Here is a 144,179-nt window from a genome sequence, read left to right as displayed (position 1 = left end):
TGCTTATACTATCATACATAATAAAATCCAGTAAGATACAACCTATTTAGACCATTGGAGACAGAAGGACAAAAGCTAGATAAGACTTCAAAACAAGATGATACTAAATCAGTATTACCTATTAAGATGTCATTTTCTCCAAAATAGCTGTTCCTATCATCCAATCTTCTCTGCCTCATTTCTGTTGAGCTCTTTTTCTGTCAGTAGCTGTCAGTTTGTCTTCTTCATTTTGTTCTCTGCTCCATTCGTTGTGGCCTCTCTGCCATTATTTCTGGATTCTTTGTAGTTTTCTTTTTTTAGAATATCCTGCAATACTCTCTGTAGAGTTGAATTGGTGGTTGCAAATTCCCCCAGTTCCTCTTTATCCTGGAAGCACCTTGTTTTTCCATCAATTTCCAGGGACAGTTGTGCAGGATATCTCAATCTTGGCTGGAGATTATTATCTTTCAAAGCTTGAATTATTTCCCCCCATGCTCTTCGTGATTTGATGGTTTGTGCAGAGAAATCTGCTGTAATTCTGATGGGTGTTCCCTTGTAAGTGGTCTGTTTCTTGTCTCTGACAGCTTTTAGTATTCTGTTCTTGTATTGAATTTCTGGAATTTTTATTATTATATGCCTGGGTGTTACTCTGTTTGGGTTGTAGGTAGCTGGGGTCCTGTATGCCTCATACATCTGAGTATCTTTACCTTTTGCTAAATTAGGAAAATTCTCCTGGATTATTTCTGTGAGTAGCTTTTGTAGTTCACTTGTTTGTGTCCCTACTTCCTCTTTTATGTTCTTAATCCTTAAGTTATGGATCCTCTTATCATCTTCTTGTCTTTGTATTATTGCTGTTTGTTTCTTTGTTATTTTAAAGAAGTTTTTCATTTCATTCTCCCATATTACAAGTCTGCCCTCCAGTTCAGATAGTCTGTCCTTAGTTTCTTTCAAGCTGTTATGCCAGTCTTCGATAGACTTCTTAGTTTCTTGGTAGTCCCTTTGAACCTGCTTCACGTATTCTATGCTTTCTCTGTTTTCTCCATCAAACAATTCTCCCCTTTTTTTCTGTTCTTCCATTCCACCGCCTGTTTTTTCTTGGGTGGTACTTAGCATTTCTCTAATTATTCTGCCTACTTCTAGCTTCAGGTCGTTGATAACTTCATTCCTGAATTGGTCTATGAGGCTCTCTATATGGTGCCTTATGTATATTGGTAAGGTGTCTGCTATTGCCTGTTTCTCAGAATTGGGGTCCGAGTAGCCTTTCTTGTTGCTGCCTCTTCCCATGCTGCCTCTTCTTCTCTGTTGCTTATATATGCAAGCTTATATAAGAGGCCCAGCTTCTCTCCCAGTCAGCCACAGCCTGATCGAATTGCGCCAGTTAGGTGTTCCCGCTCACCGCTGCGCACCAGGGAGTTACGGACCAGGCAGCCTACGCGTCTCCCCTCCCGGCCACCGTCAGGCTCTGGGATCTGGGTTGGGACAGCCTACCAGGTCCGCCGGCAGCGTCACGCAGGCCAGGCACTTTTCACCAATCTCGCCCGAGAGGGGGATGTGTGGCTGGAGTCGCAACCGCGCCCTGCTCCCGCAGGACTGCTCGGGCCCAGAAAGTCCTCCGCTGGAGTCAAACTGTGGTAGAGTGTCAGCTTCTCTCACTCACCTCACCACAAGTCAGTGCACGCCTCCCTGCCGTTCGCAGATTGCCGTTCTCAGAGCTTCTGCGCGTCTCTCTCCTTGCCGAGCCACAGTAGAGGCAGCCAGCCGCCGCGTGGCGGGAAATCCAAATCGCGGCTTACAATGGCGCGGGGTCCCGCCTCCACACCAAGGCTTTTCTGTTCCTGTTTTAGCACCAGGAATGCATTCCAAGTTGGTTTCTCTCAGCCCAGTTCGTTCCTGAGTCAGCGGAGCATATCTCCACCTGCTTATGTCTCCTTAGTCCGCACCATTCCTGGCTTCTGAGCTGAGTCTTTCAGAGAGCCTCCGGTAGTTGCTGTTATCTGTCCGCCATGTTCTCCTGGAAGTCCAGCTTCAAATATTTCCATATCAAGAAGCCCAGAATAAAGCCTTTCTAATTAATGAGTGAAAACTTTATAAGGCTTCAAGGCCACATAATGGGGAATCATGATTACCACATATTTTTATATATTTGAATCATTACTTACATTAGGGAAACTATTCGGTATTCACACATGCGAGATTGATTTATTTCACTTATGAGTATGGTCTCAAGCTGCGCCCATTTATTGATAAATATCTCAGTGTGAAACTTCTTTATAGCTGAATAATATTCCATTGTATAGAAATACCACAACTTTTTTATCCATTCCTCAGTTGATGGACACTTGGGTTGTTTCCAAGATCTGGCGATTACAAATTGTGCTGCTATAAACATAGGTGCACATATATCACTGTGGTATGATGCTTTCAGTTCTTCTGGGAATATGCCTAGAAGTGGAATAGCTGGAATAAATGGGATTTCCAGTCCCAACTTTTTGAGAAATCTCCAGACATATCTCCACAAAGGCTGTACCAGTCTACACTCCCACCAGCAGTGCAGGAGAGTTCCTTTTTCCCCACAGCCTCTCCAGCATTTGTTGTCAGTTTTCTTGATCCTGGCCATTCTTTCAGGAGTGAGATGGTATCTCAGTGTGGTTTTAATTTGCATTTCTCTAATGACCAATGATGATGAGCATTTTTTCATGTATTTATTTGTCATTTGCATTTCTTCATCTGAGAATTGCGTATTCATCTCAGATGCCCATTTTTGGATTGGATCTTTGAATTTTGGAGGTGTGAGTTTCTTTAATTCTTTATATGTTTTAGACAAGAGGCCCTTGTCTGAGAGAGAGTTCACTAAAATCTTTTCCCAGTTTGTGGGTTTTCTTTTCACTATGCTGGAGATTTCTTTTGACATGCAGAAACTTTTTAATAAGAAGTGGTCCCAGTTATTGATTCTGGGAAGTATTTCCCATGCGGTTTGAGTCCTGTTCATGAATTCTTTACCTACTCCTATGTCTCCAAGGTTTCTACCTAATTTGTCTTCCAATAGATTTAGTGTTTCTGTTTTAATATTCAGATCTTTGACCCATTTAGATTTTAATTTAGTACATGGTGATAGACATGGGTCTAGCTTTAGTTTTCGGCAAATGGAGAGCCAGTTTTTCCAGCACCATTTATTAAAGAGACTGTCATTCTTCCAGTGAACCTGCTTGGCTCCTTTATCAAAAATAAGGTGGTTGAGTGTGTTCGTAGTTGTGGTTGTATCTTCTAATCTATTCCACTGATCTTCGGCTCTGTTTTGATTCCAATACCAAGTTGATTTTACTACTGTTGCTTTGTAGTATAACTTCAAGTCAGCGATTGTGATGCCTCCTGCTTTGTCTTTGCTGCTTAGAATTGCCTTTGTGATTCTAGGTCTCTTCTGGTTCCAGATGAAATTTAGGAGTGATTTCTCTAGATCTATAAGGTATGTTGATGGTATTTCTATTGGGATTGCATTGAATCTGTATAACAGTTTTGGGAGAATGGCCATTTTCACAATGTTTGTTCTTCCTATCCATGAGCAAGGGATGTCTTTCCATTTTCTGAGATCATCTTCAATTTCCTTTTTCAGTGCATTATAATTTTCACTGTATCAGTCTTTCACTTCTTTCGTAAGAGTAATTCCTAAATATTTCATTTTTTTGCTTGCTAATGTGAATAGTCCAGTTTCTCTTATTTCCCTCTCTGTAATTTTGTTGCTCGTGTATAGGAATGCTATTGATTTCTGAGTATTGATTTTGTATCCAGCCACATTACTGGATTTATTTATTGTATCTAAGAGTCTTTCAATGGAGTTTAGGGGGTCTTCTATGTAGAGTATCATGTCATCTGCAAATAATGACAATTTAACTTCTTCTTTTCCTATCTTTACCCCTTTTATTTCTCTTTCTTGCCTAATTGCTCTGGCTAGTACTTCCAGTACTATATTAAAGAGGAGTGGTGATAAAGGACATCCTTGTCTTGTACCTGATTTTAAAGTAAAGGCTTTCAATTTTTGGCCATTTAGTATGATGCTGGCTGTTGGTTTGTCATAAATGGCCTTTATTATATTGAGGTAAAGACCATTTATTCCAATTTTCTGTAAAGTTCTTATCATGAATAAGTGTTGGACCTTATCGAAGGCTTTTTCTGCATCTATAGAAATGATCATGTGATTCTTATTTTTGGCTTTATTGATATGGTGGATTACATTTATTGATTTGCTTATGTTGAACCATCCTTGCATTCCTGGGATGAATCCCACTTGGTCATAGTGTATAATCTTCTTGATGATTTGCTGCATCCTATTTGCCAATATTTTATTGAGGATTTTTGCATCTGTGTTCATTAGGGAGATCGGTCTATAGTTCTCTTTTTTAGTTGGGTCTTTCTCAGGTTTTGGTACTAGAGTAGTATTTGCTTCCAGGAATGACTTAGGAAAAGTTGCTTCCCTTTCAATTTCATTGAATAGTTTGAGGAGTGTCGGCATTAGGTCATCTTTGTATTTCTTGTAGAATTCTGCAGTGAATCCATCTGCGCCTGGGCTCTTCTTGGTGGGTAAGGACTTAATTACATTTTCAATTTCATTAACAGAGATTGGGTTATTCAACAGTTTTACATCCTCTTGATCTAGCTTTGGTACTTCATATGTTTCTAAGAATCTGTCTATTTCTTCTGTGTTATCAAACTTTTGAGAGTAGAGGTTTTCGAAATAGGTGTTGAAGATCTTTTGTATTTCTATTGGGTCTGTAGTGATTTCACCTTTTTCATTTCTTATTGCATGAATTTGAGCTTTTTCTTCCCTTTTTAAAATAAGGTTGGCTAGGGGCTTATCGATTTTATTTATTCTTTCAAAGAACCAACTCTTTGATTCGTTGATTCTTTGGATTGTTTTCTTAGTCTCTATTGCATAGATTTCTGTTCTATTTTTCATAATTTCCTGTGTTCTTTTGGCTTTGGGCTTGACTTGCTCTTCTTTTTCTAGCTGTTTGAGATGTAGCATCAGGTTATTTATTTGTATTCGTTCTGTGTTCCTGATGTGGGAAATCAGTGCAATAAATTTTCCTCTTAGGACAGCTTTCATTGCATCCCACATATTCTGGTAAGTTGTATCTGCATTTTCATTTTCTTGTAGGTATTGTTTAATTTCTTCTGTGACCCACTGATTACTCAAGAGTGTGTTATTCAGTTTCCATGTGTTTGTGGGATTTTTGGAGTATCTTTTATCATTAATTTCTAATTTCAGAGTGCAATGATCTGTTAACGTGCAAGGGATGATTTCAACTCTTTTGCATTTGTTTAAATATGTTCTGTGAGCTAATATATGATCTATTTTAGAGCATGACCCATGTACTGTTGAGAAGAATGTATTCTGATGTTGGCTGGAACATTCTGTATATGTCTGTCAAGTCTATTGGTTCACAGGTGTGATTCAGTTCTGTTATTTCTTTGCTCATTTTGTCTGGTTGATCTGTCCCTTGGTGTCAATGGCATGTTAAGGTCTCCTGTTACAATTGTGTTACTGATAATTTGAGTTTTCATTTCTGTTAATAGTTGTTTTATATAACTGGGTGCTCTGGAGTTTGGTGCATATATATTTAAGACAGTTATCTCTCCCTCTTGGAGTTTTCCCCTAGCGAGTATGTAGTGACCTTCTTTGTCCTTTATGATCATTGTTGGTTTAAAGTTCACGTTGTCTGCAAACAGAATGGCCACTCCTGCTTTTTTTTTGGAATCCTGTTGTGTGAAGTATGGTTTTCCATCCTTTGACTTTCAGTCTGTGAGTATCCTTCTGGGTTAGATGGGTTTCCTGTAAACAGCATATGGTTGGATTTTGTTTCTTGATCCATTCTGCTAGTCTGTTTCTTTTGATTGGTGCATTGAGACCATTTACATTAATGGTTATAACTGTTATATGCTGGTTTATTGTTGACATATTATCTCTCTTCTGTTGCATCTTTATCTTTGTGTTGTGTTTTAATTGTCTGCTTTGTTTATTGGTTTTTTCCTTTGTGTATCTAAACAGTGTCTCAATATTTTTTGCAGGGTTGACTTGGTGTTCATGAAGTTTTTCAGCTGTTCTTTGTCATGGAAGTATCTTATTTCTCCATTGATTTTGAATGATACTTTTTCAGGGTACATCAGTCTAGGTTGGAAATCATTTTGCTTTAGGATCTGGAATACTTCACTCCATGCTCTTCTTGACTTTACTGTTTGTGCTGAAAAGTCTGCTGTGATTCTGATAGGTTTTCCTTTATTAGTGATTTGTCTTTTCTCTCTGACAGCTTTTAATAATCTATTCTTGTGTTGGATTTCTGGGATGGTGATTATTATATGTCTAGGTGTAGTTTTATTTTGGTTATGACTATTTGGAGTTCTATAGGCCTTACTGAACCTCATGTTGGTTTCTGATCTCAAGCTTGGGAAATTTTCAGCTATTACTTCTCTAAATATCCTTTTTGCATCCTTTATGTTGTCCCTTTCTTTTTCATTTATCACTTTCAACCTTATGTTGTTCCTCTTTTTGTCATCTTGCAGGTGTTGAATTGTTATTTCCTGATTTCTTGTTATTTTTAAAAGATCTTTCCTTTCCTATTCACTGGCTGCAATCTTGTCTTTGAAGTTTGAGATTCTATCTTCAGATTCATTGAGGCGGTTTTTAGAACTTTCAATGGAGTTTTTTATTTCCTGTATATCTCTTTCCATCTGCTTTATGTATTCTGTTTGTTTCTTATATTGTTCATCCAGGGATTCTATCTTTTTGTTTAGTTCCTCCCATTTTTGAACTGTGTCTTCTTTAGATATGTTCAGCATCTTTTTCATTTCTTTTGTCATTTCTTCTTTTACCTGAGAGATTATTTCTAGTTTGAATTCCTTTAAGGTTTCCCAGAGTTGCTTCTTTATTTCAGTTACTATTATTTCAGGTATGTGGAATGTGTTTTATTCTATGCATGTGGTTCCTAGGCTTTCTTGGGATGGGCTGGATGGTTGATGTTGCATTTTGGTCTTTCATTTTGTCATTTTCCTATATTTTCGAGCTTCAAGTTCCCCTAGAGAGAGTTCCCCTAGACCGTGTCTAGGCCCTACTGGCTGGGCCCACAGGGAACCATGACCTGGCCCCTCAGGTGAGGAAGAGTGTTCCCTGAGACTGGGACGGGATTCTGTGCCTAGGCCTGACTGGCTGGGCTCCGCAAGAAACTGCACGCTGGTCTCAAGGCAACAAAGAGAGTTCCCCTAGAGTGGGGCAGGATTCTGTGCCTACCTAACTTGCTGGTCCTGGCAAGAAACCACAGGCAGATCCCCAGGCAATGAAGAGAGTTCCCCCACACTTGTGTGGGATTCCTGGGGCAGGATTCCTTGCCTAGGCCCCACTAGCTGGTCCCAGCAGGAAGCCGCACGCTGGGCCCCAGGTGAAAAAGAGAGTTTGGATGCCCATTTTTGAATTGGGTCTTTGAATTTTGGGGGTCTGAGTTTTTAAAATTCTTTATATGTTTAAGACAGAAGTCCTTTTTCTGAGGGAGAGTTCACTAAGATTTTTTTCCCAGTTCGTGGGTTTTCTTTTCACTATGCTGGAGATTTCTTTTGACATGCAGTATCTCATTAATAATACATGATCCCAGCTACTGATTCTTGGAAGTATTTCCTGTGCAGTTTGAGTCCTGTTCATGAATTCTCTACCTACCCCTATGTCTTCAAGATTTCTACCCAATTTGTCTTCCAATAGATTTAGTGTTTCTGTTTTAATAGTCAGATCTTTGATCCATTTAGATTTTAATTTAGTACATGGTGATAGTCATGGGTCTAGTTTTAGTTTTCTGCAAATGGAGAGCCAGTTTTTCCAGCACCATAAAAGAAGTGTCATTCTTCCAGTGAATCTGTTTGGCTCCTTTATCAAGGATAATGTTATGGTTTGATAACTAGTGGTCAACTTAACGCCAGCTGGATTACATCAGCATGCATTGAGAGAAGATGCTCCACCTGAGGAGGGTTGCCAGGATAAATAGGTGGAGAAGAAGAGAGGTGTTGAGAGGGATTGAGGTATTATGGAGGCATTGTTGGTTCTCCTACGAGTTACTGTCTGAGCTGTTGGTTCTCCTGGAGAAGCTTTGGTCTTCACATCGGGCATTGCTTCCTGGCTCTGGAAGGGAAGACATGTGCTGCCTGGTCTCCAGGATGAATTCCTCACGCTGCTTCCTGGCACGTACCCAACGGTGCTTGTCGTCGGAGGAGCTCGGGGCCTCCATGTCGTTGAGGACAGCTGTGGTTCCTTTCAGGACATCCCCACTCTTTGTTGTGAGTGTGACTTCTCGGCTCCAGTGTAGAACCCTCATCCCACTAGCACAGCTCTTTCATCCTGCTGGCATAGACTTTCTGGCTTCCACTGCTGACCCTTGGGTCTTCCCGGCACGAATCTGTAAAAGAGACTGGCGTGAGTCCTTCTTGTGGGCTCTGGACTTCCAGTTGGGCTCGTGGAGGTGTTGTTCTGAGCTTTGGGTTTTTATCTGGACTCATTTGAGACACTGCCATGGGGTTTAGACTCTTGACTAAATAATCTATGTCGTTGGTGTTGTGGATAGATTTCCTGCATTCTCCTGTGTTAACTTCTGGTGACCATTATAAAAATATTATAAACTCCATGTCCTGATCTGAATTGTTCTCTGTGTACAACCCCAGACTACAACAGATAAGGTGGTTGAGTGTGTTTGTAGTTGCGGTTGTATCTTCTCATCTATTCCACTGATCTTCAGATCTGTTTTTATTCCAGTACCATGTTGATTTTATTACAGTAGCTTTGTAGTATAACTTCAAGTCAGGAATTGTGATGCCTCCTGCCTTACCTTTGCTACTTAGAATTGTCTTTGGTATTCTAGGTTTCTTCTGGTTCCAGATGAATTTTAGGAGTGATTTCTCTATGAGGTATGTTGATGGTATTTTCATTGGGATTGCATTGAATCTGTAAAACAATTTTGGGAGAATGGCCATTTTCGCAATATTTATTCTTCCTATCCATAAGCAAGGGATCTCTTTCCATTTTCTGAGATCCTCTTCAACTTTTTTCAGGGTATTATAATTTTCCCTGTATAGATATTTTACTTCTTTTGTGAGATTAGTTTCTAAGAATTTCATTTTTTCTTTGGATTCTAGTGTAAAGGGTGTGTCTTCTCTTATTTCTCTCTCAGTGATTTTAATTGTTAGTTTGTAAAAATGCTATTGATTTTTAAGTATTGATTTTATATCCAGCTACATTGCTGAATTTATTTATTATATCTAGGAGACTTCAGTGGAGTTTTGAGGGTCTTCTATGTAGAGTATCATGTCATCTGCAAATGATGATAATTTAACTTCCTCTTTTCCTGTCTTTGCCCTTTTTATTTATTTCTGTTATCTAATGTTCTGGCTAGTATTTGCAGTACTATGTTGGATAGGAGCAGTGATAAGGGACATCCTTGTCTCGTGCCTGATTTTAAGGTAAAGGCTTTCAGTTTTGGCCATTTAATATGATGCTGGCTGTTGGTGTCTTAGATGGCCTTAATCATATTGAGGTAAAGACCATGTATTCCAATTTTCTGTAGGGTTCTTACCATGAATAAATTTTGGACCTTATCAAAAGCTTTTTCTGCATCTATAGAAATGATCATGTGATTCTTACTTTTGGCAGGTGCTTACAAGGCAGGTGCTTATGCCGCTGAGTTAAATCTGCAGCCCACTTTTGACTCTATTGATATGGTGGATTACATTTATTGATTTATGTATGTTGAACCATCCTTGATGCCTGGAATGAATCCCTCTTGGTTATGGTGTATAATCTTCTTGATGATTTGCTGCATCCTGTTTGCCAATATTTTATTGAGGATTTTTGCATCTATGTTCATTAGCGGGATTGGCCTATAGTTCTCTTTTTAGTTAGGTCTTCTCAGGTTTTGGTACTAGAGTAATATTGGCTTCCAGGAATAACTTAGGAAGAATTGCTTTCCTTTCAATTTCATTGGAGAGGTTGAGGAGTGTCGGCATTAAATCTTCTTTGTATTTCTTGTAGAATTCTTCAGTGAATCCATCTGGGCCTGGGCTCTTCTTTATAGGTAAGGAGTTACCTAAACTAAAAACATTGGTTCCTCCAATGTTTTTACTGTGTCTTCTTTTATATGTTCAGCATCTCTTTCATTTCTTTTATCGTTTTTTCTTTACCAGTGAGATTATTTCTAGTTTAAATTCCTTTAAAGCTTCCTAGACTTGCTTCTGTATTTCAGTTGCTATTTTTACAAACTAACAATTTTCAAGTTCATTAATAGAGATTGGGTTATTCAGCAGTTTTACATCTTCTTGACCCAGCTTTAGCACTTCATGTGTTTCTAGGCATCTGTTCATTTCTTCTATATTATAGAACCTATGAGCATAGAGTTTTTTGAAATAGTTGTTGATGATCTTCTGTATTTCTATAAAGTCTGTGGTAATTTCACTTTTTTCATTCCTTATTGCATGAATTTGAGCATTTCCTTTCTTTTTAAATATAAGGTTGGCTAGGGGCTTATCAATTTTATTTATTCTTTCAACACACCAACTCTGAATCATTGATTCTTTGGATTGTTTTCTTAGTCTCTATTACATTAATTTCTGCTGTGATTTTTATAATTTCCTCCCTTCTTTTGGATTTGGGCTTGCTCTTTTTTTTCTAGATGTTTGATGTATAGGATCATGTTGTTTATTTGTATGCATTCTGTTTTACTGATGTGGCAGCTCAGTGCAGTAAATTTTCCTCTGAGGACAGCTTTCATTGCAGCCCACAGATTCTGGTAAGCTGTATTTGTATTTTCATTTCCTTGTAGGTATTGTTTAATTTCTTCTTTAGTTTCTCCTGTGACTCACTCATTGCTCAAGAGTCTGTTATTCAATTTCCATGTGTTTGTGGGGTTTTGCAATTTCTTTTATCATTAATTTCTAGTTTCATGGCACTATGATCTGATAATAGGCATGGGATCATTTCAATTCTTTTGCATTTTTTAAAATATGCTTTGTGGGCTAGTATATGTTCTATTTTAGAGAATGTCCCATGTATTGCTGATGATGTTTTTGGATGGAGCACTCTGCATATGTCTATTAAGTCCATGTGTTCATAGGTGTGGTTCACTTCTTTTATTTATTTATTTTTTTTGCTGATTTTCTCTCTGATTGATCTGTCCCTTGGTGTCAATGGTGTGTTGAAGTCTCATGTTATAATTGTGTTATTGCTAATTTGACTTTTCATTCCTATTAACACTTGCTTTGTGTATCTGAGTGCTCTGGAATTTGGTGCATATATATTTAAGATGGTTTTCTCTTCCTCTTGAAGTTCTCCCCTAACTAGTATGCTGTGACTTTATTTATGTCTTAGGATCATTCTTGGTTTGAATTTCACATTGCCTGCAAACAGAATAGCTACCCCTGCTTTTTTTTTTTTTTTTGGTTCCTGTTGCATGAAGTATTGTTTTCTGTCCTTTGACTTTCAGTCTATGAGTTTCCTTTTGGGTTAGATGGGTTTCTTGTGGGCAGCATGTGGCTGGATGTTGTTTCTTGATCCATTCTGCCAGTCTGTTTGGGAAATTTTTAGAAATTGCTTCTGTAAATAGCTTCTTGATATCATTTGTGTTGTCCTCTTCTTTTTCATTTATCCCTATCTATTTTACGTTGGTTTTTTTGCATCATCTTGCAGCTGATGAATTTTTATTTCCTGTTTCCTTGTTATTTTAAAAAGATTTTTATTTCCTCTTTCCTAGCTGCAATCTTGTCTTCGAGGTCTGAAATTCTATCTTCACTTTCGTTGAGGCAGTTTTGACAACTTTCAATGGAATTTTTGGTTTCCTGTATATCTCTTTGCACCTGCTTTATGTAATCTTTTTGTTTCTTTTTTTTTTTTAAGAGGAAAAAGAGAAAAACACAAAACAAACCAAAGCGGCGTAAGGGTACATGCAATACAGAACTACAAAACAAAACAAAACAAAACAAAACAAAACAAAAAAAACATAACAGTAAGAAATCACCTGCTAGTAGATTACACACTATCTTCTTGAAAATAGTTCCTCAAATCACAGTATCAAAGAACACAAGGTGGACATTCAAACAGGAAGACTGCAAACAGCTGTGTTCAATGTTCCAAAAACATTGATAAAGTCAGCTATTTAACACCCCCAAACACACTTGCTGTTATATCCGTTAGAGCTCTTTTTCTTTTTTTTTTTTCCCTCTCTTTTTTACAACAAAAGTTACACATCTTGGATTTTATTACTCCTTAGTGCTTATTACTTTCTTTGGGGGGGGGAAGAATACAGTCAAATATGGCAAAACAAAGCTGTCAGTCAATACCAAGGATAGACATAGTACATGGTGTAGAACAGAGTACAAGTTTATCAACAATGGTTATCAACGTTGTCCCTTGTTTCCTTAAAAAGAATTGTCTATCTTATTAGATATTATAAAGTTGGACAAAACAGTAGAGAACAAGACCAATAAAACTTAGGCATTGTAAACATTACAGGACTTCCAAAGAAGACAATAGTCAAACCAGAATGAGTATCTTAGTGAATCTTATTGTCTTCAAAGTAGTTGCCTATGTCTTCAAACTTGATACTATCATATAGAATGGAACAGAGTCTAATCAGTCAAAACAAGATCGTGGGAGTACTACAGGACTTCAAAACAAGTTAATAGGAAATCGAAAAGAGTTACTATTTATATATCCTAATATTTTTGAATTTTTTCTTTAATTAAGACAAACATAAGAAATGACTAAATAATTTTTTTTGAAACAATAAGGGGGAGATTGAGATAAAACAGGACATAACAATATAACAATAGAGGTCACAGCATGACTGTTTCAACAACCTAGTACTTCACCACCTTATAACCTGACTTAATAGTAGTTACCATAGTGTCTTTTTCCTTGAAATATTTGGATAAAACTTCATATACTCTAGCTTCAAATATTTTCATATCAAGAAGCCCAGAATAAAGTCTTTCTAATTAATGAGTGAAAACTTTATAAGGCTTCAAGGCCACCTAATGGGGAATCATGATTACCACATATTTTTATATATTTGAATCATTATTTACATTAGGGAAACTATTCGGTATTCACACATGCGAGATTGGTTTATTTCACTAATGAGTATGGTCTCAAGCTGCGCCCATTTATTGATAAATATCTCAATGTGATCCTTCTTTATAGCTGAATAATACTCCATTGTATAGAAATACCACAACTTTTTTATCCATTCCTCAGTTGATGGGCACTTGGGTTGTTTCCAAGATCTGGCGATTACAAATTGTGCTGCTATAAACATAGGTGCACATATATCACTGTGGTATGATGCTTTCAGTTCTTCTGGGAATATGCCTAGAAGTGGAATAGCTGGAATAAATGGGATTTCCAGTCCCAACTTTTTGAGAAATCTCCAGACAGATCTCCACAAAGGCTGTACCAGTCTACACTCCCACCAGCAGTGCAGGAGAGTTCCTTTTTCCCCACAGCCTCTCCAGCATTTGTTGTCAGTTTTCTTGATCCTGGCCATTCTTTCAGGAGTGAGATGGTATCTCAGTGTGGTTTTAATTTGCATTTCTCTAATGACCAATGATGATGAGCATTTTTTCATGTATTTATTTGCCATTTGCATTTCTTCATCTGAGAATTGCATATTCATCTCAGATGCCCATTTTTGGATTGGATCTTTGAATTTTGGGGGTCTGAGTTTCTTTAATTCTTTATATGTTTTAGACAAGAGGCCCTTGTTTGAGAGAGAGTTCACTAAAATCTTTTCCCAGTTTGTGGGTTTTCTTTTCACTATGCTGGAGATTTCTTTTGACATGCAGAAACGTTTTAATAAGAAGTGGTCCCAGTTATTGATTCTGGGAAGTATTTCCCGTGCGGTTTGAGTCCTGTTCATGAATTCTTTACCTACTCCTATGTCTCCAAGGTTTCTACCTATTTTGTCTTCCAATAGATTTAGTGTTTCTGTTTTAATATTCAGATCTTTGACCCATTTAGATTTTAATTTAGTACATGGTGATAGACATGGGTCTAGCTTTAGTTTTCGGCAAATGGAGAGCCAGTTTTTCCAGCACCATTTATTAAAGAGACTGTCGTTCTTCCAGTGAACCTGCTTGGCTCCTTTATCAAAAATAAGGTGGTTGAGTGTGTTCGTAGTTGTGGTTGTATCTTCTAATGTATTCCACTGATCTTCAGCCCTGTTTTGATTCCAATACCATGTTGATTTTACTACTGTTGCTTTGTAGTATAACTTCAAGTCAGGGATTGTGATGCCTCCTGCTTTGTCTTTGCTGCTTAGAATTGCCTTTGTGATTCTAGGTCTCTTCTGGTTCCAGATGAAATTTAGGAGTGATTTCTCTAGATCTATAAGTTATGTTGATGGTATTTCTATTGGGATTGCATTGAATCTGTATAACAGTTTTGGGAGAATAGCCATTTTCACAATGTTTGTTCTTCCTATCCATGAGCAAGGGATGTCTTTCCATTTTCTGAGATCATCTTCAATTTCCTTTTCAGTGTATTATAATTTGCACTGTATAAGTCTTTCACTTCTTTCGTAAGAGTAATTCCTAAATATTTCATTTTTTTGCTTGCTAATGTGAATAGTCCAGTTTCTTTTATTTCCCTCTCTGTAATTTTGTTGTTCGTGTATAGGAATGCTATTGATTTCTGAGTATTGATTTTGTATCCAGCCACATTACTGAATTTATTTATTGTATCTAAGAGTATTTCAATGGAGTTTAGGGGGTCTTCTATGTAGAGTATCATGTCATCTGCAAACAATGATAATTTAACTTCTTCTTTTCCTATCTTTACCCCTTTTATTTCTCTTTCTTGCCTAATTGCTATGGCTAGTACTTCCAGTACTATATTAAATAGGAGTGGTGATAAAGGACATCCTTGTCTTGTACCCGATTTTAAAGTAAAGGCTTTCAATTTTTGGCCATTTAGTATGATGCTGGCTGTTGGTTTGTCATAAATGGCCTTTATTATATTGAGGTAAAGACCATTTATTCCAATTTTCTGTAAAGTTCTTATCATGAATAAGTGTTGGACCTTATCGAAGGCTTTTTCTGCATCTATAGAGATGATCATGTGATTCTTATTTTTGGCTTTATTGATATGGTGGATTACATTTATTGATTTGCGTATGTTGAACCATCCTTGCATTCCTGGGATGAATCCCACTTGGTCATGGTGTATAGTCTTCTTGATGATTTGCTGGATCGTATTTGCCAATATTTTATTAAGGATTTTTGCATCTGTGTTCATTAGGGAGATCGGTCTATAGTTCTCTTTTATAGTTGGGTCTTTCTCAGGTTTTGGTACTAGAGTAATATTTGCTTCCAGGAATGACTTAGGAAGGATTGCTTCCCTTTCAATTTCATTGAATAGTTTGAGGAGTGTCGGCATTAGGTCTTCTTTATATTTCTTGTAGAATTCTGCAGTGAATCCATCTGGGCCTGGGCTCTTCTTGGTGGGCAAGGACCCAATTACATTCTCAATTTCATTAGCAGAGATTGGGTTATTCAACAGTTTTATATCCTCTTGATCTAGCTTTGGTACTTCATATGCTTCTAAGAATCTGTCTATTTCTTCTGTGCTATCAAACTTTTGAGAGTAGAGGTTTTCGAAATAGGTGTTGATGATCCTCTGTATTTCTATTGGGTCTGTAGTGATTTCTCCTTTTTCATTTCTTATTGCATGAATTTGAGCTTTTTGTTTCCTTTTTTAAATAAGGTTGGCTAGGGGCTTATCGATTTTATTTATTCTTTCAAAGAACCAACTCTTTGATTCATTGATTCTTTGGATTGTTTTCTTAGTCTCTATTGCATTGATTTCTGCTCTGATTTTTATAATTTCCTCTCTTCTTTTGGCTTTGGGCTTGACTTGCTCTTCTTTTTCTAGCTGTTTGAGGTGTAGCATCAAGTTATTTATTTGTATTCGTTCTGTTTTCCTGATGTGGGAACTCAGTGCAATAAATTTTCCTCTCAGAACGGCTTTCATTGCATCCCACATATTCTGGTAAGTTGTATCTGCATTTTCATTTTCTTTTAGGTATTGTTTAATTTCTTCTTTAATTTCTTCTGTGACCCACTGATTACTCAAGAGTGTGTTATTTAGTTTCCATGTGTTTGCGGAATTTTTGCAGTATCCTTTGTCATTAATTTCTAATTTCAGATCGCTATGATCCGATAATATGCAAGGGATGATTTCAACTCTTTTGCATTTGCTTAAATATGTTCTGTGAGCTAATATATGGTCTATTTTAGAAAATGATCCATGTACTGCTGAGAAGAATGTGTATTCTGATGTTGTTGGGTGGAACATTCTGTATATGTCTATCAAACCCATTTGTTCACAGGTGTGATTCAGTTCTGTTATTTCTTTGCTCATTTTCTGTCTGGTTGATCTGTCCCTTGGTGTCAGTGGTGTATTAAGGTCTCCTGTTACAATTGTGTTACTGATAATTTGAGTTTTCATTTCTGTTAATAATTGTTTTATATAACTGGGTGCTCTGGAGTTTGATGCATATATATTTAAGATAGTTATCTCTTCCTCTTGGAGTTTTCCCCTTACGAGTATGTAGTGACCTTCTTTGTCCTTTATGGTCATTGTTGGTTTAAAGTTCACGTTGTCTGCAAACAGAATGGGTACTCCTGCCTTTTTTTGGATTCCTGCTGCATGAAGAATTGTTTTCCATCCTTTGACTTTCAGTCTGTGAGTATCTTTCTGGGTTAGATGGGTTTCCTGTAAACAGCATATGGTTGGATTTTGTTTCTTGATCCATTCTGCTAGTCTGTTTCTTTTGATTGGTGCATTGAGACCATTTACATTAATGGTTATTACTGTTAAATGATGGTTAATTGTAGGAATGTTATCTCTCTGCTGTTGCATCTTTATCTTTCTGTTCTGTTTAATTATTTGCTTTGCTTAGTGCTTTTTTCCTTTGTGTATCTAAACTGTCTTTCAATATTTTTTGCAGGGTTGGTTTGGTGTTCATGAAGTTCTTCAGCTGTTCTTTGTCATGGAAGTATCATATTGCACCATCTATTTTGAATGATAGTTTTTCAGGATATATCAGTCTTGGTTCGAAATCATTTTGCTTTAGGATCTGGAATACTTCACTCCATGCTCTTCTTGACTTTATCGTTTGTGCTGAGAAGTCTGCTGTGATTCTGATAGGTTTTCCTTTATAAGTGATTTGTCTTTTCTCTCTGACAGCTTTTAATAATCTATTCTTGTGTTGGATTTCTGGGATGGTGATTATTATATGTCTGGGTGTAGTTTTATTTTGGTTATGACTGTTTGGAGTTCTATATGCTTCACTGATCCTGATGTCAGTTTCTGATCTCATGCTTGGGAAATTTTCAGCTATTACTTCTCTAAATATCCTCCTGACATCCTTCATGTTGTCTCCCTCTCTTTCATTAATCCCTATCATTCTTATGTTATTCTTCTTTGCATTGTCTTGCAGTTGTTGTATTGTTGTTTCTTGGTTCCTTGTTATTTTCAAAAGATCTTTCCTTTCCTGTTCACTAGCTGCAATCCTGTCTTCAAGGTCTGAAATTCTATCTTCACTTTCATTAAGGCGGTTTTTACAACTTTCAGTGGAGTTTTTTATTTCCTGTATATCTCTGTGCATCTGCATTATGTATTCTGTTTGTTTCTTATATTGCTTGTCTAGGGATTCTATCTTTTTGTTTAGTTCCTCCAATTTTTTATCTGTGTTTTCTTTAGATATATTTAGAATCTCTTTCATTTCTTTTATCATTTCTTCTTTTATCTGGGAGATTATTTCGAGTTTGAATTTCTTTAAAGCTTCCTGGAATTGCTTGTCAATTTCAGTGGCTATTGTGTCCGATATATGAGGTGGATGGGATATATTTTCTTCTATATACATCGCTCCTAGGGTTTTTTGAGATGGGCTGGAGGTTTGAGGTTGTAATTTGGTCTTTCATTTTGTCATTTTCCTATATTTCTGTGTTTCAAGTGTTATTTGAAAGCTTCCTCAGGATCTGTTGAAAATCCCCTTCTATGTTTGGAGCTACTGAGACTCTGGCGCCGCGCTACCCCAAGCCATTAGGCCTATAGAACCAGTGGCCCTCCTCTGCCTGCTCAGAACTCCGCAGTTCCAGACAAGCTGGGCCTCAGGGACACTGTGCGCCCACCTGCCCCTTGGAAGCTCCACAATTCTTTAATCGCAGCCGGGTTAGGGTACTCACCACAGGCCGCAGTGCTTCAGGAATCTGTGGACCCTCCCTGGTTGCAGAGATATCCACAGTCCTCCAGACACATGGAGAGGCCGATGCAGGCACCCCAAATCTGCCCAGCTCCTCCTCTGCAGACCAATGGCCAGGGGCGGCAGCTAAAAAGGCTGGGCTAGGTTGGTAGTGTGGGCCAGCCCACCTATCGGGAGCTCAGCAGGTCTCCAAGTGAAGCCGGAATCGGGAGGCTGATGTGGAAGCCTCAAACCCACCTCTCCCCTTCACTGCACCTGGAAGTCTGAGGGAACTCCAGCAGTCTGGGTGCAGATATCCAGAGTCCTCCAGACATGCAGAGAGGCCGGTGAGGGCACCCCAGATCTGCCCAGCTCCTCCTCTGCAGCCCTATGGCCAGGCGCGGCAACTAAACAGGCTGGGCTAGGCTGGTAGTGTGGGCCAGCCCACCTATGGGGAGCTCAGCAGGTCTCCAAGTGAAGCCGGAATCGGGAGGCTGATGTGGAAGCCTCAAACCCACCTCTCTCCTTCACTGCACCTGGAAGCCTGAGGGAACTCCAGCAGTCTGGGCGCAGATATCCAGAGTCCTCCAGACACGCAGAGAGGCCAGTGAGGGCACCCCAGATCTGCCCAGCTTCTCCTCTGCAGACCTATGGCCAGGCGCGGCAGCTAAACAGGCTGGGCTAGGCTGGTAGTGTGGGCCAGCCCACCTATGGGGAGCTCAGCAGGTCTCCAAATGAAGCCGGAAATGGGGAGGCTGATGTGGAAGCCTCAAACCCACCTCTCTCCTTCACTGCACCTGGAAGCCTGAGGGAACTCCAGCAGTCTGGGTGCAGATATCCAGAGTCCTCCAGACACGCAGAGAGGCCAGTGAGGGCACCCCAGATCTGCCCAGCTCCTCCTCTGCAGACCTATGGCCAGGCGCGGCAGCTAAACAGGCTGGGCTAGGCTGGTAGTGTGGGCTAGCCCACCTATGGGGAGCTCAGCAGGTCTCCAAATGAAGCCGGGAATGGGGAGGCTGATGTGGAAGCCTCAAACCCACCTCTCTCCTTCACTGCACCTGGAAGCCTGAGGGAACTCCAGCAGTCTGGGCGCAGATATCCAGAGTCCTCCAGACACGCAGAGAGGCCAGTGAGGGCACCCCAGATCTGCCCAGCTCCTCCTCTGCAGACCTATGGCCAGGCGCGGCCAATCTTTTTGTTTCTTATATTGTTCATCCAGGGATTCTACATTTTTATTTGGTTCCTCCAATGTTTTTACTGTGTCTTCTTTTATATGTTCAGCATCTCTTTCATTTCTTTTATTGTTTTTTCTTTACCAGTGAGATTTTTTGTAGTTTAAATTCCTTTAAACTTCCTAGACTTGCTTCTGTATTTCAGTTGCTATTATTTCAGGCATTTCAGTTGCATGGCATATATTTTCTTCTATGTACATAGCTCCTAAGGATTCTTTGGTTTGGCTGGAGTTTTGAGATTGCATTTTTGTCTTTTGTTTTGTCATTTTCCTATATTTCCATGTTCCAGGTGTTTTTCCAAGGCTTCCCCTGGGCCTGTTGAATATCATCTTTATGCCCTGAGCTCCTGGGACTCTGGCAGCCCAGTTCCCCAGATTGAGAGAGGGTCACTGGGGATGGGGCATGCAGGCCCAAGACCTGTGGAGCTGGTCCAGTGTGGCAGGAAGCTGGGAAGCTCCCAGGCAGGAGTTGGCAATGATCCCAAACTTCCGAGGATCAGGATGGTATGCGGACACTCACCTCTGTCCACTCAGTTCCCAGGATTTCTGGTGGCCTTTGTTTAGGAATGCCAGTTGTGTGACCTTGGATAGATTATTCAACCTCTCTGCCCAGTCTCTTCATTTTCCATCCGAATTATGGCTTCCTCCTGGCTGCTGCTCCCTGCTCCCACTCCTTTTTGAGGATTTTACGAAATTTGGAACAGCTTTACATTTCAAGTATAGTTGTGAATATCAGTTGTTCTGGCTGGTTGTTTTTAGTTTGGAGTTTCTGGGGGAGAATGAGGATGTAGGACTTCATCAACTTCTCCATCATCTAGCTCCACTTTCTTTATAATTAAAACACTCATGGTTCAGAAGAAGCAGTACCAAACCATGTGCATGGAATCCTGACTCAGGCCTGAGACTGACAGAGCCAGTGCATCACTGCACCTAATGCTCATGACTCAAAATGTAGCACTGATAAGCTAATGAATTAGAAGAGCAGTCCTCAAAGATGTTAATTTTGCTTAACATTTATAGTCAGATTATTAATAAATCAAATATGTGGTACTACCACATATGGGAAAAAGAAATGTCATGGGAAGAGGTAACTTTTTAAATTTCTTCATCTATTAGTCTACTTTTAGAGACAATAAAATTGAAATTAAAGGTCAGAAGCTACTTTAAAAGTATGAATATAGTAGTTACAAAAATTGATCATCAATTTCATTAGATTTCATTATTATAGTTTCATTAAGAAATCTCAAAGTGAAGCATGGAACTTTTGACTTAACTTAAAATGAGTTTTGTTAACTTTTCTCAGAGTAACTTGGGCCAGGAAAGAAGATAGATCAAGCAGTTTGATTTACATCATCTGCGTGTGTGTGTGTGTGTGTGTGTACGTGTGTGTCTGTGCGTGTTTGTCTTCTAAAAGTGTATGCTATTTAGCTTTCCCAGTTAAACTCTGTGTGTCAATGGTGATATCTTGCACCATTAACTGATTTATTTCCTGGTCTTGTCCATGTCCCTCTGTCGTGGTTTATGTCTGTGTCCCCCAGGCCTCATGAGTTTGCATTGTTCATTTTTTTTTTAATAAATTTTTTTTATTTAAGGAGAAAAGAAAAAAAAACAGTGAAAGGGTACAAGTTATACAGATTTACAGAAGAAAAAAATGAACATTAGGAAATCACTAGTTAATGGATTACATATTACCATCTTAGAAATAATTGTTCAAGTCACAAAATTAAAGCTTGTAGAGTGGACATTCCAACAATGATACTGCAAACAGTTCTGTTCAATGGCATTGTTCATTTGTGATGGTTCACTGTATAGTGCTTGAATTGATGGTGTCAGTGCTACACCCACCTAGGGGTGGAGCCAGGATGTGATGTAATGGCAGGAAGAAGATGTGTCTTGCTCTTTGCTGGTTCCTGTTTGCTGTGTGCAGCCACCATGAACTGCGGCCTAGCCATGCTCACCTGCCTTGGAGCCAACTGAGTGTGAACTAAAACCTCCAAAAACTGTAAGAAATAAACCTTTCCTTTCCCAACTTTGGGCTTCAGGTATTTTGTCTCAGTGATGAGTAAAAGTAACTAAAACAGAATTTGGTACCCAGAAGTGGGGTCATTTGCTGTGACTATATCTGACCATGTTTTTCGAGAGGCTCTGGAAATGGCTTGTGGGCAGAATTTGGAAACATTCAGACATGTCACCTGGATGCATAGAGCTGGAGCAGATAAACCTTTCCTTTCCCCAGTTTGGGCTTCAGGTATTTTGTCTCAGTGATGAAGTAAAAAGTAACTAAGACACCCTCCAAATTCCAACTGAAGCAATAACCTTTCCTAAATCTAATTTAACCATAGAGAAATTACTTCTATACCTTTGTATTTAGTTTCTGTTATGCTGTTTCTTAATTTGAAAACTGAGGCTAACAATATGAACCTACATATAAATTAAAATCAGAAGAAATAAATACATCAAAACACACAGAAAAGGTATGATAGCCATATATCATTTTAATGTGGGCAAAACAAATTGGTAAAAGTAAGAAAAAAATGAGGGAAATGCAGTCAATGTATACCAGATGACTGAAAATCTTACTGTTTCTATACTTATTATCTAACTCTAGGGCATACATTTTGAAATTATAATTCACCTAGTAATCTTGAATAAGAAAATTTGTAATTAATAATACATGAGACTATTCCCTTTTTTTTTCTTTAGAAAAGCCATCTGCCTTGAACCCAACTGACAGAGCAGTTAAAGATGCACATCTGCTATTGTCATCTACATTGTGGTTTCAAAATCAAAAGTCATCAGGTCGATTCAAATTGGGTGATTCATGTAGTAGACTGTAGAATCAGAAAATGTTAGTTTCTGCATTCTGGAGTTGTGGCAAACTCGACACACTGACTTTTGGTTAATGAGACAAAGGGAAACAAGAGAAATAGGATGATAAAATCTGTAGCTCTTTATTTAGAAGGCTCCGTAGAACTACTAGTCATATATTTTAAGCTTTACCTTTAATTCTGCCTGCTATTAAATATATGACATTGTATTTTACTTTGGAAATAGTGTGTGGGACAATGGGATCACCGTACTGTTTTACTAATGCTGCTACACTGCACCCAACATGATCACAGCACATGGGAACAGAGCTGGGTGCCAGAGACGATGAACAGGATGCTGCCACTGAGCTCTGCTCTTCCCATGTTGATGGAGCCCAGGAAGCAGGCTTGTTTTTTTCACATTATATCAAAAACTCTGAGTAAATGCGAGAAGGACTGGAGGAGTTGAAATCACCCAAAAGAAAATTTTACTTTTTTTCTTGACAAGGAGAGTTCATCCAGCTGACACTCTGACATAAAGTGTCCAACTTGGCTGGAGGTTTCAGTCCAAAAGCTGAGCTTGAAGGGCTTGGCAAGCTGATGGACAGTCACAGTCAATAATCAATATAAATGCAGCAGCACAGGCTCAATATAAACTTAGGGAAGAGGTGAAGAACAAACCACTGCTCATCAGTGCTTCACTTCCCTGAGATTGACTTCTACCTCATTTTCCACTTGGCACAAAAAGGACGTGGATTTGCTTCAGCTGGATCATTGAGAGAGCCCTCAAGATGTTCTGTGTGCAGGACCCACTTCTGCACTGTACCAAGTGACCCTGGGCCAGCTGTCAAAATGCTGATTCTCAGTGGGTGGGTCTCACTGGCAGCAGAAACCCAAAATTAGAGATAAAAGCAGGTTGGCTCCTAAGCACACAATAACTTCTTGCAAGATGGATTGACTAGACTTATATAACTCACATTGTTCACTGTTAGCTAGGGCTGGTCTGTAATGATGATATGTTGGTAATAATAACAAAAGGAATATCAGTATCTCAGGGAAAGTTTACTAAATCTTTCCAAGAAAAGGCCAGTTAATAATTTCCCAAATGGCAGATTAAAAAAAGTCAGAGAGAAGGAGAATGATTAGACTCAGTGCACAGAAGCTGCCAGGCACAGCTGCAACAAAGAACTGAAATCTGCCATCCTAGTCATGTTCTTGTCTTGAGACTGAATTCCTCTGGAGTGACCTTCCAAAGGATGGGCTGATCTTCAGAAATTGCAGAAGAGTCTCTCTACTGGATGTGTTGTTTTAAATTATTGATATTATGGACAGATAAGTTAGTTCAAATTATTATAGTTAGACAGAGTTTGTTCCTGGAGGGAACCAGTGCAGTAGACAAGAACAGATTATAACTGCAGCTAGAGGCACATTCTTTTAAGGTCAAGTCTCAAGATAAAGATGGAGTGATTAGGCCTACGTAACTCCCAGAGGAATACACAATATATTATAATCAATATTTCCTGGTTCGACAATATCTAGATAAGCATCAGTCCCCAGGTGAGTGACCAGGACCTCCTGACCCATCTCTTCCCAAAAAGGTCCTTGCCATTTCCATGAACATTTTTGGCAGGACTTACTTCCCCTTTAGATCAATATTACCTAAGTAATTTTGTCTGGAATTTTATTGGGTGATCATAGTTTTCCCCACATTGTACCCTCCATGTGATTTTGCACCCACCTTATGATTTTGCTTTATAAATTATTATTTGAGAAGTGGGCATGTTGGTAACCAATTTTCTGGGCCTCATGTTTTCTCTCTCAAAAGCTGACTTTCTCTCAATAAAATTTCCTAAATTTGACCTTTGTTATTCCCCAGAATTCATTGTTCAGTTTTGGAGAGCACAAGCTTAGTATATTGGATATCTGGAAGACTGGGAGTTATAATATTTTTCTTACATCATTTGGAGGTCTTACATCCTTGAAAACCTGGTAACTTATCTTGTAGTTTTAACAAGTGTTAAAAGAATGAAAAGAATTTCTGTTTATGTTGCATTTTTCTTTCTTTAATACCTTCTGCCTGTGCACAATTTTGAACACAAACTGTCAGAATGAAGTAGACTTAGTAGTGTTCCTCAAATACAGGAAGTTCTTCTCATATACATTCATTGATGGGCTATTTGCAGAAGTACAGCTTCTCACATTTCCTTGAGTATTTCTTTTTTGAAAACTTTTTTATTTTACAGAGATTAAGGTAAAAGAGGACATAATAAAGCAAATCAGAACAGAACAATTCATGCAACACAGTATTTCACATGACAATCCAATATAACACTAGCTACCATAATGTCTCTTTCTTTGAAATAGTTGAGTATACCTTCATCCACAATAGTATCAAACATAACAAAATAGTATAAAACCATTAAAGAGAATGAAAGTACTACAGGCATTCAGAGCCAAATAACAGAAAACAAACAATGGTTACTATGTTATCTCATTGTCCATAAAGGATTTGTTTATATTATCACACATAATAAAGGAACTCTACTGCACTGTTCCATTCCAATATGATACAACATGATAGAGCCAGTGGAAACAGAAGAACAAAAGCATGGTAGGACTTCAAAACAAGATGATTCAAATCAGCACTGGCTATTATAATGTCTTGTTTTCTTCAAAATAGCTGATCATACTATCACATATAATAAAATCAAACAACCCTGGTTAGAACCATTCCAACTAATGAATGAAAACATTATAAGGCTTCAAAGCAATGTAATTGGGAATCATGATTATCATAAACTTTTATGTACTCTTACCATTTCTCACACTAGGGAGACTATAGGAAACTATATGGTATTTATACATGTGAGTTTGATTTATTTCATTTATGAGTATGGTCTCAAGTTGCATCCATTTATTTATAAATACCAATGTGATCATTTTTTTGTAGCTGAGTAATACTCCGTTGTATAAAAATACCACAACTTTTTTATCCATTCTTCAGTTGATGGACACTTAGGTTGTTTCCAAGATCTGGCAATTACAAATTGTGCTGCTGTAAATATGCGTGCACATATTTCACTGTAGTATGATGTTTTCAGTTCTTCTGGGAATATGCCTAGAAGTGGAATAGCTGGGTCAAATGGGACTTCCAATCCCAGCTTTTTGAGGAATCTCCAGACTGACCTCCACAATGGTGGTACCAGTCTACACTTCCACCAACAGTGTAGTAGAGTTCCTTTTTCCCCACAGCCTCATTTGTTGTTGGTATTTTTCTTGATCCTGGTCATTCTTTCTGGAGTGAGATGGAATCTCAGTGCTGTTTTTAATTTGCATTTCTCTAGTGACTAATGAACATTTTTTCATGTATTTATTTGCATTTGTATTTCTTCATCTGAGAACTGTGTGTTCTGCCCATTTTTGGATTGGGTCTTTGAATTTTGGGGGTCTGCTTTTTTCTAGTTTTTATATGTTTTAGACAGAAATCCTTTGTCTGAGGGACAGTTCACTAAGATTTTTTCCCAGTTTGTGGGTTTTCTTTTCATTATGCTGAAGATTTGTTTTGACATTTAGTTACTTCTGTAAATAGCCTCTTGATATCATTTGTGTTGTCTCCTTCTTTTTCATTTATTCCTATCCATCTTATGTTGTTTTTCTTTGCATCATCTTGAAGCTGTTGAATTTTTATTTCCTGTTTCCTTGTTATTTTTAAAAGATCTTTCCTTTCCTGTTCACCAGCTACAATCTTGTCTTCAAGGTCTGAAATTCTATCTTCAGTTTTGTTGAGGTAGTTTTGACAACTTTCAATGGAATTTTTGATTTCCTGTATATCTCTTTGAATCTACATCATGTATTCTGTTTGTTTCTTATATTGTTCATCCAGGGATTCTATCTTTTTGTTTTGTTCCTCTAATTTTTAAACTGTGTCTTCTTTAAATATGTTCAGCATCTTTTTCATTACTTTTATCATTTCTTCTTTTACCTGGGAGTTTATTTCTTATTTGAATTCATTTAAAGCTTCCCAGAGTTCCTTCTTTATTTCAGTTGCTATTATTTCAGGTATTTCAGATGTATGGCATATATTTTCTTCTATGTACATGGCTCCTAGGCTTTCTTGGGATTGCCTGGAGGTTTGAGATTGCATTTTGGTCTTTCATTTTGTCATTTTCCTATATTTCCATGTTTCAAGTGTTGTTCCAAGTCTTGCACTGGGCATGTTGGAAATTGTCTCCTATACCCTCGGCTCCTGGTACTGAACGGAGGTTGCTGAGTGTGGTCCAGTCAGGCCCACAGGACCTCGCATGCCACATCCAGTTTTCCAGGAAGCTGGCTGGGCACCAACCACTGTGGATGATGGTCTAAAGCTCTCTCCAGGCTAGGACCAGTGTGGTGGAACTCACTTCATGTGCCCTCAACTCCCCTGATTGAAGAAGGTTTCTGGGTGTAATCTAGTCAGGTCACAAAACCTCCCAAGCCTAGTCTTGTGTAGCTGGAAGCTGGGTGGATCCTTGAGCATTGGGAGTGATGATCTTAAACTCTCCCAGGGCTTGGGGTGGTGTGCAGGAGCTCACCTCCTCTGGCAGCCCAGTTCCCCAGGTTGAAAGAAGGTCACTTGGTGTGGTCCAGGCAGGCCCCAAACCTGAAGAGCCCAGTCAAGTGTGGCTGGAAGCTTGGTGGGTCCTTGACCACTCTTCATGAGTACTTCAAATGCAACTAAAATTTCATTAGCTCTGGTCATATTAACAGTAGAATTGTTGCTGCCACTGGCAGGAGGACAACCAGACCCCAGCCTTTTCCTCTGAGTCAGTGCCATTCATGGACTGTGGGGGAGAGAACAAGGATTCACCAAGAAGCAAGCCCTCCCTGTGAACCAGCACCATGCACAGGCTGCTGCCTGCAGGAGAATAGTCAGACTGGCATGCAGGCTGGCAAACAAGAAGAGCCCACCCCCCAACTTGGTAAGTGAACAGCTGATCTAGAGAAACACATAGCTGTTGAGGTCAAATGCCATTTTATGATTATGGTGTTTCATGTTTCACTGACTTTGCAGGTCTAGGGCCAGTTGCCTGATCATCTATTCAGAGGATCATAGTATGCAGTGTGGCCTCTATCGGGGATCTCCTGAAGGTGGTAGTCATTGTTAATTCCCTATTATTTTGTTTTGAAGTCCTGTATCATTTTCAAGTCTTGTTGTGTTTTATTCTGTTTTGTTTTGTTTGATTTTGTTACATCTCATGGAATGAGCAGCTATTTGAAAGATAGCAAGACATATCATGGTAGCCATTTTGGATTTACTATTGTCTTGTTTTGGAGTCCTGTATTACATTCATTGTTTTGTTTTTATTCCATTCTGTTTTGTTTGCTTTTTATTATTTCTGAAGCTATCTGCAGCTATTTTGAGGACAACCAGAGGCATTATGGTAACCATTATTGATTTTGTATTGTTTTGAAGTCCTATATCATTTAAGCTGGTTTGTTTTGATTGTGTTTATTCTGTTTTATTTCCCTTGTCTTCATTCTCTTTAAAATAAAAAAATTATTAAAGTAGGATTGTTCTTTTAAAGTTTCCTACCAAATTGAAAAAAAGAAATGCTCCATTGATGATGTAAGATGATTTTGAAACCACAAAATCACCTTGTCTTTCATCTTAGGCAGCATGCACACATTTACTAAGCACTTCCTAGTGTTATTTTTTTCATTTAAAGAAAGAAAGAAAAGAAAATTTTAAAAAATAGAAAAAAGAGAAAAAAGTAGAATACAGAGTTAAAAAAATTAGCATCATAAAATCACTAGTTGATACATTACATATTGTCTTCTTAACAATAGTTGTTAAAGTTTCAAAATCAAAGCATAGAAAGTGGCTACACTCAAAAATTGACAGTGTGAATTCTTCTGTTCAATGATCTATCAGAAATTTAGTGATATGGCCATCTATTGTACACACTATACATGCTGTGACATAGTTTAGAGCACTTCCTTCCCTTTCACTTTTATAATATCTATTATACTTTTTAGATCCCATTATTCTGTTGGTTCTTATTATTTTTTACACTAGAGAGACAATGTGATATTTACTATTGTGAGTCTTATTTACTAATAAGGATATTCTCAAGCTGCCTCCATTTACCTAGAAAGGCCTCAAGATCATCCTTTTTTATAGCCAAATAGTATTCTATTGTATAAAAATACATTTTTTTATTCACTCTGCAATTGATGGGCATTTTGGTTGTTTCCAAGATTTAGCTATCACAAACTCTGCTGCTATAAACATGGGTACACATATATCACTGGGAAAATACCCAGGAGGAGAATAGCTGGATTGAATGCAACTTCCAATCCTAGTTTTTTGAGGAATCTCCATACTGATTTTCACAGTGGTTGCACCAGTCTGCACTCCCACCAACAGTGGAGAAATTTTCCTTTTTCTCCAGATCCTCGCCAACATTTGTTATCAGTTGTTTTCTTGGTGGCAGCCATTCTTTCTTGGGTGAGATGAAATCTCAATGCTGTTTTAATTTGCATTTCTTGAATGACTGGTGATGGTGAAACTTCTTAGTGTTATTAAAGAGACATTTTTGACTTGTGATTAGAATTAGGGTCTTTTTTAATTTTTTACTTTTTTTATTTTGAAGGTAGTAAAATACAACAGAACCAGACAGAACAAAGCCAATCGAGACAATGCAGTGAAACTGGGTACAGAACTTCACAATAGGATACCAGGATAACAATAATAAGTACCATAGTATATCTCATTATCTTCACAATAGTTGTCCATTCAATCAGGTATAGCAAAATCAAACCAAAAACAGAACAATATAAAACCAACCAAAACAGAATATTGAATAGAGCAGAACTATTAATCAGAACAAAGCAAAACAGTGAAAACAATATTTGCCTTTAAAGAAAATTTAGAATAAAATTCCCCATATTTGCTGTATTGCATACTGCCATCTTCCTAAGAGCTGCTCAGACCTCTGGGCCACAGTTGCTAATGGGGTGGGGAGATGGGATGTTTGCTTCTCAGCCCACACACCAGCAAGCTCAGAGGAGAGGCTGACTGGTTTTCTTCCTGGCTCTTCTGCCTTTTGCTCGAGTCAGGCCGCTTACCAGGAAGGAGGGCAAGCTGCTTTCTTGCTCAGTCCCCTAAGTTCCAACATGGCTGGATCTCGGGAGACACTGACTGGTTCTCACTACATCCTGGCTCACCAGGACTGAAGCAAAGTTCTGTTTCTTAAGAGCTGCGTGGACTTTGCAAGTTCCCTCACATCTCTATTCAAGTTTGTCTGAAATGTGTATAAAAAGAACCTCTTACCTCTTCTGGATGTTTAATAAATGAGCAAAGAGAGCTCATGGAAGCTGGGGGTGTTCCCTTCACACAGGAAGTAATTGCAGGCTTGTTAGAACCTTGTTGAGCTGTCAATTGCTGTGGATGCTTTTCTGCAGGAGCCAGATTGTGGTGGATTTCCTGATGGTGAGCTTGGAACACACAGTTGAATTGTGTTAGTGTGGAAGAACTGCCCAAAGATTGTTGCCAACAGCGTAAAAGTAGGACTGGAGGGGAAGGTGGTGTGCTGTTGCTGGAAAAGCTTGTCGTTCTGATTTCTGATATGAACCCAGTTGTGCTCATTTTCAGAGGTGCTCTGGTCACCTTTGTTGCTGAGGATGGCTGTTGTTCTCTTTAGGGGAGCTCTTGGGGTCCTGACCTTGAGTGTCACTTCCTGGTTCCAGTACAGATTCCTCAACATGGTGGTATAGATCCTTTGTCCCACTGTTTCAAACTTTCTAACTCCCACCACAGACCGTTGTGCTTCTCAGCACAGTTTTTGATAGAGACTTCTATGACACATTGTAGTGGGCTTTAGGCCTCCAGGTGGCTCATTCAGGACATTGCCATTGGATCCAGGGCCTCAGCTGGATTCCTTGAGTCTCTACTGCATGAACAGATCTCTCGCACTCTTCTGTATTTGATGTTTTAGGTGAACAATATAAAATGATCCTATAAATTTTGTGTACTATATTTAATCTATTTTCTTGCAAACTGTGACTATAACACATACCTAAATGAATGATTGGGAGACAAAAGATAATTTTACCCCAACTGAGTTGATATGAATGACAATTCATGAAGCAACTAGAGTAGAATATTATTTGCAGTTTTCAAAAAAATCATCTTTGGAGGCTGGGGATTTAGCTCAGTGGCATAAGCGCCTGCCTTGCAAGTACATGGTCATGAGTTTGATCCCTGGTACTGATAAAAAAAAGTCTTCTTTGAGGGATAAAATAAAATTTTCATGAAAATAGGAATACATATGTCTTTTATTTTCTTTGTCATTCATAGTCTCCCATGTGTTGTGTCAATTACTAGAATAGTGTTATAAGAGATGTGGCATGAGCAAAAAATTACATTTGTTTAACAACTATAAGGACACACAAAACTAATAAATAAGTAAAAGAAAATCAAAACAAGAGATCATGTGATTGTTCATAACTGTTTAATGACACATCTTTCCTGTATTGTGGGCACTTTCTATCAACTTTAGAGTAAGGTCAACAGGTATTATCAGAGAAAATCCTCTGCTTTCTTATAACTGTGCCTTCAGACTGCCTTGGTGCTGTGTCTTACAAGAAGTCGCTTGTTAGCATGTTGTGTCCACTTCTTAGGCTCCCTTGGAACGAACTCAATGTGTTTTTCAACTTTTCCCCAACAAACTCCCAAGCACTGGATACCAGAGCATTAGGAAGTTAGAATAATTCTTTTATCTCAAAATGCAGTTTGTTTGACTTGTATGTTATAAATATAATTCCCCATTTTTTTAAATCTGGAAAAATAAGAAAAACATTGAAAGAGAGTCACACAGCATCACAAATACAGAACACACAGAGAACTGTTCTTCTGTTCCTATTTGAAGTTTTTTCATCAAATTATTAAATAGACAAGGACAAAGCCAAATATGTGGCTTTAAAGTCTGCTATTCATTACAAAGTATAACGCTTTCTCTGAATGAGATTTCTTTGACAGCATCCTTTTCTTTGTTATGTTGTATTCCATCACTTGACAAGGCTATGGCGTAAGTACTGAGCATGATGTAAGGCTGTAAGTGACTCTCGAGCTCCTGAAGACCCAGAGGCTACTGCACATCCCCAGATGGCAGTGCTGGAAGAGGGGGACCCTTCCCAGAGGGCCAGAACACCTGGCCTCATCCTGTCCCTGCACCCTGTTCGCTGTGGCTGTGTCTGGGCCCTGCAGTCTTCCCCCTCCACCCTTCCTACACATGTTCTCCAGAGGAGAACTCGCTTCTTCAGTTAAGGCTTTTGCCTCCCTCCTGGGGCCCTGTGAGGAGAAGGCCAGAGGCAGGTGAGTAGCTGAGCAAAGCCATCTAAATTAACCTGAAGTTCTCCTAACAGTGTCTCCTGAAACACTCATTAAGATGCTCTCCAAGGCAGCTGTAATTGAAGTCTCAACTGGTCTATATCCATCCTTAGCTGATTTTGTTCAAGCCTCTCAAGAACGATACCCTTACAGGAAGTAAATAGCATATTCAGTTACACTTGTACTTGTGTCCTTTTCTCTCAGTGAGATCAAGCAGATAAAACAAGATCTAGAAATAGTTTTCAAATGACCCTGAAAAGTAAATTGAGGTTTTTAGGGGATTTATTCAGAACTGTGAACTAGACACAAAAGGTGTGATGCTACTCTTAAGTGAAACATTGACTTCTAATGAGAGGCAGACAACATTACAAATTGCTATTACATAAGCATCATATTGTTAATTTTATAAGGCCAAAAGACAGACAGACGGGGAAGCAACTGGTTCCTACTAGACACCAAGCAGTCCCTGCACAAGACCCCTACCAGCGAGAGTGGAGACTGGTGGAGGAATCAGGTTCAGAGATGATTTATTGAGGGTCTAAGAATGATGAGAAGTAAGCTCTTCAATTATTTTAAATTGTTAAGTATTCAACAATTGTCAAAGAGAAAGATGATTATGCTTCTGCCTATTTAGATCATTTATAGGCAGCATTATGAAACATAAACCTCTGACTCCTGATTCAAGACAAGGTGTACTATTTTTAAAGACAAGTTTATTTAACAAGTCAGCTCTAGATTTTAGAAAAATGTACCAAAGATAGCTTTAGCTCCTTACAGCTTACTCAATACTTTAATGAAGATTGCCTTCACAGTATTTTATAATTGGGATCAGCCCTAGTCCAAAGGGAGAAAATGGAGGTTAAGAGAAAATATCTGCCTGATTGCACCCTTAAAAGCAATAGACTCCAAATACGATTCTCAGGGGCCCAAGAACTGCTCAAGGACTAAACTAACCACTGTGGAAAGCCAGGTCGCCTTAGGAAGGAATGTAATAAGAGGCCCCCTAAATCACGTCCTGATTGCAAAGGTGAGTTCTGGAATTTGGATGCACCTATGAGGTGGAGGCCTCAAGGATCAGACTCATCTCACCAGCTGGTCCAGGAAGAATGAAGGACCCTGAGCACTCTCTGACTTCTCCCTCTGTCCCAAAGTCACCACCATGAACAACCATGAGTCATCATGACTATGGAAGGGAAAATTAAGCCTATTGCTGGACACTGGTGCACATTCTTGGTCCTTTGTTTACAATCCAGACTTTCCTAAGGACAGGAGTCAGTGGAGAGGAGACGATAACTCGCTATTTCTCATAAGCCTTAGGCTGTAACGGTGATGTCTTCCCCTTTCCTCATTCCTTTTTAAATTATACCTGAAAGCCCAGTTCCCCTCCTGAGAAGAGATATCTTATCTTGCTGGAATACTGTAATACACATGTACTCAGGTCAGGAATGCTGCCTCATCCCCATGGAGACAGAAATAAATCCTGAATTATGGCAACTAAAGGTTAAATAGGTACAGCAACAAGAGCTGCCCCAGTGCAAATGCATCTCAAAGATCCTACTATTTTTCTGTGCTAGTGTCTGAAATTAAAAGCGGACTATTACCTATAATTGACAATGCAAATGCTTTTGTAATCCATGAGGCACTCCAATCCTGGGAGTCTAAAAAGCTAGTCGGGAGCAGAGGTTGTTACAGGATCTTGGCCAATGAGGCAATATGCCAACCCACCTGATGGTAACTTACCCGTGCACTTTCCTTTCTCCATCCTGGAAAATGCTGACTGTTTTTCACTGTTAAATTTAAAAGATAATTTATTTTGTATTCCTTTGCATTCAGAGTCTCAGTATCTTTTTGACTTTGAAAATCTTCAGAACCAGCTCTCTCAACTGTTGTGGACTGTGCCTCCACAAGGGTTCAGAGACATCTTTTTAGACAAGTGCTTTCTCATGATTTCACATCTTTTGAATTTTCTCAAGTCACAATCTTGTAACATGTAGAGGATATTCTGTTATGTGCTCCTCTGAAGAGCTTGCTAAACAAGACATCCATGCTCTGATGAATTTTCTAGCTGAAAGTATCATAAGGTTTCTTGGTCTAAGTCATAACTTTGGAGAATTGAGGTAAAATACTTGGGCCTTATCATATCTAAGGGAACCCAAAAGCTTGGGGAATAGAGAATTAAACCAATACTTTCCTTCCCACAAACCCAAGAATGTAAAACAGCTAAGGGGATTCCTAGGAACTACAGGCTTTTGTTGCCTTTGGATACCAGGATATGATGAGGTAGAATGATGCCTCTATCAACTTAGAAAAGAAGCCCAAATGCAGACACCCATGCTTTTCCCTGGGAATCTGTTTTCCTAAACTGTGCTCCAGAAGCTTTACTAAGCACTTTTGAATTCCTTAGCCCTGGGCCTACAGACAGGACGCAGTTTCAGTTTCTATGCTGATACAAGGTGGGGCACGGCTGTGCTTCCCCAAGATCAAGGATGAGCTTAATGGCATCTGTGGTATGTCCATCATGAATCAGACATTGTTGCAAAGCCGTGGCCTACATGGCTTAGAGCCATGGCCTAGATTTCTTTCTACCAGAAGTTTCAAGCATATTTTAGGCAAAGATCTCACCATATACATGCTTCACGGGGAGGCAAGACTTTTTTCTTCCAAAGGGAGCCTATGGCTAGCAGACAACCTACTTCTTCAATATCAGGCTGTACTTCTAGAAAGAACAGCCATTCTAATAAAGACACATTTATCTTTAAACCCAACTCCAACTATAGGGCAACTTAGTAGAAAGACCTCTTATATTGTGAACAGAGAAATTATTTGTATTCTCATTGGCCTGTACAAAACACAATACTTAATCACTTCTAGGCCAAGTACAGCAAGTTGGCAGTCCAACTCCACGGGAACACAGTCCAGTCAGCTCCTGATCCACAGCGCCGCCTAGTGTCCACCCTGCAAACCTGGTCATTAACACTTGGAAAGAAGGGAGTCCTGTAGACCAACTGAAGTCAGAATGGAAGGGCCACATTTTCAGTGATCCTTGCCAAACCTCCTCAAGTAAAGCTGGCAAAGATAGAAAACCAGTTACACTTTTTTAGGAGAAAGCCGCCAAAACTGAACTTAAAAGAAAGAACCAGCCAAAAGAATAAAGCTACTTCTGTTAATCCCTTTCAAACAGCAAGATCCTGGTTCTGCTCCAGGTGCAGATTAGCCACTCACTATTGACCCAGATCCACCTCAGCTTCAGCCGCCACTCTATTGGGATTCCTATTTTACATGGATCCATAATTTGGGCACTCTTGCTCAGGTCGTGGCACTCAGCCTCTTGGTGGATTATCTAGCATCAATGCCATGCTTTCTCCTCCATAGGAAGCAACGGGGGAAAAAAACCTTCAAAAATTTACTCCAAAGAATAGCAGAAAATGCGGTATTTCTCATTGCTGATTCTTTCCTAGTCTACCTTTTAAGGTGGACCAGGTAATATTCTGACCTGCTGCTTCCATACGTGGTAAAGTTACACATTCAGGGTTTCAGATGATGACTCAGGCTACAGCCCACGAGTCTCTAGAAAAATCAGCACACTTTCTCTCTTTAACAGGCAGCTCAACAGTTCTTGACACCTGGGTGCTTTTCTTCCATTGCATTCTGACAGATGCTTCCCAGCCAAGTAGTGATCCTCAACACCCAAAGCAGTTTGAAGGCATATAATCCCCAGTACATTTGACCTATGTACCCTTTTAGCAGGAAGTAGCTACTGAGGCCACACCAGCATCCCACAAAGAATTAATAGGATTGAGGTCAGGGATATAGCTCAGTGGCGTTATTAGCTCCCTGGCAACTGCAAGGTTGTGAGTTTGATTCCTGTATCAAAAAATTATTAATAGATTTATGTCTGTCTGGAGAAATGAATTAGAAGGTGAGGGCAGGACAAACTTGATGAACAAGTGGGTGTGACCCGTCAGTCATGGAGACAGAGAATGCGTGCACAGATCCCAGAACGTGGGATAACTGTACAAGTTTCCTAGCCTGTAATAGGGACCAAGCAGAAAGTGTGATCTCAATTCTTCATTTTTAACTGGCATGAAACCAAGTGCATCTTTGACAGGACAGCTAAGTTCTGACATCAGGCCAGAGAGTTTCTGACAGGACAACAGCACCAAATGCCTTAGCCACATGGGGAAAATCAATCCAAGAACAAGAGACGCAGAAGACACCATTGTTCCTGTCAGGGCTACTGGAGCCTTTTCCTAGCACGCACTCACTCTGGAACACAGCTTTTCTTCTACCTTCAAACAATGTGCATCCTCACTCTCTTTTCTTTGTGTCTTGTCAAATTCATTGCTCAGGACACTGAAAACCTGGAAGGAATCTTTTTGGGACACAAAATCCAGTAACACTAACAGTGGATTCCAGTGTCTTATTAACAAACCACCATATTTATGCATAGTAGAGCCATAGGTGAGGCAGACAGACTAGAGATTCAAAGAAAGAAATAAACATAAGGATTATTGACTGGCTAAATTTGCAAAACTACAAGATGAAATGACTTTCAAATAGCTTAATCTTCAAGAATTATATACATATAATTCCCTAAGGATATGCAACCAAGTATATGTTATTACATGTTTACCTATGGAGAAGACCAACATGGTTATGAGTGCTTCCTGCTGAGCAACATGTGTGGGACAATGGGGATCACAATACTGATTTACTAATGCTGCTGCACTGCACCCAACATGATCACAGCACATGGGAACAGAGCTGGGTGCCAGAGACGATGAACAGGATGCTGCCACTGAGCTCTGCTCTTCCCATATTGATGGAGCCCAGGAAGCAGGCTTTTTTCACATTATATCAAAAATTTCTGAGTAAATGGGAAAAGGACTGGAGGAGTTGAAATCACCCAAAAGAAAATTTTACTTTCTCTCTCAGATGAGGAGAGTTCATCCAGCTGACACGCATATGTAAAGTGTCCAACTTGGCTGGAGGTTTCAGTCCAAAAGCTGAGCTTGAAGGGCTTGGCAAGCTGATGGACAGTCACAGGCAATAATCAATATAAATGCAGCAGCACAGACTTAATATAAAGGTAGGGAAAAGGTGAAGAACAAACCACTGCTCATCAGTGCTTCACTTCCCTGAGATCGACTTCTACCTCATTTTCCACTTGGCACAAAAAGGACCTGGATTTGCCCAGCTGGATCATTGAGACAGCCCTAAAAGATGTTCTGTGTGCAGGACCCACTTTTGCACTATACCAAGTGACCCTGGGCCAGCTGTCAAAATGCTGAGTCTCAGGGTTAGACATAAAAGCAGGTTGGCCGCTAAGGTTACAATAACTTCTTGCGAGATCCACTCACATTGTTCACTGTTAGCTAGGACTGGCTTGTAATGATGATACGTTGGTAATAATAACAAAAAGAAAACCAGTATCTCAGGGAAACTTTACTAAATACTTTCAAAAAATGTCCCGAATTGATTTCTGAGAGACTGATAAGACAACTCAGAGAGAAGGAGAATGACTAGTCTCAGAGGAGATTTTTGTGTCTGGCACAGACAAGAGAAAGACTTGAAGCCTTCATGGTCCTGTGGTTTCCCTGACTTACTCAGGTCCTCTGGGGTGACCGCCTTCAGGATGGCATCCTGACTCATCTTTTCACGAATGTTTGCTATATGACTATTTCCCTTGTTGGATCAGTGTTACCTATAAATGTAATTTTATTGATTGATCATAGGTTTGATTTGCACTGTGCCCATTTTGTGATTTAGCTCTATAAAATTTCTTTGAGAAATGGGCAAACTGACAATGAAGTTTCCAGCCCCCCACTGTCTATCTAGGGAGCTGACTTTCCCCAGTAAAATTTCTTCCTCTCAACCAGTGTTATTCCCTAAATTCATGCTTTGATTTTGGGGAACACAAAAAGTGGCATGTTGCATATCAGTAGGCTGAGAATTATAACATTTCCCTTGCATAATTGTTTATGTTTTTTTTTTTTTTACTTTTCTTAAAATCTTCTTCCTGTGCAGAATTTGCAACATGAACTAAATGCAGAATTGAATAAACTTAATTGGAGCATTTTCTCACCAGTACGGGAAGTTCTCCTCATCTATAACAGGCTCATTGTGGAAGTACAACTTCTCACATTTCCTTATGTATTTCAAACAGCAACCAAAATTTCATTAGCTTTGGACTTATTTAGAGTAGGACTTTTTTTTAAAGCTCTCCTATCAAATTAAAAAGAGTAAAATAACTGTTCTCCATTGATAGCCCAAGCTGATCAAGGAAACACAAAATCATTTGGGCCTTTGTTTTAGGCCTCTGTCACACATTTCTAGCACTTCCTATTTTCTTTAAAGAGATTTTCTCAACTTGTGGTTAGAAGCCAGTCTTTGCAGCAGAATTGTACTCCTTCAGAGCTGTGTGGGCTTTGCAAGTTCCCACACATCTCTGTTGATATCTCTCCCCTGAAATGTGTGTGATAAAAGTCACATACTGTTCTGGCTATTGTCAAAATGACCAGAGCAAGCTCATGCAAGAGCTTGCAGAGTGCCCTTTGCATGGCCAGTAACTGAAGGCTTCTTATAACTCCTTTAAGCTGTCAATTCATGATGGAGTTGCTTTGTGCCATGCTTTCCTTCCTGCAGGAGTCACACATTCCTTAATCAGGGGAAGACAAAATACAATTGTGGCCAGAGTTGACGTGAATGACAATACTCTTTGCAGTCATCAAAAAGTCTTCCTGGGTGAAAGTCAGAACATTTTCATGAAAACAGGGAAGGAATAGATACTTTGTTTTCTTTCCCATTCATAGTCTCCCATATATTGAGTCAATTATTAGATTAGTGTTCTAAAAGATGTAGTACAAACAAAAAGTTTCATTTAACAATAAAAAAGATGCAAGAAAACTAGTAAACCAAACCAAACCAAAGAAAGAGATCATATGATTGTTCATAACTGTTTAATGACACATCATTCCTATATTGTGAGTGCTATCAACTTTAGAGTAAGGATGATAGGTGTTATTAGAGAAAATCTGCTTTCTTATAACTGTGCCTTCAGACTGCCTTGGTGCTGTGTCTTATAAGAAGTCTCTTGTTAGCATATTGCGTCCACTTCTTAGGCTCCCTTGGAACTCACTCAATGTGTTTTTCAACTTTTCCCCAACAAACTCCCAAGCACTGAATACCAGAGCATTAAAAGTTAGAATAATTCTTTTATATCTTTTTTTAAAAAAAATTTTATTTAAGGAGAAAAAAAAACCCCAGAAAAATGGTACAAGTTATACAGAATTTCAAAAAAAATAAACAGTAGGAAATCACTAGTTAATAGATTAAATACTGTCATCTTAGAAATAGTTGTTCAAGTTACAAAATTAAAGCATATAAAGTGGACATTCAAACAGTGAGACTGCAAACAGTTCTGTTCAATGGATCCAAAAAAACCTCAGTAATATGATTATCTGTCTTATATGCTTAAGTATACATGCTGTTATATCCTTTAGAGCACTTTCTTTTCCTCTCTTTTGTACAATGCCAATTACACATTTTGGGTTTTATTACTCCCACAGTTCTTATTACTTTTTTTGAAGAAAATAAAACCAAATGTGACATAACAAAACAGAGTGAGTCAAATCAAAAGGATGGACATAATATATAATGTAAAAACAGAATACAGAGTAACCAACAATGGTTACCATAATGCCTCTTGCTATCTTAAAAAGAATTACCTATATCATCAGTTATAATAAAATTGAACAAAACCAATAAAATCAAAACATTGGAGACATTACAGGACTTCACAAGAAGATAATAGTCAAACTAGAATGGACATCATAGTGAATCTTATTGTCTTCACAATTGTTGCCTATACTCTCAAACTTGGTACTGTCAAGCAAAACAGAATAGAGGAAAATCAGTCAAAACAAGATGGTAAGAGCAATACAGGGTTTCAAATCAAGTTAATAGGAAATCAAGGTTGGTTACTTTAATATATCCTGTTATTTTTATTTATTTTTTCCCTTAAATGAAAAGATAAAAATAAAAAAATAATAAAAAAATGAGATTGAGATAAAAGAGGACATAACAACAAAACAGCACAGGTCAGAAGATAACCATTTAAGCAAAACAGTGTTTCACCACAAGATATCCTGACATAAAAGTAGTTACCATAGTGTCTCTTTCCTTGAAATCTTTTAGTATAACTTCATATACTGTGGCATTGAACATATCAAGACAATGTAAAACCATTCAAGAGAATGACAGTATTACAGGGTATTTAGAACCAACTAATAGAAAATGAACAATGGTTTCTGTATTATCTCCTTGTCTATAAAAGTTTTTGTTTATATTATCACATATAATAAATCCAATAAGATACAACATGTTAAGACCAATGGAGACAGAAGAACAAAAGCTTGATGGGACTTCAAAACAAGATGATATTAAATCAGCACTAGCTATTATGATGTCTTGTTTTCTCCAAAATAGCTGTTCCTAGCATCCAACCTTCTCTGCCTCATTTCTGTTGAGCTCTTTTTCGGTCATTAGTTGTCAGTTTGTCTTCTTCATTTTGCTTTCTGCTCCATTCAATGTGGCCTTTCTGCCACTGTTTCTGGAATCTTGGTATTTTTACCTTTTAGAATGTCCTGCAGTATTCTCTGTAGAGTTGAATTGGTGGTTGCAAATTCCCCTAGTTCCTCTTTATCCTGGAAGCACCTTGTTTCTCCATTAATTTCTAGGGACAGTTGTGCAGGATATATCAATCTTGGATGAAGGTTATTGTCTTTCAAAGCTTGAATTATTTCACCTCTTGCTCTTCATGGTTTGATGGTTTGTGCTGAGAAGTCTGCTGTAATTCTGATGGGTGTTCCCTTGTAAGTGATCTGTTTCTTGTCTCTGACAGCTTTTAATAATCTGTTCTTATATTGGATTTCTGAAATTTTGATTATTATATGCCTGGGTATAGTGCTGTTTGGATTGCAGGTGGCTGGGTTCCTGTATGCCTCACAGATCTGAGTATTTTTACCTTTTCCCATATTAGGGAAGTTCTCCTTAATCATTTCTGTGAATATCCTTTGTAGTTCATTTGTTTGTATCTATGCTTCTTCCTTTAAATTCTTAATTCTTAAGTTATAGATTCTCTTATCATCTTCTAGCCTTTGTATTGTTACTGCTTGTTTCCTTATTATTTTTAAGAAGTTTTTCCTTTCATGCTCCCACATTAGAAATCTGTCCTCCAGTTCAGATAATCTATTCTCCATTTCTTTCAAGGTGTTATGCCAGCTTTCAATAGAGTTTTTAGTTTCCTGGTAATCTCTTTGAACCTGCTTCATGTATTCTACATTTTCCCTATTTTCTTCATCAAACAATTCTCCCCTTTTTTTCTGTTCTTCCCTTCCACCATCTGTTTTTTCTTGGGAGGTGCTTAGCATTTCTGTAAGTATTCTCATTATATCTTGCTTTACTTGGTTAAATACTTCACTTTTGAACTCATCTGTGAGGTCCCGGAGATATTGCTTTATGTCTATTGGTGCCTGATATTGCATGTTTTCTGTCCTCATTCTCCTTTGCATTTACCTTTCCTGGATTAGTGTTCTCAGGATTGGGGACTGAGGACCCTTTCTTGTTGCTCCCTCTTCCCATACTTTTTGTTCCTTCCATACAAATGTATATAGGAGGCCCAGTATCTTTCTTTGTCAATTACAGTTTGTTTGAATCATTCTGGCTAGGTGTTCCCACCCACTGCAGTGTACTAGGGAGACACAGACCTGGGCAGCCTATGCTGGGCCCCCTCCAGGTCAGTCACCCTGCTGAAGGCTTCACTGTAGTAGGGTGCACTGCCAGGTGCAGTGACCTGGTTTGGGCTAGCCTACTGGGTCTGTCTGTGGTGTCACCCAGGTCAAGCACTCCCCACCAATCCCGCTTGAGAGGGGAATATGTGACTGAAGTCACTGCAGCATCCTGTTTTGGCTAGTCTACCTGGTCCAATAATGTCCTCTGTTGGAGCTTCCTAGTCTATGGAAGGGTCCCTGTTCCTCTCATTCACCACAGGTCAATGCAGAGCTCCCTGCCAGCTCTGTTCTCAATTCAGTCCACTGATTCCTGCTCTCAGAACTTTCACGTCTCTGTCCCTGCTGTGCCGATTCAGATGCAGCAGCAGTGCAGGAAATTCAAGCCATGGTTTCCAGAGGCACGGGTTCTAGCTTCGGCACTGAGACTTTAGCTGTTCCAGTCATAGCACCAGGATTGTATTTCCAGTTGTTTTCTCTCAGCTTAGTTCATTCCTGGGTCGGCAGGACTCCCCATGCTGCACCATTCCTGGAATCTAAGCTGGCTATCCCAGAGAGCTATGTAGCTGCTGTTATCTATCTACCATGTTCTCCTAATTCTTTTATTTCAAGGTGCTGTTAATATAGCTTTTTTTGACTTGTATGTTCTAAATATAATTTCCCATTTTTTAAATCTGCAAAATAAGAAAAACATTGAAAGGCAGTTACGCAATATCAAAAATACAAAACACACAGGTAACTGCTCTTCTGCTTCTCTTTGAAGTTTTTGCATCGAACAATTAAATAGACAACAAGGACAAAACCAAATATGCAGCTTTAAAGTCTGCTGTTCATTACAAATATAACATTTTCTCTGAATGAAATGAAATTTCTTTGACAGCATCCTTTTCTTTGTTATGTCGTATTCCATTACTTGCCAAGGCTATGATGTAAGCACTGGGAGTGATGCAGAGCTGCAGGTGAATCTTGAGCTGCTGAAGACCCAGAGACTACTGCACATCCCCAGATGGCAGTGCTGGAAGAGAGGGACCCTTAAAGAAGGCCAGGACACCTGGCCTCAGCCTGTCCCTGCACCCTGTTCTCTGTGGCTGTGTCTGAAAAGCAACCCAAGACCCCTGGACCATAATGTGCTGCAGGCTTCCTCCTCTACCCTTCCTCCACCTGTTCTCCAGAGCAGAACTCACTTCTTCAGGTAAGCCTTTTGACTGCCTTCAGGGGCCCTGTGAGGAGAAGGCCAGAGGCAGGTGAGTAGCTGAGCAAAGCAATCTAAATTAACCTGAAGTTCTCCTAACAGTGTCTCCTGAAAAGTTACTGATAAACACTGACTTACAAGTGTGTCTTATTTTCCATCAGAAATTCAAATGGTGTCACTGAAAACAGTTATGAAAAGTGATGCAATTGTGTAAAGAATGTAGCCCTCTCCCAATTTATTTCCTGTCTACACAACTGTCCGGGGCTCTGTGTGTACCAAGCAGCCAGGTGGCTTAGAGGAGCTGAGACACATGTGAGCAGATGCACCTGTGCCCAGCTCGAGTCTTGCACATCTGAGCTCACCCAGCTGTCACTGTAGAGGACTGGTCCCGCCAGCAGCCTGGGACACACGAGGACACATGAGGCGGGATTCCATGGGATTTTGTTTTTTTACTTTTTTTTGTTTATTCTGAGCTTTTTCAGAGGAAATGAGGCAGCTGGAAACACAGGATAAGTGTTTGCTCCCAGTCAGTATTGTTCCTGGTCACTAAGATCTCACTTGCCAAAGTAAGTTTCAAATGCAGCTCTGATCCTAGGACTAAAGGAATAGAATCTAAACCTTCAGTAAAAATAGCTGCACAATCACATGGCACTTTGATTTTGGGAGGAACAAGGAAAGAAATTATTTCTATTATAAATCTACCATCACCTTTATAAAGTCTAAATGACTAAAATCAAGCCATAATCAAACAGCCAATACAGACTTCTGGGAGGTGATTATGTTAAATGTGTTGATGCATTGTAAAAACTAGAGGAGTTTCTTCTGTTGTTTATCTCAGGGTCTAGCCTGAAGCCACGGTAACTCAAAACAGATGAAAAAGAAAAGAAAAATAAATAAAAAGAGTAGTATAGCATGATTATTCAATAATACTTCTTAAATGCCAGCAAGAACTTTGTAAGAAAATCAAGACCCAAATTGCCAGGGAAATTTTGTATGTCATGAAGCTTTTGAATAGAATGTGGACAGTTACAGAGAAACAGGCGGGGTGTGCTGTACTGGTGATAATCTGCAGGAGGAAGGGCAAGGCCTATGGGTTCAGATCCTCCTCTGCTTCTTCAGAGATAAGAGTGTCCTTGTCCTTTGGTACAGGGAATATCCCTTCCCCTCCTGTGGGAGCAGGGGAAAGGTCATGACTATCATAAGCATCTCAGGAATGAGAGCCTTGGGATTCTCCTCAGGGAAGCAGTCTACAGAGAGTGCCTCTGGTAGGTTCTCCTGCTGCATCAAATGGCAAGTTTCCATTTCTGGGTGTAGGTCATCCTGAAGCACATCCTGTTGGAGAGAAGGAAAACTGATGGCTGTAAATCCATAGAGTGAAGCAAAACCAGACAATCTAGAGGATTTCATCAATATCCAATGATAGAATCAAGCACATTTTGATTTATTATTCTCCCTGTTTGCTTTAGGGTGAAACTCATGCTTACAAAAGCTAATTTGTGGAAACCAGAAAATGACAAGTAAAATAGAACTAGTGACGTTAACTTACATATAGTCTTTAATCTAGCAATAGAATTACATTTGGACTCTGGTAAGGAGCAAATGAACTTCCAAGGTCACTCAGTCAGTTTGCTGAATATGCACTTAAAAAGCAGGTATGAGCAATCAACTATCCATTGTCTGTAAAATACAATTCCACTCCCTGAAAACTAGTTGAATTTTGTCTTCTTTGCATCTCCGCAGTTCAAGCTTATATATTTAGAAAAGTTATTCTGAATTTTTGGCATTTGGAACCCTTCATCTCCAAGACTCTTCCCGTCAAGTGATTCCTTACAGTGTTGTTTGCTCATGGAATCATTCATAGCCTATGCTCTCCCACCAGTTTTTCACCTACTCAAAAAAGGACCTCATTCAGTTTTGTTTTGTTGTTGTTGTATCTAGCATAGTTGCTGGTGTCAGTAAAATGCATAGTGAATGAATACATGAAAAGCAATGAATGGTTCAAAACTTGGCATTTATAAGCTAAAGTTATAAGATATAACTTATAGGAAGTGAGAAGAGGCCCAAGGGAGACAGGGTGGGTGAGGTTGGGGAAGAGGAGATGTAGAAAACAATTAAGATGTGTTATGTGGATGTGCCAACTCTCCATGATGAATGTAATCATTGATAGACTTCTCGGCACTATCCTAAGCTTAGCTCTTATAAATTGTGCTGCTATAAACATGGGTGTGCATATATTATTGTGGTATAATGCTTTTCACTCTTTCTGGAAGTTACCAGGAAGGGAAAGAGCTAGGTCATATAAAACTGTTAGTTTTAGAATTGTGAGGAGTCTCCACACTAATTTCCATAATGGCTGTAGCGGTTCACACATCCTCATGAACAATGGCAGTTTTCTTTTTCCTTACAGCCACACTGTCATTTTTATTGGTTGATTTGTTGATCACACCTATTCTTTCTTCAGTTAGATGGAATCTCAGTGTTACTTTGCTTTGTATTTCTTGAATAATCAGCTTTGTTAAACATTTTTTTGTGTGTAGGTATTTGCTGTGTGTACCTCTTCATTTGGGAAGTGTCTATTCAATTCAGACCCCAATTTTTGGTAGGAATCTTTAAGTTTGTGGGTTTTGACTTTTTGAGTTAATTAGTTCTTTGTCTACAGAATACATGGTAAAAACACTTTTTATTCCAGGTTGACACTTCAGTCTGTTGGTGGAGTCTTTTGCTGTGTAAAATCTTTTTAACATGACTATATTCTAGTTGTTAATTCTTTGTCATAATTTCTTTGCAAATGGAGTTTTGTTCATAAAATATTTGCCTACATCTATGTCTTCCAGTGTTTTGTTTACTGTATCTTCCAGCAAACTTTGTGTTTCTGTTTTGATTTTAGGTCTTTGATCCATTTGGATTTTAGTTTCATGACGGTAAGTGATGTGAGTTTAGACTTAAACTTCAGCTGTGGAGAGCCAGTTTTCCCAGCACCATTTATTAAAGAGGCTATCCTGCTTCCAGTGAAAGTGTTTGTCCCTTTGTTAAAGGCTAGGTGACTGAGTATTTACATCATTTCTGCATCTTCCATTATCTTCCAGTGATCCTCAGGTCTATTTCTTTTCCAATATCATGCCACTTGTTTTACCATAATAGCTTTGTAATATAATATCTACTCCTGGACAGTGATACCTCCTGCCTTATCTTTATTGCCAAGAATTTCTGTTGCTGTTCTAGGTGTCTTATGGCATGCTGAAATACTGACTCAGGTTTCATTAAATTTGTATAACAGCTTTGAAAGTGTGAGCATTTCTACTGTTTTGGTCTTGTATGTCCAAGAACAGGAGATGTTTTTCCATTTTCTTATATGCTCCTTGGTTTCCTTTTAAATAGTAATATACTTTGCAATGTAAAGGCCCTTTACTTCCTTCATTAGATTGATTTCTAAGCTCTTAATGTTTCTTGATGCTATTGTGGAAGTTCTTTTTCTAACCTTTCTCTCACTGATGTGTGTGTGTGTGTGTGTGTGTGTGTGTGTGTGTGTGTGTGCATGTGCACACGTGAATGTGAGCATTCTGGAATTTGAATTTATACTCTAATGTAGACTTTTTTTGCTGTGCAATTTGTTATTTTTTTAAAATTTTATTTAAGGAGAAAAGAAAAAAAAGCAGAGAAAGGGTACAAGTTATATACAGATTTACAGAAAAAAATAAACAGTAGGAAATAATGGATTACATATTGTCATCTCAGAAATAATTGCTCAAGTCACAAAATTAAAGCTTGTAAAGGACATTCCAACAATGATACTGCAAACAGTTCTGTTCAATGATCCAATAAAACTCTGTGATATCATTTCCTATCTTATACACTTAAATATACATGCAGTTATATAGTTTAGAGCACTTTCCTTTCCTCTCTTTTGTACAATGACTATTACACATTTTGGGTTTCATTTCTCCCACGGTTCTTATTACTTTCTTGGAAGAGAGTAAAACCAAATGTGACATAACAGAACAGAATTGGTCAAGTCAAAAGGGTGGACATAATAGATAATGTAAAAACATAATACAAGGTGATCAACAATGGTTACCATAATGCCTCCCGCTATCTCTAATAGAATTGCCTATATCATTAGTTATAATACAATTGAACAAAACAGTAAAGAATAAAACCGACAAAACCAAAACATTGGAGACATTGTAGGTCTTCAAAAGTAGATAGAAGTCAATGAGAATGGGCGTCATAATGAATCTCATTATCTTCACAGCTGATGCCTAAACTTTCAAACCTGATACTATCCAGCAAAACAGAATAGGGGAACATCAGTCAAAAACAAGATGGTGAGAGTAATACAGGGTTTTAAATTGAGATAATGGAAAGTCAAAGTGGGTTACTATAATATATCCTGCTATTTTTTTCCTTTAATTAAAAGGATAAAAATAAAAAAGTAAATAATGGAGTGGAGATTGAGAAAAAAGAGGGCATAACAGCGAAACAGTGCAGATCAAAACATAACCATTTAAGCAGAATAGTGTTTCACCACCAGATAATCCTGACCTAAAAGTAGTTACAATATTGTCTCTTTCCTTGAAATCCTTGAGTACAACTTCGTATACTGTAGCATTAAGTATATCAAAACAATGTAAAATCATTTAAGAGAATGACAGCATTACAGAGTATTTAGAATCCACTAACAGAAAATGAACAATGGTTTCTGTATAATCTCCTTGTCTTTAAAAGGTTTTTGCTTATACTATCATACATAATGAAATCCAATAAGATACAACTTATTTAGACCATTGGAGACAGAAGAACAAAAGCTAGATGAGACTTCAAAACAAGATGATACTAAATCAGTATTACCTATTAAGATGTCATTTTCTCCAAAGTAGCTGTTCCTATCATCCAATCTTCTCTGCCTCATTTCTGTTGAGCTCTTTTTCTGTCAGTAGCTGTCAGTTTGTCTTCTTCATTTTGTTCTCTGCTCCATTCGTTGTGGCCTCCCCGCCACTATTTCTGGATTCTTTGTATTTTTCTTTTTTTTTAGAATATCCTGCAATACTCTCTGTAGAGTTGAATTGGTGGTTGCAAATTCCCCCAGTTCCTCTTTATCCTGGAAGCACCTTGTTTTTCCATCAATTTCCAGGGACAGTTGTGCAGGATATCTCAATCTTGGCTGGAGATTATTATCTTTCAAAGCTTGAATTATTTCCCCCCACGCTCTTCGTGATTTGATGGTTTGTGCAGAGAAATCTGCTGTAATTCTGATGGGTGTTCCCTTGTAAGTGGTCTGTTTCTTGTCTCTGACAGCTTTTAGTATTCTGTTCTTGTATTGAATTTCTGGAATTTTTATTATTATATGCCTGGGTGTTGCTCTGTTTGGGTTGTAGGTAGCTGGGGTCCTGTATGCCTCATACATCTGAGTATCTTTACCTTTTGCTAAATTAGGAAAATTCTCCTGGATTATTTCTGTGAGTAGCTTTTGTAGTTCACTTGTTTGTGTCCCTACTTCCTCTTTTATGTTCTTAATCCTTAAGTTATGGATCCTCTTATCATCTTCTTGTCTTTGTATTATTGCTGTTTGTTTCTTTGTTATTTTTAAGAAGTTTTTCATTTCATTCTCCCATATTACAAGTCTGCCCTCCAGTTCAGATAGTCTGTCCTTAGTTTCTTTCAAGCTGTTATGCCAGTCTTCGATAGACTTCTTAGTTTCTTGGTAGTCCCTTTGAACCTGCTTCACGTATTCTATGCTTTCTCTGTTTTCTCCATCAAACAATTCTCCCCTCTTTTTCTGTTCTTCCATTTCACCATCTGTTTTTTACTGGGTGGTGCTTAGCATTTCTCTAACTATTCTGCATACTTCTAGCTTCAGGTCATTGATAACTTCCTTCCTGAATTGATCTATGAGGCTCTCTATATAGCGCTTTATGTCTATTGGTGCAGTGTCCGCTATTGCCTGTTTCTCAGAATTGGGGGCCGAGGAGCCTTTCTTGTTGCTGCCTTTTCCCATATTCTCTGTTCCTTATATATGCAAGCTTACATAGGAGGCCCAGCTTCTTTCCCTGTCAGCCACAGCCTGATGGAATTGCGCCGGTTAGGTGTTCCCGCCCACCGCAGCGCACCAGGGAGTTACGGACCAGGCAGCCTATGCGGGGCCCGCCCCTCCCGGCCACCGTCAGGCTCTGGGATCTGGGTTGGGCCAGCCTACCGGGTCCGCCAGCAGCGTCACGTAGGCTAGGCACTTTTTACCAATCTCGCCCGAGAGGGGATGTGTGGCTGGAGTCGCTACCGCGCCTTGCTCCTGCAGGACTGCCCGGGCCCAGAAAGTCCTCCGCTGGAGTCAAACTGTGGTAGAGTGTCAGTTTCTCTCACTCACCTCACCACAAGTCAGTGCACGCCTCCCTGCCCGTCCTGTTTTCGACTCCGTTTGCAGCTTCCCATTCTCAAAGCTTCCACGCGTCTCTCTCCTTGCCGAGCTGCTGTAGAGGCAGCCAGCTGCCGCGCGGCGGGAAACCCAAATCGTGGCTTCCAATGGCGCGGGGTCCAGCCTCCACACTGAGGCTTTTCTGTTCTTGCTTTAGCACCAGGACTGCATTCCATGTTGGTTTCTCTCAGCCCAGTTAGTTCCTGAGTCAGCAGAGCATATCTCCACCTGCTTATGTCTCCTTACTCCGCACCCTTCCTGACTTCTGAACCAAGCCTTTCAGAGAGCCTCCATAGTATCTGTTATCTGTCCACCATGTTCTCCTGGAAGTCGCAATTTGTTATTAATTCTAGGAATTATTCGGTGGAATTTTGGAAGTCTTCTCTGTAGAGTATCATGTCATCCACAGATAATGATGATTTACTTCTTCCTTTCTTATCCTTAGTCTTTTTATGTCTTTCTGTTGTCTAATTTCTCTAAGATTTGCAGAAATATATTGAATGAGAGTGGAGATAGTGGGCATCCTTGGGTTTTTCCTGACTTTAGAGTGAAAGCTCTCACTTTTTGAACATTTAGCATGCTGTTGGATATTGGTTTGGTATAGATGGCTTGCATCAGTTTGGGCTAAAGTCTTTGTATTTGTTTTATTTCTTTTGGGTTTTTATAACAAGTGGGTGTTGGACTTGGTCAGATACATTTTCTGTGTCTAGTGAGATGATAATGTGGTTTTGTCTTTGTTTCTGTTAATGTGGCATATTACTTTCATTGATTGGTGTATGTTGTACCATCCATGCATCTTTAGGGTTAATTCTACTTGGTCATGGTGTATCACGTTGATGATTTCCTTCATTCTCTTTGCTAGTATTTTACTGAGGATTTTTACATCTGTGTTAGTTGGTTGACAGTTCTCTTTTTGGTTTGATCCTTTTCTGGTTTTGGTTTCAAAGAAGTGCTTCTTCTGAGTATGTGTTTGGGAGTCTTGCTTATCTTTAAATTTGATTAAAAAGTTTGAAGAGTAGTTGAATTAGGTATTTTAATTTCTTGTAAAAATCAGCAGGGAATCCATTAGGACTTGGACTTAAAATTTTCTTTGCTGTTATTTTTTTATTTTTTCATTTTAAGGATAGCAAAATACAACAAAACAAGAGAGAACAAAGTAAATCAAGACAATGCAGTGAAATTGGCAAGACTACCTTGCCAGAGGAGGATACCTAGATAACAATAATAGGTGCCATAGTATATCATGTTATTTTCACAATAATTGTCCATTCCATCTGGGATAGCAAAAATCAAACCCAAAATAAAACACAATAAAACCAATCAAAACAGAATATTGAATAAAGCAAAACAATTAATTACAATAAAGCAAAATAGTGAAAACAGTATTGGACTTCAAAGACAAGATAGATAAGATTCGCTGTGTTGCATAGTGGCATCCTCTGCAGAGATGCACAGACTGTGGGCCCCAGGCCTGCAAAATCAAACAGACAATACAAGCATTTAGTGGCCTTATGTACCTTAGTTGCTATCAACTCAGGTTGTCCTCGGAACCATCTGGTTGCTAGGGGGACAGTGTGTCATTTCCCAGCCCATGCTCCCGTAGGCTTGCACTGCTTACCAGGAAGGCTGCATCGTTAGGGTCAGTGCCCCAAGTCCCAGCATGGTGGATTGTCAGGAGATGATGGCTTTTTCCTCTGTTTTTGTTTTTAAATTACTTTTTGAATTTCATTGACAGATATTGTGTTATTTAGAATTTTATATCTTCTTGATTCAGCTTTGACACTTCATCTTTATCTAAGCATCTGTCCATTTCTTCTGCATTTTTCATCTTATTAGAGTACATATTATGTAAATGTTGTTCTAGATTTCTACAGGATCCATTGTGATTTTGACCTTGTTATTCTTAATTACATATATTTGAGTATTTTCTTTACCCTTTTTGAAAAGGTTGGTTAAGAGTTTGTTAGTTTTATTTAATCCGTCAAAGAACAATCTCTTCAATTCATTGATTCTTTGTATTTTCATAGACTCAATTGCATTAGTTTCTTTTGACATATTTACAATTTTCTCTCTCTAATGCACTTTGGATTTAACTTGATCTTTTTTTCTAAAAACTCGAGGTTTCAACATATGTTATTTATCTGCATTCACTCTGGTTGATGTTGGAACTCACCACTATAAATTTCTCCTGAGGATTCCTTTCCTTGCATCCTGTAAGTTCTGTTATACTGCATTGGTATTATCATTTAATTACAGAAACTGTCTAATTTGTTACTTAATTTCGTGTGTAGCTCATTGGTTGTTCAGAAGGTGTTAAATAATTTCCATGGGATTTTTCAGTTTTTGCTTTGGTATTGATTTTGAATTTCATTGCCCTGTGATCTTACAGCATGCATGGGTTAATTTCAATTCTTTTTCATTCATATAGCATCTTTTATGGGTTAGTTTGTGTGTTATTTTGGATAATATTTTATGTGCAGCTGAGAATGCTGTGTGTCCTGATGTTGACTGAAGGATTCAGTTGATGTATACTAAGACTTTTTGTTGAAAGCTTCTGTTCAGCTTTGATATTTGTTTGTTGATTTTTTTGTCAAGCTAATCTATTTTTGATTATAAGTTATTTGGATCCTCCTTTACAGTTGTATTAGTGTTTATGTAATTTTTCATATCTATCAAACTTTTAAATAAATTCAAGTGCATTGGTTTTTAGCACATACACACATATGATTCTTCTTCCTTTGAACTGTTTTTAACTAGTATGTAATCACCTTCTTTGTCTCTCTTGATGACTGTTACCTTCAAATTCATTTTGTCTGAAAATAGAACAGCTATGCCCCTTTTCCCCTTGGTTCATGTAATGTTTTATATCCTTCAACTTTTAGGCTACAAATTTCTTTCTGAGTTGAATGTGTTTCTCCTATGTAGCAATTTATTAGGTCTTGTTACTTGATCCATTCTGCTAATGTTTCTTTTGATTAATAAATTGAGACTGTGGGCATTGATAGCTATGACTGGTATGTATTGACCTAATCTTGTTGTGCTGATTTCCTGTTGTACAGTCCCTTTCTTTCTTCTCTATTTAATTGCTTGTCTTATCTGGTGCATTCATTCAATTGAGATTCATGAATTGTTTTATTCATTGTCTTTTTTTAGGTGTCCTTCAGAATTTTTGGAATGCTGGTTTGATGGTCATGGCTTTCTTCATGTGTTCTCTGCTATGTAAGTACCTTATTTCTCCATCAATTTTGAAAGATAGTGTCACACACCAGTCTGGGTTAGATGCTGTTTCCTTTTAGATATTTAAATGCTCTACTCCATGCTTTCAATGAAGGGTTTGTTTTGAGAAATCTGTGATTCTGATGGGTTTTCCTCAAAAGTGATTTGTTTGTTTTCTCAAACAGCTTTTTGTGGGAAGCTCTGTAATTGGTTGCCACCTTATATCTACTGGCAGCAGCCACCTTAACCCCCTCTAGGGGTTAAGTTTGGTAGTTACACAGCTCCTTACCTAGCCTCTTTGGCCCATTCAGGAATTATGTTAATCAGCCCACCTTATGACACTGTGCGTGGGAGATTTGAATGAACCTATAACCCTCGGTCTTGCCACTGTTTCTGAGTTACCTGCTGACATCTCAGAACACACCTTCCTCCTCCCCCAATACACTATATATTTGTTACTCTTTCTTTGAATAAATGAGACTTGATCAGAGCACTGTCTTGTCTCCATTCTTCACGTCTATTGTCTCTTCTCATCCCCACTCCTCCTCTAGCATCTGCATTGACTCACCCGGGGCTGGGAGAGCTTTTAATAGTCTGTTCTTGTGTTGAATTTATGAAATCTTCACTGCTATATGCCTTGGTGTAATTTTTTCTGATTGTGACTAATTGGAGTAATAAATCTCACTTACTGTATGTCTAATTCTTTTTCCATATTCTGGAAGTTTTCTATAATTACTTCTGTGACCACATCTTTGATATCCTTGGTGCCATCTTTTACTTTTTCTATGTTAATCATTCTAATGTCATCCTACTTTGTTTGACTTAGTACCTTTTGGATTAATTTTCTGTGGTTCCTTGCTATTTTTAAGAAGTTTTTTATTTGATGAACACTAATCCTAAACCTATCTTCTATATCTGGTATTCTATCTTCACATAGATTGGTTCTGTTGTGTGTATTTTCAAATAGAATGTTTAATCTGTCGGACATCAGTTTGAATCTGTTTCATTAAATCTATTTCTTGCATAGTTTGATCATTCATGGTTTCTATGACATTTCTAAGCTCCTTTATTATTTTTTATCTTTATCTTCTGTAAATCTACTAACATGTATTGTCTTTTGGCTATCAGTATTTTAGTACATTTGGAATTATTTCTGATTTGCTTAAATCTAGAGCTATATTCTTTTTAAAAAATTTTGTTTAAGGAGAAAAAGAAAAAAACAGAAAAAGGGTACATGGTATACAGAATTTCAGAAAAAATAAACAGTAGGAAATCACTAGTTACTAGATTACATATTGTCATCTTAGAAATAGTTGTTCAAGTTACAAATTTAAAGCATATAAAGTGGACATTCAAACAGTGAGACTGCAAACAGCTCTGTTCATTGATCCAACAAAACTTAGTAATATGGTTATCTATCTTATACACTTAAATATACATGCAGTTATATCCTTTAGAGCACTTTTTTCCCTTTCTTTTGTACAATGACAGTTACACATTTTGGGTTTTATTACTCCCACAGTTCTTATTATTTTTTTGAAGAGAGTAAAACCAAATGTGACATAACAAAACAGAGTCAGTCAAATCAAAAGGATGGACATAATACATAATGTAAAAAAAGAATATAAAGTGATCAACAATGGTTACCATAATGCCTCTTGCTATCTTAAAAAGAATTACCTATATCATCAGTTATAATAGAACTGAACAAAACCAATAAAACCAAAATATTGGATACATTACAGGACTTCAAAAGAAGATAATAGTCAACCAGAATGGGCGTCATAATGAATCTTATTGTCTTCACAGTTGTTGCCTATACTTTCAAACTTGGTACTGTCAAGCAAAACAGAATAGAGGAAAATCAGTCAAAACAAGATGGTGAGAGCAATACTGGGTTTCAAATCAAGTTAATAGGAAATCAAAGTGGGTTACTATAATATATCCTGCTATTTTTTATTTGTTTTTCCCTTAATTAAAAAGATAAAAATAAAAAAATTAAATAATAAAAAAAGGAGATTGAGATAAAAGAGGGCATAACAATGAAACAGTGCAGGTCAAAACATAACCATTCAAGCAAAATAGTGTTTCACCACAAGATATTCCGACATAAAAGTAGTTACCATAGTGTCTCTTTCCTTGAAATCTTTGAGTATAACTTTGTATACTGTAGCATCAAACATATCAAGACAATGTAAAACCATTCAAGAGAATAACAGAATTAAAGGGTATTTAGAATCAGCTAACAGAAAGTGAACAATGGTTTCTGTATAATCCCCTTGTCTATAAAAGTTTTTGTTTATATTATCACATATAATAAAATCCAATAAGATACAACATGTTAAGACCAATGGAGACAGAAGAACAAAAGCTTGATGGGACTTCAAAACAAGATAATATTAAACCAGCACTAGCTATTATGATGTCTTGTTTTCTCCAAAATAGCTGTTCCTAGCATCCAACCTTCTCTGCCTCATTTCTGTTGAGCTCTTTTTTGGTCATTAGTTGTCAGTTTGTCTTCTTCATTTTGCTTTCTGCTCCATTCAATGTGGCCTTTCTGCCACTGTTTCTGGAATCTTGATATTTTTCTTTTTTTTAGAATATTCTGCAGTATTCTCTGTAGAGTTGAATTGGTGGTTGCAAATTCCCCTAGTTCCTCTTTATCCTGGAAGCACCTTGTTTCTCCATCAATTTCTAGGGACAGTTGTGCAGGATATATCAATCTTGGCTGAAGGTTATTGTCTTTCAAAGCTTGAATTATTTCACCTCTTGCTCTTCATGATTTGATGGTTTGTGCTGAGAAGTCTGCTGTAATTCTGATGGGTGTTCCCTTGTAAATGATGTTTCTTGTCTCTGACAGCTTTTAATAATCTGTTCTTATATTGGATTTCTAGGATTTTGATTATTATATTCCTGGGTGTAGCTCTGTTTTGGTTATAGGTGGCTGGGTTCCTGTATGCCTCATACATCTAAGTATCTTTCCCTTTTGCTAAATTAGGGAAATTCTCCTGGATTATTTCTGTGAATAGCCTTTGTAGTTCATTTGTTTGTGTCCCTACTTCTTCTTTTAAATTCTTAAATCTTTTTTTATGGAAAGAGAAAAAAGAAAGGAAATAAAAAACAAAGCAGTAAAAGGGTACAAGTAATACAGAATTTCAAGAAAAAAATATATAGTAAGAAATCACTAGTTGATAGGTTACATATTGTCATCTTAGAAACAGTTGTGCAAATTATAAAATTAAAGCATATAAAGTGGACATTCATATAGTGAGATTGCAGACAGTTCCGTTCAATGATCCAACAAAAGCACAGTAATATGGCTTTCCATCCTACACACTCAAACATACATGCAGTTATATCCCTTAGACCACCTTCCTTTCCTCTCTTTTTTACAATAACAATTGCACTTTTTGGGTTTTATTACTCCCACAGTTCTTATTACTTTTTTTTGAATAGAATAAAACCAAACGTGACTAAACAAAATAGAGTCAGAACAGAAAGATGGGTATAGTACATGATGCAAAAATAGAATACCAGGTGATCAAAAGTGCTTACCATTGTGCTTCTTGCTATTTTTGAAACGAGTTGCCTATATCATCAGGTATAATAGAACTGATCAAAACAGAACAAGAACAAGACCAATAAAACCTACACTGGAGACCTTACAGGACTTCAAAAGAGGATAATAGTTAAACCATAATGGGCACCATAATCTTAATCTTAATCTTATTGCCTTCAAAGTGGTTACCTATACCCTCAAACTTGATACTATCAAACAAAATAGAATATAGTAAAATCAGACAGAACAAGATGGGGAGAGCAATACTGAGGTTCAAATCAGGTTAATAGGAAAACAAAAAAGTTACTATAATATATCTCGCTATTTTTAAACTTAGTTTTCCCTTAGTAAAAAAATAATAAAAAATAGATTAATTTAAAAAAAGGGGGAGATTGAGATAAAAGAGGACATTGTAACAGAACAACACAAGTCAGAACCAAACAATTTTAGCATTATTGTGTTTCACCACCAGATAATCTAACATAATAATAGTCACCATAGTGTCTCTTTCCTTGAATTATTTGAGTATAACTTCATATACTATAGCATCTAGCATATCAAGACATTGTGCAGCCATTCAAAAGGATGAAAGAATTACAGAGTATTTAGAACCAGCTAAAAGAAAATGAACAACAGTTTCTATATTATCTCTTTGCCTATAAAAATTTTTGTTTATACTATCACATATAGTAAAATATAGTAAGATACATGTCAAAACCAGTGGAAACAGATGTACAACAGCTTGATGGGACTTCAAAACAGGATGATATTAAATCAGCACTAGCTTTTATGTTGTGTTGTTTTCTTCAAAATAGCTATTTGTACTATGACAGATATGAAAATTGAACAACCCAGGTTAAAACCATTGCAATTAATGATTGAAAACAGTATATGGATTCAAAACAATATGATAGGGAATGATGATTACCACATACTTTTAGGTATTCTTATCATTTCTTACACTAGGGAAACTATTTGGTATTTATATATGTGAGTTTAATTTTTTTCGCTTATGAGTATGGTCTCAAGCTGCACCCATTTGTTTATAAATATCTCAATGTGATCATTCTTTATAGCTGAGTAATACTCCATTGTATAAAAATACCACAACTTTTTTATCCATTCCTCAGTTGATGGACACTTAGGTTGTTTCCAGGATCTGGCTATTACAAATTGTGGTGCTATAAACACGGGTGCACATATATCACTGTGGTATGATGATGCTTTCATTTCCTCTGGGAATATACCTAGAAGTGGAATAGCTGGGTCAAATGGGGCTTCCAGTACCAGCTTTCTGAGAAATCTCCAGACTGATCTCCACAGTGGCTGCACTAGTCTACACTCCCACCAACAGTGCAGGAGAGTTCTGTTTTCCTCACAGCCTCTCCAGTGTTTGTTGCTGGTGGTTTTCTTGATCTTGGCCATTCTTTCAGGAATGAGATGAAATCTCAGTATGGTTTTAATTTGCATTTCTCTAATGACCAATGATGATGAACATTTTTTCATGTATTTATTTGCCATTTGTATTTTTTCATCTGAGAAGTGTGTATTCATCTCAGATGCCCATTTTTGGATTGGATCTTTGAATTTTGGGGGTCTGATTTTTTAAAATTCTTTATATGTTTTAGACAAGAGTCCCTTGTCTAAGGGAGAGTTCACTAAGATTTTTCCCAGTTTGTGGGCTTTCTTTTCATTAGGCTGAAGATTTCTTTTGATGTGCAGAATCTTTTTAATAAGAGGATGTCCCAGTTATTGATTCTGGAAAGTATTTCCCATGCAGTTTGAGTATTGTTCATGAATTCTCTACCTACTCCTATGTCTTCAAGGTTTCTACCCAATTTGTCTTCCAATAGATTTAGTGTTTCTGTTTTAATATTCAGATCTTTGATCCACTTGGATTTTATTTTAGTACATGGTGATAGGCATGGGTCTAGTTTGAGTTTTCGGCTAATGGAGAGCCAGTTTTTCCAACACCATTTATTAAAGAGACTGTCGTTCTTCCAGTGAACTTGTTTGGCTCCTTTATCAAGGATAAGGTGGTTGAGTGTGTTTGTAGTTGTGGTTGTATCTTCTAATTTATTCCATTGATCTTCGGCTCTGTTTTGATTCCAGTACCATGTTGATTGTACTACAGTTGCTTTGTAGTATAACTTCAAGTAGGGACTGTGATGCCTCCTGCCTTGCCTTTGCTGCTTAGAACGGTCTTTGCTATTCTAGGTCTCTTCTCACACAAGATAAATTTTAGGAGTGATTTCTTGAGATCTATGAGGTTAGTTGATGGTATTTTTTATTGGGACTGCATTGCATCTGTATAAGAGTTTTGGGAGAATGGTCATTTTCACCATGTTTATTCTTCCTATCATGAGCAAGTGATGTCTTTCCATTTCCTGAGATCATCTTCAATTTCATTTTTCAGTGTATTATAATTTTCCCTGTACAGGTCTTTCACTTCTTTCATAAAAGTAATTCCTTAATGTTTCATTTTTTTGGTTGCTAGTGTGAAGAGTGTTGCTTCTCTTATTTCTCTCTTTGTGATTTTGTTGTTAGTGTATAGGAATGTTATTGATTTTGGAGTATGGATTTTGTATCCAGCTACATTACTGAATTAATTTATTATATCTAAGAGTCTTTCAATGGAGTTTAGGAGGTCTTCCATGTAGAGTATCATGTCATCTGCAAACAATGATAATTTAACTTCTTCTTTTCCTATCTTTACCCCTTTTATTTCTCTCTTGTCTAATTGCTCTCACAATTATTTCCAGTCCTATATTAAATAGGAGTGGTGATAAAGGACATCCTTGTCTAGTGTCTGATGTTAAAGTAAAGGCCTTCAATTTTTGGCCATTTAATATGATACTGGCTATTGGTTTGTCATAGATGGCCTTTATTGTATTGAGGTAAAGACCATCTATTCTAAGTGTCTGTAAAATTCTTATCATGAATGAATGTTGGACCTTATCGAAAGCTTTTTCTGCATCTATAGAAATGATCATGTGATTCTTACCTTTGGCTTTATTGATATGGTGGATTAAAATTATTGATTTACATATGTTGAGCCATCCCTGCATGCCTGGGATGAATCCCACTTAGTCGTAGTGTATGATCTTCTTGATGATTTGCTGCATCTTATTTGCCAATATTTTATTGAGGATTTTGCATCTGTGTTCATTAGGGAGATTGGTCTGTAGTTCTCTTTTTCAGTTTGGTCTTTCTCAGGTTTTGGTACTAGAGTAATATTTGCTTCCAGGAGTGACTTAGGAAAAGTTGCTTCCCTTTTAATTTCATTGAAGTGTTTGAGGAGTGTCAGCAGTAGGTCTTGTTTGTATTTCTTGTAGAATTCTTCAGTGAATCCATCTGGGCCTGGGCTCTTCTTTGTAAGTAAGGACTTAATTACATTTTCAATTTCATTAATAAAGTTTGGGTTATTCAGCAGTTTTACATCCTCTTGATCTAGCTTTGGTACTTCATATATTTCTAGGAATCTGTCTATTTCTTCTGTGTTATCCAACCTTTGAGAGTAGAGGTTTTTGAAATAGGTGTTGATGATCTTCTGTACTTCTGTAAAGTCTGTAATGATTTCACCTTTTTTTGAGCTTTTTCTTCCCTTTTTAAAAGAAGGTTAGCTAGGGGCTATCAATTTTATTTATTCTTTCAAAGAACCAACTCTTCAATTCATTGATTCTTTGGATTATTTTCTTAGTCTCTATTGCATTGATTTCTGCTCTGATTTTTATAATTTCTTCTCTTCTTTTGGCTTTGGCTTGACTTGCTCTTCTTTTTCTAGCTGTTTTAGGTGTAGCATCAAGTTGTTTATTTGTATTCGTTCTGTTTTCCTGATGTGGGAACTCAGTACAATAAATTTTCCTCTGAGGACGGCTTTTATTGCATCCCATAGATTCCGGTAAGTTGTATCTGTATTTTCATTTTCAGGTATTGTTTAATTTCTTCTTTAATTTCCCTGTAAGCCACTGATTACTCAAGTGTGTTATTCAGTTTCCATGTTTGTGGGATTTTTGCAGTATCTCTTATCATTAATTTCTAATTTCAAAGTGCTATGATCTGATAACATGCAAGGCATATTTTATCTCTTTTGCATTTATTTAAATATGTTCTGTGAGCTAATATATGGTCTTTTAAGAGAATCACCCATGTACTGCTGAGAAGAATGTGTATTCTGATGTTGTTGGATGGAACACTCTGTATATGTCTATCAAGTCCATTTGTTCACAGGTGTGATTCTTTTCTGTTATTTCTTTGCTGATTTTCTGTCTGGTTGATCTGTCCCTTGGTGTCAACAGTGTGTTAAGTTCTCCTGTTACAATTGTGTGACTGATAATTTGATTTTTCATTTCTGTTAATACTTGTTTTATATAACTGGGTGCTCTGGAATTTGGTGCATATATGTTTAAGGTAGTTATCTTCCTCTTGGAATTTTCCCCTAATGAGTATGTAGTGACCTTCTTTGTCTCTTCTGATCTGTATTGGTTTAAAATTCACATTGTCTGCAAGCAGAATGGCTACTCCTGCTTATTTTGGATTCCTGTTGTGTGAAGTATTTTTTCCCATCGTTTGACTTTCAGTCTGTGAGTATCCTTCTGGGTTAGATGTGTTTCCTGTAAACAGCATATGGTTGGATTTTGTTTCTTGATCCATTCTGCCAGTCTGTTTCTTTTAATTGATGCATTGAGACCATTTACATTAATGGTTATAACTTTTATATATTGGTTTATTATTGACATGTTATCTTTCTGCTGTTGCATCTTTATCTTTCTGTTCTGTTTAATTGTCTGCTTTGTTTAGTGGTTTTATCTTAAGTGTATCTAAACTGTTTTTCACTGTTCTTGCAGGGTTGTTTTGGTGATCATGATACTCTTCAACCATTCTTTGTCATCTAAGTATCTTATTTCTTCATCGATTTTGAAGGACAGTTTTGCAGGGTACATCAGTCTAGGTTGGAAATAATTTTCCTTTAGGATCTGAAATACCTCACTCCATGCTCTTCTTGACTTTATTGTTTGTGCTGAGAAGTCTGCTGTGATTCTGATAGGTTTACCTTTATAGGTGATCTGTCTTTTCTCTCTGACAGCTTTTAATATTCTATTCTTTTGTTTGCTTTCTGGGATGGTGATTATTATATTTGTGGGTGTAGTTTTATTTTGGTTATTGCTATTTGGAGTTCTATGTGCTTCATTGATCTTGATATCAGTTTCTAATCTTATGTTTGGGAAATTTTCAGCTATTACTTCTCTAAATATCCTCTTGATATTCTTTATATTGTCCCCCTTTTTTTTCATTTATCTCTATCAATCTTATGTTGTTTTTTTGCATCATCTTGCAACATCTTGCAGGTGTTGAATTGTTATTTCCTGATTTCTTGCTATTTTTAAAGGATCTTCCTTTCCTGTTCACTGGCTGTAACCTTGTCTTTGAGGTCTTGAATTCTATCTTCACATTCATTGAGGCAGTTTTTACAACTTTCAATGGAATTTTTGATTTCCTGTATATCTCTTTGCATCTGCTTTATATATTTTTTGTTTCTTATATTGTTCATCCAGGGATTCTATCTTTTTGTTTATCTCTAATTTTTTTAACTGTGTCTTCTTTAGATATGTTCAGCATCTCCTTCATTTCTTTCATCATTTCTTCTTTTACCTGAGAGATTATTTCTAGTTTCAATTCCTTTAAAGCTTCACAGAGTTGCTTCTTTATTTTTGTTAATATTATTTCAGGTATTTCATGCATATTGCATGTATTTTCTTCTATGTACATGGCTCCTTGGCTTTCTTGGGATGGGCTGGATGTTTGAGATTGCATTTTGGTCTTTCATTTTGTAATTTTCCTGTATTTCCAGTTTTCAAGTGTTGTTCCAAAGCTTCCCTGGATTTGTTCGAAATTGTCTCCTGTGTCCTGGGCTCCTGTGACTCCTCTGGTAGTGTAACTCCCTCCTTTGTCAGTGAGGTCCCTGGATTATTAAAATTTTGCCAGGCCCCTCTCAGGTAGACCTAAAGCATCCTCAAGCTACACAGCTCCTCCCTCTGGCAGCAAAGCTCCCCTGAGTGAAAGAATGCTACCTGGTGTTGTCTAAGCAATCTGAAATCCTGCTAAACCCAATCTGGTGTGGCTGCAAGCTCAGCAGGCCCCCAACCCCCTAGAGAAAGGATCTCTTACTCTCCTGGGGATTGGATGTTGTGTAACCATCCAGCTCCTCAGATGGCAAAGTTCCCCCGTCTGATGGAGGGTCCCCCTATGGCCTATGTAGGCCTCAAATCTCCTCAGCAGGGCTGCTCCCTCCTCCAGGTGGTGGCAGTAGTGCTGGTGCTCTCCAGGTCAAAAGAAGGTCACAAGCAAGACTGGAGGAGGTTTCCACAGCTTGGCCCAGTTCCCTCCTTCAGGCAGGGCACATACCGTGCCCTTTGGGTGAGAGAGGGCAATTAGCAAGGCTGGAGTGGTGTCTTGCAGCTAGGCCCAGCTACCTCTTCCTGGTGGACAGCTGTGGTGTGCCTTATGGGTGAGAGAGGGCAGTCAACAAGGCCAGAACAGGGTCCCACAGCTCAGCCAACTCACTCCTCCAGGAGGGCAGCTGTGGTGTGCACTCCGGGTGAGAGAGGGTGATCAACAAGGCCAGAATGGGGTCCTGCGGCTCAGTCCAAATTATCCTATGGATCTTGAAGCTGTATAAGGAGCTTGTGAGGGGCTGAGGAACACTGAATCTCACTGGGATGTTTAGCTCTGGAAGAGTTCCTGAGTCACAGTGTCAGGTCATATGCATGCATAAAAATCACATGGAAAAAAGCCAATGATTTTGTTTAACAGATACGTGGTAATTGTCACAATTAAAGTACAAATATCTGAATGGTATGATATTAAACAGTAAATTTTTACAGTTATTTCATATAATCATAAGCATCATTTTTATCCTTTCTCTAGAATGGTATCAAAATGTGTACAAAAGTATTTCTGATGTGGAGTCTAACACTGAAGAAATTTGTCAGCATTGAGAAGTCAAATTACATTCTTTTATTTGTCTACCATAAAGAAAATTAGTTCATAACTAGAAAGAATACTGACATGCAGTTTAAAGACACCCAGTAATTCTCCATTTCTTTTAGCAGTGATTTACCAGCTACAGCTTTTCTAAAGCCTGAGCAAGTCTTTGAGCAAAAGAAGATGGCTGGTTTTATCTCAGGTTGTGAGTTCTGACACTCCTTGTGGTTCAAAGAATATCCACGTTGGGAAAGATTGGGAAAGGCTATTTGTCACATGATGACCACATCTCTAGTGAGATGTCAAGGGACATATCAGATTTTGTACTTCTAGATAGTCTCCTCCACAAAGCTGATCAGGGAACAGCATGTGGATTATGGGGAGTGTGCTTTTCATAGCACAGGAAGATTGGAAATGGAACACGTAGTCCATGAGTGCAGCTGTGGTGGTTTCGTGGTTGATGGGGCTCTGAGTCATGGACTGCAAGAGTGAGTGTTGAAAGGCTTGATGACTGTGGTTCCTGACACAAAGCCCCACGTGTCTGTGTCCTCTGCGATGTGCTCAGAAACCCGGGCAGTGAGGACAACACTCCACCACTGCTAGCCACTCCTTCCCTCAGGAAGAAAGACAGGATGTCTCCAGAGCCTTGGTGACTTCATGAAGGCTCTGGGTCTTCCATCTTCTTCTTTCCCAGCAACAGGAGAATTCATTCAGTTGGATGGAAGTTGACTGAGAAATGGGCAGACCTCTATGCTCCGCCTGAAGAAAGTTTTCAAAGGCCTCTCCCACTGGTCCTGAGATGGAAGAGAACTCTGGACGAGTTTATACTCCAGTATAAAACTCAACTAAGGAGGAAAAGTCAACTGGAACATTTATTCATTTTTTCCTCCTTTATGGAAATTCTTTCCAAAATAGACACAAGGATGTATATGAGCATGTATTTGCCCATTTTTATGGCATATTACCATATTAGATCATGTTTCTATACCATGGTTGTTTCATGTTTTCTTAGTGTTTCTGCTGCATCACTGAATGGATTCAATATCCCTGTATGTTTAAATTGAAATTTTTTGTCTCTTTTCCCATATTTCTCCTCCCTCCACTCATCTGCTTGCAGTAAAATCATTGAACTTATATTTTTCTTTTTCTGGTATATTGTGTTTTGAGGGATTATTTACATATGCAGATTTTCATGGCTTCCAGTATTGTTTTTGTTTTTAAATTATCTTCTTTTACAGGTCAGATTTTCCATACCTGGTGCTGCTTCCTTGTTTCTGCTTGCTTATTAAACAAATCCAATGTGTACATAAATATATTAACTTTCATTTGTATTTCTTTTCCTTTGCTTCATACTATGTGTCCCTTCATATAATATTTTGAACTACCTTGTCCACCTCCTTCCTTTTCAGGTGCAAATATAATATAATATTATTACACTTTTTTCCTTTTGTTTTCTTTCTCTTCCTTCCTTCTTTATTTCTTTACTTCTGATTTATAATATTTTTGTTCTAGGCCAAGTGCAAATTGGAACAATACCCTGAAACACCTGGTCTATTTCATCACCTAGTCTTCATCCTGTGAAACAAATAGGCTTGATAAAGTTGGATAGAAGGAACTTCTACAGACTAGTGTAAATCAGATGGAAGGGCCTTATTTTCAGTGATCTTTGATGAAGTGAATTTGGCAGAGATAGTTTGTTTCTCTTTTCCAGGATAAAGCCACTTCACCTGAAGTATTGAGGAGAAGAATCAGCCCAAAGACTAAAGTTACTGGTGTGAACCTCTGACTTCCCTTAGAATAGCAAGACTCCAGTTCTGCTCTGGGGGAAGATTAGTAAATCACTATTGACTGCAATATACCATAGCTTAAATTGAGATATGTACAGGGACTCTTGATTTTACTTGGATCCATAATTTGAGTCATGTTGTTAGAGCTATCAAGTTCTACCTCTTGGTTTATCAAGCATCATTTACTGCCATGGTTTCTTTCCCATAGGAAGCACAGAAATAAAACTCCTTATGAAACAGCATAAAAATGCAATGTCTCTCATTACTGGTTTTTTCCTAGTCCACATATTAAGACAGCCCAGGAGGTACTTTGACATGATCTTTGTCACATTTGGGTACTGTCTCTTTAACACAATTGTAAAGTTTATTCATTTAGGGCTTCAGAGGATGATCTGGATTATAGCTGCAGAGTCTTCTGAGGAGTCACTGCACTTTCTCCCTCAGAACAGGTAGCTCAGCATTTCTGGACATGTAAGTCATTGCCATCTGTCGGATTCTTCTCTGCCCACTTGGTGAACCTTACCATCCAAATGTAGACTGAGAGCATATAATCCTCCATAAATAGGACCTATTGAACTTTTTAGTGGGAATCAAGAAGTGAGATTCCATCATCATCCCACAAAGAATTATTAGGTTTGTGTCTGTCAGGCGAAAAGTGTTAGGAGATGAGGGCAGGGAAAAATTGCTGAACAAGTGGGTATGACCTGTGCATCACGGAGACACGAATGCATTTACACATCACAGAATGAGGGATGACTATGCAAGTACCTTACCCTGTTCCAGGGAGCGTAGTGAAAGTGCAACCCACAATTTTTTTTTATGGCATTAAACCAACAGGGCCTTTAATAGGACTCCTAAATTTTGGTATCAGGCCAGAGAGTTTCTGATGGGTGAATGCATCCATGTGCCTTAGTCAATTTAAGAATAGGAATAGGAGACTCAAAACCATCATTGTTATGGCTCCAATATGCTTACACTTTAGAGCATAATTATTTTCCACCTTCAAACAGTGTGCATCTTCAGTCTCATTTCTCTGTGTCCTGTCTAATTCTTTGTTCAGGACATCAAAAACACAGAAGAAATGTCTATGGGAAATCTATAATGGGATTTCAGTGTCTGCTTTAGCAACCATCTGTTGTATACACCACAGAGCCACAGGTCATTCAGGCAGAATACAGCTTCAAGGAAGAAATGGAAATAGGTATTATTTCTTGGAAAAATTTGTGTACTTTTAAGATAATGTTCCTTTCAAATACATTGATTATCGATAATATCATAGTATGCACATAGATTTTTAAATTTTTTTCCATGGAAAGGCAACTGAGTATGATATTACATGTTTATCTATGGAGAAGACCGACAAGGTTATGAATGCTTCCTGCTGAGCAACATTTGTGGGACAATGGGGATCACGGTACTGATTTACTAATGCTGTTGCACTGCACCCAACATGATCACAGCACATGGGAACAGAGCTGGGTGCCAGAGACGATGAACAGGATGCTGCCACTGAGCTCTGCTCTTCCCATGTTGATGGAGCCCAGGAAGTAGGCTTGCTTTTTTCACATTATATCAAAAATTTCTGAGTAAATGGGAAAAGGACTGGAGGAGTTGAAATCACCCAAAAGAAAATTTTACTTTCTCTCTCAGATGAGGAGAGTTCATCCAGCTGACACTCTTATGTAAAGTCTCCAATGTGGCTGGAGGGTTCCGTCCACAGCTGAGCTTGAAGGGCTTGGCAAGCTGATGGGCAGTCACAGGCAATAATCAATATAAATGCAGCAGCACAGACTTAATATAAAGGTAGGGAAAAGGTGAAGAACAAACCACTGCTCATCAGTGCTTCACTTCCCTGAGATCGACTTCTACCTCATTTTCCACTTGGCACAAAAAGGACGTGGATTTGCCCTAGCTGGATCATTGAGACAGCCCTAAAAGATGTTCTGTGTGCAGGACCCACTTCTGCACTGTACCAAGTGACCCTGGGCCAGCTGTCAAAATGCTGATTCTCAGTGGGTGGGTCTCACTGGCAGCAGAAGCTCAAAATTAGAGATAAAAGCAGGTTGGCTCCTAAGCATGCAATAACTTCTTGCAAGATGGATTGACTAGACTTATCTAACTCACATTTTTCACTGTTAGCTAGGGCTGGCCTGTAATGATGACACCTTGATAATAATAACATCAAGGAAAACCAATCTCTCAGAGAAATTTTACTTAATGCTTTAAAAAACAATCAGCTATTGATTTCTCAGAGAGTGATAAGAAGACTCAGAGAGGAGGATGATTGGACTCAGTGCAAACTTTTGTGTCAGGTACAGCTGAGAGAAAGACTTGAAGCCCACTTTCATGGTGATGTGCTTTCCCTGACTTGCCAGCTCCTGTGGGGTGACTGCCCTAAGAATGGCTTGTTCCTTCTCAGTAGTTACAGAAACTGGGAAATAGTCTCCTTGCTGAATGTGTTGTTTAAAAGCACGGAGACAGCTATGTTAGATAGAAATATTATACCCAGTCAGACAGAGATAGGTCCTGGAAAGAGTCAGCACCAAAGACATGAACTTACTGCTCTTGTGACTGGATGCTCATTCTTTAAAGATAAGGCCTCAAGATAAAGATGGGCTGAAACCTATCTACCTCAGAGGGATAAACAATATGCTATGATCAATATTACTCAGTTGAATAGTCTTGATAGATTATCAGTCATAGTACTTACTCTTCACAAAAACACTTGATACATGACATTTTTCTCTTTTGGATCAATGTTACCTATACATGTTATCTTCCTGGTTGCTCATAGTTTTGGCTTGCATTGTACCCACCTTGTATTTTTGCTCTATAAAAATTTCTTTGATAAATGGGCAAATTGACAATGAAGTTTCCACGTCCCCTTCTATAATGGGAGCTGAATTTCCAGTAAAATTTCCTCCTAGTAACCAAAGTTATTCCTTAGAATTCATGCTTTGATTTCAGAGAATACAAAAGTGGCATGCTGCATACCTTTAGCCTGGGGATTATAGCATTTCCCTTACATCATTTGGTGACTTCACCCCTGAGAGCCCAGTAATGTATCTTCTAATTTTAACAAAGAGAGAGACAGCCTTTCCTGTTTATGTTGATTTTTAGTTGTGTTAAAACTTTTCTGCCTGTGCAGAATTTGAAATACAAACAAAATGTGGAAATAAGTAAACTGAGCAGTTTCCCTCCAGTACGGGAATTCTCCTTATGTATATTCATTGACAGGCTCTTCACGAAAGTACAGCTTCTCACATTTCCTTGAGTATTTCAAACAGCAACTAAAATTTCATTAGCCCTAGTCATATTAAAGTAGGATTGCTCTTTTAAACTCTCCTATCAAATTAAAAGGAGTAAAATGACTCTTCTCCATTGATAGACTAAGGTGATTAAGGAACCATAAAATCATTTGGGCCTTTGTTTTAGGCCTCTGTCACACATTTCTAGCACTTCCTATTTTCTTTAAAGAGATTTTCTCACCTGTTGGTTAGGAGCCAGTCTTTGCAGCAGAGTTGTACTCCTTTAGAACTATGTGTGCTTTGCAAGTTCCCACACATCTCTCTTGATGTCTCTCCCCTGAAATGTGTGTGATTAAAGTCACATATTGTTCTGGCAATTGTGAAAATGACCAGAGCAAGCTCATGCAAGAGCTTGCAGAGTGCCCTTTGCATGGCCAGTAACCGTAGGCTCCTTATAAACCCTTTAAGCTGTCAGTTCATGATGGAATTGCTTTGTGCCATGCTTTCCTTCCTGCAGGAGTCACACATTCCTTAATCAGGGGAAGACAAAATACAATTGTGGCCAGAGTTAATGTGAATGACAATACTATTTGCAGTCATCAAAAAGTCTTCCTGGGTGAAAGTTAGAACATTTTCATGAAAACAAGGAAGGAATACATACTTTGTTTTCTTTGCTACTCATAGTCTCCCACATATTGTGTCAATTATTAGATTAGAGTTCTGAAGATGTAGCATGAACAAAAAGTTACATTGTTTAACAATAAAAAAAGACAGAAGTAAACTAGTAAACAAAACAAAACCGAAGTAAGAGACCATGTAAGTTTTCATAACTGTTTCATGACACTACATTCCTGTATTGTGGGCATTTTCTATCAATTATAGTAAAAGAATGACAGCAAGTTTTAGAGAAAGTCCTTCTTCCCAATAACTGCACCTTATGACTCTTTCGGTGCTGCTTTTTCAAGGTCTTTGTTAGCATATTGCATCCACTTCTTAGGGTCCCTTGGTACTCATTCAATGTGCTTTTCAACTTTCTCCCAAAAAACTCCCAAGCACTGCATACTAGAGCTTTAGGAAGTTAGAATAATGCCTTTATCTCAAAGTGAAGTTAACAGAGTTTGTTTGAAATTGTATGTTGAGTATAATTCTCCATTTTTAAAGATCTGGATTATAAGAAAAACGTTGAAAGAGGGTAACACGACATCAAAAATATAAAACACACAAAACTACTCTTGTGTTTCTCTTTGAAGTTGTTTCATGGGAAGATTAAATAGACAACAAAGACAAACCAAATATGCAGCTTTAAAATCGGGTCTGTTCATTACAAAGTAAAATGTTTTCTCTGAATGAAGTTTCTTTGACAGCATCCTTTTCTTTTTTTGTCATATTCCATTATGTGCCACAAGCTATGATATAATCACCAGGGTGTGATATAAACCTTGAAGTGAACCTTGGCCTGCCTGAAGACCCAGAGACTGCTGAACATCCCCTAGTGGCAGTGCTGGGAGACAGGGACCCTTCCCAGAGGGCCAGGACACCTGGCCTCAGCCTGGCCCTGCACCCTGTTCTTGTGGCTGTGTCTGAAATGCAACTCAAGACCTCTGGACCATAATGCGCTGCAAGCTTCTTCCTCCACCCTTCCTCCACCTGTTCTCCAGAGGAGAACTCGATTCTTCAGGTAAGCCTTTTGACTGCCTTCTGGGGCCCTGTGAAGAGAAGGCCAGAGGCAGGTGAGTAGCTGAGCAAAGCAATCTAAATTAACCTTAAGTTCTCCTAATAGTGTCTTCTGAAAAGTTACTGATAAACACTGACTTACAAGTGTGTCTTATTTTCCATCAGAAATTCAAATGTTGTCGCTGAAAACAGTTATGAACAGTGATGTAATTGCATAAAGAATGTAGTCCTCTCCCAATTTACTTCCTGTCTATACAACTGTCGGGGGCTCTGTTTGTACCACACACCAGGTGGACTAGAGGAGCTGAGATGCACATGAGCAGATGCGCTTGTGCCCAGCTTGGGTCTTGCACACCTGGGCCATGCATGTGCTACTCATGATTATTGCACCAGGCATTGAAGGCTCATGTGACAAGACATAATAAAAATAAACTAGCCCACTCAGACTTCTGAGAGTTTGTTTTGATGCATGTGTTGAGGCAGTGCAAGAGACAAAATAATTTCATATTTTACTTATTTCAGACTTCAAGGCTGTAGACACTATAACTTAAGGAAAATGAGCAAGGAAAAATCAATTATACACATTCATTTAATAAAAGTTAAGTGCCACCAGGAGCTTTGTAGGAAAATGAAGAACCAAATTGTCAGGGAAAATTTTGCATGTCATGAATCTTTTGACAAAAATTGTGATCACAGAGAAATACAGTTGCAGGTGGGGCATGCTGTACTGGTGATAATCTGCAGGAGGAAAGGCAAGGCCTGTGGGTTCAGATCCTTTTCTGCTTCTTCAGAGATAAGAATGTCCCTGTCTTTTGGTACAGGGACTATCCTTTCCCCTCCTGTGGGAGCAGGGGAAAGGTCTTGACTATCATAGGCATCTCAGGAATGAGAGCCTTGTAATTCTCCTCAGGGAAGCAGTCTACAGAGAGCGCCTCTGGTAGGTTCTCCTGCTGCATCAAATGGCAAGTTTCCATTTCCAGGTGTAGATCATCCTGAAGCACATCCTGTTAGAGAGAAGAAAACTGTGGTAAATCAGTAGAGTGAAGCAAAACCAGACAATCTAGAGGATTTCTTCAATAGCCTGTAACAGAATCAAATACATTTTATTTTTCTCCCTGTGTACTTTAGGGAGAAACTCATGCTTATAAAAGCTAATTTGAAAGATCCAGAAAATAAACAAGTTAAGCAGAACTAATGATGTTAGCTTATGTATACTGTTTAATCTAGCAATAGTGTTACCTTTAGACTCTTGTAAGGAGTAAATGAACTCCCGAGGTCACTCAGCCAGTGTACTGAACTTGCAGTTAAAAGCAGGTATGAGCAGTCAAATATCCATTGTCTCTAAACTATACTTCCTCCTCTAAAATCTAGTTGAATTTTATCTTCTCTGTATCTCTGCAGCTCAAGTTCATATATTTGGAGATGCTATTTTTCAATTCATGATAGGTAGGGCCCTTCTACTCCAAGTCTCTTCCTATCCAACAATCTTTAGGGTTCTGCTTACTGTAAGAATATTTGATTCTTTGTACTCTCTCTTGAGTGTCTCATGCACAAGAGACACTATTTTTTTCTTTTTCATTAGTGTATCCAGCATAGTTGCTGGATCTCAGTAAAATGAATGATGAGTAAATACATAAAAAAGAAATGAATGAACAAATAGACACAGAGAGCTGATTTTTGTACCATTTTACTTCTAAGAGAAATGCAAGGTATAAATAAATTAAAGAATAAAATAAAAGGTAGATAATAAGAACAGAAAGATATAACTTTAGGAAGAAGACTAACTAATATAGAGAAGGTGAGGGTAGTATTAGTGTTTTCTGGTGCAATAGAGAAGCAAAAGCAAAACAAAGAAAAGAACAGGTTTATTGAGAACGTGGAAAGGAGCACACAATCCGTGGCAGTTGAGTAATCTCCCTTGCCTTGATACAGAGAGGCAGAGGGTTATATGATCTCTGTTTAGGAATGGTGCATGGGGCAGACATTGATGATGTGTAAACAACTGATTGGAATTTTCTTTGTGCGCAAACAGGAAATGTATCTTGAATTAGAGCTGAAGAGGAAGGAGGAAATGTTAAGCATTTCTGCTTTGGCCTTCCACTATGGTAGACCACCACTATGATTGTACAGTAATTTATACTAGGGCAAGAACCTTTCAGGTAGGGGACAGGAGATGGGAAAACAAGCAAGATGTGTTACATGGATGTGACAACTCCCATGATGAATGTGTGTGTTATATACAGATAACATGTAATAATGAAAATAAGAGCTAAAATAAGCAATAGGAAAGTTGGTTTATTGGAAAGATGTGATAGCATTATGAAAAATGAGTAAGTAAATAAACGATGAAGCTGAAAGATTTCTTCACAGTGATATTTCAGACAATTAATCTAAATGAGCATGATATTTACTTGAATGTTCTCCTGCAATGAACTGAGTTAATTAATATTTCTCAAAAAGATACAACCCATTTTCAGGTTATTGTTAGTCAGAATTAGAAAAAAGGAATGTTAGATCAAAATGTATGGTGAATAATGATGCTAAAATATGCATTACAATTCATTACCCATTGCCACAAATCTCTCTCTGAATACTCCTGCTCACTTCAAGCACACCCCGGTGCTATCACTTTTTAAAGCAGTCATGGAAACTTTCCCAAACATCTTCGTGAAGTCTTTGTTTTTTTTTTTTTAAGTTTTTTTTTTGTCGTTTTCTTTCTTCTTTTTTTTTTTTTTTTTGGTACCGGGGATTGAACTCATTACTGCCTGCTTGCAAGGCAGGTGCTTATGCTGCTGAGCTAAATCCCCAGCACCCATGAAGTCTTTGTTGTTGAGTGACACCCAACAGAACAATATGCTTGTAAAACATTACGGTTTTTCTCTCATTGTGCTGTTGTGCCTGTATGTCCTGCCATGCCTGGAAACCATGCTATATTTAAAGGTATGTGTGTTCTTTATTTCACTTAACTATGTTTTTTTTAATTTAAAAAGAGAAAATAAAACAAAACAAAGTAAAATGGTACAAGTAATACAAAATTTCAAAAATATACAGTAAGATCTTACGGTATATTCATCTTACTGTATATTTCTTACTGTATATTCAAAAATATACAGTAAGAAATCACTAGTTAATAGATTACACATTGTCATCCCAGAAACAGTTGTCAAAATTACAAAATTAAAGCATACAAAGTGAATATTCATACAGTGAGATTGCAGATAGTTCTGTTCAATGATCCAACAAAATCTCAGTAATATGGTTTTCTATTCTGCACACTTAAACATACATGCAATTATACCCTTTACATCACCTTTCTTTCCTCTCTTTTTTAAAATAAAAATTACATTTTTTGTGTCTTATTACTCCCACAGTTTTAATAATTTCTTTGAAGAGGAAAAAAAACCAAATGTGATAAAGCAAAACAGAGTCAGTTAGAACAGAAGGATGGATATAGTACATGATGCAAAAACAGAATACCAGGTGATCAACAATGGTTACCATTATGCCTTTTGCTATCTTTAAAAGAGTTGCCTATATCATCAGGTATAGTAGAATTGAAAAAAGAATACAGAGCAAGACCAATAAAACCTATATTGGAGACCTTACAGGACTTCAAAAGAAGATAATAAAGGGGATCATAGTAAATCTTATTGCCTTCAAAGTGGTTTCCTATACTCTCAAACTTGATACTATCAAACAAAACAGAATATAGTAAAATGAGTCAAAACAAGATGGGGAGAGCATTACAGGGGTTCAAATCAGGTTAATAGGAAAATAAAAAATTACTATAATGTATCCCGCTATTTTTTTTTTTTGTCTTTTTTCTTTTTTATCAGTACCAGGGATCGAACTGACGACTGCCTGCTCTCAAGGCAGGCGCTTATGCTGCTGAGCTAAATCCCCAGCCCAGTATCCCACTATTTTTAAATTTAGTTATCTCTTAATTAAAAAAATAAGAAAAAATAAATTATTTTTTTTTAAAAAGGGGGAGACTGAGATAAACAAGGACATAGAAACAGAACAACACAGGTCAGAACCGAAAAATTTAAGCATCATTGTGTTTCACCACCAGATAACCTGACATAATAGTAGTCACCATAGTGTTGCTTTCCTTGAACTATTTGAGTATAACTTCTTATACCCTAGCATCAAACATGTCAAGACATTGTGAAGCCATTCAAGAGAATGAAAGTATTATAGGGTATTTAGAAGCAGCTAACAGAAAATGAACAACAGTTTCTATATTATCTCTTTGCCTATAAAAATTTTTGTTTATACTATCACATATAGTAAAATATAGTAAGATAAAACATGTTAAAACCAGTGGAAACAGATGAACAACAGCTTGATGGGACTTCAAAACAAGATGATATTAAATCAGCACTAGCAATTATGATGTCTTGTTTTCATCAAAATAGCTATTTGTACTATCACAGACAATAAAATCGAGCAACCCAGATTAAAACCATTCCAATTAATGAGTGAAAACATTGTATGGCTTCAAATCAATATGATTGGGAATCATGATTACCACATACTTTTATGTATTCTTATCCTTTCTTACACTAGGGAAACTATTTGGTATTTATACATGTGAATTTGGTTTATTTCACTTTGAGTATGGTCTCAAGCTGCATCCATTTATTTATAAATATCTCCATGTGATCATTCTTTATAGCTGAGTAGTCCTGCATTGTATAAAAATACCACAACTTTTTAATCCATTCCTCAGTTGATGAACTCTTAGGTTTCCAAGATCTGGCAATTACAAATTGTGATGCTATAAACATGGGTGCACAGATACCACTGATGTATGATGTTTTCAGTTCTTCTGGGAATATGCCTAGAAGTGGAATAGCTGGGTCAAATAGGGCTTCAAATCCCAGCTTTTTGAGAAATCTCCAGACTGACTTCCACAATGGTTGCACCAGTCTACACTCCCACCTGCAGTGCAGGAGAGTTCCTTTTCCCCCACAGCCTTTCCAGCATTTGTTGTTGTTGGTTTTCTTGATCTTGGCCATTCTTTCAGGAGTGAGATGAAATCTAAGTGTGATTTTAATTTGCATTTCTCTAATGACAATGAACATTTTTTTCATGCATTTTTATGCCATTTGTATTTCTTCATCTGAGAAGTGTGTATTCATCTCAGATGCCCATTTTTGGATTGGATCTTTGAATTTTGGGGGTCTGATTTTTTTTTAAGTTCTTTGTTTTAGATAGAAGTCCTTTGTCTGAGGGGCAGTTCACTAAGATTTTTCCCAGTTTGTGGGTTTTCCTTTCACTATGCTGGAGATTTCTTTTGACATGCAGAAACTTTTCAATAAGAGGTGATCCCAGTTATTGACTCTGGGAAGTATTTCCCGTGTGGTTTGAGTCCTGTTCATGAATTCTCTAACTACCCCTATGTTTTCAAGGTTTCTACCCAATCTGTCTTTCAATAGACTTAGTGTTTCTATTTTAATAAGCAGATCTTGTGATCCATTTAGATTTTATTTTAGTACATGGTGATAGGCATGGGTCTAGTTGTAGTTTACGGCATATGGAGAGCCAGTTTTTCCAACACCATTTATTAAAGAGACTGTCGTTCTTCCAGTGAACATGTTTGGCCCCTTTATCAAAGATAAGGTGGTTGAGTGTGTTTGTAGTTGTGGTTGTATCTTCTGATGTATTCCACTGATCTTCGACTTTGTGTTGGTTCCAGTACCATGTTGATTTTACTACAGTTGCTTTGTAGTATAACTTCAAGTCAGGGATTGTGATGCCTCCTGCCTTGCCTTTGCTGCTTAGAAGTGTCCTTGCTATTCTAGGCCTCTTCTGGTTCCAGATGGATTTTAGGAGTGATTTCTCGAGATCTAGTAGGTACGTTTATGGTATTTTTATCGGGATTGCATTAAATCTGTATAACAGTTTTGGAAGAATGGCCATTTTCACAATATTTATTCTTCCTATCCATGAGAAAGGGATGTCTTTTCATTTTCTGAGATAATTATAATTCGTTTTTGTATTATAATTTTCCCTGTATAGGTCTTTCACTTCTTTCATGAGAATAATTCCTAAATATTTCACTCATTTGGTTGCTAGTGTGAAGGGTGTGGCTTTTCTTATTTCTCTCTCTGTGATTTTGTTGTTAGTGTATAGGAATGCTATTGATTTTTGAGTATTGATTTTGTATCCAGCCACACTGCTGAATTTATTTATTATGTCTAGGCATCTTTCAATGGAGTTTAGGGGGTCTTCTATGTAGAGTATCATGTCATCTGCAAATAAGGATAATTTAACTTATTCTTTTCCTATCTTTACCCCTTTTATTTTTCTCTCTTGTCTAATTGCTCTGGCTAGCATTTCCAGTACTATATTAAATAAGAGCAGTGATAAGGGACATCCTTATCTTGTGGCTGATTTTAAGTAAAGGCCTTCAATTTTTGGGCATTTAGTATGATACTGGCTGTTTGTTTGTCATAAATGGCCTTTATTATATTGAGGTAAATACCATCTATTCCAATTTTCTGCAAGGTTCTTATCATAAATGAATGTTGGAACTTATCAAAGGCTTTCTCTGCATCTTAGAAATGATCATGTGATTCTTACTTTTGGCTATATTGATATGGTGTTATACATTTATTGATTTATGTATGTTGAACCATCCCTGCATGCCTGGGATGAATCCCACTTGATCATGGTGTATGATCTTTTTGATGATTTGCTGCATCCTATTTCCCAATATTTTATTGAGGATTTTTGCATCTGTGTTCATTAGGGGTTCCTTCTCAGGTTTTGGTACTAGAGTAATATTTGCTTCTAGGAATGATTTAGGAAGGATTGCTTCCCTTTCAATTTCATTGAAGTGTTTGAGGAGGGTTGGCATTAGGTCTTTGTATTTCTTGTAGAATTCTTCAGTGAATCTGTCTGGGCTTGGGCTCTTCTTTTTAAGTGAGGACTTAATGATGTTTACAATTTCATTAATAGAAATTGGGTTATGCAGCAGTTTGACATCTTGTTGACCTAGCTTTCATACTTCATATGTTTCTAGGAATCTGTCTATTTATTCTGTGGCATCAGCTGTGCTCGGAGAACTGTGGAGTTTCCAGCAAGTAGGCTGGCACACACTATCCCAAGAACCCAGCCTATTTGGGACTCCTGCACCTCACCATCGGTATGCAGAGGAAGGGCTGGGGTGGATCTGGGGTGCCTTCATCCACCTCCCCGTGTGTCTGGAGGACTGTGGATATCTCAGCAAGCAGGGGAGCATTGCAGGTTCCAGAGGCCCCACAGCCTGCAGTAAGTGCTCAGTGCACTCTGCCCAAAGCCCAGACTGTTCAGGACCCTCCAGGCTTCCGGGTGAAGTGAAGTGGGTAAGTGGGTTTTAGGCATCTACACCCGCCACCCCAATATGGCTGCACTTGGAGAACTGTGGAGTTTCCAGCAAGTAGGCGGGTTCACACTATCCCCAGAGCCCAGCCTATTTGGGACTCCTGCACCTCACCACTGGTGTGCAGAGGAAGGGCTGGGGCAGATCTGGGGCACCTGCATCTGCCTCCCTGTGTGTCTGGAGGACTGTAGATATCTCAGCAAGCAGGGGAGCATCACAGGTTCCAGAGGACCCGCGGCCTGTGGTAAGTGCTCAGTGCACTTTGCTCGAAGCCCAGACTGGTCGGGACCCTCCAGGCTTCTGGTTGCAGTGAAGTGGATAAGTGGGTTTGAGGCATCTACATCCACCTCCCCATTCCGGCTGCGCTTGGAGAGCTTCCAATAAGCAGGTGGGTGCACAGTGTCCCTGAAGCCCAGCTTATCTGGAACTATGGAGTTCTAAACAGGCAGAAGAGGGCCATTGGTTCTACAAGTCCAGTGGCTTGGGGTAATTGGGTGCCAGAGTCTCAGGAGCTGTGAACATAGAAGGGGATTTCCAAAAGACCATGAGGAAGCTTTCAAATAACACTTGAAACACAGAAATATAGGAAAATGACAAAACAAAAGACTAAATTACAACCTCAAACCTCCACCCCATCTCAAGAAACCCTAGGAGCGATGTATACAGAAGAAAATATATGCCATTCACCTCAAATATCGGACATAATAGCTACTGAAATTAACAAGCAACTCCAGGAATTTTTAAAGGAATTCAAACTTGAAATAATCTCCCAGGTAAAAGAAGAAATCATAAAAGAAATGAAAGAGATTCCGAATATATGTAAAGAAAACACAATTAAAAATTGGAGGAACTAAACAAAAAGATAGAATCCCTAGATGAGCAATATAAGAAACAAACAGTATACATTATGCAGATGCACAGAGATGTACAGGAAATAAAAAACTCCACTGAAAGTTGTAAAAACCGCCTCAATGAAAGTGAAGATAGAATTTCAGACCTTGAAGACAGGATGGCAGCTAGTGAACAGGAAAGGAAAGATCTTTTAAAAATAACAAGGAATCAGGAAACAACAATTCAACAACTGCAAGACAATGCAAAGAAAAATAACGTAAGAATGACAGGGATTAATGAAAAAGAAGCAGACAACATAAAGGATGTCAAGAGGATATTTAGAGAAGTAACAGCTGAAAATTTCCCAAGCATGAGATCAGAAACCAACATCAGGATCAGTGAAGCATATAGAACTCCAAATAGTCATAACCAAAATAAAATTACACCCAGACTTATAATAATCACCATCCCAGAAATCCAACACAAGAATAGATTATTAAAAGCTGTCAGAGAGAAAAGACAGATCACTTAAAAAGGAAAACCTATCAGAACCACAGCAGACTTCTCAGCACAAACAATAAAGTCAAGAAGAGCATGGAGCGAAGTATTCCAGATGCTAAAGCAAAATGATTTCCAACCTAGACTGATGTACCCTGCAAAACTATCATTCAAAATTGATGGTGAAATACGATACTTTCATGACAAAGAACAGCTGGAGAACTTCATGAACACCAAACCAACCCTGCAAAAAATATTGAAAGACAGTTTAGATACACAAGGGAAAAAAGCACTAAGCAAAGCAGATAATTAAACAGAACAGAAAGATGAAGATGCAACAGCAGAGAGATAACATGTCAACAATAAACCAGCATTTAACAGTAATAACCATTAACGTAAATGGTCTCAATGCACCAATGAAAAGAAACAGACTAGCAGAATGGATCAAGAAACAAAATCCAACCATATGCTGTTTACAGGAAACCCATCTAACCCAGAAGGATACTCACAGACTGAAAGTCAAAGGATGGAAAACAATACTTCATGCAGCAGGAATAAAAAAAAAAAAAAAAAAAAAAAGCAGGAGTAGCCATTTTGTTTGCAGACAATGTGAACTTTAAACCAACAATGACCATGAAGGACAAAGAAGGTCACTACATACTCACTAGGGGAAAACTACAAGAGGAAGAGATAACTATCTTAAATATATATGCACCAAACTCCAGAGCACCCAGTTATATAAAACAACTATTAACAGAAATGAAAACTCAACTTACCAGTAACACAATTGTAACAGGAGCCTTAATAGGCTATTGACACCAAGGGACAGATCAACCAGACAGAACATGAGCAAAGAAATAACAGAACTGAATCACATCTGTGAACAAATGGTTTTGATAGACATATACAGAATGTTCCACCCAACAACATCAGAATACACATTCTTCTCAGCAGTACATGGGTCATTCTCTAAAATAGACCATATAATAGCTCATAGAATATATTTAAACAAATGCAAAAGAGTTGAAATCATCCCTTGCATATTATCAGATCATAGTGCTCTGAAATTAGAAATTAATGATAAAAGGTACTGCAAATATCCCACAAACACATAGAAACTGAATGACAAACTCTTGAGTAATCAGTGGGTCACAGAAGAAATTAAACAATACCTACAAGAAAATGAAAATGCAGATACAACTTACCGGAATTTGTGGGATGCAATGAAAGTCGTCCTGAGAGGAAAATGTATTGCACTGAGTTCCCACATCAGGAAAACAGAACGAATACAAATAAATAACTTGATGCTACACCTCAAACAGCTAGAAAAGAAGAGCAAGTCCAGCCCAAAGCCAAAAAAGAGAGGAAATTATAAAAATCAGAGCAGAAATCAATGCAATAGAGACTAAGAAAACAATCCAAAGAATCAACGAATCAAAGAGTTGGTTCTTTGAAAGAATAAATAAAATCGATAAGCCCCTAGCCAACCGTATTAAAAAAAGGGAAGAAAAAGCTCAAATTCATGCAATAAGAAATGAAAAAGGTGAAATCACTACAGACCCAATAGAAATACAGAAGATCATCAACACCTATTTCGAAAACCTCTACTCTCCAAGGTTTGATAACACAGAAGAAATACAGATTCCTAGAAACATATGAAGTACCAAATCTAGATCACGAGGATGTAAAACTGTTGAATAACCCAATCTCTGTTAATGAAATTGAAAATGTAATTAAGTCCTTACCTACAAAGAAGAGCGCAGGCCCAGATGGATTCACTGAAGAATTCTACAAGAAATACAAAGAAGACCTAATGCCGACACTCAAACTATTCAATGAAATTGAAAGGGAAACAACCCTTCCTAAGTCATTCCTGGAAGCAAATATTGCTGTAGTACCGAAATCTGAGAAAGACCCAACTAAAAAAGAGAACTATAGACCGATCTCCCTAATGAACACAGATGCAAAAATCTTCAATAAAATATTGGCAAATAGGATGCAGCAAATCATCAAGAAGATTATCCGCCATGACCAAGTGGGATTCATCCCAGGAATGCAAGGACGGTTCAAGATACGTAAATCAATAAATGTAATCCACCATATCAATAAAACCAAAAGTAAGAATCATATGAGCATTTCTATAGATGCAGAAAAAGCCTTTGATAAGGTCCAGCATTCATTCATGATAAGAACTTTACAGAAAATTGGAATTAGATGGTCTTTACCTCAATATAATAAAGGCCATTTATGACAAACCAACAGCCAGCATCACACTCAATGGCCAAAAATTGAAAGCCTTTACTTTAAAATCAGGCACAAGACAAGGATGTCCCTTATCACCACTCCTATTTAATATAATACTTGAAGTACTAGCCAGAGCAATTAGGCAAGAGAGATAAATAAAAGGGGTAAAGATAGGAAAAGAAGAAGTTAAATTATCATTGTTTGCAGATGACATGATACTCTACATAGAAGACCCCCAAAACTCCATTGAAAAACTCTTAGATATAATAAATAAATTCAGTAATGTAGCTGGATACAAAATCAATACTCAGAAATCAATAGCGTTCCTACACACTAACAACAAAATCACAGAGAGAGAAAAAAGACAAACCACACCCTTCACATTAGCAAGCAAAAAATTGAAATATTTAGGAATTACTCTTACAAAAGAAGTGAAAGACCTATACAGGGAAAATTATAATACACTGAAAAAAGAAATTGAACATGATCTCAGAAAATGGAAAGACATCCCTTGCTCATGGATAGGAAGAACAAACATTGTGAAAATGGCCATTCTCCCAAAACTGTTAAACAGATTCAATTCAATCCCAATAAAAATATCATCAACATACCTTATATATCTAGAGAAATCACTCCTAAAATTCATCTGGAACCAGAAGAGGCCTAGAATAGTGAAGGCAATTCTAAGCAGTAAAGGCAAGGCAGGAGGCATCACAATCCCTGACTTGAAGTTATACTACAAAGCAACAGTAGTAAAATCAACATGGTATTGGAATCAAAACGGAGCCGAAATATCAATGGAAAAGATTAGAAGATACAACCACAACTACAAACACACTCAACCACCTTATCTTTGATAAAGGAGCCAAGCAGGTTCACTGGAAGAATGACAGTGTCTTTAAGAAATGGTCCTGGAAAAACTGGCTCTCCATTTGCCGAAAACTAAAGCTAGACCCATGTCTATCACCATGTACTAAATTAAAATCTAAATGGGTCAAAGATCTGAATATTAAAACAGAAACACTAAATGTATTGGAAGACAAATTGGGTAGAAACCTTGAAGACATAGGAGTAGGTAGAGAATTCATGAACAGGACTCAAACCGCACGGAAAATACTTCCCAGAATCAATAACTGGGACCACCTCTTACCAAAATGTTTCTGCATATCAAAAGAAATCTCCACCGTAGTGAAAAGAATACCCACAAATGGGGAAAAGATTTTAGTGAACTCTCTCTCAGGTAAGGGACTCTTGTCTAAAACATATAAAGAATTAAAAATCTCAGACCCCCAAAATTCAAATATTCAATCCAAAAATGGGCATCTGAGATGAATATGCACTTCTCAGACGAAGAAATACAAATGGCAAATAAATACATGAAAAAATGTTGATCATAATTGGTCATTAGAGAAATGCAAATTAAAACCAAACTGAGATACCATCTCACTCCTGTAAGAATGGCCAAGATCAAGAAAACCAACAACAACAAATGCTGGAGAAGCTGTGGGGAAAAAGGAACTCTCCTACACTGTTAGTGGGAATATAGACTGGTACAACCTTTGTGGAGGTCAGTCTGGAGATTTCTCAAAAACCTGGGATTGGAAGTCCCATTTATTCCAGCTATTCCACTTCTAGGCATATTCCCAGAAGAACTGAAAGCATCATACCACAGTAATATATGTGCACCCATGTTTATAGCAGCACAATTTGTAATCGCCAGATCTTGGAAACAACCCAAGTGTCCATCAACTGAGGAATGGATAAAAAATCTGTGGTATTTCTATACAATTGAGTACTACTCAGCTATAAAGAAGGATAACATTGAGATATTTAGCAATAAATGGGCGCAGCTTGAGACCATACTCATAAGTGAAATAGGTCAATCTCGCATGTATGAATAACGAATTTTTTCCCTAATCTAAGTAATGATTCAAATATATAAAAGTATGTGGTAATCATGATTCCCCATTATGTGGCCTTGAAGCCTTATAAAGTTTTCACTTATTAATTGGAAAGGCTTTATTCTGGGCTTCTTGATATGGAAATATTTGAAGCTATAGTATATGAAGTTATATTATAATATTTCAAGGAAAAAGATAGACACTATGGTAACTACTATTAAATTGGGTTATTTGGTGGTGAAGCACTAGGTTGCTGAAACAGTCATGCTTTGACCTGTATTGTTATGTTGTTATGTCTTCTTTTATCTCAATCTCTCCCTTATTCACTAAAAAAATTATTTAGTTTTTTTATGTTTTTTTTTAATTAAGGGGAAAATTAAAAAAAATTACCAAGATATATTATAGTAACTTTTTGATTTCCTATTGTTTTGAAGTCCTGTAATACTCCCCTATCTGTTTTGACTGAGTAGACTCTGTTCCATTCTGTATGACAGTATCAAGTTTGGGGGTATAGGCAACTACTTTGAAGGCAATAAGATTCACTAAGATGCCCATTCAGGTTTGACTATTATCTCCTTTGGAAGTCCTGTAATGTTTACAATGTTTAAGTTTTGTTGGTCTTGTTCTCTACTGTTTTGTTCAACTTCATAATACCTGATGAGATAGACAATTCTTTTTAAGGAAACAAGAGACATTATGGTAACCATTGCTGATAACCTTGTACTCTGTCTTGCATCATGTACTATGCCTATCCTTGATTTTGACTGATAACTTTGTTTTGCCATATTTGACTTTATTCTCTTTCAAAAAAAAGGGTGGTGAGAACTAAGGAGTAATAAAACCCAAAATGTGTAAATTTTCTTGTAAAACAGAGAGGGGAAAAAAGTGCTCTAAAGGATACAACTGCAAGTGTGTTTAGGGGTGTTAAATAGCTGACCATATTAATGTTTTTGGTTGGATCATTGAACACAACTGTTTGCAGTCTCTGTTTGAATGTTCACTTTGAATGCTTTGATACTGTGACTTGAGCAACTATCTCTAAGACAATAGTGTGTGATCTTTTAACTGGTGATTTCTTACTGTTTTTTTTTTTTTTTGTAGTTCTGTATTACTTGTACCCTTACACCACTTTGTTTTGTTTTGTTTTTTCTTTTTCCTTTTAAATAAAATTTAAAAAAAATTAAAAAAAATGAATATTGCCTCTGCTCCTTCTATTTTTTTAAAAACCTTTTAGAGTAGAGGTTTTCGAAATAGGTGTTGGTGATCTTCTGTATTTCTATACAGTCTGTAGTGATTATGCCTTTTTCATTCCTTATTGCATGAATTTGGGCTTTTTCTTATCTTTTTAAATAACGCTGGCTAGGGGCTTATCGATTTTATTTATTCTTTCAAAGAACCAACTCTTTGAATCATTGATTTTTTTGGATTGTTTTCTTAATCTCTATTGCATCAATTTCTGCTCTGAGTTTTATAATTTCCTCTTTTCTTTTGCCTTTGTGTTTGACTTGGTCTTCTTTTTCTAGATGTTTGAAGTGTAACATCAGGTTATTTATTTGTATTCGTTCTGTTTTCCTGATGAGGGAACTCAGTGCAATAAGTTTTCCTCTGAGGATGGCTTTCATTGCATCCCACAGATTCCGGTAAGTTGTATTTGTGTTTTCATATGTTTGTAGGTATTGTTTAATTTCCTCTTTAATTTTCTCTGTGACCCACTGATTACTCAAGAGTCTATTACTCAGTTTCCATGTGTTTTTGGGATTTTTGTGTATCTTTTATCTTTCATTTCCCATTTCATAGCACTATGTCCGATAACATGCAAGGGATAATTTCAACTCTCTTGCATCTATTGAAATATGTTCTGTGAGTATATATAGTCTATTTTAGAGAATGACCCATGTACTGCTGAGAGGAATGTGTTTTCTGTTGTTGTTGGGTGGAATACTCTGTTTATGTCTATGAAATCCATTTGTTCACAGGTGTGATTGAGTTCTTTTATTTCTTTGCTGATTTTTTGTCTGGGCCATCTGTACATTGTTGTCAATGGTGCATTAGGCTCTCCTGTTATGATTGTATTACTGCTAATTCAATTTTTCATTTCTGTTAATACTTGTTTTTTATAACTGTGTGGTCTGAAATTTGGTGCATGTATATTTAAGATATCTCTCCCTCTTGAAGCTTTCCCCTAACCATTATGTAGTGCCCTTCTTTGTCTCTTTTGATCATCATTGGTTTGAAGTTCACATTGTGTGCAAACAGAATGGCTACCCCCACTTTTTTTTGGTTCCTGTTGTGTGAAATATTGTCTTCCATCCTTTGCCTTTCAGTCTGCGAGTATCCTTTTGCGTTAGATGGGTTTCTTGTAGACAGCATATGGTTGGATTTTGTTTCTTGATCAATTCTGCCAGTCTGTTTCTTTTAATTGATGCATTGAGACCATTTATGTTAATGATTTAACTGCTATATATTCATTTATTGTTGACATGTTATCTTTCTGCTGTTGCATCTTTATCTTTCTGTTCTGTTTAATTGTCTACTTTGTTTAGTGTTTTTTTCCTAAGTGTATCTAAACTGTCTTTCAGTATTCTTTGCAGGGTTGGCTTGGTGATCATGAAGTTCTTCAGCTGTTCTTTATCATGGAAGTATCTTATTTCTTCATCGATTTTGAAGGAGAACCTTGCAGGATACATCAGTCTAGTTGGAAACCATTTTCCTTTAGGATCTAAAATACTTCACTCCATGCTTTTCTTGACTTTACTGTTTGTGCTGAGAAGTCTGCTGTAATTCTGATAGGTTTTCCTTTATAGGTGATCTGTCTTTTCTCTCTGACAGCTTTTAATATTCTATTCTTTTGTTTGATTTCTGAGATGGTGATTATTATATGTCTGGGTGTAGTTTTATTTTGGTTATGGGTATTTGGAGTACTATATGCTTCATTGATCTTGATATCAGTTTCCAATCTCATGTTTGGGCAATTTTCAGGTATTCTCTAAATATCCTCTTGACATCATTTATGTTGACCCCTTCTTTTTCATTTATCCCTATCAACCTTATGATGCTTTGTTTGCACTATCTTGCAGGTTTTGAATTGTTATTTCTTGATTTCTTGTTGTTTTTAAAGGATCTTTCCTTTCCTGTTCACTGGCTGCAATCTTGTCTTCAAGGTCTGAAGTTCTATCTTCACGTTCATTGAGGTGGTTTTTACAACATTCAAAGGAATTTTTTATTTCCTGTATATTTCTTTGGATCTGCTTTATGTATTCTGTTTGTTTCTTATATTGTTCATCCAGGGATTCTATCTTTTGTTTAGTTCCTCCAATTTTTTAATTGTGTCTTTTTTAGATATGTTTAGCATCTCCTTCATTTCTTTTATCATTTCTTGTTTTACCTGAGAGATTATTTCTAGTTTGAATTCATTTAAAGATCCCTGGAGTTGCTTCTTTTTTTTTTTTTTTTGGTTACTATTATTTCAGGTACTTCATGCATATGGCATGCATTTTCTTCTTTGTACATGGCTTCTCAGCTTTCTTGGGATGGGCTGGATATTTGAGATTTCATTTTAGTCTTTTGTTTTGTCATTTTCCTATATTTCCGTGTTTCAGTGTTGTTCCAAAGCTTCCCCTGGGCGTGTTGGAAATTGTCTCTTATGTCCTGGACTCCTGGGACTCCTCTGGTAGTGTAGCTCCCTCCTTGGGCAGTGAAGCCCCCAGATTAAAAGAAGGTTGCCAGGGAGCTCTCAGGTATACCTAAAGCTTCCTCAAGCTACCCAGCTCCCCCCTCTGGTAGCAAAGCTCCCCTGAGGGAAAGAAGGCCACATGGTAAATTTAAATCCTGCTAAGCCCAATCTAGTGTGGCTGCGAGCCAAGCGGACCCCCCAACCCCTAAAGCAAGGATCTCGTACTCTCCTGGGGATTGGATATTGTGTAACAATCCAGCTCCTTGGATGGCAAAGCTCCCCAGGCTCCCTATCTGACCTAGGTAGGCCTCAAACCTCCTCAGCAGGGCTGCTCCCTCCTCCAGGTGGTGGCAGTAGTTCTGGGGCTCTCCAGGTCAAAAGAAGGTGGCAGGAAAGGCAGGAGCAGGTTCCTGCAGCTTGTCCAAGTTCCCTCCTTCAGATGGCGCAGCTGCCATGTACCCTCCGGGTGAGAGAGGGTTGTTGGCAAGGCTGGAACGGGTTCCCGGGGTTCGGTCCAGCTCCCTCTTCCTGGCAGGCAGCTGCTATGTGTGCCAGGAGATTATTTCTAATTTGAATTCCTTTAAAGTTTTCCGGCATAGCTTCTTTATTTCAGTCGCCATTATTTCAGGTGAATGGCATATATTTTCTTCCATGTTCATGGCTCCTCGGCTTTCTTAGGATGGACTAGAAGTTTGAGGTTGTATTTTAGTCTTTTATTTTGTCATTTCCCATATTTCCTTTTTCAAGTGATGTTCCAAAGCTTCCCCTGGGCATGTTGGAAATCATCTCCTATGTCCTCAACTCCTGGGACTGAATAGAGGTTGCCAAGCATGGTCCAGTCAGGCCCACAGGGCCTCCTGTGCTACTTCCAGTGTTACAGGAAGCTGGGAAGGCATGTAACCAATGTGGATGATTTTGCAAAGCTCTCCATGGGTAAGCACCAACGCTGTGGAACTCACTTCACATACCATCTACTCCCCTCATTGAAAAAGGTCACTGTGTGTGGTCTAGTCTGGCTGAAAAACCTCCCAAGCCTAGTCTAGTGTGGCTGGAAGCCTGGTGGGTCCTTGAGCACTGGGGAAGATGATCTTAAACTCCCCTGGGACTCAGAATGGTGTGCAGGAACTCACCTCAGCTGGCAGCCCCATTCTTTGGATTGAAAGAAGGTCACTGGGCCTGGCCCAGCCAGGCCTAGAAACCTGAAGTCTCATGTGGCTAGAAATTGGGGGTGTCCTTGATCACTGGGAGTGATGATCTTAAACTTTTCCTGAGCCCCAGCCACCAGTGTGCAAGAACTCACCTCTGGCAGCCCAGTTCCCCCCCGATTCAGAGAAGTCACCTGGTATGACCCAGGCAGTCCCAAAGCCCGCAGAGCCCAGTCTAGAGTGGCTGGAAGCTGGGCAGGACCTTAACCACTGGACGCAATGATCTTTAACTCTCCACAGGCCCTGACACTGGTGTGCTGGAACTCAACTCATTGCTGGCAGCCATCCAAGTTCTCTGGATTGAAAACTAAACTTTATCTTTATGGTCTGCAACTTTACTGAAGTTTATTTTCTGGCCAAACTTGTGACATTTTAAATCACCCTGCTGTACTCTTTGCTCTTGATTCTTACCATAAATCTGGCTAAAAGCCTCCAACAATAGTCATGCCACCATGTCAGCATTTTACTGCCTTGAAATTTCTTTTGACAAATAAGTTAGCCTACTATCTTTAATCTACTTCTCCAGAAAAGTCTGTGCACATGAGCAAAATGCAGACAAACTTTCTGCCAAGCCATAACACACACTGTGTGGAGATCAACAACCAATGCAATACTTCTATCCAGCAGAAAACTCATGAGTCTGGTCTGTATTGGCAGGATTTCTGTCAGCCCTCTGGTCTTATGAGCTTTAAATGAAACGTCCCATGTTGAACAGCCTAAGGCATTCTGGCACCACTCTTTCAGACAATATCTCTGAACCTTTCCATACTCTTCCCATAAGCCATTCCCAAAGGTTCTTGAACCATATGGGCAGCTATAGTCATAGCAATGAACCCACTCCTGCTACTAAATTTTGTCTTGGCAGCTTACAGTTTTTGGAGGTTTTAGTCTATACTCAGCTGGTTGCAAGGCAGCATGGCATGACTGATAAGCAGCCATTCATGGCAGCTGCAAGCAGTAAGAGTGAAAGGGCAAAAGAGGGGAAAGAACACCTCCTTCCCTACCTTATATTGTATGAGTTACCCACACCTGAGTGGGTGCTTCACTGAGACCACTACTCCCAGTACTAAACAAAGAACCAATCACAAGAACCAAACAAATTACAAACCACTCAGCCACCTCATTGACTGCATGAGGCTTTGGGAGGACATTGATAAAACCACAACATTGGTTTTTTGCTTTCATAAGCAAAACCTAAATTTAGGTCTTACAGAAAATGTATGACCTGTTAGAAACCAGTGCAAGGGAAAAGTTATGTTAGACCATCTCCAAATGAACTTTGATATGAAATTCTGTGAATGAGGGTTTTCCTGAATTCTAGTGTATTTTTAGAAAATATACATGCTTTTTCAGAAATCATCGAGATCCATTTACCAATTGTAAGGTAATACACTGGCAAGCATTCTTAAGACAGAAAAGAAATATTTCCCTGGGACAGACTTGCAAAATTCCCTTTTAAAACCCAGAAGGTCTATTCACCCTGCCTGCCTCAGTTTCTCTTGTATTCTAATCTTCCACTGGTGAGGAGACAGTAATAACTTGGAAATTTCCCATTCTCAATTTCCAGGATGAGAGTGGTACCTACTGTTTGATTTGTGTCCATAAGTCACTTTAAGCACAAAAATGAAAATCTTCCTCTTTCTGGTCTCGTTTCTTATATTTATGTGACCCTTTGTACTTTCTCCTTTTTCCTATTCTTCTCCCTCCTCCTCCTACTCTTCCTGCTTCTCTTCTTCTTCTTCTTCTTCTTCTTCTTCTTCTTCTTCTTCTTCTTCTTCTTCTTCTCTTCTTCTTCTCCTGCTCCTCCTCCTCTTCCTCCTCCTCCTTCTTTCCTTCTCCCTTTTCTCCTTCTTCTTCCTTGGAGTCACTGTTTTACTAAACATTAGAAAGTGAGGAATTGTGATCTTCCACAATCTTTCCTTACTGTCCAGTAGCTAAGAAATATAATTTGAGCCCATACAAAATAAACATTGCTAATGCCAAAGAAAGGATCTTATCTTAGACGAGGAATACAACCCTAACTTTGGATCAAATGAAACATCAGAATTTTACCTGTCCAGGAAAACTCACATGGAAATCATGCTCCAGCTTAGTGTTCTTGGCAATGGTCTTCCAACTTCTTGAAGAGATCAAAAGAAACTATTTCCCAAGTACGATACTCAAGGAATAAAGACATTTAGTTTATGTAAGAATCTGTAACATGCTGCCTCTTTCTATCCCCTCGTAGGGCTGGTTTTCATCATTTATGTGTATATGAGGGAAAGACTTTCATTCGTAAGTTATAGTTGACAACAATGGGTATATTTTTAAATTATGAACCTCTTAAGTGCGTTATGGATATAAAACATAGAAATAAAACTTAGGCTTGTCTTCCTCCTAAAGGAAGATTTCTTAGTTGATTAGGTATGCAGCACAAATATCTTGGGAATTCATGATCCTAGGTCCCTGGAAAGGATTTCTCTGATCCTTTCATTAACTCTGTGACTATTGGTGATCTCTGTTGCAGGCTGTGAAATGCTCCAACCACTGTAATTTTGTTCCTAATTCTCTTTCAAAAAATTGTGTAGCCTTGGTTCAGGTCTCTTTACTATTGTTTTAATTTTCCTTGGAATGGTTCTTTCTTTAAACAACAGTATTAAGCTGGAATCAATTGTGTTTTGTGCATTCAAAGTTAAGAGTCTGAGTTTCTGGGTAAGATAAGGATGGCAGTCAATATGTGTGGGTAGTCAGACCCTAACTATCTTCTGGTTACTCTCCCAATAGAGGTGACCTACTCTGGAGGAGGTCACTTCACAGGTCACCATGAGAGGATATAAGAATCGAGTAGGGATTAAAAGTGGTGCCCAATTTCCCCTCTTGTTTTACAGATAGAGTCTCAATGTCAAATTATCTTATGCTTTTGGTGCATATTTTAAGCACTGAAAAATTTTGACCCTGGTATATTGAGAAATAACTATTTAATGTTTCTCAGCACCCATATATGACTAGTTTACACCCTAGAGGCAAAATAGAAAGTATTGATTATTGATAGTATTTGACAACTAGCCATGTAATATAAACAGGGAAAAATGGCCAGAATTACCTTTTGTTCAGACTGTCTGCATTAAGATATAATCCTAATGTGTGTTCAAAATATAAATCTAACCTAATAAAAAAGAATTCTTTAATCATTAAGGTACAAACGTCTAATATCAGTGAAACTGTGCTTTCTCACCCTTGTTCTTTGAGTCTCACTATGTTTCCAAGGCAACCTTAATCATTCTCATCCACTATTCATGAATCTGAGTTTCCTACAATAGTCCCCTGGATTGTAATGGTGAGACTTCTAAGCAAGTGATAATTGAAGCCTCTGTTGGGCTATATGTGTCATTAGCTTATTTTATTCAAGTCCCTCAAGGACTGTGTCCATTACAAGAAGTAAGTTGCCTATTTGGTCACACCTATATCCGTGTGTCTTTTCCTCTCAGTGACCTCAAACAGATCAAACAGGCTCTGGGAAATTTTTCACACAACACTTATAAATACGTTGAGATCTTTAGGATATTTTCTTAGGTATATAAACTGGAAAGATGATTAGAAAGATGTAACATGACTAAAATAAAACATTGAATCCTAATGAAAGACAAAGCATCATTACAAGCTGTTATTACACTGAGGTATGAGTATCCTATTGTTAGTTTTAGAAAGCTAGAAGACACACAGACCAACAAGGATCTAAATGATTCCTAGTGGAGCTCAAGCAGTTCCTATATTAGGTCCCTTCTATATTCCCAACCAGATGAGAGATTGGAATAGGAGTGAGATTGGATTAGACATGTATTCTTGAAGTTCTAAGAAGGTAAAGAACTAAGCTTTTCAATTATTTTAAATTGTCAAGTGTTCATCAGGAGAAAAGATGAGAGCACCTCTGACTGCTGAAATAATTAACAAAAGGCACTGATAAAATATACATCCCTGGATCTTGATTCAACAGAAGGACAGCTTATTACTAAACTGGAGCATATTTAAGGGGCTGGGGATTTAGCTCAGTGGCATAAGCACCTGCCTTGAAAGCAGGCGGTCGTGAGTTCAATCCCTGGTACTGATAAAAAAATGAAGTATATTTAATAAGTCAGATTTAAACTTTAGGAAAAAGATAAAGATAGCTCACTTGATACTTTAATGAAGATTACTTCAGTACAGTATTATCAGTACAGGAAAAGAAGTAAGCTAAGGGGGAAACAAAGAGATCAAGAGAAAATGCAAGCTTTGGAATCAGACTTATTTTCAAGGCTCCAAGAAGGGCTTGATGAATAAACTCACCTGAAACTCTGTGGAAATGTAGGCCACCATAGAGAGGAGTGTGATAAGAAGCACAGTGACAAAAGGCTCCCTGAGCCATACCTTGATAGCAAAATTGACTTCTGGAGGTTGAACTGCTCCATGAGACAGAGGGCCCTGCGATCAGATAACCTTACCAGCTGGTCTTGCAAGACTGAAGTTCTCCTTCTAGCTAGAATGTCACCCCCATGAAAGAGACTCAAGTAATCCTGACTACAAAGGGTAAAGAAACCTCCCTATTTTAGATTCTGGCCCATGTTTTCTGGTCCTTTATTTCAACTCTGGCCTCCCTTGCAGCTATCATACTTCAGGGAAAGCATTCATTGGAGATGAGATAGTTTGCTATTTGTCACATCACTTAGGCTGTAAAAGGGATGGCTTTTTCTTAACTCATTCCTTTTATTATACTAGAAAGTCCAGTTCCCCTTACCAGGAGGTATATTTGTCTTGCTTGAATACTGTAATAAACACTCACCCAGATGAGGTATCCAGCCTATAGAGACAGAAATAAATCCTGAATTATGAGTAACAAAGGTTAGAATAGGTAGTGCAATAAGAACTGCCCCTGTGAAAATACCTCAATGATTTGACTATTTTTCTTCAACTTAGAGAACACCCTTTACACTCTAATCTTGGGCACTTAAAAGCCCAATGGGTATTGGAGGTTGATACAGAACCTCAGATTGTCCAAGGGCAGTAATGCAAACTCAAACAGTGACACTTCACTCATATACTCCCTTTCTCCAACCATAGAAGATGTCAGTTGGTTTTCAGTGTTAGATTTAAAAGACACCTCCTTTGTTGTCATTTAGATACAGATTGCCAGTTTCTTTTTGCTTTAGAAAATCTTAGTTGCCTGCCCTCTCACTTGACTTGGACTGTGCTTCCTCAAGTGTTGAGAGACATACTTGATCTTTTTAGATGAGTGCTTCACCACAACTTGGTAAATTTTGAATTTTCTCAAGGCACAGTATTGTAATATGTAAGTGATACACTGGTATGTGTCCAACAGAAGAGCTCTCTAACCAAGGCGCCTGTGCTTGAATGAATTTTCTAGAAGACAGAGGTTAACAGTTCTGTAGGTCTAAAGCATATCTTTGCAAAATTGAGGTAAAATATTTGGATTTTATTATGTCTAGGGAAGCCCAAAACCTTGAGAAAGATAGAAGTAAATCCCCTTACTTTCCACAACCTAGGAGCAAAACAATTAAGGGGATTCCTATGATGTGCAGTTTTTTTTTGTTGCCTTTGGATAGCAGGTTGTGGTGAGATTGTACAACCATGCCACAGTCTACAAATGAAGTTCAGATGGTCAAATTATACATATTTTCAAAGAGTTGGGGCCCTGAGCGCTGTACTCTCCTAGTACCAGAAGCATCCAAGCTAATTTAGGCAAAGCTCTCACTTAACATACCCCTCACCATGTGCTAAGATGTCTTTTTCCAAAGGAAGCCTATGGATGGCTATCATACAATCAACTTCTTAACTGCCAGGTTCTGCATCTTGAAAAATCATTCATTCAAATCAAGCGTTGTTCATTCTTAAACCCTACCATATTTTTACTTGAAAAGAAGAAATCAAGGCTTAAAAATGTTTCTGAACTGGCCATTCTCCATGTGTATTCATCCAGAGAAGATTTTTTTACACAGCCCTTAATGATCCTGAATTTGTTTCAGTTATATGATCATTTGGCTTCTAGTTTTCTCCTTCTCTAGAATTACATGATCATGCAGCATATCACAGACTTGACTAACTGCATCCAACAGGCTTTAAATGATAGATACTTTTGTCTTTCTCCTTAATGAAGAAATAAAATTAATGAAATAAGCCATCCTCCAAAGTCAAACATTAGAAATTTCTTTTTTTTATTTTTATTTTTTATTTTGTTTAAAAGGAAAAAGACAAAAAAGAAAACAAAACAAAGCAGTGTAAGGGTACAAGTAATACAGAACTACATAAAAAAGTAAGAAATCACCAGTTAATAGATTACACTTTATCATCTTAGAGATAGTTGCTCAAGTCACAGTATCAAAGCACACAAAGTGGACACTGCAAACAAAAGTGTTCTGTGATCCAACCAAAAACATTAATATGGTCATCTATTTAACACCCCTAAACACACTTGAAGTTGTATCCTTTAGAGCACTTTTTTGCAACTAAATTTACACATTTTGGGTTTTATTACTCCTTAGTTCTTATTATTTTTTTGGAAGAGAATAAAGTCAAATATGGCAAATCAAAGCTGTCAGTCAAAACCAAGGATAGACATAGCACATGATGTAAAAACAGAGTATAAGGTTATCAACAATGGTTACCATAATACCTCTTGCTTCCGTAAAAAGAATTATCTATCTCATTAGGTATTATGAAGTTGAACAAAACAGTAGAGAACAAGACCAACAAAACCTAAACCTCGTAAACATGACAGGACTTCCAAAGAAGATAATAGTTAAACCAGAATGAGCATCATAGTGAATCTTATTGCCTTCAAAGTAATTGCCTATACCCTCAAACTTGACACTATCATACAGAATGGAACAGAATCTAATCAGTCAAAACAAGATAGTGGGAGCATTACAGGACTTCAAATCAAGTTAATAGGAAATCAAAAATTACTATAATATATCCTGATAATATTTTTGATTTTCACCTTTAATTAAAAAATCATAAAAAATAACTAAATAATTTTTTAATGAATTAAGGAGAGATTGAAATAAAAGAGGACATAACAACATAAAATTACAGGTCAAAGCATGACAGTTTCAGCAACCTAGTGCTTCACCACCAAATAACACGACTTAATATTAGTTACCATAGTGTCTTTTTCTTTGAAATATTTGAATATAACTTCATATACTATAGCTTCAAACATATCAAGTCAGAAACAAACCATTCAAGTGGCTGAAAGCATTGTAGGGTATTTAGAACCAGCTAACAACAACAAAAAAAAAGAACCAGCTAACAAAAAAAGAACAATGGTTTCTATATTATCTCTTTGCCTATAACAATTTTTGTTTATACTATCACATATAATAAAATCCAGCAAGATACATCATGATAAAACCAATGGAGACAGAAAAGCCATACTTTGGGGGGGGGCTTCAAAACAAGATGATGTAAATCAGCACTACCTATTATGATGACTTATTTTTTTCAAAATAGCTGTTCATTTCATCACAGGCAATAATATCAAGTAGCCCAGAATAAAACCATTCCAATACATAAGTGAACACTTTATAAGGCTTCATGGCCACATAATGGGGAATCATGATTACCACATACTTTTATATATTTGAATCATTACTTACATTAGGGAAACTATTCGGTATTCACACATGTGAGATTGATTTATTTCACTTATGAGTATGGTCTCAAGCTGCGTCCATTTATTGATAAATACCTCAATATGATCCTTCTTTATATCTGAGTAATACTCCATTGTATAGAAATACCATAACTTTTTAATTCATTCCTCAGTTGATGGACACTTGGGTTGTTTCCAAGATCTGGTGATTACAAATTGTGCAGCTATAAACACATGTGCACATATATCACTGTGGTATGATGCTTTCAGTTCTTCTGGGAATATGCCTAGAAGTGGAATAGCTGGAACAAATGGGTCTTCCAATCCCAGCTTTTTGAGAAATCTTTAGACTGACCTCCACAAAGTTTGTACCAGTCTACACTCCCACCAACAGTGTAGGAGAGTTCCTTTTTCCCCGCAGCCTCTCCAGCATTTGTTGTTGTTGGTTTTCTTGATCTTGGCCATTCTTTCAGAAGTGAGATGGAATCTCAGTGTGGTTTTAATTTGCTTCTCGAATGACCAGTGATAATGAACATTTTTTCATGCATTTATTTGCCATTTGTATTTCTTCATCTGAGAAGTGCATACTCATCTCAGATGCCCATTTTTGGATTGGATCTTTGAATTTTGGGGGTCTGCTTTTTAAATGTTCTTTGTTTTAGACAAAAGTGCCTTGTCTGAGGGGGAGTTCACTAAGATCTTTTCCCAGTTTGTGGGTTTTCTTTTCACTATGGTGGAGATTTCTTTTGACATGCAGAAACTTTTTAATAAGAGGTGGTTCCAGTTATTGATCCTGGGAAGTATTTCCCGTGTGGTTTGAGTCCTGTTCATGAATTCTCTACCTATCCCTATATCTTGAACGTTTTTATCCAATTTGTCTTCCAATAGATTTAGTATTTCTGTTTTAATATTCAGATCTTTGATACATTTAGATTTTAATTTAGTACATGGTGATAGGCGTGGGTCTAGTTTTAGTTTTCGGCAAATGGAGAGCCAGTTTTTCCAACACCATTTATTAAAGAGACTGTCATTCTTCCAGTGAATCTGCTTGGCTCTTTTAGTAAAGATAAGTTGATTGAGTGTGTTTATATTTGTGGTTTTATCTTCTAATCTATTCCATTGATCTTCGGCTCTATTTTGATTCCAGTACCATGTTGATTTTACTACTGTTGCTTTGTAGTGTAACTTCAAGTCAGGGATTGTGATGCCTCCTGCCTTGTCTTTGCTACTTAGAATTGCCCTTGCTATTCTAGGCATCTTCTGGTTCCAGATGAATTTTAGGAGTGATTTCTCTAAATTTATAAGGTATGTTGATGGTATTTTTATTGGGATTGCATTGAATCTGTTTAACAGTTTTGGGAGAATGGCCATTTTCAGAATTGTTTGTTCTTCCTATCCATGATAAAGGGATGTCATTCCATTTTCTGAGATCATCTTCAATTTCTTTTTTCAGTGTATTATACTTTTCCCTGTATAGGTCTTTCACTTCTTTCATAAGTGTAATACACAAATATTTCATTTTTTTTTTTTACTAGTGTGAAGAGTGTGGTTTCTCTTATTTCTCTCTCTGTGATTTTGTTGTTAGTGTATAGGAATGCTATTGATTTCTGAGTATTGATTTTGTATCCAGCAACATTACTGAATTTATTTATTATATCTAAGAGTCTTTCAGTGGAGTTTAAGGGATCTTTTGTGTAGAGTATCATGTCATCTATAAACAATGATAATTTAACTTCCTCTTTTCCTATCTTTACACCTTTTATTTCTCTCTCTTGTCTAATTGCTCTGGCTAGTACTTCCAGTACTATATTAAATAGGAGCCGTGATAAAGGACATCTTTGTCTTGTGCCTGATTTTAAAGTAAAGGCTTTCAATTTTTGGCCATTGAGTATGATGCTGGCTGTTGGTTTGTCATAAATGGCCTTTATTATATTGAGGTAAAGACCATTTATTCCAATTTTCTGTAAAGTTCTTATCATTAATGAATGTTGGACCCCATTGAAGGCTTTTTCTGCATCTATAGAAATGATCATGTGATTCTTACTTTTGGCTTTATTGATATGGCAGATTACATTTATTGATTTACGTGTGTTGAACCATCCCTACATTCCTGGGATGAATTCCACTTGGCCATGGTGTATCATCTTTCTGATGATCTGCTGCATCCTAATTGCCAATATTTTATTGAGGATTTTTGTATCTGTGTTCATTAGGGAGATTGATCTATAGTTCTGTTTTTTTAGTTGGGTCTTTCTCAGGCTTTGGTACTAGAGTAATATTTGCTTCCAGGAATGACTTGGGACGGATTCCTTCCCTTTCAATTGCACTGAATAGTTTGTGGAGTGTCAGCATTTGGTCTTCTTTGTATTTCTTATAGAATTCTGCAGCGAATCCATCTGGGCCTGGACTCTTCTTTGTAGGTAAGGACTTAATTAAATTTTCAATTTCCTTAATAGAGATTGGGTTATTCAGCAGTTTTACATCCTCTTGATCTAGTTTTGGTACTTCATATGTTTCTAGGAATCTGTCTATTTCTTCTGTGTTATCAAACTTTTGAGAGTAGAGGTTTTTGAAATAGGTATTGGTGATCTTCTGTATTTCTGTAGACTCTGTAGTGGTTTCACTTTTTTCATTTCTTACTGCATGAATTTGAGCTTTTTCTTACCTTTTTAAAATAAGGTTGGCTAAGGACTTATCTATTTTATTTATTCTTTCAAAGAACCAAGTCGTTGATTCGTTAATTCTTGGGATTGTTTTCTTAGTCTGTATTGCATTGATGTCTGCTCTCATTTTTGTAATTTCATCCCTTCTTTTGCCTTTGGGCTTGACTTGCTCTTCTTTTTCTAGCTGTTTGAAGTGTAGCATCAGGTTATTTATTTGCATTCGTTCTGTTTTCCTGATGTGGGAACTCAGTGCAATAAATTTTCCTCTGAGGATGGCTTTCATTGCATCGCACAGATTCCAGTAAGTTGTATTTGTATTTTCTTTTTCTTGTAGGTATTGTTTAATTTCTTTTTTAATTTCCTCCATGACCCACTGATTACTCAAGAGTGTGTGATTCAGTATCCATGTGTTTGTGTGATTTCTGCAGTATCTTTTATCATTAATTTCTAATTTCAAAGCGCTATGATCTGATAACATGCAAGGGATGATTTCAATTCTTTTGCATTTGTTTACATATGTTCTGTGAGCTAATATATGGTCTGTTTTAGAGAATGACCCATGTACTGCTGAGAAGTATGTGTATTCTGATTTTGTTGGGTGGAACATTCTGTATATGTCTATCAAGTCCATTTGTTTACAGGTGTGATTCAGTTCTGTTATTTCTTTGCTCATGTTCTGTCTGGTTGATCTGTCTCTTGGTGTCAATGGCATGTTAAGGTCTCCTGTTACAATTGTGTTATTGATAATTTGGGTTTTCATTTCTGTTAATAGTTGTTTTATATAACTGGGTGCTCTGGAGTTTGGTGCATATATATTTAAGATAGTTATTTCTTCCTCTTGGAGTTTTCCCCTTACGAGTATGTAGTGACCTTCTTTGTCCTTTATGGTCATTGTTGGTTTAAAGTTCACGTTGTCTGCAAACAGAATGGCTACTCCTGCCTTTTTTTTGATTCCATGAAGTATTGTTTTCCATCCTTTGACCTTCAGTCTGTGAGTATCCTTCTGGGTTAGATGGGTTTCCTGTAAACAGCATATGGTTGGATTTTGTTTCTTGATACATTCTGCTAGTCTGTTTCTTTTGATTGGTGCATTGAGACCATTTACATTAATGGTTATTACTGTTAAATGCTGGTTTATTGTTGACATGTTATCTCTCTGCTGTTGCATCTTTATCTTTCTGTTCTGTTTAATTATCTGCTTTGCTTAGTGGTTTTTTCCTTTGTGTATCTAAACTGTCTCTCAAAATTTTTTGTAGGGTTGGCTTGGTGTTCATGAAGTTCTCCAGCTGTTCTTTGTCATGGAAGTATCGTATTTCACCATCAATTTTGAATGATAGTTTTTCAGGGTACATCAGTCTAGGTTGGAAATCATTTTACTTTAGGATCTGGAATGCTTCACTCCATGCTCTTCTTGACTTTATTGTTTGTGCTGAGAAGTCTGCTGTGGTTCTGATAGGTTTTCCTTTATAAGTGATCTGTCTTTGCTCTCTGACAGCTTTTAATAATCTATTCTTGTGTTGGATTTCTGGGATGGTGATTATTATATGTCTGCATGAAGTTTTATATTGGTTATGACTATTTGGGGTTCTATACGCTTCACTGAACCTGATGTCATTTTCTGATCTCATGCTTGGGAAACTTTCAGCAATTATTTCTCTAAATATGCTCTTGACAGTCTTTATGTTGTCTCCTTTTTCATTAATCTCTATCAATCTTATGTTGTTTTTGTTTGCATCATCTTGCCATTGTTGAATTGTTATTTCCAGATTCCTTGTTATTTTTAAAAGATCTTTGCTTTCCAGTTCACTAGCTGCAATCCTGTCTTCAAGGTCTAAAATTCTATCTTCACTTTCACTGAGGTGGTTTTTATAGCTTTCAGTGGAGTTTTTTATTTCCTGTATAACTCTGTGTTTCTGCTTTATGTATTCTGTTTGTTTCTTATATTGCTCATCTAAGGATTCTATCTTTTTGTTTAGTTCCTCCAATTTTTTAACTGTGCTTTCTTTAGATATATTCAGAGTCTCTCTCATTTCTTTTATCATTTCTTCTTTTACCTGGGAAATTATTTTGAGTTTGAATTCCTTTAAAGATTCCTGGAGTTGCTTGTTTATTTCAGTAGGTATTATGTCCAATATTTGAGGTGTATGGCATATATTTTCTTCTATATAAAACCTAGGGTTTCTAGAGATGGGCTGGAGGTTTGAGGTTGTAGTTTGGTGTTTCATTTTGTCATTTTCCTATATTTCTGTGTTTCAAGTGTTATTCAAAAGCTTTCTCAGGTTCTGTTGGAAATCCACTTCTATGTTTGAAGCTCCTGGGACTCTGGCATGCAGTTCCCCCAGGCTGCTGGGCCTCTGAAACCAGTGGCCGTCTTCTGCCTGTTTAGAACTCTGTAGTTCTAGATAAGCTGGGCTCCAAGTACACTGTGCGCCCGCCTGCTTGCTCAAAACTCCACAGTTCTCTGTGCACAGCAGGAATGGGGAGGCAGATGTAGGCGCCTGGGGCCCACTTAGCCACTTCACTGCATCCGGAAGCCTGGAGGGTCCAGAACAGTCTGGGCTTGGGGCAGAGTGCACTGGACACTTACCACCAGCCATGGGGCCTCTGGAACTGGTGATGCTTGCTTGCTTGCTGAGAAATCCACAGTCCTCCCGACATATAGGGAGGTGGATGCAGGTACCCCAGTTCTGCCCAGCCCTTACTCTGCACCCAGATGGTGCAAGAGTCCCAAATAGGCTGGGCTCCAGGAATAGTATGTGCCCACCTGCTTGCTGGAAACTCCACAGTTCTCCAAGTGCAGCTGGAATCAAATATTAGAAATTTCAACAACAACATTAGAAGTTTCAACAACAGCACAGTGGTTACCTGTAAATGTTAAATTTTATGTGTTTATTCCTAATCATTCTGCCCATATCTGGATGCTGTCAATATATTAAATGACAGGTAATGCCATGTTTGATTCTGAAATTCACTTTACCTTCTTTTTTTTTTTTTTTTTAATTTAAGAGGAAAAAGAGAAAAACACAAAACAAACCAAAGCAGCGTAAGGGTACACGCAATACAGAACTACAAAACAAAACAAAACAAAACAAAACAAAAAACCATAACAGTAAGAAATTACCTGCTAGTAGATTACACACTATTTTCTTGAAAATGGTTCCTCAAATCACAGTATCAAAGAACACAAGGTGGACATTCAAACAGGGAGACTGCAAACAGCTGTGTTCAATGTTCCAAAAACATTGATAAAGTCAGCTATTTAACACCCCCAAACACACTTGCTGTTATATCCGTTAGAGCTCTTTTTCTTTTTTTTTTTTCCCTCTCTTTTTTACAACAAAATTTACACATCTTGGATTTTATTACTCCTTAGTGCTTATTACTTTCTTTGGGGGGGGGGAAGAATACAGTCAAATATGGCAAAACAAAGCTGTCAGTCAATACCAAGGATAGACATAGCACATGGTGTAGAACAGAGTACAAGTTTATCAACAATGGTTATCAACGTTGTCCCTTGTTTCCTTAAAAAGAATTGTCTATCTTATTAGATATTATAAAGTTGGACAAAACAGTAGAGAACAAGACCAATAAAACTTAGGCATTGTAAACATTACAGGACTTCCAAAGAAGACAATAGTCAAACCAGAATGGGTATCTTAGTGAATCTCATTGTCTTCAAAGTAGTTGCCTATGTCTTCAAACTTGATACTATCATATAGAATGGAACAGAGTCTAATCAGTCAAAACAAGATCGTGGGAGTACTACAGGACTTCAAAACAAGTTAATAGGAAATCGAAAAGAGTTACTATTTATATATCCTAATTTTTTTTGAATTTTTTCTTTAATTAAGACAAACATAAGAAATGACTAAATAATTTTTTTTTGAAACAATAAGGGGGAGATTGAGATAAAACAGTACATAACAATATAACAATAGAGGTCACAGCATGACTGTTTCAATAACCTAGTACTTCACCACCTTATAACCTGACTTAATAGTAGTTACCATAGTGTCTTTTTCCTTGAAATATTTGGGTAAAACTTCATATACTCTAGCTTCAAATATTTTCATATCAAGAAGCCCAGAATAAAGCCTTTCTAATTAATGAGTGAAAACTTTATAAGGCTTCAAGGCCACCTAATGGGGAATCATGATTACCACATATTTTTATATATTTGAATCATTACTTACATTAGGGAAACTATTCGGTATTCACACATGCGAGATTGATTTATTTCACTTATGAGTATGGTCTCAAGCTGCGCCCATTTATTGATAAATATCTCAATGTGATCCTTCTTTATAGCTGAATAATACTCCATTGTATAGAAATACCACCACTTTTTTATCCATTCCTCAGTTGATGGGCACTTGGGTTGTTTCCAAGATCTGGCGATTACAAATTGTGCTGCTATAAACATAGGTGCACATATATCACTGTGGTATGATGCTTTCAGTTCTTCTGGGAATATGCCTAGAAGTGGAATAGCTGGAATAAATGGGATTTCCAGTCCCAACTTTTTGAGAAATCTCCAGACAGATCTCCACAAAGGCTGTACCAGTCTACACTCCCACCAGCAGTGCAGGAGAGTTCCTTTTTCCCCACAGCCTCTCCAGCATTTGTTGTCGGTTTTCTTGATCCTGGCCATTCTTTCAGGAGTGAGATGGTATCTCAGTTTGGTTTTAATTTGCATTTCTCTAATGACCAATGATGATGAGCATTTTTTCATGTATTTATTTGCCATTTGCATTTCTTCATCTGAGAATTGCATATTCATCTCAGATGCCCATTTTTGGATTGGATCTTTGAATTTCGGAGGTCTGAGTTTCTTTAATTCTTTGTATGTTTTAGACAAGAGGCCCTTGTCTGAGAGAGAGTTCACTAAAATCTTTTCCCAGTTTGTGGGTTTTCTTTTCACTATGCTGGAGATTTCTTTTGACATGCAGAAACTTTTTAATAAGAAGTGGTCCCAGTTATTGATTCTGGGAAGTATTTCCCGTGCGGTTTGAGTCCTGTTCATGAATTCTTTACCTACTCCTATGTTTCCAAGGTTTCTACCTATTTTGTCTTCCAATAGATTTAGTGTTTCTGTTTTAATATTCAGATCTTTGACCCATTTAGATTTTAATTTAGTACATGGTGATAGACATGGGTCTAGCTTTAGTTTTCGGCAAATGGAGAGCCAGTTTTTCCAGCACCATTTATTAAAGAGACTGTCGTTCTTCCAGTGAACCTGCTTGGCTCCTTTATCAAAAATAAGGTGGTTGAGTGTGTTCGTAGTTGTGGTTGTATCTTCTAATCTATTCCACTGATCTTCAGCTCTGTTTTGATTCCAATACCATGTTGATTTTACTACTGTTGCTTTGTAGTATAACTTCAAGTCAGGGATTGTGATGCCTCCTGCTTTGTCTTTGCTGCTTAGAATTGCCTTTGCGATTCTAGGTCTCTTCTGGTTCCAGATGAAATTTAGGAGTGATTTCTCTAAATTTATAAGGTATGTTGATGGTATTTCTATTGGGATTGCATTGAATCTGTATAACAGTTTTGGGAGAATGGCCATTTTCACAATGTTTGTTCTTCCTATCCATGAGCAAGGGATGTCTTTCCATTTTCTGAGATCATCTTCAATTTCCTTTTTCAGTGTATTATAATTTTCACTGTATAAGTCTTTCACTTCTTTCGTAAGAGTAATTCCTAAATATTTCATTTTTTTGCTTGCTAATGTGAATAGTCCAGTTTCTCTTATTTCCCTCTCTGTAATTTTGTTGTTCGTGTATAGGAATGCTATTGATTTCTGAGTATTGATTTTGTATCCAGCCACATTACTGAATTTATTTATTGTATCTAAGAGTATTTCAATGGAGTTTAGGGGGTCTTCTATGTAGAGTATCATGTCATCTGCAAACAATGATAATTTAACTTCTTCTTTTCCTATCTTTACCCCTTTTATTTCTCTTTCTTGCCTAATTGCTCTGGCTAGTACTTCCAGTACTATATTAAATAGGAGTGGTGATAAAGGACATCCTTGTCTTGTACCCGATTTTAAAGTAAAGGCTTTCAATTTTTGGCCATTTAGTATGATGCTGGCTGTTGGTTTGTCATAAATGGCCTTTATTATATTGAGGTAAAGACCATTTATTCCAATTTTCTGTAAAGTTCTTATCATGAATAAGTGTTGGACCTTATCGAAGGCTTTTTCTGCATCTATAGAGATGATCATGTGATTCTTATTTTTGGCTTTATTGATATGGTGGATTACATTTATTGATTTGCATATGTTGAACCATCCTTGCATTCCTGGGATGAATCCCACCTGGTCATGGTGTATAATCTTCTTGATGATTTGCTGGATCCTATTTGCCAATATTTTATTGAGGATTTTTGCATCTGTGTTCATTAGGGAGATCGGTCTATAGTTCTCTTTTATAGTTGGGTCTTTCTCAGGTTTTGGTACTAGAGTAATATTTGCTTCCAGGAATGACTTAGGAAGGATTGCTTCCCTTTCAATTTCATTGAATAGTTTGAGGAGTGTCGGCATTAGGTCTTCTTTATATTTCTTGTAGAATTCTGCAGTGAATCCATCTGGGCCTGGGCTCTTCTTGGTGGGCAAGGACCCAATTACATTCTCAATTTCATTAGCAGAGATTGGGTTATTCAACAGTTTTATATCCTCTTGATCTAGCTTTGGTACTTCATATGCTTCTAAGAATCTGTCTATTTCTTCTGTGTTATCAAACTTTTGAGAGTAGAGGTTTTCGAAATAGGTGTTGATGATCCTCTGTATTTCTATTGGGTCTGTAGTGATTTCTCCTTTTTCATTTCTTATTGCATGAATTTGAGCTTTTTCTTTCCTTTTTTTAATAAGGTTGGCTAGGGGCTTATCGATTTTATTTATTCTTTCAAAGAACCAACTCTTTGATTCGTTGATTCTTTGGATTGTTTTCTTAGTCTCTATTGCATTGATTTCTGCTCTGATTTTTATAATTTCCTCTCTTCTTTTGGCTTTGGGCTTGACTTGCTCTTCTTTTTCTAGCTGTTTGAGGTGTAGCATCAAGTTATTTATTTGTATTCGTTCTGTTTTCCTGATGTGGGAACTCAGTGCAATAAATTTTCCTCTCAGAACGGCTTTCATTGCATCCCACAGATTCCGGTAAGTTGTATCTGCATTTTCATTTTCTTTTAGGTATTGTTTAATTTCTTCTTTAATTTCTTCTGTGACCCACTGATTACTCAAGAGTGTGTTATTTAGTTTCCATGTGTTTGCGGAATTTTTGCAGTATCCTTTGTCATTAATTTCTAATTTCAGAGCGCTATGATCCGATAATATGCAAGGGATGATTTCAACTCTTTTGCGTTTGCTTAAATATGTTCTGTGAGCTAATATATGGTCTATTTTAGAAAATGATCCATGTACTGCTGAGAAGAATGTGTATTCTGATGTTGTTGGGTGGAACATTCTGTATATGTCTATCAAACCCATTTGTTCACAGGTGTGATTCAGTTCTGTTATTTCTTTGCTCATTTTCTGTCTGGTTGATCTGTCCCTTGGTGTCAGTGGTGTATTAAGGTCTCCTGTTACAATTGTGTTACTGATAATTTGAGTTTTCATTTCTGTTAATAGTTGTTTTATATAACTGGGTGCTCTGGAGTTTGGTGCGTATATATTTAAGATAGTTATCTCTTCCTCTTGGAGTTTTCCCCTTACGAGTATGTAGTGACCTTCTTTGTCCTTTATGGTCATTGTTGGTTTAAAGTTCACGTTGTCTGCAAACAGAATGGCTACTCCTGCCTTTTTTTGGATTCCTGCTGCATGAAGAATTGTTTTCCATCCTTTGACTTTCAGTCTGTGAGTATCTTTCTGGGTTAGATGGGTTTCCTGTAAACAGCATATGGTTGGATTTTGTTTCTTGATCCATTCTGCTAGTCTGTTTCTTTTGATTGGTGCATTGAGACCATTTACATTAATGGTTATTACTGTTAAACGCTGATTAATTGTAGGAATGTTATCTCTCTGCTGTTGCATGTTTATCTTTCGGTTCTGTTTAATTATTTGCTTTGCTTAGTGGTTTTTTCCTTTGTGTATCTAAACTGTCTTTCAATATTTTTTGCAGGGTTGGTTTGGTGTTCATGAAATTCTTCAGCTGTTCTTTGTGATGGAAGTATCGTATTGCACCATCTATTTTGAATGATAGTTTTGCAGGATATATCAGTCTTGGTTGGAAATCATTTTGCTTTAGGATCTGGAATACTTCACTCCATGCTCTTCTTGACTTTATCGTTTGTGCTGAGAAGTCTGCTGTGATTCTGATAGGTTTTCCTTTATAAGTGATTTGTCTTTTCTCTCTGACAGCTTTTAATAATCTATTCTTGTGTTGGATTTCTGGGATGGTGACTATTATATGTCTGGGTGTAGTTTTATTTTGGTTATGACTGTTTGGAGTTCTATATGCTTCACTGATCCTGATGTCAGTTTCTGATCTCATGCTTGGGAAATTTTCAGCTATTACTTCTCTAAATATCCTCCTGACATCCTTCATGTTGTCTCCCTCTCTTTCATTAATCCCTATCATTCTTATGTTATTCTTCTTTGCATCGTCTTGCAGTTGTTGAATTGTTGTTTCCTGGTTCCTTGTTATTTTCAAAAGATCTTTCCTTTCCTGTTCACTAGCTGCAATCCTGTCTTCAAGGTCTGAAATTCTATCTTCACTTTCATTAAGGCGGTTTTTACAACTTTCAGTGGAGTTTTTTATTTCCTGTATATCTCTGTGCATCTGCATTATGTGTTCTCTTTGTTTCTTATATTGCTTGTCTAGGGATTCTATCTTTTTGTTTAGTTCCTCCAATTTTTTATCTGTGTTTTCTTTAGATATATTTAGAATCTCTTTCATTTCTTTTATCATTTCTTCTTTTATCTGGGAGATTATTTCGAGTTTGAATTTCTTTAAAGCTTCCTGGAGTTGCTTGTCAATTTCATTGGCTATTGTGTCCGATGTATGAGGTGGATGGGATATATTTTCTTCTATATACATCGCTCCTAGGGTTTCTTGAGATGGGCTGGAGGTTTGAGGTTGTAATTTGGTCTTTTGTTTTGTCATTTTCCTATATTTCTGTGTTTCAAGTGTTATTTGAAAGCTTCCTCAGGATCTGTTGAAAATCCCCTTCTATGTTTGGAGCTACTGGGACTCTGGCGCTGTGCTACTCCAAGCCATTAGGCCTACAGAACCAGTGGCCCTCCTCTGCCTGCTCAGAACTCCGCAGTTCCAGACAAGCTGGGCCTCAGGGACACTGTGCGCCCACCTGCCCCTTGGAAGCTCCACAGTTCTTCAATCGCAGCCGGGTTAGGGTACTCACCACAGGCCGCAGTGCTTCAGGAACCTGTGGACCCTCCCTGGTTGCAGAGATATCCCCAGTCCTCCAGACACGCAGAGAGGCCGGTTAGGGCACCCCAGATCTGCCCAGCTCCTCCTCTGCAGACCTATGGCCAGGCGCGGCAGCTAAACAGGCTGGGCTAGGCTGGTAGTGTGGGCCAGCCCACCTATCGGGAGCTCAGCAGGTCTCCAAATGAAGCCGGGAATGGGGAGGCTGATGTGGAAGCCTCAAACCCACCTCTCTTCTTCAATGCACCTGGAAGCCTGAGGGAACTCCAGCAGTCTGGGCGCAGAAATCCAGAGTCCTCCAGACACGCAGAGAGGCCAGTGAGGGCACCCCAGATCTGCCCAGCTCCTCCTCTGCAGACCTATGGCCAGGCGCGGCAGCTAAACAGGCTGGGCTAGGCTGGTAGTGTGGGCCAGCCCACCTATCGGGAGCTCAGCAGGTCTCCAAATGAAGCCGGGAATGGGGAGGCTGATGTGGAAGCCTCAAACCCACCTCTCTTCTTCAATGCACCTGGAAGCCTGAGGGAACTCCAGCAGTCTGGGCGCAGAAATCCAGAGTCCTCCAGACACGCAGAGAGGCCAGTGAGGGCACCCCAGATCTGCCCAGCTCCTCCTCTGCAGACCTATGGCCAGGCGCGGCAGCTAAACAGGCTGGGCTAGGCTGGTAGTGTGGGCCAGCCCACCTATCGGGAGCTCAGCAGGTCTCCAAATGAAGCCGGGAATGGGGAGGCTGATGTGGAAGCCTCAAACCCACCTCTCTCCTTCACTGCACCTGGAAGCCTGAGGGAACTCCCGCAGTCTGGGCGCAGAAATCCAGAGTCCTCCAGACACGCAGAGAGGCCAGTGAGGGCACCCCAGATCTGCCCAGCTCCTCCTCTGCAGACCTATGGCCAGGCGCGGCAGCTAAACAGGCTGGGCTAGGCTGGTAGTGTGGGCCAGCCCACCTATCGGGAGCTCAGCAGGTCTCCAAATGAAGCCGGGAATGGGGAGGCTGATGTGGAAGCCTCAAACCCACCTCTCTCCTTCACTGCACCTGGAAGCCTGAGGGAACTCCAGCAGTCTGGGCGCAGAAATCCAGAGTCCTCCAGACACGCAGAGAGGCCAGTGAGGGCACCCCAGATCTGCCCAGCTCCTCCTCTGCAGACCTATCCACTTTACCTTCTTTTATGCTCCTTTTGCGCGGCTATTACTGGTTCTGGCTGGTGGGGTTATTGTTTGGTTGTATTAATAATAGTCTTTTATCTTATTATTTGGATCTTGCATAACTGTTTGTTTGGCATTGTCTTCTCCAGAGTTAAAGCTATAGACCTACCCAAGATGAGAATACTTGTTTACCTAATATCCCTTTTTGTTTCCACAAATTCTTGAGAAATCACCAATCTGTCTACTCTTAAACTGACAGCTCTACTACTACAAAAATACAGGCAATACCTGCTTTCTCATTGTTTCTGTGGGGTTTTTCTGAGCCCAGTTGGCAAGTCACATCATCCTAAGTAATGCAGAAAGTACATTACCCTCAGTAGGTAGGGTACTATTTATTTAAGAAGTATCTAAGTGAAAACAGTGACCTACTTACTTTTCTTCAAGGCATCATACAGGATTATGGGTATTTATGATCTCTGGGGAAATGAGGCAGGAGATTAGGGCATTAAAAAATCAAGACTGGACAACCAGGTATGGATGTCACTGACGCACAGCTGTGAGATCATGAGAGGAAACATGCACAGAGAAGCTTCAGGACCCTGAGTGTGACAGCCTGTGTATGGATTCTGCACTCAACCTGCATATGGATGATATAAAAGACATCACTGACTACATCACCTCCACCCTCTTATTCATGTGGTGGCCTGCCTTGCTAGCAGGGCATATCTTCTCTTTTCTTCAGTGCAATTCTTCTTTTGAGTGGTTATTTTTGCACTCCCTTGTCACTAGCTTTTTTATTCAGGTATCTTAAATCACCTTTGAAATTTTACACCCACTAGTTGTATCTTCCAATTCTTTGAGCAAGATGAGTGCCTGGAAAGGCCCATGGGGCACCTCACTGTCTATCAACACAGTGACTGAGGTTTAGGGGAATAGAGTAGCTTACTCTCCACATAGACCCCCAAGCTGTGGGTGTACTTACTAGTAAAATAAGGTGATAGTGGAGGGTAAAATATCTTCAGATGCTTGGTCCAGCAGACATGAGCCCTGAGATCAGTACAAAACAGCAACATGTGCTGCTGCTGCCATTCAACATAAATGTCCACTGTGAAGCCACAGTGTCAGGGCATATGCATGCATAAAAATCAAATGGAAAAACCAATGATTTTGTTTAACAGATACATGGTAATTGTCACAATTAAAGTACAAATATCTGAATGGTATGATATTAAACAATAAATTCTTACAGATATTTCATATAATTATAAACATATCCTTTTTATCATTTCTCCAGAATGATATCAAAATGTGTACAAAAGTATTTCTGATGTGGAGTCTAACACCGAAGAAATTTGTCAGCGTTGAGAAGTCAAATTACATTCTTTTATTTGTCCACCATAAAGAAAATTAGTTCATAACTAGAAAGAATACTGACATGCAGTTTAAAGACACCCAGTAATTCTCCATTTCTTTCAGCAGTGATTCACCAGCTACAGCTTTTCTAAACCTGAGCAACTCTTTGAGCAAAAGAAGATGGCTGGTTTATCTCAGGTTGTGAGTTCTGACACTCCTTGTGGTTCAAAGAATATCCATGTTGGGAAAGACTGGGAAAGGCTATTTGCCACATGATGACCACACATCCAGTGAGATCTCAAAGGACAGATCAGATTTTGTACTTCTAGATAGTTTCTTCCACAAAGCTGATCAGGAAACAGCACGTGGACTATGGGGAGTGTGCTTTTCATAGCACAGGAAGATTGGAAATGGAACACGTAGTCCATGAGTGCAGCTGTGGTGGTTTCGTGGTTGATGGGCTCTGAGTCATGGACTGCAGTAGTGAGTGTTGAAAGGCTTGATGACTGTGGTTCCTGACACAAAGCCCCATGTGTCTGTGTCCTCTGCGATGTGCTCAGAAACCCGGGCAGTGAGGACAACACTCCACCACTGCTAGCCACTCCTTCCCTCAGGAAGAAAGACAGGATGTCTCCAGAGCCTTGGTGCCTTCATGAAGGCTCTAGGTCTTCCATCCTCTTCTTTCCCAGCAACAGGAGAATTCATTCAGTTGGATGGAAGTTGACTGAGAAACGGGCAGACCTCTATCTTCTTAGAGGGTTGGAGCTCAGCCTGAGAAAGTTTTCAAAGGCCTCTCCCACTGGTCCTGAGATGGAAGAGAACTCTGGACGAGTTTCTACTCCAGTATAAAACTTAACTAAGGAGGAATAGTCAACTGGAACATTTATTCATTTTTTCCTCCTTTATGGAAATTCTTTCCAAAATAGACACAAGGATATATATGAGCATGTATTTGCCTATTTTCATGGCATATTACCATATTAGATCATGTTTTCCATACCATGGTTGTTTCATGTTTTCTTAGTGTTTCTGCTGCATTACTGAGTGGGTTCAATATGCCTGTATGTTTAAATTGAACTTTTTGTCTCTTTTTCCATATTTCTCCTCCCTCCACTCATCTGCTTGCAGTAAAATCATTGAACTTATATTTTTCTTTTTCTGGTATATTGTGTTTTGAGGGATTATTTGCATATGCCGATTTTCATGGCTTCCAGTATTGTTTTTGTTTTTAATTATCTTCTTTTACAGGTCAGATTTTCCATACCTGATGTTGCTTCTTTGTTTCTGCTTGCTTATTAAATGAATTCAATGTGTGCATAAATATATTAACTTTCATTCATATTTCTTTCCCTTTTCTTTTTACTGTGTGTCCCCTCATATAATATTTTGAACTATCTTTTCTACCTCCTTCTTTTTCAGGTGCAAATATAATATTTTTAGATTTCTTCCTTTTGTTTTCTTTCTTTCCTTCCTTCTTTATTTCTTTATTTCTGATTTATAATATTTTTGTTCTAGGCCAAGGGCAAATTAGAACAATACCCTGAAACACTTGATCTATTTCAAAACCTAGTATCCATTATGTGAAACAAATAGGCTTGATAAAGTTGGAAAGAAGGAACTTCTACAGACTAGTGTAAATCAGATGGAAGGGCCTTATTTTCAGTGACCTTTGATGAAGTGAATTTGGCAGAGATAATTTATTTCTCTTTTCCAGGATAAAGCCACCTCACCTGAACTATTGAGGAGAAGAATCAGCCCAAAGACTAAAGTTACTGGTGTGAACCTCTGACTTCCCTCAGAGTAGCAAGACTCCAGTTCTGCTCTGGGGGCAGATTAGTAAATCGCTATTGACTCCAATATACCATAGCTTAAATTGAGATATGTACAGGGACTCTTGATTTTACTTGAATCCATAATTTGAGTCATGTTAGATCTATCAAGTTCTACCTCTTGGTGTTTTATCAAGCATCACTTACTGCCATGGTTTCTTTTCCATAGGAAGCACAGAAATAAAACTTATGAAACTTAGCATAAAAATGCAATGTCTCTCATTACTGGTTCTTTCCTAGTCCACATTTTAAGACAGCACAGGAGGTACTCTGACATGATCTTTGACTCTTTTGGGTACTGTCTCTTTAACACAATTGTAAAGTTTATTCATTTAGGGCTTCAGATGCTGATCTGGATTATAGCTGCAATCCCTTCTTCTGAGGAGTCACTGCATTTTCTCCCTCTGAACAGGTAGCTCAGCATTTCTGTACGTATAAGCCATTACCATCTGTCAGATTCTTCTCTGCTCACTTAGTGAACTTTACCATCCAAAAGTAGACTGAGAGCATATAATCCTCAGTAAATAGCACCTATTTCACTTTTTAGTGGGGATCAAAAAGTGAGATTCCTTCATCATCCCACAAAGAATTATCAGGTTTATGTCTGTCAGGGGAAAAGTGTTAGGATATGAGGGCAGGGAAAAATTGCTGAACAAGTGGGGATGACCTGTGCATCACAGAGACAGTGAATGCATTTATGTGGGATGACTGTGCAAGTTTCTTACGCTGTACCAGGGACCGTAGACAAAGTGCAATTCACAATTTTTGTTTTTATCTGGCATTAAACCAACTGGGCCTTTAATAGGACAGCTAAATTTTGGTATCAGTCCAGAGAGTTTTTGATTGGTGAATGCATCCATGTGCCTTAATCATACAGCAGAAAAGCAATCTAGGAATAGGAATGGGATACTCCGACCATCATTGGTATGGCTCCAACCTGCTTACACTCTAGAGCAGAATTGTTTTCTACCTTCAAACAGTGTGCATCTGCAGTCTCATTTTCCTGTGTCCTGTGCATTTCTTTGTTCAGGACATCAAAAACCCAGAAGAAAAGTCTATGGGAAATCTGTAATGGGATTTCCAGTGTCTGCTTTAGCAATCATCTGTTGCATACACCACAGAGCCACAGGTCATTCAGGCAGAATACAGCTTCAAGGAAGAAATGGAGATAGGTATTATTTCTTGGAAAAATTTGTGTACCTTTAAGAAAATGTTCCTTTCAAATAAATTGGTCATGAATAATATTATGGTATATACATAGATTTTTAAATTTTTTCTATTGAAAGGCAACTGAGTATGTTAATACATGTTTACCTATGGAAAAGACCGACAAGGTCCTGAATGCTTCCTGCTGAGCAACATGTGTGGCACAATGAGGACCACAGTAATGATTTACTAATGCTGTTGCACTGCACCCAACATGATCACAGGGGATGGCAACAGAGCTGGGTGCAGAAATGAGGAACAGGATGCTGCCACTGAGCTCGGCTCTTCCCATGTTGATGGGGCCCAGGAAGCAGACTTGTTTTTTTAAAATTATATCAAAAATTTCTGAGTAAATGGGAAAAGGACTGCAGGAGTTGAAATCACCCAAAAGAAAATTTTACTTTCTCTCTCAGCTGAGGAGAATTCATCCAGCTGACACTCTTATGTAAAGTCTCTATGGGGCTGGAGGGTTCAGTCCAAAGCTCAGATTGAAGGGCTTGGCAAGCTGATGCACAGTCACAGGCAATAATCAATATAAATGCAGCAGCACAGACTTAATATAAAGGTAGGGAAATGGTGAAGAACAAACCACTGCTCATCAGTGCTTCACTTCCCTGAGATCGACTTCTACCTCATTTTCCACTTGGCCAAAAAGGACCAGGATTTGCCCCAGCTGGATCATTGAGACAGCCCTAAAAGATGTTCTGTGTGCAGGACCCACTTTTGCACTATACCAAGTGACCCTGGGCCAGCTGTCAAAATGCTGAGTCTCAGTGGGTGGGTCTCACTAGTAGCAGAAGCTCAAAATTAGAGATAAAAGCAGGTTGCTCTGAAGCATGCAATAACTTCTTGCAAGATGGATTGACTAGACTTATGTAACTCACATTGTTCACTGTTAGCTTGGGCTGGCCTGTAATGATGACACCTTGATAATAAGAACAACAAGGAAAACCAATCTCTCAGAGAAATTTTACTTAATGCTTTAAAAAATGATCAGCTATTGATTTCTCAGAGAGTGATAAGAAGACTCAGAGAGGAGGATGATTGGACTCAGTGCAAACTTTTGTGTCAGGCACAGCTGAGAGAAAGACTTGAAGCCCACTTTCATGGTGATGTGCTTTCCCTGACTTGCCAGCTCCTGTGGGGTGACTGCCCTAAGAATGGCTTGTTCCTTCTCAGTAGTTACAGAAACTGGGAAATAGTCTCCTTGCTGAATGTGTTGTTTAAAAGCACGGAGACAGCTATGTTAGATAGAAATATTATACCCAGTCAGACAGAGATAGGTCCTGGAAAGAGTCAGCACCAAAGACATGAACTTACTGCTCTTGTGACTGGATGCTCATTTTTTAAAGACAAGGCTTCAAGATAAAGATGGGCTGAAACCTATCTACCTCAGAGGGATAAACAATATGCTATGATCAATATTACTCAGTTGAATAGTCTTGATAGATTATCAGTCATAGTACTTAATCTTCACAAAAACACTTGATACATGACATTTTTCTCGTTTTTTTTTTTTGATTTTTAAAAAAATTTTATTTAAGGAGAAAAGAAAAAAAAAGCAGGGAAAGGGTACAAGTTATACAGATTTACAGAAAAAAAATGAACAGTAGGAAATCACTAGTTAATGGATTACATATTGTCATCTTAGAAATAATTGTTCAAGTCACAAAATTAAAGCTTGTAAAGTGGACATTCCATCAATGATACTGCAAACAGTTCTGTTCAATGATCCAATAAAACTCTGTGATATCATTTTCTATCTTATACACTTAAATATACATGCAGTTATATAGTTTGGAGCACTTTCTTTTCCTCTCTTTTGTACCATGACTATTACACGTTTTGGGTTTCATTGCTCCCACGGTTCTTATTACTTTTTTGGAAGAGAGTAAAACCAAATGTGACATAACAGAACAGAATCGGTCAAGTCAAAAGGGTGGACATAATAGATAATGTGAAAACATAATACAAGGTGATCAACAATGGTTACCATAATGCTTCCCGCTATCTCTAATAGAATTGCCTATATTGTTAGTTATAATACAATTGAACAAAACAGTAAAGAATAAAACCGACAAAACCAAAACATTGGAGACATTGTAGGTCTTCAAAAGTAGATAAAAGTCAACAAGAATGGGCGCCATAATGAATCTCATTATCTTCACAGCTAATGCCTAAACTTTCGAACCTGATACTATCCAGCAAAACAGAATAGGGGAACATCAGTTAAAAACCAGATGGTGAGAGAAATACAGGGCTTTAAATCAAGGTAATGAAAAGTCAAAGTGGGTTACTATAATATATCCTGCTATTTTTTTCCTTTAATTAAAATGATAAAGATAAAAAAGTAAATAATGGAGTGGAGATTGAGATAAAAGAGGGCATAACAACGAAACAGCGCAGATCAAAACATAACCATTTAAGCAGAATAGTGTTTCACCACCAGATAATTCTAACCTAAAAGTAGTTACCATATTGTCTCTTTCTTTGAAATCCTTGAGTACAACTTCGTATACTGTAGCATTAAGTATATCAAAACAATGTAAAACCATTTAAGAGAATGACAGCATTACAGAGTATTTAGAATCGAGTAACAGAAAATGAACAATGGTTTCTGTATAATCTCCTTGTCTTTAAAAGGTTTTTGCTTATACTATCGTACATAATAAAATCCAATAAGATACAGCCTATTTAGACCATTGGAGACAGAAGGACAAAAGCTAGATGAGACTTCAAAGCAAGATGATACTAAATCAGTATTACCTATTAAGATGTCATTTTCTCCAAAATAGCTGTTCCTATCATCCAATCTTCTCTGCCTCATTTCTGTTGAGCTCTTTTTCTGTCAGTAGCTGTCAGTTTGTCTTCTTCATTTTGTTCTCTGCTCCATTCGTTGTGGCCTCTCTGCCATTATTTCTGGATTCTTTGTAGTTTTCTTTTTTTAGAATATCCTGTAATACTCTCTGTAGAGTTGAATTGGTGGTTGCAAATTCCCCCAGTTCCTCTTTATCCTGGAAGCACCTTGTTTTTCCATCAATTTCCAGGGACAGTTGTGCAGGATATATCAATCTTGACTGGAGATTATTATCTTTCAAAGCTTGAATTATTTCCCCCCACGCTCTTCGTGATTTGATGGTTTGTGCAGAGAAATCTGCTGTAATTCTGATGGGTGTTCCCTTGTAAGTGGTCTGTTTCTTGTCTCTTACAGCTTTTAATATTCTGTTCTTGTATTGAATTTCTAGAATTTTTATTATTATATGCCTGGGTGTTGCTCTGTTTGAGTTGTAGGTAGCTGGGGTCCTGTATGCCTCATACATCTGAGTATCTTTACCTTTTGCTAAATTAGGAAAATTCTCCTGGATTATTTCTGTGAGTAGCTTTTGTAGTTCACTTGTTTGTGTCCCTACTTCTTCTTTTATGTTCTTAATCCTTAAGTTGTGGATCCTCTTATCATCTTCTTGTCTTTGTATTATTGCTGTTTGTTTCTTTGTTATTTTTAAGAAGTTTTTCATTTCATTCTCCCATATTACAAGTCTGCCCTCCAGTTCAGATAGTCTGTCCTTAGTTTCTTTCAAGCTGTTATGCCAGTCTTCTATAGACTTCTTAGTTTCTTGGTAGTCCCTTTGAACCTGCTTCACGTATTCTATGCTTTCTCTGTTTTCTCCATCAAACAATTCTCCCCTTTTTTTCTGTTCTTCCATTCCACCACCTGTTTTTTCTTGGGTGGTACTTAGCATTTCTCTAACTATTCTGCATACTTCTAGCTTCAGGTCGTTGATAACTTCATTCCTGAATTGGTCTATGAGGCTCTCTATATGGTGCCTTATGTGTATTGGTGCGGTGTCTGCTATTGCCTGTTTCTCAGAATTGGGGGCCGAGGAGCCTTTCTTGTTGCTGCCTCTTCCCATGCTGCCTCTTCTTCTCTGTTCCTTATATATGCAAGCTTATATAAGAGGCCCAGCTTCTCTCCCAGTCAGCCACAGCCTGATCGAATTGCGCCAGTTAGGTGTTCCCGCTCACCGCTGCGCACCAGGGAGTTACGGACCAGGCAGCCTATGCGTCTCCCCTCCCGGCCACCGTCAGGCTCTGGGATCTGGGTTGGGACAGCCTACCAGGTCCGCCGGCAGCGTCACGCAGGCCAGGCACTTTTCACCAATCCTGCCCGAGAGGGGGATGTGTGGCTGGAGTCGCAACCGCGCCCTGCTCCTGCAGGACTGCTGGGGCCCAAAAAGCCCTCTGCTGGAGTCAAACTGTGGTAGAGTGTCAGTTTCTCTCACTCACCTCACCACAAGTCAGTGCACACCTCCCTGCCGTTCGCAGATTGCCGTTCTCAGAGCTTCTGCACATCTCTCTCCTTGCCGAGCCACTGTAGAGGCAGCCAGCCGCCGCGTGGCGGGAAACCCAAATCGCGGCTTACAATGGCGCGGGGTCCAGCCTCCACACCGAGGCTTTTCTGTTCCTGTTTTAGCACCAGGACTGCATTCCAAGTTGGTTTCTCTCAGCCCAGTTCGTTCCTGAGTCAGCAGAGCATATGTCCACCTGCTTATGTCTCCTTAGTCCGCACCATTCCTGGCTTCTGAGCCGAGTCTTTCAGAGAGCCTCCGGTAGTTGCTGTTATCTGTCCGCCATGTTCTCCCGGAAGTCGACATTTTTCTCTTTTGGATCAATGTTACCTATACATGTTATCTTCCTGGTTGCTCATAGTTTTGGCTTGCATTGTACCCACCTTGTGTTTTTGCTCTATAAAAATTTCTTTGATAAATGGGCAAATTGACAATGAAGTTTCCAGGTCCCCTTCTATAACGGGAGCTGAATTTCCAGTAAAATTTCCTCCTAGTAACCAAAGTTATTCCTTAGAATTCATGCTTTGATTTCAGAGAATACAAAAGTGGCATGCTGCATACCTTTAGCCTGGGGATTATAGCATTTCCCTTACATCATTTGGTGACTTCACCCCTGAGAGCCCAGTAATTTATCTTCTAATTTTAACAAAGAGAGAGACAGCCTTTCCTGTTTATGTTGATTTTTAGTTTTGTTAAACTTTTCTGCCTGTGGAGAATTTGGAATATAAACAAAATGTGGAAATAAACTGAGCAGTTTCCCTCCAGTATGGGAATTCTCCTTATGTATATTCATTGACAGGCTCTTCACAAAAGTACAGCTTCTCACATTTCCTTGAGTATTTCAAACAGCAACTAAAATTTCATTAGCCCTAGTCATATTAAAGTAGGATTGCTCTTTTAAACTCTCCTATCAAATTAAAAAGTGTAAAATGACTGTTCTCTATTGATAGACTAAGGTGATTAAGGACCCATAAAATCATTTGGGCCTTTGTTTTCGGCAGCTGTCACACATTTCTCGCACTTTCTATTTTCTTTAAAGAGATTTTCTCACCTGTTTGTTAGGAGCCAGTCTTTGCAGCAGAGTTGTACTCCTTCAGAGCTGTGTGGGCTTTGCAAGTTCCCACACATCTCTGTTGATGTCTCTCCCCTGAAATGTGTGTGATAAAAGTCACATACTGTTCTGGCAATTGTGAAAATGACCAGAGCAAGCTCATGCAAGAGCTTGCAGAGTGCCCTTTGCATGGCCAGTAACCGTAGGCTCCTTATAAACCCTTTAAGCTGTCAATTCATGATGGAATTGCTTTGTGCCATGCTTTCCTTCCTGCAGGAGTCACACATAGCTTAATCAGGGGAAGACAAAATACAATTGTGGCCAAAGTTGATGTGAATGACAATACTCTTTGCAGTCATCAAAAAGTCTTCCTGGGTGAAAGTCAGAACATTTTCATGAAGACAAGGAAGGAATACATACTTTGTTTTCTTTGCTACTCTTAGTCTCCCACATATTGTGTCAATTATTAGATTAGAGTTCTGAAGATGTAGCATGAACAAAAAGTTACATTGTTTAACAATAAAAAAAGACAGAAGTAAACTAGTAAACAAAACAAAACCAAAGTAAGAGACCATGTAAGTTTTCATAACTGTTTCATGACACTACGTTCCTGTATTGTGGGCATTTTCCATCAATTATAGTAAAAGAATGACAGAAATTATTACAGAAAATCCTTCTTTCTTATAACTGCACCTTATGACTATCTTGGTGCTGCTTTCGAGGTCTTTGTTAGCATATTGCATCCACTTGTTAGGCTCCCTTGGAACTCACTCAATGTGTTTTTCAACTTTTTCCCAACAAACTCCCAAGCACTGCATACTAGAGCATTTGGAAGTTAGAATAATGCCTTTATATCAAAGTGAAGTTAGTACAGTTTGTTTGAAAATGTATGTTATGAGTATAATTCTCCATTTTTTAAAATCTGGAAAATAAGAAATACATTGAAAGAGAGTAACACAATGTCAAAAATATAAAACACACAAAACTACTCTTGTGTTCCTCTTTGAAGTTTTTTCATGGAACAATTAAATTGACAACAATTACAAACCAAATTTGTTAGATTTAAATTTGCACAATTTGTTACAAAGTAAAATGTTTTCTCTGAATGAAATTTCTTTGACAGCATCTTTTTCTTTGTGTTGTCATATTTCATTATGTGACACGCTATGATATAATCACCAGGGTGTGATATAAACTTTGAAGTGAACCTTGGCCTGCCTGAAGACTCAGAGACTGCTGAACATCCCCCAGTGGCATTCCTGGGAGACAAGGACCCTTTCCAGAGGGTCATGACACCTGGCCTCAGCCTGTCCCTGCACCCTGTTCTCTGTGGCTGTGTCTGAAAGGCAACCCAAGACCCCTGGACAATAATGCACTACAGTCTTCCTCCTCCACCCTTCCTCCACATGTTATCCAGAGGAGAACTCGCTTCTTCAGTTAAGCCCTTTTGACTGCCTTCTGGGGCCCTGTTAGGAGAAAGCCAAAGGCAGGTGAGTAGCTGAGCAAAGCGATCTAAATTAGCCTGAAGTTCTCCTAACAGTGTCTCCTGAAAAGTTACTGATAAACACTGACTTACAAGTGTGTCTTATTTTCCATCAGAAATTCAAATGGTGTCACTGAAAACAGTTATGAACAGTGATGCAATTACGTAAAGAATGTAGCCCTCTCCCAATTTACTTCCTGTCTACACAACTGTCAGTGGCTCTGTTTGTACCACATACCAGGTGGATTAGAGGAGCTGAGATGCACATGAGCAGATGCATTTGTGCCCAGCTGGAGTCTTGCACACCTGGGCTCAAGCTGGAGCTACTCATGAATATTGCACTAGGCATTGAAGGCTCATGTGACAAGACATAATAAAAATAAACTAGCCCTCTCAGACTTCTGAGAGTTTGTTTTGATGCATGTGTTGAGGCACTGCAAGAGAGAAAATAATTTCATATTTTACTTATTTCAGATTTAAAAGCTTTAGACATTATAACTTAAGGAAAATGATCAAGGAAAAATTAATTATACACATTCATTTAACAAATGTTAAGTGCCACCAGGAGCTTTGTAGGAAAATCAAGACCTACATTGTCAGGGAAAATTTTGCATGTCCTGAATCTTTTGACAAAAGTTATGATCATAGAGAAATACAGTTGCAGGCAGAGTGTGCTGTAATGGTGATAAGCTGCAGGAGGAAGGGCAAGGCCTGTGGGTTCAGATCCTTCTCTGCTTCTTCAGAGATAAGAATGTCCCTGTCCTTTGGTACAGGGAATATCTCTTCCCCTCCTCTGGGAGCAGGGAAAAGGTCATGGCTATCATAGGCATCTCAGGAATGAGAGCCTTGTAATTCTCCTCAGGAAAGCAGTCTACAGAGAGCGCCTCTGGTAGGTTCTCCTGCTGCATCAAATGGCAAGTTTCCATTTCCGGGTGTAGATCATCCTGAAGTACATTCTGCTAGAGAGAAGAAAACTGTGGTAAATCAGTAGAGTGAAGCAAAACCAGACAATCTAGAGGATTTCTTCAATAGCCTGTAACAGAATCAAATACATTTTATTATTCTCCCTGTGTGCTTTAGGGAGAAACTCATGTTTATAAAAGCTAATTTGCAAGATCCAGAAAATAAACAAGTTGAACACAACTAATGATGTTAACTTACATATACTGTTTAATCTAGCAATAGTGTTACATTTAGACTCTTGTAAGGAGTAAATGAACTCCCAAGGTCACTCAGCCAGTGTACTGAACCTGCAGTTAAAAGCAGGTATGAACAGTCAAATATCCATCGTCTCTAAACTATACTTCCTCCTCTAAAATCTAGTTGAATTTTATCTTCTCTGTATCTCTGCAGCTCAAGTTCATATATTTGGAGATGCTATTTTTCAATTCATGATAGGTAGGGCCTTTCTACTCCAAGTCTCTTCCTGTCCAACAATCTTTACGGTTTTGCTTACTATAAGAATATTTGATTCTTTGTACTCTCTCTTGAGTGTCTCATGCACGAGAGACACTATTTTGTTCTTTTTCATTAGTGTATCCAGCATAGTTGCTGGATCTCGGTAAAATGAATGATGAATAAATACATAAAAAGAAATGAATAAACAAATAGACACAGAGTGCTGATTTTTGTATCATTTTACCTCTAAGAGAAATGCAAGGTATAAATAAATTAAAGAATAAAATAAAAGGTAGGTAATAGGAACAGAAAGATATAACTTTAGGAAGAAGACTAACTTATATAGAGAAGGTGAGGGTAGTATTAGTTTTTTCTGGTGCAATAGAGAAGCAAAAGTAAAACAAAAAAAGAACAGATTTATTGAGGTTGTAGAAAGGAGCACACAATCCGTGGCAGTTGGGTAATCTCCCTTGACTGGATACAGAGTCTCAGAGGGTTAAATGATCTCTGATCAGAAGTGGTGCAAGGAGCAGACATTGATGATGTATGAACAACTGATTGGAATTTTCTTTGTGTGTAAACAGGAAATGTATCTTGAATTAGGCCTGAAAAAGAAGGAGGAAATGTTAAGCATTTCTGCTTTGGCTTTCCAATATGTTAGACCACCACTATGATTGTACAGTTGTTTGTACTAGGGCAAGAACCTTTCAGGTAGGGGACAGGAGATGTGAAAACAAGTAAGATGTGTTATATGGATGTGAGAACTCCCATGATGAATGTGCATCTTGTATACAGATACATGTAATAATGAAAATAAGAGCTAAAATAAGCAATAGGAAAGTCGGTTTATTGGAAAGATGTGATAGCATTATGAAAAATGAGCAAATAAATAAATGATGAAGCTGAAAGTTTTCTTCACAGTGATATTTCAGACAATTAATCTAAATGAGCATGATATTTACTTGAATGTTCTCCTGCAATGAACTCAGTTAATTAATATTTCTCAAAAAGATACAACCCATTTTCAGGTAATTGTTAGCCAGAATTAGAGAAAAGGAATGTTAGATCAAAATGTATGGTGAACAATGATGCTAAAATATGCACTACAATTCATTACACATTGCCACAAACCTCTCTCTCAATACTCCTGCTCACTTCAAGCACACCCCAGTGCTCACTTTTTAAAGCAGTCGTGGCAACTTTCGCAAACATCTTCGTGAAGTCTTTGTTATTGAGTGACAGTCAACAGAACAATATGCTTTTAAAACATTACTGTATTTCTCTCATTGTGCTGATGTAGCTGACTCCATGTCATACTTTGATTCAAATGTTTATACTTCATGAGCGTGTATTCTTATTTATGCATGTTAACACCACCTAATGATTGCATTTATTTCCGAGAGTTATAATACGTACATAACACATCTTATTTGTTTTAGTTGTTTTTAGTTCCCCTTGCCTTCCTCTTCTCACCAAAACCTACATGTCTAGATTCCTTTCTAAATTGCGAAAACTCTATATCCATGTTTTGGTTATCTATATTTTATTTGGCTCTTTAAGTTATGTGTACTTTGGGTTTATTCTATGAGCAGCCGTGTAATTTTTTTCCTTTTTGTTTTTTGAGACAGGTTCTCACTTTGTATTTCAAGCTGGCTTTGAACTCCTCCTCCCTCAGTCTCTAAATGCTGGAATTGCCTGTATGTCCTGCCATGCCTGGAAACCATGCTATATTTAAAGGTATGTGTGTGTGCTTTATTTCACTTAACAATATGGGTTTCAAGCCCATCTTTTTTTCCTACAAATAGCATACTTATTACTTTTTATGGTAGAGTAGTGTTCTATTATTTCTAAATACCACGTTTTCGTTATGGATTCATCTGTTGCTGAGCATAGTCCTCTAACATGGCTTATGTATTATAAGTTGTGCTTCTGTCAGGATGGATAAAGGATGTATCACTGTATTTTATTGTATTTAAGTGTTTTGGGAGTATACCCACATGGGGAATGACTTGGTCAGGGGAATTTCTGATTTTAATTTTCAAGGAGTCTCTGTAGTGTTTTTTGTATTGGTTGTTCTAGTTTACATTTTCACTATCAGTGTAGATGTGTCCCATTTGCATGGCTGTCTCATTAATGTTGTTCATTATTTGATTTCTTCATGATAGCCATTTGAAGGTTTAATGGAATTTTTTTTTGTTACACCACTGAGTTATATCCTGAGCCCCACTTTAATGGAATTTGAATGTTGTTTTATTTTCCATTTTTCTAATGTGGAGAGAAGTTGGACATTTTTTTCATGTATTTATTGGCTATTTGTACTTATTGTTCTGAGAAGTTGCTATTCATTTCATTTACAAATATTTTGGTTGAATCTCATATTTTGAGATCCTAAGACTTTAGTTTTATATAGCTCTAATATTTTTCTTATATTAGATGACAGCTGGTAAAACACTTTTCCTACTGTTTAGGTAGTCTGTTTACTATATTGGCTGTCTCCTGCTGTGCAATTATTTTAATTTGTTAAGGTATTTGTTGATTCTTAATTTATTAACTTAGCAAATATTCTACTATGCACAGGGAGGTTGTTACATTTATTTAAATAATTCAGAGTCAATGTGCACCTTTAATGATTCCACAATGAGAATGACAGGGACAGTTTTAGAAGTTAAAATTTCAAGTGACGCTGATAAATTGATAACATTTGTTTTCTTTTTATATTACTGCAATTAATGTCCAAAAAGGGATTTTTTCACTCTCCTATTCTTCATCATTTGAATTTATTGAGGGATGTTAAAAGTAAAAATTCTTAATTTATTGACTGGTAAACAAAACTGTAAAAGTTCCTGAAGAAAAGTCACATGCCAATGGCTGTAGTTGGAATTGGAAGGTCCCCCAATACCTGCATGTTTGAAGTTGGCTGGGAGTGTGGTGTGTTGGAAGGTGGTAGAAACACTCAGGTCATTCCCTGAATTTGGCTTGGAAGGAGAATGAGGGATCTGCTGCTTCTGTCCCCTCCCAGTCACTTCCCATATGGAAGCTGGGTTCACTGCTGTACTGTGCATTCCTTCTCTGAGGTGCCCACTCAGCACAGGCCTGTACCACAGCTGCTTGATCATGGACTGTGTCTTCAAAAAAAATAAGAGCCGGAGTAAAGCATTTCTTTTTAAGTTAGATACCTCGAGTATTTTATATTGTGAAAAGTTTTCAATAAGAGACCTATATAAGCAAATGCAATGAATACATTTAAAAGTACTTGAAAAAACATAATTGGTATTTGAATTTAAAATTATGTTTAGATTGAAATATGGCAGTAGGTTTTTCACTGTTAAACTTCACTTATGTAGAAAAACTTTTTCACAACAGTGATTTTACATACTTCTAAAATATTCTTAATGATACATTTTTATTCCTATGTACTTTGCATGTTCTTAATGAAGAATTTTGTATAAACCAAGTGTAAAAGTATTTTAACAACTTATCATTTTCTACTTACATGACCTATGATTTTTCACATATTATAGTGGACATTGCCTTAATTTGGGGGCTGCTAAGGAAGAGACAGACTCATTCTGTAGCTATTATGGGAAAATTTACCTTATATTCATTTTATTTATTTTTATATGAAAATAATGACCATTTCAGGAACAAAGACTCTGTTTCTTAATTTTGCAAGTAACCTATATGAGTTCAAAGTGATTGGTAGTTCCCGGACAACATGACAGATAGATGACAGCACCTATGGAAGCTCTCTGAGTTAGCCAGCTTAGAATCCAGGAATGGTGCAGTGTGAGGAGTCCTAAGCAAGGAGAGATATATCCAGCCGAGCCAGGAATGAACTAAGCTGAGTGAAACCATCTGGAAATGCAATCCCAGTGCTATAACTAGAACAGATAAAATTTCAGCACTGAAGCTGGAACCCGAACAATTTGAATTTGCTGCTGCCGCTGATGCGTCTGAATTGGCCCAGCAGGGATAGAGAGTGGGAATTGGTGAATGGAGTTGAGAGTTGGACTGGTGGGGAGCCCTGCATCGACCTGCAGTGAGTGAGAGGAATGGGGACCCTTCCATAGACTAGGAGGCTCCAACAGAGGACATTCTGGGACCGGGCAGACTAGCCAAAACAGGATGCTGCAGTGACTTTAGTTGCATATTCTCCTGTCAAACAGGATTGGTGGGGAGTGCTTGGCCTGGGTGGTGCCACAGAATAAGACCCAGTAGGTTAGCCCAAACCAGGTCCCAGTGCCTGGCGGTGCACCCTAGCAGTGAAGCCTTCAGGAGGCTGACTGACCTGGAGGGGCGGGCCATCATAGGCTGCCCAGGTCTGTGTCTCCCTAGTATACTGCAGTGGGCGGGAACACCTAGCTGGCACAATTCAAGCAAACTGTAATCAACAAGGAAAGAAACAGGGCCTCCTACATACACTTGTATGGAAGGAACAAAAATTATGGGAAGAGGGAGCAACATGAAACGGTCCTCCGCCCCCAATCCTGAGAACACTGATCCAGGGAAGGTAAATACAAAGGAGAATGAGGGCAGGAAACATGCAATATCAGACACAGCACCAACAGACATAAAGCGATATCTCTGGAGCCTCATAGACAAGTTCAAAAGTGAAGTATTTAATGACCTAAAGCAAGATATAAGTAGACTAGTTAGAGAAATGCTAAACACCACCCAAGAAAAAACAGATGGTGCAATGGAAGAACAGAAAAAAAGGGAAGAATTATTTGATGGAGAAAACAGAGAAAAGATAGAATACATGAAGCAGGTTCAAAGAGATTACCAGGAAACTAAAAACTCTATTGAAAGCTGGCATAACAGTTTGAAAGAAACTAAGGATAGATTATCTGAGCTGGAGGACAGATTTGTAATGTGGAAGCATGGAATGAAAAATTTCTTAAAAATAACAAGAAAACAAACAGCAATATTACAAAGGCTTGAAGGTGATAAGAGGATCTATAACTTAAGAATTAAGAATATAAAAGAAGAAGTAGGGACACAAATAAATGAACTACACAAGCTATTCCCAGAAATAATCCAGGAGAATTTCCCTAATTTAGCAAAAGGTAAAGATACTCAGATGTATGAGGCATACAGGACCCCAGTCACCTACAACTCAAACAGAACAACACTGAGGCATATAATAAACAAAATTCCAGAAATCCAATATAAGAACAGAATATTAAAAGCTGTCAGAGACAAGAAACAGATCACTTACAAGGGAACACCCATCAGAATTACAGCAGACTTCTCGGCCCAAACCACCAAATCACAAAGAGAGTGGGGGGGGGGGAACAATTCAAGCTTTGAAAGATAATAACCTCCAGCCAAGATTGATATATCCTGCAAAACTGCCCCTAGAAATTGATGGAAAAACAAAGTGCTTCTAGGGTAAACAGGAACCAGGTTAATTTGCAACCACCAATTCAACTCTACAGAGAATACTGCAGGACATTCTAACAAAAGAAAAATACCAAGATTCCAGAAACAGTGGCAGAGAGCCACAATGAACGGAGCAGAAAGCAAAATGAAGAAGACAAGCTGACAACTAATGACTGAAAAAAGAGCTCAACAGAAATGAGGCAGAGAAGGTTGGATGCTAGGAACAGCTATTTTGGAGAAAACAAGATGTTATAATGGCTAGTGCTAATTTAATATCATCTTGTTTTGAAGTTCCATCAAGCTTTTGTTCTTTTGTCTCCATCGGTCTTAACATGTTGTATCTCATTGGATTTTATTATATGTGATATTATGAACAAAAACTTTTATAGAAAAGGAGATTATACAGAAACCATTGTTCATTTTAGTGTTAGTTGGTTCTAAATACACTGTAATACTGTCATTCTCTTGAATGGTTTTACATTGTCTTGATATGTTTGATGGTACAGTATATGAAGTTATACTCAGATTTCAAGGAAAGAGACACTATGGTAACTACTTTTATGTCGGGATATCTTGTGGTGAAACACTATTTGCTTAAATGGTTGTGTTTTGACCTGTGCTGTTTTGTTGTTTTGTCCTCTTTTACCTCAATCTCCTTTTTAAAATTTTTTTATTTAACTTTTTTATTTTTCTCTTTTTAATTAAGGGAAAAATAAAAAAATAGCAGGGTATATTATAGTAACCCACTTTGATTTCTCTTAACTTGATTTGAAACCCAGTATTGCTCTCATCATCTTGTTTTGACTGATTTTCCACTATTCTGTTTTGCTTGATATTACCAAGTTTGAGAGTATAGGCAGCAACTGTGAAGACAATAAGATTCATTATGACACCCATTCTGGTTTGACTATTATCTTCTTTTGAAGTCTTGTAATGTCTCCAATGTTTTGGTTTTATTGGATTTGTTCTTTACTGTTTTGTTCGATTTTATTATAATTGATGATAAACAATTCTTTTTAAGATAGCAAGAGGCATTATGGTAACCAATGTTGATCACTTTTTATTTTGTTTTTACAGTATGTATTATGTCCATCCTTTTGATTTGGCTGACTCTGTTTTGTTATGTCACATTTGGTTTTATTGTCTTCACAAAAAGTAACAAGAACTGTGGGAGTAATAAAACCCAAAATGTGTAACTGTCATTGTACGAAAGAGAGGAAAAGAAAGTGTTCTAGAAGATATAACTACATGTATATTTAAGTGTATAAGATAGGTAACCATATTACTGAGTTTTGTTGGATCATTGAAAGGAACTGTTTGCAATCTCACTTTTTTGAATGTCCACCTTATAGGCCTTAATTTTGTAACTTGAATAATTATTTCTAAGATAACAATATGTAATCTATTAACTAATGGTTTGCTACTGTTTATTTTTCTGAAATTCTGTATAACTTGTAATTTTCTGTTTTTCTTTTTCTTTTTCTCCTTAAATAATACACACACACACACACACACACACACACAAAGTGATTGGTAGAAGTGAAGCTATAAGATGTTACATCATGGTAATTATATTTGCCCTTTCAAGAGATTAGTTGACAATGTTTAAAATATTCTTTGGTCTCTTAGAATTCTGTGACTTTAATTTTAGTAATGATGCAGAAGTTATGAGTGAAAGTTTGACATGAAGTAGTTTATGGCATCAGCAAGTATTGTGTTAAAAATCTTTTGTAGAAATGAAAATTTCAGATAAATAAAAGACTAATTAGAAGAATAAAGTAGAGATTCTCAATCTTTATTGTATAATTCATTATAAAGTGATCTAAAATGTATTTTAAACAATGATAAGAGTCACAATCAAATTTTCCTTCACAATGGCCACATTTGTTTATGATCTCTCATTTCTTATAAGCATCCTATTTTTATCTACTTTGTCAGGAAAAAAATGTTACTTTAGCATGTTTTCTTTGAAGTAGTTTGTTCCTCAATATGCATTCCAGCACATTTGTTTACCTTCTTACCTGTGTGTGCCAGCTACAGAAGGAGCTTCTGAGTGTGAGGATGACAGGCACAAAGAGGCAGAACTCACTGACAAACTGGGGCTGTGTACAGCTTCAGTTATCTCCAAGGTTAACTGTACTTAATGCATTTTGCTTTTCAAGTGTGGTAATTGGTCAGGTTACACTATATTCTAATTCTTGAATGCTATGATTTGATAGTTGGTTTAGAAATTTTTCTGTCAGTTGTGGGAGAACATGGCAGATAGACAGCAGCAGCTTTGGAGGCTCTCTGAGAAACCGCACTTAAAATCCAGGAATGGTACCGGGCGAGAAATCCTAAGCAAGAGGAGATATACTTTGCTGACCCAGGAACGAACTAAACTAAGAGAAACCAACTGGAAATGCAATCCCAGTTATATAACAGGAACAGATAAGGTCTCAGCATGGAAGCTGGACCTCGAGCCACTGGAAGCTGTGATTTTAATTTCCTGCAGCTGCTGCTGCATCACAATCAGTGCAGCAAGGAGAGAGATGCAAAAGCTCTGAGAGTGGGAAGCTGTGAATGGAGTTGAGAGTAGGACTGGCCGGGAGCCCTGCATCGACCTGCAGTGAGTGAGCGGATTGGGGACCCTTCCATAGAGTAGGAGGCTTCAGCAAAGGATATACTGGGTCCAGGCAGACTAGCCAAAACAGGTTGTTGCAGTGACTTCAGTCACATATTCCCCTCTCAAGTGGCATTGGTGGAAAGTGCCTGGCCTGCATGATGCCACTGACTAAGACCCAGTAGGCTAGCCCAAACCAGGTCCCAGCACCTGGAGGTGCATCCTAGCAATGAAGCCTTCTGTAGATTGACCTAGAGGAGTGAGCGCAGCATAGACTTCCCAGATCTCTGTCTCCCTAGTACACTACAGTGGGGGGGAACACCTAGCTGACACAATTCAAACAAACTGTAACCAACAAAGAAAGAAACTGAGCCTCCTATATTCGCTTGTATAAAAGGAACAAAAATATGAGAAGAGGGAGCAACAAGAAAGGGTCCTTGGCCCCCAATCCTGAGAAACATGCAGTATCTGACACAGCAACAATAGATATAAAGTGCTATCTCCAGAGCCTCATAGACAAGTTCAGGAATGAAGTTATTAATGACCTGAAGCAAGATATAAGTAGAATAGCTTAGAGAAATGCTAAACACCACCCAAGAAAAAATGGAGGGTGGAATGGAAGAACAGAAAAAAAGGGGAGAATCGTTTGTTGGAGAAAATAGAGAAAAGATAGAATATGTGAAGCAGGTTCAAAGAGATTACCAGGAAACTAAAAACTCTATCGAAAACTGCCATAACAGCTTGAAAGAAACTAAGGATAGATTATCTGAACTGGAGGGCAGATTTGCAACATGGGAGCATGAAACGAAAAACTTCTTAAAAATAACAAAAAAATAAATAGCAACAATACAAAGGCTAGAAGATGATAAGAGGATCTATAACTTAGGAATTAAGAACATAAAAGAAGAAGTAGGGACACAAACAAATGGACCTCAAAAGCTATTCACAGAAATAATCCAAGAGAATTTCCCTAATTTAGCAAATGGAAAAGATACTCAGATGTATGAGGCATACAGCACCCCAGCCACCTACAACCCAAACAGAGCTACACCCAGGCATATAATCATCAAAATTCTAGAAATCCAATATAAGAACAGAATATTAAAAGCCATCAGAGACAAGAAACAGATCACTTACAAGGGGACACCCATCAGAATTACAGCAGACTTCTCAGCACAAACCACCAAATCATGAAGAGGGTGGGGAGAAATAATTCAAGCTTTGAAAGATAATAACCTCCAGCCAAGATTGATATATCCTGCACAACTATCCCTAGAAATTGATGGAAAAACAAGGTGCTTCCAGGATAAAGAGGAACTAGGGGAATTTGCAACTGCCAATTCAACTTTACAGAGAATGCTGCAGGATATTCTAAAAAAGGAAAATACCAAGATTCCAGAAATAGTGGCAGAGAGGCCACAATGAATGGAGCAGAAAGCAGAACGAAGAAGACAAACTGACAACAAATGACAGAAAAAGAGCTCAACAGAAATGAAGCAGAGAAGATCTGTTGGTAGGAACAGTTATTTTGGAGAAAACAAGCCATCTTAATAGCTAGTGCTGATTTAGTGTCATCATATTTTGAAGTCCCATCAAACTTGTATTCTTCCATCTCCATCGGTCTTAACAGGTTGTATCTTACTGAATTTTATTATATGTTATCATATAAACAAAAACTTTTATAGACAAGGAGATTATACAGAAACCATTGTTCATTTTCTGTTAATTGGTTCTAAATACCCTGTAATAATATCATTCTCTTGAATGGTTTTATAGTGTCTTGATATGTTTGGTACTACAGTATAAGAAGTTATACTCAGATTTCAAGGAAAGAGACACTATGGTAACTATTTTTATGTCAGGATATCTTGTGGTTATACACTATTTTGCTTAAATGGTTATTTTTTGGCCTGTGCTCTTCTGTTGTCATGCCCTCTTTTATCTCAATGCCCTTTTAAAAAAATTATTTACTTTTTTCTTTTTATCTTTTTAATTAAGGGAAAAATAAATAAAAAATAGCAGGATACATTATATTAACCTACTTTGATTTCCTATTAACTTGATTGGAAATCCTGTATTGCCCTCACCATCTTGTTTTGACTGATTTTCCCCTATTCTGCTTTGCTTGATAGTACCAAGTTCGAAAGTATAGGCAAAACTGTGAAGACAATAAGATTCATTATGATGCCCATTCCGGTTGACTATTATCTTCTTTTAAAGTCCTGTAATGTCTCCAATGCTTTGATTTTATTCTTTACTGTTTTGTTCAATTTTATTATAACTGGAAATTCTTCTTAAAATAGCAAGAGGCAGTATGGTAACCACTGTTGATCACCTTGTATTTTGTTTTTACATTATCTATTATGTCCATTGTTTTGATGTGACTGACTCTGTTCTGATATGTCGCATTTGGTTTTACTCTCTTCAAAAAAGTAATAAGAATGGTCAGAATAATAAAATCTTAAATGTGTAATTGCCATTGTACAAAAGAAAAGAAAAGAAAGTGCTCTAAATGTTATAACTGCATATATGTTTAAGTGTATAAGATAGATACCATATTACTGAGTTTTTTGGATCATTGAACAAAACTGTTTGCATTCTCACTGTTTGAAAGTCCACTTTATATACTTCCATTTTGTAACTTGAACAACTATTTCTAAGATGAGAATATGTAATCTATTAACTAGTGATTTCTTACTGTTTATTTTTTAAATTTTGTATTAGTTGTACCCTTTTTCTGTTTTTTCTTTTTCTTCCTAAATAACAAAAATTTTTTTTCTTTCAAATCAGTAACCTTCAGTGTGAATAGTCAGACTTAAATTGAATTGGAGACTTGAAAACTAAAATGGAAAAAATCAGTTATATATATCCTGACTGTGGGTGAGAGAATGTTTCCAAGTCCATTGAGGCAGAACATATGAGCCATGTCAATGAGGTGAATCTGATGAAACAAAGAAATTAAAAGAGAATGAACACACCTCCAAAAAGTTTAGTGTGGATTACAGAGAAAATATTCGGTATACAAAAAACATAATTGTCATGGATTAAAAACCGGTGGTCAGTTTAATGCCAGTGGAATTAAATCAGCATGGTGCCAATTATAGATGTTTCACCTGAGGAAAGTTGCTAGAATAAATAGAGATGTGGAGGAGATGAGAGGCATTGTGAGTTTCTTAGTGTTGCTGTTTGAGCCGTTGGTTCTCCTGGAGGACCTCATCATGACTAGCCTCCCCAGTGTGAGTCTGACCATTGCCACTGGAGGAACTCGGGACCTTGTTGGTGAGAGTGGCTGTGTTTCACTTTGGGGAATTCTGGTTCTTACATTGAGCATTGCTTCCTGGCTCCAGAGGGAAAGGTATGTGCTGTTTAATCTCCAGGAGAAACTTGTCACACTGGCTTTCTGACATGTAGTTGACTGTTCTTATTGTCAGAGGAGCTCAGGATCTCTGTGTTGCTGAGGATGGCTGTGGTGATTTTCAGGGCAGTCCTGGTCTTTGTTTTGAGTGTGACTTCTTGGCTCCAGTGCAGAACCCTCAACCTACCAACATGTTTCCTTCACCCCACTGACATAGACTTTCTAGCTTCCACTGCTGACCTTTGGGCCTTCCCAGTACAGATCTGTAAAACAGACTGGTGTGAGTCCTTTTTGTGGGCTCTACACCTCAATTTAGCCTTGTGGGAGGCATTGTCATGGGCTCTAGGTTTTCATTTGGACTCATGCAGGACATTGATGTAGGATCTAGGTCCTTGGTTGAATATTCTGTGTCTTTAGTGTTGTGGACAGATTTCCTGTATTTTCTTGTGTTAAACTCTGGGTGACCTTCATAAAATAATATTATAAGTTCTGTGTCCTGATTCTAAAAGTTTTCCCCACAACCTCTAACTACAATAGTACTGCTTAATGATTTTAAATGATTCAATATTATCTTTTTGAAAATATAATTTGAAATGTCTAGTATTTGACAGTAGTGTGAAAAAGATGGTGAGACAGAGAGATTATCCCCAATGTAAGATAGCCTCAACCTCTAAATGCTATCAAAATCTTAATGGCTTCAGCATTGCTGAAAGTCCAATACTAAAATCTCTTCTAAGATTTAAGGCAAATTCTTAGCTGAGAGCCCTTGTACAAATAAAAATATAGTTAAGCACTTCAAATATACAAGAATATAAAATACACATTTCCATTCCAAAAGGTAGAAAGAGGGGTTAAAAAGCAACCACAACAAAACAAATCCAAAACCCAGCAGGGCGAACATTAAGGGCTTGAGTGGTTCTATCTATATGGCACTCCCTGTGGTTTTATATATATATATATATATCTATATATATCTATATATCTATATATATATATATATATATATATATATATATATATATATGGCACTCCCTGTGGTTATATATATATCTTGCTTCTTTCTTTGCCAGGCTCTATTCCTTCCTTGCAGTTTTCCTCAGGCAACTAATACTGTTGTCTTTTGTCAATGTTCTGAAGTCTCCACTGTGTCTTTGGCTTCACACTTTCAGCTTCACACTCTGCCTTTTCTCAGAACACTGACGTAACTCCCAGTCTTCCTCTGATCTCTGGATGGAAGCCTTCATGACCTCACAACTTTTGCATTCTGAATGCACCTGAAACCAGCAACATGTGGATGGTGCTAAGGTCTGGCAGCCGCCTTTCTACTCTCTTTGCTGTAGGTTCAAGAGCCTATGAACCAAACCTTGTGGAAAAACTTCCCCAGGATACTGCCTTCTGGGGTATAGTACTCTGTGACTCTCTGTTCAAAACCAGGTCCTTCACTTTTGAAAATTTCAGGCTACAAATGGTGGACTCCTATTGATTCTTGTGATATTCTCAAACCATTTTTACCATTGTTCTATTCAGAAATACTTGGCTTTTACTTGCTAGTGTTTTCAGTGAACATTTTCTCCTCTGTACCATGTTTGCAGATCACAGCTGTAATGGAGCTTCCTTTCTGGCCAAATTCAGAACATTCTAAACCATTATTCTGTGCCCTTTGCTCTTCATTCTCAACATAGGTCTGGGTAAAAGCACCTAAGTAGCCATGAAATGGCCTCAAGATTAAAATGCCTTGAAAGTTGTTCTGCCAAAATAATTAATCTGTTATCAATAATCTCATCTAAGACAAATTCTCTGAGCATGAGTAAAATGCAGACAGATTTTTCTGCCAAAGTATAACACATCATCTGTAGGTCAACAACCAACGGAGTCTTTTTTCCAGCAGAAATTTCTATACCTGATCTTTATAGGAAGTGTGTCTATCAGCATTCAATCTTCTGACCTCTGACCAGACTCTCCCATCAAGGACATTCCAAAGCTGTTTCTTCAGCTTACCAAGCCTTCCCAATCTTCCCATAAGCCAAATCCAAAGACTCCTGAACCACATGGTCACATACAGTCACACCCATAATGTCAATTCTGGTGTCTACTTCTGTCTTAGTGACATTTAGAGTTTCTGAGACAGAATACCCAACACTCACAAAGTAATGGAAGAAATGTTTATTTAGTTCAGTTTATAAGTATTTCAGCTTGTGGTTGGCTCACTCCAATGCAGGGTGACATGGCAGAGAAGCAACAACTGGAATTTCACCTTATTTTCTATTTTCTAACAATTATTGTCATTCTTCTTATATGCCAACTTGAGCACTAAGAAACTAATCAATCAGTTAGAATCCAACTCGTGCCAGTTGTGTGTGAAACATTCAAATAGTATAGAATTCTTGATGTAATAAAAAGAAAAGTCAGGAGTGACTGCTTTTTAGAATCTATCTTCTACTTAAGTAGTGAATGTTTTGCAGCTGATGCTACTTATGGAGGTTATATTTCCTAGATTTCCAACACAGAATTATACTGAAGATGTTTCATGGTGCTTTCAGACACTCAAAGTTCATGTCCTTAATTCCTTTTGTTTTGAAAATTTCAGCTACTTCATTTGAGCAGCTGACGGATACTCATGGTCTTTGGACTGAACATACCCACTGTTGATTCTCCAATTTCTCATTCTCTAAGTTTACTTAGTAAAACACATTACAGAACTATATAGGTATAAATTATTTTTCCTTATTAATTAAGTCCCTGCAAAGAAACTTTACAGTATATATTTGGTGACAGAAATGGTGTGAGAAGCAGAACTGTGAAAATGAATTCCACTAACCGAATTAGTGTTTTCTGCAATTGACTCTATAATTTGATGAAAATTATTGTTTGGACAGTTCTGAATATATATATATATATATATGTATTAGTGATATATATATATATATATGTATTAGTGATATATATATATATATATATATATATATTAGTGATACCTTAAATTGCAACCTTTAAATGTATGGAATATTGATCCAATAGATTATTTGAATTCCTTACTTGTAAGATGAAAGGAATTTAGTGAATGTATGAACAATACTTATGAACATATTAAGTAGACTAATAGGTTTATGTTGGCTTGTTGCACATAGCATCTCTGAAGAAGATGCTCTAAATACAAGTATGAGCTCAAAGATTCTCATGGACAGCAGAATCTAAGTAATAGTGGAAACTGTGCAACATCGGTAGAACTTCGATGCTTGCTAAGTAAAGTGTTTCAAGAAGAGAAATAAATGGTAAACCTGTTAATTTTCATTGAAATTATATAAGCATAATTATTCAGAACAAATGAAAAGTCTGCCTTTTTTTTTGTAGTTCTATATTACGTGTACCCTTACACCGCTTTGTTTTGTTTTGTGTTTTTCTCTTTTTCCTCTTAAATAAAAAAAAAAAGCATAACCACAGAGCACTACAGCAACTCAAACAATCTCCAGACTTGAGCTTGGTTACTTGACCCAGAACAACTTGCTTGGGAAGGATGTCAGGTAACCTTCAGGAAGGACCCCAGTGCACTAACAAAAGTTCACAGTGGTAATCTTCCTTGTGTCCCTTTGAAAAGGGACATCTTATTTTTGACTAGGGAAACTGCACATTGCAGAAAAGGAAATAAACTTTGCAAAGGTTACAGAACACTGGGTTTGAACCAATGCTGATTACAGCATGTCCAAGCCTTGAGTACCCCGCAATAAAAGAAGGGGCACAAGCAAGTGAGATGGTGGGCAGACTTTTAGCAAAGATCAAGTGCCCAGTTATCCTGATGAACCCCAAATTCATTCTGTGATAATTTCTCCAGATTCATAAATTTTACTCTGGAAAGATAAAGCTAGTACTCTACATAATTCCTAATTTGCTTTCCTAAACTGTGCAGTGTGAACTAGCTCTTATGATGGTAAACATTAAAGGAAAGCCAGTAGAATTACCTCTTTGTGGTAAAATACTTAATGAAAGCAATATTGCATCCCTCATGGGAGGGCCTACCTTAGTGTGACCAACAAGGGTTTGAAAGATGTAGGGTGATGGATGTTAATGAACAAATATGCAACTCTCTTATTCAGCCTGGGAAGAAGATGGATGGATTTTGGGGAATTGTCATAGATTACCATGTACTTAAGCAAGTTATGACCATAATGGTTGCTTCCACCCCAGATGTGTTTTCTTAGCTTGAGCACATTAACACATTCCTCCATGATATGTGGAGCGCAGCCCACTCTGGCTGACACTGCTGGGTGCACCACTTGGCAGCACAAAAAGCCAACCCTGAAAGAATCTGGTGTGGCAACATTCCCTAAGATGATCAGCCTGCATCTCGGAGACAGGATGACTATGGTAGCCTGCTTTCACGATGGAAGTAACAGTACTTTGTCTTTTCTGAAACAGACACACACTGGATAAGGAATTGGCTTCCCTGTATGTAGTTGTTCTCTCAAAACTAACATCTATGAACTTATAGAAGGGTTCTTCCACCATCATGGTATCACATACATCTTTCTTCATACATTAGAGAGCAGTTCAAGGTCTTAGAAGTATGGAAGTGGGTTCAAGGTCATAAAATTCACTGATTTAAAAAAAATATTTTATACATCATCCAGAAGCAACTGACTTGTTAAAATAGTGAAATATTCTTTTCAAGATGCATCTACTGTGCCATTAGGTGGCAATATTTTGGAGGGCTACGTTAAAATACTCCTAAAAACTGTATATGCACTTAAATATTTTTCTACTAGAATATACTTGCAGTATACGCTATTTACAATTGTTTGGGAAAGGAAGACATGTACATACTGCAGTTATGTTCTTTTTAAAATTTCCTTCCACTTTTCTCCCCCTTTCCTCCTTTCTCCTCCTGTAATTCTCCCATTGTGCCTTTTGTCCTTGTTGGTACTATTAATGTTAGGTCATGAAATGGTGTATGATATTTACATTCATTGAACATATTATGTGCATGCACATGGCATATCTTTATTGTACTTACTTCACCTTCTCTTCTTTTTCTCCCCTTGACCATTTTCCCTTCGACTCCTTTCCTATCACTAGAGATCTATCCCTTTGTTCATCTTTTTTCCTTTCTTTGTATGCATTACAAAAACACAAAGCTTAGTTAAATAAATCAGATACAAATGCTGAAATACTAGGTAAAAAAATTCAAGACTGTTGAGATGCTTGCAGAAAACTTATATAACTTTGCATGTTTTGTATTTCTACACTATGTAATATCACATTGATTGACATGATATCACTGATAAATTATTAAACTTGTTAAATTCAGCCGTGCTACAAGAATAGTAAGTGTAACTCAATGGAAAGTTTTCCTTTCATTCTGAGAAAGAGGTAATGTGCTCCCAGTTCTATAAAGGATAGGTCTATCATAAAGATCAGCTCTGAGCATGTCCCAGGGGTGTTTCCAGATATGATTGCTATGTACTCTGATACATTATGCAGAGCAGACACACCCTGAATGTGATAGGGACCATCCAATAGGCTCACAGCTTGACTAGACTAAAAGGAAACAAATAAGAAGTCAGTTGCAGTATTTGGAATTTCTTGTTTCTTCATCCACACAGCATAGACACATAACAGGACTCTCCAGGGAGTGCCCAGACCTTTGATAAAAGAAACACATTGATTTTAAAAATCTCTCTTGTTCTGTGATTTCCAGCTTCTTGGGCAGAATGGGTCAGGTATTGGATCCTTGACTCTCTAACACAGGCTGTCCTTGTGGACACTACTGCTCTAAATGTAATCTAAAGCCTACCTTCCATCTCTACCTAATAAGTCACCAAATATTTTCTTAACAAAATAATGTTTCACTGTTTTTTAGCCTTGGAAGAAGATGCATGCATCTTGGAATATTATGTTAAATTACCATTCACTCATGCAAATGGTGACCATAATGGTTACTTTTACACTGTATGTGCGTGTGTTTGTGTACATCTGCCTAACATGCATTCCATTGATTTTTATTCCTCTACAGGACCCTAATAGAGTCATAATAGAAATGTAGCTTGATTTATTGATTGATCAGATGATATTCATGAAAAAAACTAATGTGATCATGCATACTTCCACCTTTGTTCACTTTTGCTGCCATTTTAAAAATGTATTAGGAAGCTTAATTTCTATTCCTTTTGATATAATCAAAGAATTCCAGCAACCTATGATCAGCATTATCTTAGAGTTGTTTCTTATTACCTTGATATTTTTTCATTCATCATTCAAAAGAATATACCAAGCATTTTAAATGTTTGATGAAAGATTGTAACTTCAAGTAATTAAATTTTTTAAAAATTCCCATTTTTTCCAACTGTATATTTTGCAAATAAACAGTGATGTTTTTATCTTCTTATAAGTGCAGGGAATTCTCCGCTATAAAAGTATATATTGCAGTAATAAAATGTTAAATTTTTTGACTAAATGAGGCAGCTATGTCTTAGCATAGATATTTTAGAAAAATTGTAATAGAGAAATGTAATAGAGGAGAGTATGTATATAGCTTTGTATGAGAGCAACTATTTCTTCAGAAAACCTTGTCTTCTCATCTGAACTCCTTTTAGCTATGTAAAACTTGAGCAATGGAGGAAGGCCTGTGCAGTAAGTTTCAGCATGGCTTTATAAACTGTGATGCTATGAAAATTATTCTCAATAAAGATGAGCACTGATTTGCATGCTGCCATCTTAAGGACCTTGATTTCTCCAGGTGGCTCCAACTCTTCCCTGGTCCCCAATATGTGAATGTGAAATTGAGCAAATAAAGAATAATTTGTCTGGGTAGGGATCACTGGTGCCTGCTCTGTACCTATAGTTTTATGTTCTATTAAGTTGTGCCTATTTTAATTGAAATTTGAAAATATAACATACATCATCTCTCCCTATTCACACAAGTTGATTCCTCCACACTTCAGAACTGTGCATCTGAGCGACCAGAGGCATCCCTGAAAAGCCATAGCTGTAGTATTGAAAGATTCTTGGGTAAGGAAGAAGAGGTATAAGGGAACAGAATCTCTCTGAGCCACTGTCTGATTGTACTTGCTCAGAATAGTAAAAGTTGTGACCAAGTGAATCTGCAAGTGTTAAAAATGTGAAATTCAGGTCACCAAATGTTTTTAAAAACTGTCATGATTAAAAGCTCCAAAAACATTGATGTCCATGGACCAAATAATTTCTGTAAGAGTCACACTTTATAAACAAATATTGAACTTGAAGCCAAGTGGTTATCATTAAAACATTCATCAGATTATTATTTGTGGATACACAAAATAGGAAATAATTCAAACACTTAACCCTGGTTCAATGTATAAGCGAATTATAGCATATTTAGAAAATAGAATATTATACAGATGGTACCATTAGATATATTTAACATAAAGCAATACAGGAAAATTAATATATTACAAAATTATCAAAGAAATATATTAAAGTATATATGCAAAATGTTTTGGAAAAAAGCTCATTTGAATAAATATGAAAAACGAATCAAGATATTAATAGTGAATTCATCTTTCCTGGAGTATATAAGCACTGGTGTGAATAATTTTTACTTTTTAAATCAAACGCATTGCTGAATTTTCTATATTGAACCATATTTGACAAAATTATGGTTGAGTTTTTGCTATTTTAAGAAAATTAATATGCAGAGGAAGGGCTGGGTGGATCTGGGGCAGCTGTGTCCGCCTCCCTGTGTGTCTGGAGGACTGTGGATATCTCAGCAAGCAGGCGAGCATCGCAGGTTCCAGAGGCCCCGTGGCCTGTGGTAAGTGCTCAGTGCACTCTGCCCCAAGCACAAACTGTTCAGGACCCTGCAGGGTTCCCACCGCAGTGAAGTGGATAAGTGGGTTTGAGGCATGTACATCTGCCTCCCCATTCTGGCAGTGCTTGGAGAACTGTGGAGTTTCCAGCAAGCAGTCGGGCACACACTATCCATGGAGCCCAGCCTATTTGAGACTCCTGTACCATCCGGGTGCAGAGGAAGGGGTGGGCGGATCTGGGGCACCTACATCAGCCTGCCTATGTGTCTGGAGGACAGTAGATATCTCAGCAAGCAGGCGAGCATTGCAGGTTTCAGAAGCGCCGAAGCCTGTGGTAATTGCTCAGTGCACTCTGCCCCAAGCCCAGACTGTTCGGGACCCTCCAGGCTTCTGGGTGCAGTGAAGTGCATAAGTGGGTTTGAGGCATCTACATCCACCTCCCCATTCTGGCTGTGCTTGGAGAACTGTGGAGCTTCCAGCAAGCAGGTGGGCACACAGTGTCCTGGAAGCCCAGCTTATCTGGAACTATGGGGTTCTAAACAGGCAGAAGAGGGCCATTGGTTCTAGAGGCCCAGTGGCTTGGGGGAACTGGGTGCTAGAGCCCCAGGGGCTGTGAATATACAAGTGGATTTCCAACAGATCCTGAGGAAGCTTTCAAATAACACTTGAAACACAGAAATATAGGAAAATGACAAAATGAAAGACCAAATTACAACCTCAAACCTCCAGGGCATATCAAGAAACACTAGGAGAGATGTATATAGAAGAAAATATATGCCATTCATCTCAAATATTGAAAATAATAGCTACTGAAATTAACAAGAAACTCCAGGAGGCTTTAAAGGCATTCAAACTGGAAATAATCTCCCAGGTAAAAGAAGAAATGATAAAAGAAATCAAAAAGATTCTGAATATATCTAAAGAAAACACAGTTAAAAATTGGAGGAAATAAACAAGACGATAGAATCCCTAGATGAGCAATATAAGAAACAAATAGAATACATAATGCAGATGCACAGAGATATACAGGAAATAAAAAACTCCACTGAAAGCTGTAAAAACCACCTCAATGAAACTGAAGATAGAATTTCAGACCTTGAAGACAGGATTGCAGCTAGTGAACAGGAAAGGAAAGATCTTTTAAAAATAACAAGGAATCAGGAAATAACAATTCAACCACTGCAAGGTGATGCAAAGAAAAATAACACAAAATTGATAGGGATTAATGAAAAAGAAGGGGACAACATAAAGGATGTCAAGAGGATATTTAGAGAAGTAATTGCTGAAAATTTCCCAAGCGTGAGATCAGAAACAGACATGAGGATCAGTGAAGCATATAGAATTCCAAATAGTCATAACCAAATTAAACTACACCCAGACATATAATAATCACCATCCTAGAAATCCAACACAAGAATAGATTATTAAAAGCTGTCAGAGAGAAAAAACAGATCACTTATAAAGGAAAACCTATCAGAATCACAGCAGACTTCTCAGCACAAACAATAAAGTCAAGAAGAGCATGGAGTGAAGTATTCCAGATCTTAAAGCAAAATGATTCCCAACCTAGACTGATGTACCCTGCAAAACTATCATTCAAAATTGATGGTGAAATAAGATACTTCCATGACAAAGAACAGCTGAAGAACTTCATGAACACCAGCCAAACCTGCAAAAAATTTTAAGACAGTTTAGATACAGAAAAGAAAAAACCACTAAGCAAAGCAGATAACTAAACAGAACAGAAGATAAAGATGCAACAGCAGAGAGATAACATGTCAACAATAAACCAGCATTTAAGAGTTATAACCATTAATGTAAATGGTCTCAATGCACCAATGAAAAGAAACAGACTAGCAGAATGGATCAAGAAACAAAATCCAACCATACACTGTTTACAGGAAACCCATCTAAACCAGAAGGATACTCACAGACTGAAAGTCAAAGGATGGAAAACAATACTTCATGCAGCAGGAATCAAAAAAAAAAAATCAGGAGTAGCCATTCTGTTTGCAGACAACGTGAACTTTAAACCAACAATGACCATAAAGGACAAAGAAGGTCACTACATACACATTAGGGGAAAACTCCAAAGGAAGAGATATCTTAAATATATATGCACCAAACTCCAGTGCACCCAGTTATATAAAACAATCATTAACAAAAATGAAAACTCAAATTATCAGTATCACAATTGTAACAGGAGATCTTAATACGCACTTGACACCAAGGGACAGATCAGGCAGACAGAAAATGAGCAAAGAAATAACAGAACTGAATCTCACCTGCAAACAAATGGATTTGATAGACATATACAGAATGTTCCACCCAACAACATCAGAATACACATTCTTCTCAGCAGTACATGGATCATTCTCTAAAAATAGACCATATATTAGCTCAAAGATTGTATTTAAACAAATGCAAAAGAGTTTAAATCATCCCTTGCATGTTATCTGATCATAGCGCTCTGAAATTAGAAATTATTATAAAAGATACTGCAAAAATCCCACAAACATATGGAAACTGAATAACACACTCTTGAGTAATCAGTGGGTCACAGAAGAAATTAAAGAAGAAAGTAAACAATGCCTAAAAGAAAATGAAAATGCAGATACAACTTACCAGAATCTGTGGGGTGCAATGAAAGCCATCCTCATAGGAAAACTTATTGCACTGAGTTCCGACATCAGGAAAACAGAGCGAATACAAATAAATAACCTGATGCTATGCCTCAAACAGCTAGAAAAAGAAGAGCAAGTCAATCCCAGGGCCAAAAAAAGAGAGGAAATTATAAAAATCAGAGCAGAAATCAATGCAATAGAGACTAAGAAAACAATCCAAAGAATCAATGAATCAAAGAGTAGTTCTATGAAAGAATAAATAAAATCAATAAGCCCCTAGCCAATGTTATTAAAAAACGGGAAGAAAAAGCTCAAATTCATGCAATAAGAAATGAAAAAGATGAAATCACTACAGACTCTAGAGAAATACAGAAGATCATCAACACCTATTTCGAAAACCTCTACTCTCAAAGGTTTGATAACACAGAAGAAATAGACAGATACTTAAAAACATATGAAGTACCAAAGCTAGGTCAGGAGGATGGAAGACTGCTGAATAACCCAATCTCTGTTAATGAAATTGAAAATGTAATTAAGTCCTTACCTACAAAGAAGAGTCCAGGCCCAGATGGATTCACTGCAGAATTCTATACAAAATACAAAGAAGACCTAATTCCGACACTCCTCAAACTATTCAATGAAATTGAAAGGGAAGCAATCCTTCCTAAGTCATTCCTGGAAGCAAATATTGCTCTAGTACCAAAATCTGAGAAAGACTCAACTAAAAAAGAGAACTATAGACCGATCTCCCTAATGAACACAGATGCAAAAATCCTCAATAAAATATTGGCAAATAGGTTGCAGCAAATCATCAAGAAGCTTATACACCATGATCAAGTGGGATTCATCCCAGGAAAGCAGGGATGGTTCAACATACGTAAATCAGTAAATGTAATCCACATCAATAAAGCCAAAAGTAAGTATCACATGATCATTTCTGTAGATGCAGGAAAATCTTTCAATGAGGTACAACATTCATTCATGATAAGAACTTTACAGAATATTAGAATAGATAATCTTTACCTCAATATAATAAAGCCATTTATGACAAACCAACAGCCAGCATCATACTAAATGGCCAAAAATTGAAAGCCTTTACTTTAAAATCAGGCACAAGACAAGGATGTCCTTTATCACCACTCTTATTTAATATAGTACTGGAAGTACTAGCCAGAGCAATTAGACAGCAGAGAGAAATACAAGAGGTAAAGATAGGAAAAGAAGACGTTAAATTATCATTGTTTGCAGATGACATGATACTCTACATAGAAGACCCCCTAAACTCCATTGAAAGACTCTTAGATACAATAAATAAATTCAGTAATGTGGCTGGATACAAAATCAATACTCAGAAATCAATAGCATTCCTATACACGAACAACAAAATCACAGAGAGGGAAATAAGAGAAACTGCACTCTTCACATTAGCAAGCAAAAAAAAAAATGAAATATTTAGGAATTACTCTTATGAAAGAAGTGAAAGACCTATACAGGGAAAATTATAATACACTGAAAAAAGAAATTAAAGATGATCTCAGAAAATGGAAAGACATCCCTTGCTTACGGATAGGAAGAGCAAACATTGTGAAAATGGCCATTCTTCCAAAACTGTTATACAGCTTCAATGAAATCCCAATAAAATACCATCAACATACTTTATAAATCTAGAGAAATCACTCCTAAAATTCATCTGGAACCAGAAGAGACCTAGAATAGCAAGGGCAGTTCTAAGCAGCAAAGACA

The sequence above is a fragment of the Cavia porcellus genome, unplaced genomic scaffold, assembly GCF_034190915.1.
Source record: "Cavia porcellus strain 051 isolate PalLab524CR breed Dunkin Hartley unplaced genomic scaffold, mCavPor4.1 scaffold_13, whole genome shotgun sequence".
Classification (NCBI taxonomy): domain Eukaryota; kingdom Metazoa; phylum Chordata; class Mammalia; order Rodentia; family Caviidae; genus Cavia; species Cavia porcellus.
This window is presented reverse-complemented; position numbering follows the sequence as displayed.